Consider the following 112,376-nt stretch of genomic DNA (forward strand, 5'->3'; position numbering starts at 1 on the left):
GGATCTTCATGGCCTGAGGGAAAAATCCACCACCTGGGCGGACCAGGCCCCCTCTCGCTCTCGGCGACCAATGCCCACAAGCTCCTCCAGTACTCTGTTCGCTGCTGAGGCTCCAAACAGCGACCGCAGCCGGAACCTAGCCTGCGACTCCCGCGGCGCCGCGCTCCCAGGGCACACCGAGGCCGTGGGGTCTCCCCGCACTCCACGCAGGGGCGGCGGGGCGGGGCGCGATGACGTCAAGAGCAGTGACGCGCCGACGCAGCGCGACGCGGTGACGCACGCCCCTTTGTTGGCTCAGTAGCGGTAGCAGCGGCCGTGGAGGTGGCGCTGGGGACTGTTTTCTCTCGGAGGCCTGAGAGGAGCCGCGTCTGACTGAGGCGGGCGGCAAGCGGCCCCCTCGCTCCCTCCCTCCCTCCTCCGCGCCCTCCCCGCCGCCGCTAGCCGCCAACCGCCAACCGCCGCGCCCGGGGAGGAGCCGCGGCCCGCGGGGCCGGAGCCAGGCCTGCGTCCGGACATCAGCCGGAGCCGGAGCGAGAGCCGGGGCCTCGGCGTCCCCGCCCTCTCCCCGCCTTAGGGCCAGCGTCCGCCGGGCCTCTGCGCGTCGCGCCATGGACTCGGACGAGGGCTACAACTACGAGTTCGACGAGGACGAAGAGTGCAGCGAGGAGGACAGCGGCGCCGAGGAGGAGGAGGACGAGGACGACGATGAGCCGGACGATGATAACCTGGATCTGGGCGAGGTGGAGCTGGTGGAGCCGGGACTGGGCGTCGGCGGGGAGCGGGACGGACTGCTGTGCGGGGAGACGGGCGGCGGCGGCGGCAGCGCTCTGGGGCCCGGAGGTGGCGGCGGCGGCGGTGGCGGCGGCGGCGGGCCGGGGCATGAGCAGGAGGAGGATTACCGCTACGAGGTGCTCACGGCCGAGCAGATTCTGCAACACATGGTGGAATGTATCCGGGAGGTCAACGAGGTCATCCAGGTGAGTGTGGCCCCCGCGCCAGCTTGACCGAGCCGGGCCCGGGAGCGGATTCGGGCGGTCTGCGCGGCCCCGAGGGGCAGGCCAGGGCCTGGTGCGCAGCCTAGCCTGGTGCCTCCCGGCCCTGTCTTCTCTTCTGCCGGGGATAGAGCAGACATTCGCCGGGTGTGGGGAGGTGCGCTAGGGGCGGTGCTTTCCAGGTCCTGCTATGGCGGAGGCCTCCAGCCGCCTCAGACTTCTCTTGCGGGCAATTGCTGCGGGTCCCTGGGCACGGTGTCCTTCCTCTGGCCTCAGGAGAGCTTGTAGGGGCGGGGCGGGATGGGAGGTGAAAATCTGGGCTCCTAAGACGGCTTCCCCGGCTTTCAGTCTCACTTGAGCACTTTTGGAAGGGGTTAGAGTAGGCCTAAGGGCTTGCTTGGTGTACGGTTGCCCCAAGTGGGCACCGGTTAATAAAGAAATGGATCTGCTTGGCAGTCTTAAGTGCCTACTTAAAAGTGGGGGAAGGGAACTATTTCTTGGAAGAGGTGCTGATGGATCTTCTTTTCTAGTGGTGAGGCTTCTGCTTGTATCTTTCTAAATGTTTGCTGTTCGTTTGGGTTCTAACTGCTACTCTTCTCAGTTGTAGCATACTTGAAGCTGTTGGCATAGTTGCTGCAACTTGCATACCCAGCCTTTGCAGCTCAAACAACAGCAAAGCGCAGTGTTATTGTGTAATATTGAACAAGAGTCTTATTGTGAGTTAGCAAGTTAGAGACTTTCTGCTTCTGGACTCCTTTCTCTGATAATTTGTATTTCACTGTCGGTAAGTAGGACTCGGTTTAAATTGATAACCGCATCTCATCTAATCTTGTGGGTCATATTTTGCGTTTTGAACTTTAGAAAATGAAAAGTTTCAGTTTATTTAGAACAAATGAGGGGGTCAGGGGTACGACTGCAGAATAAAAATGGAGTCTTGATTCAGTATAACTCTTAGAAAACACTAGTTTCATGGAAGAAAACAGTATAGGTGAGCAGCAGGTTACTATTGCCTTCTTGTATGTGATTTTTTTTTTCCCTCTTAAAATTGGTTGACTAATGTTCACTGGTAAACAAGCAGTATGTCACTGCGTGCTTGTTGAACTTGCATGATTAATAGATTCTTTTTATTACATTTTTTTTTACAGTATTTAGTAAAAAAGACACTTTCTTTTGAAAATGAAGCCATCTATTTAGGCCTGTTTGAAGACAGTGTTTTAAATAATAGTAAAAAAAAGAAAAACTGTGACAGTGCTATTACTAAACAGTGGAAATCTCAAACTTTCGTATAGATAATGTAGTCTGAAGAGGAAATTGAAGGGTTGTAGAAGGAAGATAAGTTTTATAGCTCTTTCTGATCTACAGATACAACACTTAAGTTCTTAGGTCACTAAATGGAGAAATTTTTTTTTTTTGAGGAAAGTTGAAGTTACAGTGAAACCTTGAATTCCCTTTTCGTTTATTTACTACATAAAGTATATAGTAAATCTGTATTGAATCTGATGCTTTCAGACCTATCACCTGGCTTATTCGCATTTTTAGTTACCTTTTAAAATTCATGGATGTTTATTATTTAACTTCTTGTAGTATGTTTTCACGTAGTTAAATCTCATTCAGCCTTTTCAGCTCTTAGGTGTGTCCTCAATCACTGAGGCCAAACCCTACAAATTCTTTATGTCACTTCTGGAACAGAGATATAGCTAATGCATGTGACATCATTTTTTCTTTGTTAGTTTAGAGGAAGAGGAATAAACATGGATAACCTGAACTAAGAACTACAAAATACTAGAGAATTTTTTTTTAGGTGTCCTACTTTAACCATGTTTTCATGCTGAATTTTTGAAACAGCCCTTTTTTTCCTAGTTTACTACTTGTTAAGGGTGCTTTTAAGTAGGGCTGCTGAAATGAGTGTCTTTCCTTTGTAAAAAGTTCATATTTAGAAATATCAGTAGATCAAAGGATAGGATTTACCCCCAGATACTCTTTCTCGAAATGGTATACACTGGGCAAATGATGCAGTAAACTAGGGTTTGGTTATGTTATAGATTATTTATGTTAATAGATTTAAACTTAAGTTTTACAGGTAACACATTACATTGTAAGAAAAAAACTGATGAGGTGAGGAAAAAAAGAGATAAAATAATTATTTTGCTTGCTGCTGAGAGAATACATCAGAATCTGAACTGTAATAATTGTTCTAGATCTATATATCTGGAATGAGCTATACATGTTACACATGGATGAGCTATACATGTTAAAAAATAATAATTACGAAATAAAACTATGTTCTTTTTATGTTTTCATTAGAAAAAAGCAGGTTGCAAAAACAGAGGGAAGGTCGACAACTTTCTCCTATCAATAAGTAACTATTTTTCAAGTGCTTACACAATTACAGATCTAAACTAATTTAGTCAGTCTGTTATTATTGGTCTTCCCTTTTATTGTCTAGTTTTCATCTTTTATAAACCTCACTAGGGTATTCTTAGAGATAAATGTCTGGATGTTTTATTTTGATAGGATAAATTGCTGAGCCAAACAAACATTTGCTTATTTTCAACCATTTAATAAATATTAGCACATTGCTTTCAGCAAGGTTATACTAGTTTTCCCTCCATGATCCTTGATTGGTCATCATTTAAAAAAATTTTTTTTAAACTAATGAGGTTGAATTTTTAAAGTTTTTTGGGCATTGTATTTCTTTTGTAAATTGCCCTTTGCTTTCGCTCATTTTACCCCCTTTTGGAATGTTTATCTTTTTATTGATTAATGAGACCAATTTATATTCATAGAGCATTTAAACATCAGTCATACAGGTTTTTCAATTAAATCTAATGTTGGTTTAATATATAGTAAGTTCTAAGTAAGTTAAAAACTGTTGTTTTATTAACTTAGTTCACATTGGGGAGCTTGCTGTTAATTCTAAAAAATTTAAATCCCGTTCTTCCTGGTAACTGCTTTTCAATATGAATCACGTATGTTAGTGAATTTGAAAATAAATGTGCAGGAGAAAAAGCTTGAATGTAAAAAAGTTTGCCAAGTTAATTGATTCTTCCCTGGGGGAATTTGATTACTTTTTCTGGGCAACAACAGATGAATACTGTTATTTGTAGATATCTGCTGGTTAGTTCTAGTCTTCAATCAAGTTAACACTTTTTCTTTTAGAAAGCTCTTGGTTTTCTGGCTCTCTAACTTTTGTTTGTTTAATTTGATCTTCTTGTATTTAAACTCTGTGGCTACTTACCTTTTGAACTTTAAGATCAGGGGTTTTCTGCAACATATCTTAAGGGTAGAGAAGTGCTTAAAGTCCTTTATTTACCCAGCTATATTTAACTAGCATTGTTAATATTAAGATGGTTAATAATATTACAATGGTTATCTAATGTAGTTGTCTAAATATCTAAGTAATTTATTAAACTAACACTACGTAACTCTGGAATTCAAGAATGTTTAAATTTGCTATTTTTTGTTCCTACAGCATTCTTTGGCAAATGTTGATTGTGCCTTGTGTGTGTGCTGGTCACTGTAGAGGACATGGTTCTTGCCTAAGAAGCATATAGAGGTGGGGAACATAGAGATTCTTGGGCTCAATTCCCAGAGATTGTTATCCATTAGTCAAGTCTGAATTGGAGCCTAAGCATCTTGTATTTTTAGCCAGTCCAGTGATAGTTCTGAACGACTGGAATGTTCATAGTTCACCCAGTGTCATGATTTTGACTCACTCAGGGAGAATGAGTAAGAAGGGCAAGTAACCCTTAGGAATACCACATTTAAAGGATATGCTGAGGAAGAGGCACATGGAACTGTTGAATGTTGATCAGAGAGGAAGCAGAAGAGAAGTGGGTGGGCTTCTTGCTATTAGAAGAATTATTATTCTTAATAAACTTTAAAAGAGCAAATTTTCTGTTGGCTGTTGATATGAAATCTTTAATATTTTGCCCATTTTTTATTTAAAATATTTGAGGTACTTCTAAGCTGAAGTTTCATGCATAAATTAGAGGCAGTATAGTCCAGTGTATTATGTATTGGTTCAAGAATCAGTTCTACCAACTGCTTTTCCTAACTGGCAAGTTAATTTTCACATCATAGAACCTTCAGTTTTTGTCTGCTCCTCCCCCCCCCCCCTTTTTTTTATATCTGGAAAGTTAAACAGGAGTGTTGAACTGCTAGATTGGTCTTTTTTACATTAATGCTTAATTTTTCTAATATCCTTTTAAAAAAACCTCAGTGAATTGGAGGTCCTCCTTGTTTCAATGAAATTGAAGTCAAGTGGGCATATCAAGATAAATTTAGATTGGTTAACTGGGTTGGGGGGGGATTGTGTGTGTGTGTGTGTGTGTGTGTGTGTGTGTGTGTTGAAGCCATTGCAGTGTTTGGTGTAGTTTATTCCTCTTGAACTCCTCCCCCTCCCCAGCTGATCTTCTTTGAGTTACAAGCTTTATGTTCTTTTTGAATCACTTATGGCATTAGTCATGAATCAGGAACTGTGGGGGTGGGATGCAGCAGTCTGTTTTAACAAGCATTCCAAGTGATGCTGATGCAAGCTAAAGTTTGAGAGCTACTGGTCTAGTTGAAATTGAACAGCAGTGTTTCTCCATGTGTAGTGACTAGTGATGAATTACTATAGAGTGGGTTAATGATGGAAGGCAAATTGTTTAAGAAACTAATAAAAGGAAAATTTCAAGAGCCTGAACAAGTACTAGGAGAGAGAACTAGCTAGAGAGAGCCTACAAGTAACAATTACTAGGCTAATCATGGAAGGGATTTGTTATCATTACTGTTATTCTTCAGGTTAGAGTGGTCTGTACTCAGTTATTTCAAACATGCAAGTCAAACCAGTGACAATCTCATATTCTAGGTTGGAACATTTGGGTTTTCTTCCACCCTTTCTCACCCCCGAGGTTTTTTATTTTTATTTTTTAAAAATAAAAATAGTTGAGAGAGTTTATTTATTTGATACACTGGAAGGGATATAAGGAATTGAATACTGTAAATGCAGTTGCTCAGTACTGTACAAAATGTTGAAGAAAATGTGAGACTTACTCTTAAGCAGTTTATGGTCTCTGAATTTCGACTCTTAAAGTTGTTAGATCAGTGCTAAATGGATTGTAATATGTATTCATGGAAGAGATCTGTGAGTTTTATCTGGAAGATGTCTAGGATTTAGATGGATAGAAGAGACGGATAGGAAGCCATTCTAAGAAATTGAAATAAGAATGAGGAAGCTGTGTCCCAGTGATGGTGAGGTCACCTCAGGTAAAACAGTTTGTTAATTATAAGTGATAATGTTATAAAACCTGGGAACTCTGAACAAAGATAGGCAGAAGTCATCAGATCAGATTACTTTCTTGTGGGTTTGTCCTGTGGGACCAATATGTATTATTTTTAGCCCTGTATTTTCCTCAAAACTTAGTGGCTTAAAAACAGCAAACATTTATCTCACACTTTCTGTGGGTCACAATTCTGACTTCAGCTTAGTTGGTGCCTCTGTTTCAGGGTGTCTTATAAGGCTACAACTCAACATACTGGCTAGATCGCAGTTACCAAGGTTTGACTAGAGGAAGATCCCCTTGCGAGCTCACTCATGTGACTGTTGGCAAGCCTCAGGATTTTTCACTGGCTGTTTTTTGGCCAGTTCCCTGCCATGGGAGCTTCACTGAAAAGTGACTTACAACACAGTAGCTTCTTTCCTTTGGGGCAGGGGGTTTCTGATAGAGACCCCCCCACCCCCAGATGGAAGCCACACTCTTTTGTAACACCATCTCAGAAATGACATCCTATCACTTTGCCATACTCTACCTGTTATAAGTAAGGAACTAAAGAGGAAGGGATTACACAAAAGGAAGAGGAGGTGGTAGATCCTGGGGGCCATTTTAGAGGCTACTTACTATGATACATATAATCTGGCTCAGTTAAGAGGTGAATGAGAACTATAGTATAATGCTTATCTATCCAGTCAATTTTATACTAATGGGAGTGTATAGTAATTTGGATTTTTTATTTTAGAATAACCATAAATTATTTGTGTTTGGCTTTGCAAAGTATTATATCTTTAAATGATAAGTATTCCTAATTACCTTCAGTGACTGAGATTGAAAGAATAGTTTGCAGCTTCTTGGAATTATTAATAACTGGCAGGAATCTGAGATTGTTCAGTCTGTTGGTTTTTTTTTAAACTCTAGCTACATAGTGGAATCACCTGGGGATTTTTCATCACATTTTAAATTTTAAGATAATTGTAGAGTCAAATGCTGTTGCAAGAAATAATGCAGAGAGATCCCCTATACCCTTTACTGATTTTTCTATGATGATAACATCTTGCAGAACTAGTATATAGTATCATAATCAGTATATTGATACTGATGCAGTGTACTTATTCAGACTTCTTTACTTGAGGATTTAAAAAAAAATTTGGGACTGATAACCCAAGGCGGAGCAAATGAATTTCTAGGAGTTTGGACCAGGCATTATGATTAAACAGAAGTTTTCCCTGGTTTATTGTAATACACAGCCAGGGTTGAAAGCAAAGTGATTGTTCTTGTCCAGTGTCTTTAATAATCCTCTCTTTGTAACATTCCAGTCTGCTTAACTGAGTAAATGACAATAAACTAGTTTGTGATATAGCTCATTCTAACTCTTGATTTTTTGGGGAAAAAAATGGAATTAAACTGTTTTCACTTTAACTTTGGTCCTTTATTCCTAGGGTGGCCCTCTGATATTTTTAGTTATTTTCTTTTTAAAAAAAAAAATTATTTATTTATTTTTGGCTGCACTGGGTCATCATTGCTGCTCTCAGACTTTCTCTAGCTGCAATGCAGAAGCTTCTCATTGCAGTGGCATCTCTCGTTGCAGAGCTCAGGCTCTAGGGTACAAGTACTTAGTTGTTAGGTGGCATATGGAATCTGCCCTGCATTGGCAAGCAGATTCTTAAATCACTGGACCACCAGGGAAGTCCTGTTGTTGTTTTTTTTTTTGTTGTTTTTTTTTCTCTGTTGTTTTCTTAACAGTTATTGTTTGGAAGCATGAAGGAAAAACTTTTTCTTGAAGTTAATCCTCTTTTCTTTGTCTCTTCTATGACAGTGAACTTGTATCTTTGATTATGCATGTTGCCTACTTCTCTAGTTTTCAATTATACATTGCCTTTCTTAGGTATAATATCACAGGCCCATAACTTTGTTAAGATCTTGGCTATTTATACAGTTCATCTTTTAATATTGATGCTATATCAGTATCAGGTTGATAACTGATATCAGTAACCTTTGGTTACTATGTAACCTTACAAATAGATTAATTATTCCCTTTAACTGATGGGGTAAATAGAAGAATGAGTGGTTAGACTGACATTTGATGATCACTTACTAGGTGAGAGAATAATCTGTAATCCGATGGCTAATTCATGTCAATGTATGGCAAAAACCACTACAATATTGTAAAGTAATTAGCCTCCAACTAATAAAAATAAATGAAAACAAAAATCTGTAATCTGAAGCTGCTTCTAACCTGGGATCGCTGAATCCTTTGGAACCCATGAGATGGTAGTGGCAGTCCTTGCCTTATTTTATTTTCAGTGTTTAAAAAAGCCTTTTGTGTTTAGAACAAAGTAAATCAAAACTGCCTGAGCTAATTAAAATGTGGACCAGTGTTGGCTCTTCAGTTCCAAAAGAATGGGCATGTTTTATAGCATCAGTAGATTTCTACGAGCTTGTATTTTAAGTTTTTGAAATGGAGCCGGACCCTACTGGGTCCTTCCCCACCCACATTGTTTTGTCTGGAAAAACTTTAGCTAAACAATAGGTTTAATCAGATAAGTGAGAAGATACAAAAACAAAGGAAAACAGTCCAAGGAAACTGTTGTTCAATTGTTCAGATTCTTTGCAAGCCTATGGACTGCAGCATGGCAGGCTTCCCTGTCCTTCACCATCTCCTGGAGCTTGCTCAAACTCATGTCCATTGAATCAGAGATGCCACCCAACCATCGTGAATAGTATCTCATTTCTTAATCTTGCTGTGTGGTAGATGTCAGTTGGTGTTTGAATTAAATTAATGGGTAGTTTGGTATCTTAGAAGGCAGTTTTAAAGGGTCTTATTGAGCTAGCATCTGTAACTTTTCAGAGGCCCTACTTTTTATCATTTTTAAAAATGAGAATACTAGTATTAAGGTCAAATACTGTATTGGGAGCTTTTTCATGTAATTTTTTTTCCTTAATGTAAACTTGCTGGATAGCATTTTCCCCTTTTTCTTACGTTCCATTTAAAAGAAGTGTCACAACTGACTTAATACACTTAATACATTTTGACAAAAAGTACAGCAGATAATGAAGTATTAGGTTACATTTCCTTATTACTAAGACGTTTGTTTAGACAATGCTAAGAATAGCTATAATCCCAGACACTTCTCCCCAGACTTGCTTTGCTGTCTGCTTTGAAACTGTCATACTTCTAATCAAATATTAGCTGATTCCAATTACATATTATACCCTTTCTCAGTCACAACTGTACAGTTTTTTAGGGAGTAAGTATATGCTAGAGACTGAGAAGTATTTTCTGATTTTCTTAGCAAGTATTTACAAGTAAAAACCTCTTATGTGGACTCATTGAAATTTGTGACATTTTGGACAAGTCTCTGAAACCCATTTATTTATTTATTTATTTTTTCCTGAAATCCATTTAAAAACAAATTTATTGCCTTTTCTCCTTAAGGCTGTTCTTCCTTTGATTGATTTACTAATCAACCATTCTTGGAATTTGAAAGTCAGTGATTCTTTTTTGCCCCAACATTTCCAGTATCCAATTAACCCTGATCGAGTTACTCTGAAATTTTGTTATTCCTCTTCTTTTAACTAAATAGAGAATACACATTTTCTATTATATGTCTAGCCTAGATGCTTTAATATGGTGTTTGTGCCTTCCTCACCTTGATATCTGGTAACTTTTTCATTCTTATTTGCTATTGTTTCTAATTTTCCCACCATTCCCAACTGCACTACTTATAATTTCTTACTATATAAATGCACACTGATGTTTTCCTGTTTTTGTTCATGCTGATCCCTCTTTTTGTGGTTGCTCTTTCTCTTTTTTTTTTTTAATTATGTTTTGTTTTTGGTTGCGCTGGGTTTGGTTGCTCTGGGTCTTCGTTGCTTTCAGTAGTTTTGATGAGTAGGGGCTAGTCTTCGTTGCCATGCATGGGCTTCTCATTGCAGTGGCTTCTCTTGTTTCACAGGCTCTAGGTGCAGGGGTTTCAGTAGTTCCAACATGCAGGCCCAGTAGTTGCGACTTGAGGGCTGTAGAGCGTTGACTCAGTAGTTACGGCACAGGGGCTTAGTTGCTCCGAGGCATGAGAAATCTTCCTGTCCTGGGTATAGAACCCACGTCCCCTGCTTCGGCTGCTGTTGCTGTTCAGTCGCTCAGTCGTGTCCGGCTCTTTGTGACCCTGTGAACCCACCAGGCTCCTCTGTCCACGGGATTCTTCAGGCAAGAATACTGGGGTGGGTTGCCATGCCTTCCTTCAGGGGATTTTCCTGACCCAAGGATCGAAGCTGGGTCTGCTGTATTGCATTGGCAGGCACATTCTTAACCACTATACCACTAGGGAAGTCTTCTTTTTCTTTTTAACTGCCTGATATCCTTCTGCTCATACCCTGCTCAGATATTACATATCTCTTACCAGGTCCCTCTTCCCTATCATCACTGCTCTTTTACCTGTGTTTGCATAACCCTTTATATGGATAATACAGGAGGCTGTAATATGGCCATCCCAATACCTAAGTCACTAGCTTGCTATGAGGGTTTTGAAGGTAAGAGCAGAGTCTTCTTCCATAGTGTATGTCACACTAATAGTCTTTGATGTAGTAGAAACTCAGTGAATACATGTTCGTTGAAGTTTGTCCCTTGTTTCCTTGGTTTCCTTATCTGTAAACCAAAGAGAGCTGGACATGATTTTTTCTGGCACTAATTATTTTATGATTTCCAGATAATACCACAGTAGTAGTGTTAAGGTGACAAGAAAACAGTGTTTGAATTCCAAGAATGCAAGCTTTTTAAAGCCTCTGAATATACAGCAACTTTTTTAGATTTAACTTTCTTATCTGCATGTAGTTCTCTAGCACTTTATATGAACTGAGAATTACATTAAAAATAACTGAGTCACTCTAAGACAGTAGTTCTCAAAGTATGGTCCGTAAGAGGAAAACTTTTTAGGACATTATTTGTCTGTTAACATGCTGGGATTAGTACTGATAGTGCAGAAGTAGTAAAACCATGGGAACCTTAGCACAGATCAAGTCAGAGGCACTAATTATACTAGTACTAGTTATTTTTATTTTTCATTGCCACACAGTCATTAAAAAATGTTGATTTCACTTATTGTCCTGGGTGAAGCAGTAAAAATTATTAGTATTATTATATCTTATCCCTTAAGTACACAGTTTCTTAATGTCTTATGTGGCACTTCTGCACACTGAAGGACAGAGGTTGTCTTGAAGAAAAACAAAGGCTTCTGAGCTGAACAAGCTGCTTGATGGAACACCAGTTTTACTTGGAAAAAATGACAAACTGATTATTCAGACAAATGACAAATAAACATGTGATAACTATTTCTCCAAATACACCTGTTATTAAAAAAAAAAAACTGCTTATAGTATTTGTTGCCAGTGATAAATATTTAAAGTTTTTACGTGCAAATTAGAATTTTGGAAAACGTATCTGCCACTGTGAGACTGAAACTGACAATATCCTGGTGATGAGATCCTGTATAATATATCAACATTTGGAAGATCTGCTTTTAACATAATGAGCCAGTATTTTTCAAATAACTAATTTTTCAGTGACCATTTGTGATATTTCACAATCATATATTGGTAAGTGATCCATTCAAAGTACAAGATAGATCATTGGATTTTAATATGACGAGTAAGAAAAGTTCTTTGATATGATTTCAGATTCTATTTTACAGCTAGCCTTTAAGAAACTACCACCTTTTGAGTTTTGGTGTAGTATAAAAAAATATCCACAGTTATCTGAAAAGACTATAAAAGTTCTTCTGCTTTTTCCATCTCTACATATCTCTGTGAGACTATCTTTTCTTTTTTCTTTAAACCAAATAACATGTTTGAGGATTGAATGCAGAAGCAGATATGAGAATCCAACTGTTCTCTATTTACCCAGATATTAAAGAGACTTAAGCAGTGCACTTTTTCTCTCTGTTGTTTTAGAACATATAGTTTATTTTAATAAAAATAGGCTTTATGTTAACAAATGGGGTTTATTACTGTTATTTTTAATGAATTAATAAGTATTTTAACAATTCTGTTTTGGTATCTAACGTAAATACTGATAGTTATAATTCACATGAACAAAACTCTTTGGTGCCTTCAGTAATGTTAAAGTTTAAAAAGCGTTCTGAGGCCAAACAGATTGAGAGTTGCTGCTTTGATATTCTGAAATATTTCTGAATCACTAAGGAAACATAGTATTGGCTTGCAAACAGGAGATACGACTAACCAATATATGACTAACCACGCTGTGTGTTTACTTTAAATTAGTAATGGGTTATATATGACAGGTTAGGAATTATTGCTGATTAATCAGAAACATACATAAGCTATATTAGATTCTGTGCTCATATGTAACAGAAATATTAGAAATGTGAATCATAAAATATGACTAGTTCTGGAAAAATGTTTGGAAATGGAATGGGATGCTTAATTTTTTCAGGGAGTAGCTAGTAGAGATATCACCTGACATATTCCATTAATTTGTTTATATTCTGACTTCTTACATTGAAATGAAAGCTCTCTGAGAGCAGTGGCTTTGTTTTATTCGTTGCTGTAGTTCCAGTGCCCAGCAGTACCTGACACTCAGTCGTGTCCGACTCTATGCGACCCAATGGATTGTAGCTCGCCAGGCTCCTCTGTCCATGGGATTTTCCAGGCAAGAATACTGGAGTGGATTGCCATGTCTTTCTCCAGGGGATCCTCCCAACCCAGGGATCAAACCTGCTTTGCTTATGTCTCTTGCATTGGCAGTCGGGTTCTTTACCACTCTGCCACCTTGGAGGCCCACCTGATACATAGCAATCACTTAGTAAACATTTTTTGTGTAAATGTTTTTGTTTTACCCCCCTGTTCTTTAATATTTTGCTATGTATATAATTCTAGGTTGGTAGTTTTCTTTCAGCACTTTACAGATTCTGTTGTTTTCTGGCTTCTGTTGTTTGTGGTAGGAGGAAGCTAAGGAACCTTTTAACCTGGGTGTTTGTAATATTTTTGACCTTGTGTCTAGTTGTGGCTTTCTTTGTGTTTATTTTGCTTTGTGTTTTCAGATCCTTTTGAATCTTTGGGGGTGATGTCTTAAGGGTTTGGGAAATTCTCAGTTTTGCCTTTATCCCATTTCCTCCAGTTGCACATATATTGAGCTTTTTATTATGTTCAATATGTGTTCGACGCTCTTTTGTGTATCTTATATCCTTTTTTCTCTGTGCTTCAGTTTGATTGATTTCTATTGATCTGTTGTCTGAGTCTCTACATCTGTCTTCTCCTTTGTCTGGTTTGCTATTAAACACCCCTCAATTATTTCAGGTACTATATTCTGGAGTTTCCATTTAATTCTTTTTTTACTGATGCTGATTTTCTAGTGATATTTTTCTTTTTCATTTGTGTTACATCTTCTGCATTATTTTCTCCAGCATATTAAGAATTTATTACTAAAAGTTTTGTCAGTTAACTTCCAACATCTGAATTATCTAGTCTCTACGTACTATTTTGTTTTCAGTCACGTGTTCTTGTCATTTGACATATTTTGATTACACGCCAGTACCTCTATATACAGTATTTAGAGATTCTGAATGATGATGGATTCCTCCAGAGAGAATTTTTATTTTTCCTTCTGCTTGACAGTGAGAGTGGTGAGTCGTTGTCTTAATCCATCAAGGTTGAGTTCTAGCCCTGTTCAGTTCTAGTCTGTCTCTTAGCTGCCGTTGGCTTTTTTTCTTTCCTTCAACTAAGAACTGATGTTTTTTCAGCAGTGCCTCTCCTAAGGGCCCCCCAAACTTTATTTCCTTCCCAGACTGCTGGAAGCACCAATCTGTATTTCAGAGGCTCTAGATTTTTAGTCTTGGCCCTGTGTGACCCCAGGATTCAGTAAATATTCTGAGTGGAAGACCAGCTGTTCCTCTTCCCATTCAGATACCCCTTCAAGTCTCAGTATTAGTTTCCTTTTGTTGTTGTAATAAGTTAACACAAAGTTAGTGACTCTGAACAACAGAAATTCATTATTTTACAGTTGAGAAAGTCAGAAGTTCACAGTGAATCTCACTGGGCTAAAATCAAGGAGTTGGCAGGCTGCGTTCCTTCTGGAGGTCCTAGGGGAGAATCTATTCCCTTGACTTTTTTTTTCACTACTAGGGGCTGCCTACATTCCTTGACTATGGCTTCCTAACTCTCACCTCAAAGTCAGAAAAACATAGCATCTTCAGATCTTTTCTCCCCTTTTGCCTCCTCTTAAAAAGACCCTTTGATTACATTGGGTTGACCTGGAAAATCTCTAAGGCAGCTAATTAGCAGCTTTAGTTACATATGCAACAGTAATTCCTCTCTGCCATGTGTTATAAATTCACAGGTTCCAAATATTAGGATATGAACATCTCAGGGTGGGGTAACCACTTTTCTGCCTGTCAATAGCACCCCTCTGTGGTAGATTATCAGTCTGCTGCTTTGCTCCCAGAATTCTCAAGTGCCTCCAGGTAAAAATCACTAAAGTTGTAAAATTACCAACGCCTGTAGTTTTTGTTGCCTTCACGGTTCTCTGCTGTTTTCAGACATGATTTGGGGATATTATCCAGCTTTTCTGCTTCTGGATGGGGATGGTTGTTTATATCTTAACTATATTCTACCTGAAAATGGAATAATAAATATTTTTAAAAATCAGTCAGTATCCTTAGTCTATCAGATCTGTCTTGGAGATTTTTGAAGCATGCTTTCCATGGGTGCATACAGCCACACTGTGGGCTTTTGAACTTCAATTCCAGCTAGCAAGTATGACAGTTTAAAGACTGGAGTAAGGGAATGTCTGAGATTTGGAAAAATAACAGGATAGAGGGGAAAAAAAGGTCTAATTTACTCATTTTTATGTAAGGAAAGATTTATAAACATAGAAGTGGTAATAATCGCTGATATTTATGAACTATGCTAGGTGTTTTCATTCATGTTTGTTAGTTTATTACAAAGCCCTAAGAAAGTAGCACTACCTCCATTTATATAGATATAGAGTAAATTGAAGTTAGAGAAGCTGAGAAATGAGTTTCTCAGGGAATTTCAGAGTTTCTCTGTTAAGACTGGTGGAGGACATTGAAACTGTTTTTTGACTTAAAATAGAAATTCTTTCTGCTTTACCAAACTTTTTCAGATCTTAGTTGGACTTTATGACTGAGTCAAATCCTCATCCTTAAGTTTTCTTTGTATGCTGAAAACTTTATAGTACTAAAAGAATCTTTCATTTTGGCTAATTGACTAATTTTAAATGTCTCTTGTATTAGTTATCTGTTGTTGCATAACACATTACCTAGAATTAGGGGTTTAAAATAGCAAACATTTATTATAGTCTTAGGTTGTTTAGCTGGGTGATTCTGGGTCAGGGTCTCTGATTAGGTTGTAGTAGTCCTGCCAGCCTAGGACGCATTTATCTGAAAGCTTGGTTTGTGTTGAAGAACGGCTTTCAAGATGACTCCCTCTCGTAGTTGTTGGTAGGAGACTAGTTCTTCATCACATGGGCCTCTTCAGTGGCCTACTTTAGTGTCCTCACTACAAGTTAGCTTACTTCCAACTAGACCAGGTAGTGTAAGGAACCAAGACAGATACAGTAAATGTTTTCATGGTTTAGCCTTATTTTGTGATTTCTGCATAGTCCTATACAGGGCTTCCCGGGTGGCTCAGTAGTAAAGAATCTGCCTGCCAAGCAGGAGACCTGGGTTCAATCCCTGGGTCCAAAAGATCCCCCGGAGAAAAAAATGGCAGCTCACTCCAGTGTTTCTGCCTTGGAAATCCCATGGACATAGGAGCCTGGTGGGCTACAGTCCATGGGGTCACAGAAGTGTCACGACATGACTTAGTGACTAAACAACAGCAGTTGGTTACAGTCAGACCTATTCACTGTGGGAGGGAACTGCACATATCCCAGAGGGCAGAGATCACTGGGGGCCATCTTGAAGGCTGGCTACCACACATACTATGTGGAAAGGAGGGGAAAGATACAGGACTGTGGTCATGACACTTTATTAGTTCCAGGATCATGAGATTAAAATTTCTTTTTTTACATTATGCTTAATAAATAACAAAAAATGAACTTGAAAGCTCCCCAAACTGGGTGTATTTATAAAGCTCTTAAGTACATAATAATTAACTTTATCTAATTAACTCATATTTCTTATCTTATAAAACTTATACCTCATCTAAGACTAGAGTCTGACCTATCTGCATTGCTATGTGACCTAAGACTAACTTGGGTTATAGTCTGAACCTGCCCTTGCAGAAGGAAAGGTTTAGACATGATGATTTCTAAAGCTCCTTTCTAGGTATAAAATTCAGGTGGCAAAACATAATTAGTATGAATGCTTTCAAGATAGGAAGCTGAAAGACCAAAGCCTCCTTTCCATCTGATCTAATGGCCCTGTCTATCTTGAAATTGGTCCTCTTGGATTTTATAACACTATTCCTAAAAACATGATACATCTTCCTGTCACCATGTCTGCCAAATCTGTACTGAACTTTTATGTTCATGTGCTTCCCATTGGTGTGCTTTGGCAGTAGGTGTACAAAGATGATTGGAGAATACTTTCCTTTCCAGGGCTCCTAGTCTAGGAAGGGCAAACACATAAATAAATCCTTGACAGTAAAAGCAGTAACTAGGACCCATAATGCCTGCTTTTATCCACTTGTAGCTTAATCTCATTTATATCCTATTTCTTGATTTGCTCTGGCCTGGTTTCATAGTTGAGTATCTTGGTGTATTGCCATTACCCAGAAATCCCACACCTACCAATTTGTCTTCTGAGATGTTAGTTTTTCACCAGGTCAACCCTGAGGTGTTCTCACTTTTGCTGTAGTTAGACCATTCTTTGCTGCCTAGTTAAGGGAAGCCTTGCCTTCCGAAGACACTAGCTGGTTTTTAGGAAAGAAGGAAAGTAGTCCTTTGAATAAGTCTTGCTAGAAGATATTAGAAGTTATTAAAAGGTTCTCATTGGCAACATCAGAAAAATTAAAAGAATGAAAAGGGTGATATTGATGGAAATGGGGCCTTATGAGTGTAGTGTGATTACCACAGATTTTTTAGGAAAAGCTGAATGTCTCCTTTTTTCCCTGAGTGGTCATCCTGTTCAATTTTATGACAGTGTCAAAAGTGTTCATACTTGGTCTGTTTATGGCCTGAGTAAGTACCGTTCACGGTAAAAGTTCACGGTATTTTTACCAATCTTGATAAGCAGTAGAAATGGGACAGGAAATGGTGCTTATGAGGAACCTACTAAGCCTAGGGCTTCTTGAGCCTAGAGGGTTCCATTAACTAGGTTACCAGAGGATGCAGATTAGGATAAAAGATTCTTAGCCTGATAGATCAGACTTCTCATAATTTGACCTCTATCTATTGTACCCATCATTTCTTCACACTCATCTTGACACAACAAAATAATGATAGTCCCTGTGAAATTTTTCTTTCTGACTTTGTCTTTTTTCCTTTCAAATACTTTTTCTCTAGTAAACTCATTAATACTTCAAGACTCACCTTTAACATCATTTCATCTTTGAATCTTTCCCTTTGAGTGGGTCTCAGAATTTTGTATATATAATGCTATTATTTTAAAAATAATCTATTATTCTCTTGCTAATAGATTTTGAAAATCCTTGATCAGTGTGTTAACTTTGGTATTCTCATTGACTCACATTTCCTGGAACATGGTTAATAAACATGGATTTGAAGAGTCAAAATTAAATGTGAATGAGTTTTATTATTGACAAAAATAAGTCTTGGTACTACCCCTATGTTTTTCCTTTATGAATGGTTCACATTCCTCTTCTGTTGACTTCATCGAATTAAATCTTCTCTCATTCTCTAATATATTTTCCATTTTTTTGTTTTGAACCACTTGTTAAGGGAATATTAGTCATCACAACAGTTCTCTGAAGTAGATGGTGTTTTTATTATTTTATGGATAAGGAAACTGAGACTTAGAAGAATTAAGTAGCTTGCCCGGGCTTTCATGGTTGGGGTTGGAACTCAGTATTTTACATCATTAAATATAAATAAAACATATATGACTGCCCTTGTCTTATGTGCTGGGTGTTTTCTGTTTGTCTTTCCAGATCTGCTCTACCTTTCTTTCTCCAAGAAAGAAAGTCTCCTGTATGCCCCAGGAGACTAACTTGTTCAGTCAGTCAGTGGGCTGTTTTATGACTTTAATGCTGTTGCTTATGAATCCAAATAAATAGTAAACCAGTGTGGGGATAGAGGCAGAAGTCTACTATGTACCCCATTTAAACTTTGCATCCTATATATGTACCATCTTCAAAAAAATTTCAAGCCAAAATTGGTATTTATAATATTTACTACTTTCCATTCTGATTTAAGCATTAAAAACAAAGTTTTAACATTAATTTTATTGCTTCATGTATCTTATAGGATGCACACATGTATAATGTGTGCAAATTTATTCGTGATTTATATATGAATTACAAACTGAGACCAGTTGTCTGCAAAGTCTGCATTCTCCTGACAGAAACATTAAAGAGGTTCTAGGTGAATAGCGTTGTGAAATTATTATGGATGCACTAGATAACAAATGCTTCATATATTTAAAGGGATATTAGCTGATTTGACTTATTTTGTTCAATAATGAGAAAATGTTTCTTTTGTGAAGTTCTTAGAGGACCTTATTACTGATAACGCACCATTTAAATGGTGCATACTTAGAAATCTAAGTGTGTCTTTATCTTTCAACCTCTGTTCAGTTCTTATAAAACAAAAACTTAGAGTGAGCCTCATTGTTATTTAATATGAAAGTAATACTCCTTTGAAAAGAAAGTATGTATGTGTATGTATATCTAATTTTACTTACCAGTCTGACTTTTTAAATATAATCATTACATTTCATTGGCCCTAAACATTTTCTTTGTTTTGTATTAATATAATCATCTCAACTCATGTTGCATTAATATAGTTACACTGGATCCTTGGAATATATGAATATCTGTAGCTTGATTTATAATGTTGCATTCCACTCAACTATAAAGCTGAAAGGGTGAGGATAGGACTTTAAAATTTACAAAAGTCCTCTAGTCATCTTTAGGAACGAAAATGTAATATATAAACAGTAAACTTGTCAAATATTTGATATCAAAGTCAACACAATTTTTGACTCATGTAGAGTAAGATTAATAAGAATGAAAAAGATCTTAAAGGTTGTGCTGGACAGCAACTTACCAAGTGTACTGTCTTCCTGTTAAGTGATCCCTGAGCCTATTCTTAAATGTCTACCATGACTTAAACCCCCACAGCTGCTCTAGAAGTAAGTGCATTTCATATTTGAACAGCTCTGATTTTGAGTTTTTCCATATGTTAATATCTGTTTCTTTGTAGTTTTTTTCTTGAACCTACCTGATTCTAACCCTTCCTCATGATAGCCCTTCTGTAATTTTTTTTTCCTTCTGTAATTTTTAAAGAGTTATTTAGCATATTGGAGATTACCATTGCATTAAACTATATCTGGGCTAACTTTTTTGTATGTGCAGAATCTAGAATAAAGCTTCTGCTTTACTTTTTAAAAAAAAATTAGGTTTTAGTTGAAGTATAAATGCTTTACAGAATTGTGGTGTTTTCTGTCAAACCTCAACATGAATCTGCCATAGGCATACATATACCGCCTCCCTTTTGAGCCCCCTCCCATCTCCCTCCCCATCCCACCCCTCTAGGTTGATTTAGAGCCCCTGTTTGAGTTTCCTGAGCCATACTGCAAATTCCTGTTGGCTATCTATTTTACATGGTAATATGTTTCCATATTACTCTTTGCATGCATCTCTCCCTTTCCTCTCCTCTCCACATGTCTGTAAGTCTATGCTGTATGTCTGTTTTTCCTTTGCTGCCCTGTAAATAAATTCTTCAGTGCCATTTTTCTAAATTCCATATATATGCATTAGAATATGATTTTTATCTTTCTCTTGCTGACTTCACTCTGTATAATAGATTCTAGGCTCATCCATCTCAGAACTGATTCAGTTATTTTCCTTTTTATGACTAATATTCCATTACGTATATGTACCACAACTTCTTTATCCATTCATCTGTCAAGGGACATCTAGGTTGCTTCCATGTTCTAGCTATTGTTAAGAGTACTACAGTGAACAATGGGATGCATGGGTCTTTTTCAGTTTTGGTTTCCTCAGGGTATATGCCTAGGGGTGGGATTGCTGGGTCATATGGGGGTTTTATTCCTAGTTTTTTAAGGAAATCTCCATACCATCTTTCATAGTGGCTGTATCAATTTGTATCCCACCAACAGTGCAAGAAGAGCATTTCCTTTTCTCCACACCCTCTCCAGCATTTATTGTTTGTAGACTTTTTGGTGAGGCCTTTCTGACCGGTGTGAGGTGATAGCTCATTGTAGTTTTGATTTGCGTTTCTCTGATAATGAGCGATGTTGAGCATCTTTTCATGTGTTTGTTAGCCATCTGTATGTCTTCTTTGGAGAAATGTCTGTTTAGGTCTTTCTCCCACTTATTGATTGGGTTTGTTTTTCTGGTATTGAGTTGTATGAGCTGCTTATATATTTTGGAAATTAATCCTTTGTCAGTTGTTTCATTTGTTATTATTTTCTCCCATTCTGAGGGTTGTCTTTTCACCTTGCTTATAGTTTCCTTTGCTGTGCTTCACTTTTTATGGATTGTTGAAGATTATTGTGAACTGGTATTTTGGATTCAGACCTGTCTGTCTGCTCAGAGTTACAGAAGGTACGATACTGCTACAGTACTTACGCATCCTGTACTGTTAAATAAATGCCAGGCAAAGCAGAAGCAGATATTTCTTCATACCCTCATTGCAGACATTGGCAGGCTTTGCATAACAAGTGAATAGCTAACTCATCCTGATGTTACTCTTTTATTAATAGTCACTGTTGTTATATATTCTTGCCTTTAAGGGAAAAGTAGCTATAAGATTTGCTGACAGCCAAAGTCTCATTCAGAAAAATGAAGCAGCCATACTTAGGTTTAGAACAGAGACATCAGTTTGCATTTTGACCTGTTCAGTGACTGTCTTCCAGCAAAGAATAGACAATTCTTCAAAATTATACACAGTTTTGCTAATTAGAAATCTCTTGGAGAATCTCACTGCCATTCATTTTCAACTAGCATCAGGTATTTTGGGAAAGTGTGTCTGGATATTTCAACTCTTGTTTAAACAGAATGTGGCCTTCCCTGGTGGCTCAGTGGTAAAGAATCCTCCTGCCAATGCAGGAGACGTGGGTTCAATCCCTGAGTCAGGAAGATCTCCTGGAGAAGGAAATGGCACCCCACTTCAATATTCTTGCCTGGAAAATCCCACGGACAGAGGAGTCTGGTGGGCTGGAGTCCATGAGGTCGCATTAGAGTTAGACATGACTTAGCAACTAAACAACAACTATTGCAATATTTCCTCTGACTCTGCATTTATATAAATAAAAGCAGTTGCTGGACAATATTAACTGGCTGTCTGATTAAAATGTTTTCTGCTGCCTTTTTTTACACTTCTGAATCAGTTAAAGTGAAGACTATTATGAAATTGTGATGGAAATTTCTTACCTTTGTTAATCAGGGTTTTCTTCATTCTGTGTAACCAAAGCAAAATACAGAAATAAGTTGCATACTGCGGCCAATATGACTGAACTGTAGGCTCTGATTAAGAAAAAAAAAATTTTTTTTAAACACCCTTAGTATTCTAAGACTGTTGATATGTTTTTTAAGGATTAGACCGTTATTTTTTTGTTTGACCGTGCATATATTTTCTTGTCTCAAAATTCAAAAAGTTCAAAAGATAAAAAAGAAAATTTCCCACCTTAATATCTTAACTACCTGATTCCCTCCCTCAGAGCTAATCACTACTATTATTATCTTTATTCTTAGTACTTTTCTCTTAAAAGTAGAACCCCCACAGTTCTCCTAACCTGATTTTTATCCTCCTTTTAAGATCCTAAATATGATTATTTTATGAATTTCTGAGATTAATGGATTCCGAAAATAATGCCTCAGTTTAATTGAGAACAGTATATAAGTTGAGCACTTCATTGATTTTTACCTAATATTTTTTTAGCTACACTGTTTTGGGGAGCTATAGATGATGGACAGTTCTTTAAGGTGGCTTGTATAAATAAATTATAATACGGTGACATGTCCAGCAGTAGAATTAGAAGAATCAAAAAGGAATGTTTAGTGCTATTTTCTGGAAAGTAGTGACAAATCTTGGTGGAAGTGGGTCTGAAGCTGGGTTTTGAAAAATGAATAGTAACTTACTTAGGCAGATGGGATTGGAGATGGAATTCCAGACGGAGGAAGAGCAATAGAATGTACAAAAGGTAGAAGCTATTAATGGTCTAGATTGTTGAATGAACAATAAGGATTGGGAAGTAGTGTGGTGAGAGCTGGAACTAGACAGGTTATGCATTTTGTGAAAGGTTTTGGGATAGTGCTAAATGAGATGGGGCCAGTTGAAACAACTGTAAACTCTTAGCATAGGATTAGTGTTGAGAAGAACCACTTTGTTGGCAGTTTAGGGAGTAAATGAGAACAGGATGACATTAGGAAACAGGGAGAGTAGTGAGAAATGTATTATAATCTGGGCAAGAAATACATGATGAGGTTATCAAAGCAGGAATGGAGACGTAGAGATATTCAGGTAGCATCAGTGAGAATTGAATCATTTTATTAGGAGACAAAATAGTTTAGTGGTTAAGACGGACATTGTATAGAACTTAGTTCCAGCTATTTTTTTTTTTTTTTTTTACCTTTTATCAGCTTTCTGTCAATTATATATTTTTAATCAATTCCCTTTCTTCATCTATTATGGTGTAGTTGAAGCTTTAAGCAGCCTGCATTTAACTTCCTGAATTAATAGTTCCTTTCCATTCCCCCAGTAAAGCAGACTTATTTGATGTTCATGGCAAGCTCTCAGCTTTTTGATCTTCCTAGATAAGTAAAACTAAATGTTGAAATTAACCAGTTGCATAGGAGTCATCATACTATATGATGTGTCTAGAATAGGCAAGTCCTTGGAGACAAAAAACCAAGGCTGGATGGGGAAAGAGGAGAACAGGTAGTGACTGCTAGTGAGTATGAGGTTTGTTTTGGGGGTGATGAAATGTCCTAAAATTGATGGTTAACACACCTATGTGTCACAACTCTGAATGTAATCAAAACCACTGAATCAAGTACTTTGAATTTTATGGTGTATGGATTTGAGATAACAGGAAAACTCTACATTGCTTTTAAAAATACTGTTGATAGTTTTGTGTATAAGTGTTTTACTGTATCTTAGAAATTGACCTAAATGACACTAACACATTGTTTTAAGTCACCCAAGTAATCTAGATGTGGTGTGAGCAAACATTTTTACATAGTCACAAAAATACACAATAATAAAATGCTGGAATATGACTTTCATTCAATGATTCCCACTAATAAACTTGAATCACACAGGCCCTGGCACTATAGTAGAAGTTTTTGTGTGTAATACGTGCCATTTTAATATTTCATAGAAAGTCTTTGGATGTGATAGCTTCTTGTGTGTTAAAGAGCAACCTCTATTTGAAGAAATTGTGTGGCGTGGTTATAGAAGTACCTACTGTATCTGTAACTGCTGATGGTATTAAAAATACTGATTATTTTGCCTTTGGCAGTGGTACTATTTCTACTTGAAAGGGAATAATATGGAAGTCAAGAATAGTTTATTTGGTATGTGTATGGGAGAGTTGCAGATATGAAATTTAGGTATTTTACTATAGAATATAGGTATGTTTTCTGGTTCCTCCCTCTCCTGTATATACTTTGATTTTAATTTTTATCAAGTCTGTCTATCTGGCCTTTGCCGCTGTGGCCCATTGATCTGTCCATCTGTCTGTTACAGTGCATATTGGGTACTTCCAGACGTATGAATTCAGTGATGCAAAGGACAGGAGGGCTGCAGCAGCAAAGGTAGGACAGAATCATTCCAAAGACAAGTTATTAAAGGATCATTAACATTATGTATGTGTGAGCACGTATTGATAGCAGCACCTAGTTATTTAAGGGCATACTGTTTATCCTATAAATGGACACGGAAAGCCTGTTCTGACATGACAAATTTGACATATCTGTTTATAAAGGGCACAGTTTTACTGTTTTTTAAGCCAGAAGTTTACTTGGTATTCAGGCAACAAAGTAAATTGATATTTGCCACTATATTTTTAAAAAAATGACGAATAATAAAAATTATTAAATGGAAGATCTTTATGATGCTTGCTTGATTCATGGACCTGGTTGATTTTCAGAAGCTATGGCAACAGAAAATCCCATTTGTAAAACTGGGAGAAGCAGCAGGAAAGATAGATTGATCTGGCCATGCATATATATTTATCTATTAATGTTACATATCTGATCCTATTTTGATGAAAATAATTAAATCCTGGTGGTTCTTTTAACTTACGTAAGGAACCTTGAGGATTTTTACTTAAATAGTTGTACCATTTACAAATATTTGTATCCATTTACTTGCACATTTGTAATAGCTGTTCCTGGCTTTTTTGGGAAAATGTTGGATTAAAATGAGAGAGCAACAGCACTTTCACACTGAATCCTAAGAGCTAAATCACAGCCAAGTTACAAGCACTTAGGCAGTACAGTGCAAACATTTGAAGAAAAAGAAGTGAAAGGCTTATATATTGTATAATACGGTAAAGTGTTGGATTGCTTATTTACTACTCTAGTATTGGTTGTAAAGTGAGATTTTATAGGGATAACTGAATGATACAGATATTTGCATCATTTTCTTTGCTGTTGTGCTTCCAAAAGACAAGGATTGTTTTTCTAGCAGGTAATTATAGTGCTTCCCAAGGCTTCCTAAGTGAAAAGGCAGATAAAAGTTGGCATTTGGATTTCAGTGAAGAATATGAGATGTTCAAAATGACTCTAAAATGAAGATCTTAAATATCGGTAGCATAAATTCTGGCCCCAAAAGTTAATAGTTACTTTAATAAACTCTATATGCTATATTGAAGAGATCTAGTATACTGTCACTTGAATGTGAAAATGTATTTTGAAGTGATGTTTCATGGTATACTGTAGTAGAGATATCTTCAATCAGTAGCGTTGAGGTGTTTCGGTGTATTTTAAGATCTTCCCCACACACACTGGGATTTTTTGATCTTAGAAACCTTTTTGGTTAACTTTTTAAAACTTTCATACCTTTTTTCAAATGTTTTTTAGGTATTTCATGATGTAAAATAAATCACAAATTATTATTTATCTTTTTGTGTGGCATGAATATTAGTCATGAATTTATAGTTTCTTCAGAATTGTCAGATCTAGTAGTCCAACTCAGTATAAAGAAAAATAGTTCTGAATTTCAGAGACCTAAGTATGTTCTAATGCTGACTGCCACTATTGCCACTTCAAAAGTAACTTCTGCTTTTTGGTTTTCGCTTTTTAAAAATGCATGTTGGTAGTAGCTTTACAAAATCTAATCTCTGTCTTTATGAAAAGGAATTCTTATTAAGGGGTGAAGATGAAAGTGTTTAACTGTATCTAAATCATTGCTAAGATTTGATTTTTTAAAGTTGTGCTTGTTTATGCTTTTGTCAATAAACTTTAATCTACAACTGACACTATGAAGAATCCTAAAATTTCCATTAGTCTGATAAAGAAAATATTATTTGGGTGTTTTAATTTAACATTTTTTTGAATTTCCATTTCATATCCTTTGTGCCTTTTCCTATTGAGTTCTTAATATGATAGTTTTTGTAGTTCTTTTCTCCCATCTGTAATTTGTGGTTTAAAGTAATACTCAACATATGATAACAGATAAGAAAGTAAAGAGCTATTATGTCTTCAAATGATTACATTTATATACCTGTTTCTTTTCATCACCTTTTGACATTATCTCTTTCCTCTTTCTTTTCTCACCTTTGTGGATCATAATTTATGCATGCTATATTTTTATGTCATCAAAGTTCTTTTGTCTTGTGATCATAACCAAATCTTAGTTTGTGCATAGCTTGATTTTTAAAGTGACACCACTGAATTTTTGTTTTTATGGTTATATCACTGACAGTCCAAGTAGCCCAATTTATGACTGGGTCATATTTACACTTCTCCAGGAACTGTCCATTTTGCTCTTCCCAGGATGCCCTTCCCACTAGGCATCTTGTAATAGCCATCAACCATGAACTTTTACATTACTATTCTGTCCCTGTTTCTTGGATCTGTCTTTTTTCCTTAATACAATCTCACTTTACTGGGCTACATCCTTAATTTAACTCCCATATACCTTTTCTACACTGACTCTGATAATGTTTTCAGTTTGTCTTAATTTTTTTTCTTTTTCTTTTTTTTTTTTTTTCAGTTTGTCTTTAAACTTGGTTGCTAGATTGGCTAGTCAGGAAACTTCTAGATTGAGATGTTTACGAAAGATACTGCCTTCTACACTTATGGTTGCTAATCTAATACCAGTTTGCTTCCTATTTCTTGATGACTTTTTTAAAAAGTTTCAGCATTTTCTCTTTATCCTTTTGTTCTGAAGAGACATATAAATGTGAATCTTCTGATTGTGTTGGGCCCTAATTGGACTCTTTAAACTGAAATGCTTGTGTCCTTTTAAAACTTTAAGAAATTAAGTTTTAATATTGCTTTGGTAATTCTCTCCTCCTCTTGGAGTTCCAGTTAGTTGATTGTTAAAAGTAGTGAGTAGTGACTTTTCTTAAAAACTAAGGTAAAATTACATAAGATTGATTTCAGAGAGGGTGCCTGTAAGAGTGCTGAATCTTCAACTTTTACAAGAAATGTGGTAATATCTAAAATGGAAAGATAGTAACTATATGAGCATAAGCATATTATTTAGGATAAATTTAAAAACAAGGAGAAACAGCTAAAAGAATTTTAAATGGTTGCCTCAAAGGACTGGAAATCAGTAGCACCTGGGATATGGGCAAGATGGTTGTTAAACTTTGAGGTTACCATTAGCTTCTAAACTGTGTACATACTCTAAAACTTAAAAAAAAATTAAGTGATTCAGTGCAGTCCCATCATTAAAGGTCCACATTTAGTGATACCTTCATTCTTTAAATCCTTTCTGCAGATATATGTAAAAATATATCTGCAGATATATATATGAAGTCCAAGATATATATATGAAGTCCAAGCCTTCATAAGGAAAATTCCAGTTGTATGTATCACATGGTACTTTTAAAATTCTTAACCATTGAGCTGTGTATTTTGAGGATGATTAGCAAGAGAATGTACTGGAGATGTACATGACCTGTTACAGCTTACTTGTAAAACTTCCTTTAAATGATACAAGAGTATAATATATTTTTGTCTATTTCGGGATCATTTGCATTTATGATCTTTAAAGACATTTACAATCTCTTTATTTTCAAGTAAAGTTTTTCATAGAAAAGTTTGTAAGATGCTTTAAAATTTTACTTAAAACTTTCACGACTCAAAGTATAAGCCCTACGATTTTCAAATAATCTCATGTCTATATTCTGCAAAATTTTGTGTACCACATACACATGTGTAGGGTTTGAATAAGTAAGAAGTAATCAGTCAGTTGTTAATCAAAATCCTACCACTTATCAATAGCTGTTTTGAGTTGCTGTGTTGGGAACAGAAGGATATTAGTTAAAAGAAATCACTTAAAGCACTAGGTCAGGTACTGTTTTAAAAAAAACAAAACAGTAGTAGCCGGGTATGTACATGTGCGACTTTCTCTAAGTGCCTCCACGTGGAGAAATAACTCCATACAAGACTTCTTAATGAGAACCTACTGTGTAGCACAGAGAACTCTACCCATTGCTCTGTGGTGATCTAAATGAGAAGAAAATCCAAAAGAGAAGGGAAATGTGTATGTGTATGGCTGACTCACTTAGCTGTACAGCCAGCGGAGTAAAGCGACTGTACGGCAATTCGAAAAACCAAAAGACTTAATATCAGTTTGCATTTGCGTCATAGAACTGATTTTTGTATGCCATCTTTAGATAGTTTGAAGATGGCTGTTAGTGTGAGAAGGGACAGTACATTGAAGTCACTCAGATGTTCTGTTTCTGTGTTTGGTGGAACACTTTCAGTATGTGCCACATAGCTACGTGGAATGCTGATACTTTGGGCTTGACCATTGGAATCCAGAGGTGAGAATATGAGTAGATAACTCAGGGTTGCTAAATAATCTTAATTATTTCTCACAGTTTCAGAGTTATGAAAAAAATAGTAAAATAGGATAAGGTGGTTTATATATAATCTTCATTTGTGTTTTAGATTAGCTCCATTATGCCAAGATAGTTTGGAGTTGGAGTTACCTGGTTCTTGGCCTTGCCTTTTAGATCCCCCCCCCCCATTTTTAAAATTTTTTTTTTTATTAGTTGGAGGCTAATTACTAAACAACATTTCAGTGGATTTTGTCATACATTGATATGAATCAGCCATAGAGTTACATGTATTCCCCATCCCGATGCCCCCTCCCACCTCCCTCTCCACCCGATTCCTCTGGGTCCTCCCAGTGCACCAGGCCCGAGCACTTGTCTCATGCATCCCACCTGGGCTGGTGATCAGTTTCACCTTTGATAATATATATGCTGTTCTTTCAAAACATCCCACCCTCACCCTCTCCCACAGAGTTCAAAAGTCTGTTCTGTACTTCTGTGTCTCTTTTTCTGTTTTGCATATGGGGTTATCGTTACCATCTTTGTAAATTCCATTTATATGTGTTAGTATGCTGTAATGTTCTTTATCTTTCTGGCTTACTTCACTCTGTATAATGGGCTCCAGTCTCATCCATCTCATTAGAACTGATTCAAATGAATTCTTTTTAACGGCTGAGTAATATTCCATGGTGTATATGTACCACAGCTTCCTTATCCATTCATCTGCTGATGGGCATCTAGGTTGCTTCCATGTCCTGGCTATTATAAACAGTGCTGCGATGAACATTGGGGTGCACGTGTCTCTTTCAGATCTGGTTTCCTCGGTGTGTATGCCCAGAAGTGGTATTGCTGGGTCATATGGCAGTTCTATTTTAAGAAATCTCCACACTGTTTTCCATAGTGTTTTTTCCCCCTTGTAATGAGAATTTTTAAGATCTGTTCTCCTAGTAGCTTTCAGATATATAATATGAAATCAACTGCAGTCATCATTTTTTTTCTTTTTTTTTTTTTGCAGTCATCATGTTGTACATTATATCCCTGTGATTTATTTCGTTTTTTAAAAACTTTATTCTTTTATTTTTGGTGTCGATGGGTCTTTGAAACTGTGTGTAAGCTTCCTCTAGTTGGGGTGAGCGGGCTCAGAAGCTGTGGCTCCTGGGCTTAGGTGCTCTGCTGCATGTGGACTCTTCCTGGACCAGGGTTGGACTTCATGTCCCCCGCACTGCCAGATGGATTCTTATCCGCTGTACCACCAGGGAAGTCCTAATTTCTTCTCTGCTCCTACCGGCAGTTAGGAGACTGAGGTCCACCAAAATCTTGCCTGAATGGGGCCTCAGGCCTCAGTGGTGAAGATTTAAAAGAGTTAAAAGATTTAAAAAGTTTAAAAAGATTTAAAAGATTGTTGTGTGACTTGGCTGTTGATCAGCTAGATGTGAAAGTGAAAGTGAAGTTGTTCAGTCCTGTCTGACTCTTTGTGACCCCATGGACTGTAGCCTACCAGGCTTCTCCGTCCATGGGATTTTTCAGGCAGGAATACTGGAGTGGGTTGCCATTTCCTTATCCAGGAGATCCTCCCGTCCCAGGGATTGAACCCGGGTCTCCCGCATTGTAGGCAGACGCTCTTACCGTCTGAGGTCATGAATTTGTTTTCCTGTTGTAAAAAAGAAGTTTTACATATTGTTTCTACTGTTCATGTAAATAATATCCCTTCCATCGTCCAACCCGTTTGGTTTGCATTTGAATTTTTATGGAAGAATTTAAGTGATTATACACAGTTTATTATCCTTCCATTTATAGAAACATTTGTCTTATTCTGACTAAACTCTTAATGTTCTCTAGAGGTGAAATCTTTGACTCTTCAAATGTGAGATGACATAGAAGTAATTTCCATCATAAAATGCCTATACAAGGGCAAGTGAAGAAGAGCAAAGTCGAATTTGAAATGTTACTTACTGATGGGTGGTTGGCTGTGTGCATTCAATAACAACTTTTGGTACATCAAGATTAAGTTTATAGTTCAGATGCATACCTCAGAAAACTTTCAAGTGAAGTATCATGCATCTGCAGAATTACAAATAGTCAACTTGTCAGTGTTAAATTTTTAAAAAATAATATCAAAGGATAGTGAGTAGAGTATGAACTTCTTCTGAAATAATCTCCAGGAAGCACTTCAGTGGAAAAGTATCTCAAGAACATTACCCTCAACATTCCCTGCCCCCACGCCCTTTTTTTAACCTTCCTTCTGACGTAAATATTCAAAACTGGAAACTTTGAGGATTAGTGTTGTAATTTTTTTTTTCTATGTGTATAGCATTTAAGCCATCTGAGAATTCTGTGATGGTCTTCCTCATCCTCCTAATCCTCTCTGTAATTAGGAGGATGCATTAGAGAGCCAAAAACTTTATTTCTCAGACTGTTTTGGATTTAGGGTTTTTTAGATGTGAAATAGTTGCTGCCAATGATTTAATAGATACGTGTGTGAGAGGTTTGGAGGAAGTTCATCTTTCTTCCCTTTTCTGCCCCCCCATCCCTCCCTGCTGCTTTTTTCTGGGTTTGAAAATGTGAGATTTTTCTGCAGTAGCAGAAATGCAGCATTGCATTATCCATTCTTCACCTTTCTATATTATCAAGAGGCATTTGTAGCAAAGGCAGCAGGTAGGCTCTCGTGTACATCACCTTGTTTCATGGTTATCAGGAGGCAGTTGTTGGCAGTGTCAGTGGTGACTCTCTGATCCCTTGGATCACAGTTAGCTGCCCTTCTTGAATTTAGTGGCTCTGTTGGTAGCTCAGTCAATAAAGAATCTGCCTGCAATGCTGGAAACCCACCTTCAGTGCCTGGGTTAGGAAGACCCCCTGGAGAAGGGCATGGCTAGCCACTCCAGTATTCTTCCTTGGAGAATCTCGTGGACTGAGGAGCCTGGTGGGCTGTGGTCTGTAGGATCCCAAAGAGTCGGACAACTCTGAAGCCGCTGAGCGCGCTGGTGGCTTAAGGGGAGAGAGTCCCCTGTGCTTCAGTTGTCTGGTGTCCTGGTGTCCCAGTCCTTGCAGACAGCCATAGCCTTACAGCCCCGTTCTTCCAGTCCTTGCAGCTAGTAAGTACCCAGTTGCTCTTACTAACTCTCCCTTTCCTCAAAATACCTAGTGCTTTCTCTTCCTGGCACCTATCCTGATTGATCAAAGTCAAGAGTGTCTTTTGGTGACAGGATTCTACTCTTTAATTTTGTATATGGTACACTGTGAGCTTTTGATACCTAGAGAATTTATTGTATTTATTATAAGTCATTAACTGTCAATTGTTTTGCAGTCTTTAGTGACTCTTAGTATAAAGTTCTCAGCAGCCTTACATATTTTTATAGGGAAGACGTTTATACCTGAATTATACATGATAATTTTTTAGAAGGAAATCAGGTATTTAATTAAATTTGAGAGTTTGGAAATGAAACTTTTTACAGTTAGTGTGACCAGCTCAGAATGTTGCTTCCTTATATACTTTGTATCAGTGCTTCTCAAATTTTAATACAAATTAGTAGATGTGGATTGGGATTTAAGATTCTGCATTCCTAACTAACTCTTGGGTGATTATGATTTTGTGGGACGTATTTTTGAAGTATTGGGTTGGCCAAAAAATTTGGATTGGTTCGTAACCAGAACGAACTTTCTGGCCAGCCCAGTAGTAAGGCCTATACTACTGTAAATTAAGGAACATTTTACATTTCTATTCATATGATGATAAAGTAGAAACAAATCTTTTCACCCTACTCCCAAACCAGCCCCTGGGGATATAATTCTCAGGGACAGTTTTCTACACTTTTAAAATGGCACATTCAGTATGTCATGGAAATTTACTTAAAAAAAAGCAAACCCAAAAATGGAATATTGTGCATTGCTCAGGAACTTGCCTTTTTCAGTCAGTAGTATCTCAGTAATATCCTTCCATTTCAGTGTTCACAGGTCTATTTTGTTTTTTAAATTGCTGCATTATATTTTAAGTACGGATATAGCATAATTTATAGACAGTCTTTTGGGGGAATATCTTTGCTTTATTGCTGTTTCAAATAACGTGCATGTGTACTTTCTTATTCTTACCCTTTTACACTTGAAGATTTCTTTTGGGTAGGTTCCTAAAGGTGAAATTTCTAGGTGCATTTTAAGTTTTGATCAGTTCTGCTAAACTATTGTTACAAAGGTTTTAAGAGAGTTGTCATCTCACTAACATGTTGTGGGGCATTTTCCCACACCTTTGTTTCCAAATATTATAATTTTTTAGGATCTTGGCCATTGTGCTAGATTAAAAACAGTCTGTACCTATATTAAGGAGATCGAATGTTTCCTTTTCGGCCAGTTGTATTCTTCGAATTCATAAACTGCCCATTTTTGTTGGATTATTTGTCTTTTATGGACATACATGTTTATTTACCTTTTATTGTAGGTGTTGCAAATATTTCTCTACAGAAGTTTTTGTACTTTATGACTTTTGGGTTTCTAATACTGCTTTAAAAGGCACATTAATAGCCTGTAAAATTTAAATCGGCGGTAGCTATCTTAAGGAGATCTGACTCTTTGAGACCCCATGGACTGTAGCCTACCAGGCTCCTTCATCCATGGGATTTTTCAGTCAAGAGTACTAGAGTGGGTTGCCATTTCCATCTCCAGGGGATCTTCTGGACTCAGGGATCGAACCCAGGTCTCCTACATTGCGGGTAGACACTTCACCGTTTGAGCCATCTGGGAAGCCCTCTTAAGGAGGTCAGATTAAGCTGAATAGAAACATAGAAGCATAAACCCATTCTTGTGTAGGAAAATTGTCAAACTGAGTTTTGAAATGGAATCTACAACCTGTTGTATTTCAGATCAAATTTTGAGATAAAGCTAGCCTTTGTGGGGTCTTTTCTATGTATGATAATTGGTTTTTTTTTTTTTTTTTAATTTTTTTTGCTGTTTCATCTTAGACTACTGTTTCATATGATAAAACACATTCATCTAATATTTAGCTTTCCCCTAAAATAAGAATTTTCTATTGAGACTTTTCAAAAATAGTTGCTTCTCCATAGTACTAATCCTAGGAATGTCATTCAATAGCTTGGTTGATCTGCCAGGAGATTCTGTCATACCCTAGAGTGTGGGTATGTCTGCATACTGTATGCATGTACCTAGAACTGTGGTTCTCCACCTTGGCTGCATGTTGGAATGCCAGGAAGCTTTCAGTAAATGGTAATGCCAAGATTTTTCCCTTGTGCACCCAGTCCCCTCCTCCACCACTCCTCCCTTACTTTGTTTCTGATGTATTTAGCCTTGGATGTGGCTTGCACATCAGTTTTTTAAAGTGCTTCATATGATTCTAATGGGCTACCATAGTAAAGGACCATTTGATCAAAGGATAGAGGATGATAGTGCATAAAGTCAGCTGGGACAGTTGTCATATTGAGACCCACTTTTTAAAAATCCAGAAATGGAACTTTGGACATACTTTCAAAGCAAGCGCTACTGCTGTAACCCTAGAATGTAATTTTCTTCAAATTACTAAAACACTTAGCCACTGTGTTTATATGGGAGTTCTACACATACACTTTTTCAGAGCCCTCATAGTGGGAAACTGTTTAGGGCATTGGTTCCTAATTCTGGCTGCATATTACTATTGTCTGGGGGAACTGTAGGTTACAGCTGGATGAAAAGTACACGTATCCATGTCCCATTCCAGACAGTTGAAACCACATTGCTGGTGCTGAAGTCATGTATTGATACTTTCACATTTCCAGAGGAGATCCTAATATGTAGCCAGAATGGGAAAACCACTGTTTTAGAGCTTATAACTAGAGATCATGTGAAGTTTTAGATTGCCTTATTGTCCTAAAGGTTAAGTGTATTGCTGCAAGTATTAGTTTTCTAATTATGGTGATTTTGCTCATTAACTGATTTTGTTTGGCTGTTTGTATCTTTTTTTTTTAAGAAGCACCAGTAAGAACAGGATGAAGAGCTCTTTATGTTATCCAAGAGCTTGAATTGATTAAAATAATGGTTTTATGAATTTTGGCGGTGGTAGCCACCATACATAGGTGGGTTTCTTTGACCAGGCCCCAGCCTAAAGCAATTAAATCAGAATCTTTGAGGGTGGTGCTATAAGCATAAATTTTTATAAAGTTCTCCTAATATTCAGGTCCTATTAACTTACTTCATCTTGGGTCAGTTTTATCTTTCTCTGCCCTCATCTGTAAAATGTAAATAATGCTTGCTTTGCACAAAATATTAATGTTAGGATTAAGTGAAATAATTATTTAATGTATATAAGGTGCCTGGCACTAAGTAATTTCACATCTGTGTTCTTCTGTTTGAGATTGCCCTTTTGATGCTCACTGTACTTTTTTATAAAGCACCTTATCCTTTTGTTTTTGGCTCTGTGTACTGTAGCATGTGGGATCTTAGTTCCCCAGCCAGGAATTGAACACGTGCCCCCTGCAGTTGAAGTGAGGAATTTTAACAACTGGACCCTCAAAGAAGTCCCATTCATCGTAAATGCAATTTTTTAAAGTCCCACTTTTTAAAAATACGGTTATTTTGTAAAAATTTTTTGTAAAGGTTACACTCCATTTACTGTTACTACAAAATACTGGCCATAGTCCCTATGTTGTACAATACATCCTTGTAGCCTGTCTTAGACCCAATAGTTTGTACCTCCCACTGTCTCACCCCTATGTTGTCCCCCCACCCAGCCACTAGTTTGTTCTCTGTATCTGTGAGTCTGCTGCTTTTTTGTTAGGTTCACTCGTTTGTTGTATATTTTCACACAGTATTTGTCTTTGTCTTTGACTTACTTTTCTTAGGGGTAGTGACCTCCATTGAGTTAGACAAGGCTGTGGTTCATGTGCTTAGATTGGTTAGTTTTCTGTGATCGTGGTTTCAGTCTCTTTGCCCCCTGATGCCCTCTCTCAGCACCTCTAGTCTTACTGGGGTTTCTCTTACCTTAGATGTGGGGTATCTCTTCACGGCTACTCCAGCAAAGTGCAGCCACTACTCCTTACCTTGGACGAGGGGTATCTCCTCTCTGCCGCCGCTCTTGACATTGGACGTATAGGGCAACCCAAGATGGACGGGTCATGGTGGAGAGTTCTGACAAAATGTGGTCCACTGGAGAAGGAAATGGCAAACCACTTCAGTGTTCTTGCCTTGAGAACCCCATGAACCATATGAAAAGGCAAAAAGATAGGACACTGAAAGATGAACTCCCTAGGTCAGTAGGTGCCCAATATGGTACTGGAGATCAGTGGAGAAATAACTCCAGAAAAAATGAAGAGACGGAGCCAAAGCAAAAACAACCCCCAGTTGTGGGTGTGACTGGTGATAGAAGCAAGTCTGATGCTGTAAAGAGCAATATTGCATAGGAACGTGGAATGTTAGGTCCATGAATCAAGGCAAATTGGAAGTGGTCAAACAGGAGATGACAAGAGTGAATGTCGACATTCTAGGAATCACCGAACTAAAATGGACTGGAATGGGTGAATTTAACTTAGATGACCATTGTGTCTACTACTATGGGCAAGAATCCCTTAGAAGAAATGGAGTAGCCATCATGGTCAACAAGAGTCTGAAATGCAGTACTTGGATGCAATCTCAAGAATGACAGAATGATCTCTGCTTGTTTCCAAGGCAAACCATTCAGAATCATGGTAATCCAAGGCTATGCCCCAACCAGTAACACTGAAGAAGCTGAAGTTGATCGGTACTATGAAAACTTTGTAAGACCTTTTAGAACTAACACCCAAAGATGTCCTTTTCATTGTGGGGGCCTGGAATGCAAAAGTAGGAAGTCAAGAAACACCTGGAGTAACAGGCAGATTTGGCCTTGGATTACAGAATGAAGCAGGGCAAAGGTTAATAGAGTTTTGCCAAAATGCTATAGCATTTTGGTCATAGCAAATGCCCTCTTCCAGCAAATGCCCTCTTCCAGCAACATTGGAGAAGACACTATACATGGACATCATCAAGATGGTCAACACCGAAATCAGATTGATTATATCCTTTGCAGCCAAAGATGGAGAAGCTCTATACAAACAAAAACAAGACTGGGAGCTGACTGTGGCTCAGATCATGAACTCCTTATTGCCAAATTCAGACTTAAATTGAAGAAAGTGGGGAAAACCACTAGACCATTCAGGTATGACCTAAATCAAATCCCTTATGATTATACAGTGGAAGTGAGAAATAGATTTAAGGGACTAGATCTGACAGACAGAGTGCCTGATAAACTATGGACGGAGTTTCGTGACACTGTATAGGAGACAGGGATCCAGACCATCCCCAAGAAAAAGAAATGCAAAAGAGCAAAATGGTTGTCTGAGGAGGCCTTACAAATAGCTGTGAAAAGAAGAGAAGCGTAAAGGAAAGATATACCCATTTAAATGCAGAGTTCCAAAGAATAGCCAGGAGAGATAAGAAAGCCTTCCTCAGCGATCAGTGCAAAAAATAGAGGAAAATAATAGAATGGGAAAGACTTAAGATCTCTTCAAGAAAATTAGAGATACCAAGAGAACATTTCATGCAAAGATGGGCTCAATAAAGGACAGAAATGGTATGGACCTAACAGAAGCAGAAGATATTAAGAAGAGGTGGCAAGAATACACAGAAGAACTGTACAAAAAAGATCTTCATGACACAGATAATCATGATGGTGTGATCACTCACCTAGAGCCAGACATCCTGGAATGTGTAGTCAAGTGGACCTTAGGAAGCATCACTACAAACAAAGCTAGTAGAAGTGATGGAATTCCAGTTGCACTATTTCAAATCCTAAAAGATAATGCTGTGAAAGTGCTACACTCAATATGCCAGCAGATCTCGAAAACTCAGCAGTGGCCACAGGACTGCAAAAGGTCAGTTTTCATTCCAATACAAAGAAAGGCAATGCCCAAAAATGCTCAAACTATTGCACAATTGCATTCATCTCACACGGCTAGTAAAGTAATGCTGAAAATTCTCCAAGCCAGGCTTCAACAATATGTGAACTGTGGACTTCCAGATGTTCAAGCTGGTTTTAGAAAAGGCAGAGGAACCAGAGATCAAATTGGCAACATCTGCTGGATCATTGAAAAAGCAAGAGAATTCCAGAAAAACGTCTATTTCTGCTTTATTGACTATGCCAAAGCCTTTGACAGTGTGGATCACAATAAATTGTGGAAAATTCTGAAAGAGATGGGAATACCAGACACCTGACCTGCCTCTTGAGAAATCTATATGCCGGTCAGGAAGCAACAGTTAGAACTGGACATGGAACAATAGACTGGTTCCAAATAAGAAAGGAGTACATCAAGGCTGTATATTGTCACCGTGCTTGGTTAACTTATATGCAGAGTACATCATGAGAAGCACTGTGCTGGAGGAAGCACAAGCTGGAATCAAGATTTCCAGGAGAAACATCAATAACCTCAGATATGCAGATGACACCACCCTTATGGCAGAAAGTGAAGAAGAACTAAAGAGCCTCTTGATGAATGTGAGAGAGGAGAGTGAAAAAGTTGACTTAAAGCTTAACATTCAGAAAACTAAGATCATGCCATCTGGTCCCATCACTTCATGGCAAATAGATGGGGAAACAGTGGCTGACTTCATTTTTTTGGGCTCCAAAATCACCGCAGATGGTGTTGGCAGCCATGAAATTAAAAGATGCTTAATCCTTGGAAGGAAAGTTATGACCAACCCAGACAGCATATTAAAAAGCAGACACATTACTTTGCCAACAAAGGTTTGTCTCGTCAAGGCTGTGCGTTTTCCAGTAGTCATGTATGGATGTGAGAGTTGGACTGTAAAGAAAGCTGAGTGCTGAGGAATTGGTGCTTTTGAACTATGGTGTTGGAGAAGACTCTTGAGAGTCCCTTGGACTGCAAGGAGATCCTACCAGTTCACCCTAAAGGAGATCAGTCCTGAGTGTTCATTGGAAGGACTGATGCTGAAGTTGAAACTCCAATACTTTGGCCACCTGATGCAAAGAGCTGTCTCATTTGAAAAGACCTTGATGCTTCGAAAGATTGAAGGCAGGAGGAGAAGGGGATGACAGAGGATGAGATGGTTGGCTGTCATCACCTACTCAATGGGCATGACCTTGGGTAAACTCTGGGAGTTTGTGGTGGACAGAGAAGCCTGGCGTGCTGCAGTCCGTGGGGTCGCAAAGAGTTGGACACAACTCTCTGAGCGAGTGACCTGAACTGAGTGACCTCCAAGTCTCTCCATGTTGCTGCAAATGTCAAAAATTCATTCCTTTTGTGCCTGAGTAGTATTCCATTGCACATATATACACCACATCTTCATCCATTCTTCTGATGATGGATGTTTAGTTTGCTTCCATATCTTGCCAATTTCATGTACTGCTACTGTGAACATTGCAGTGCATGTATGTTTTTGAATTAGTGGGTATCCTTGACGTACTCCTTTCTCAGTTTGGAACCAGTGCGTTGTTCCATGACGGTTCTAACTGTTGCTTCTTGAGCTGCATACAGATTTCTCAGGAGGCAGGTAGCGTGGTCTGGTATTCCTATCTTTTGAAGAAATTTCCATAGTTTGTTGTGATCCACACAGTTAAAGGCTTTAGTGTAGTCACTTTTGGTATATAATTCCATGAGTTTTGACAAATGCCTAGAGAATATAAATTCCGTCTCAGCCAGCTTACAGAACAGTTCCATTATTGCCCTCTAAAGGGGTCCGTTTTTATACCCTGTTTGTCCAAATCCTACCACCCCCCAACCCCTGGCAACTAGAAGATTTGTATACCATCCCTGTATTTTGCCTTTTCTGCCTTGTCATAAAAACAGACTCTTGCAATAACGTGTAGCCATTTGAGTGTAGCATCTTTCATTTAGAATTTGCATTTGAGATTCATATGTACTGTTGTAACAATAGTTCTTTGTTGGTGAGTAGTTTCCAGTGAGTACATTCCATCCAGTGGATGTACCACCATTTGTTTATACAGTCCCTAGTTGCAAAATGTTTAGGTTTTCATACAGGTTTTTGGGTGAACATAACAACATGAGTTTTCGTTTTACTTGGGTAAATTCCTAGTAGTAAGATTTTGGGGTTAAATATGTTTAGCTTTATGAGAAACTTTGAAACTTTTTCTGGTTGGCTGTATTTTTGGCTGTGCTGGGTCTTAGTTGCAGCATGTAGGATTTTCTAGTTGCGGCATGTGAATGAACTCTTAGTTGTTGCATGTGGGATCTAGTTCCCTCATCAGGGATTGGACCTGGGTCCCCTGCATTAGGAGTGCAGAGTCTTAGCCCCTGGACCAGCAGAGAAGTCCCTTGTTTAGTCCTTGCTTGCATTCTCTTCGTGTTTAGTACAGCTTTTGGTTTATTTTCTCTTGTTTTTCTGTCTTCACTTTTACTGACTTTTTATTAATTCTTCTGCTTGTGTTAGGTGTAGTTTGTGCTTTAAAAAAAAATTTATCTTTCTTCATTTCTTATGTAAGCATTTAACACAGTGAATTTCTTCCTAAACAGCATTAGCTACATTTCACAAATTTTGATGTTTTGTATTTTCGTATTCCTCAGTTCAAGATGTTTTCTAATTTTCTTGAAGACTTCCTCGTTGACCCTTGGATTACTTAATAGAAGATGGTTTATTTTCTGAATCGTCTGTTCATTGGATTACTGAGAGAGGAGTTTTGAAATCTCTAAGTATAATTGTGGATTTTTCTGCTTTTCTTCAATTTCTGTCAGTTTTTGCTTCATTTATTATGGGACTTTATTGTTAGGTGCATGTTTTCTTGGTAACTTGACCTTTCCACTGAGATTTCTGTTTATCACTGGTAAATTTTCTTGTTTTGAAGTTTACTTTGAGAAAAAGAGCTGCTGCAACTTTTGCTTGATTTGTGTTTTGCATAATACATCTTTTAAAAAAAATTTTACTTTAGTCTCTGTATATCATTATATTGAAAAATGGGTTGTTATATAAACAATATATAGTTTTGCCTTAAAAAAAACTAAGCTCTGTCTCTTGTCTTTTATTTTCATTTAGCAGCACAAAGATTTCTTTTTTTAATTAAAGCATAATTGACATATGACATCAGTTTCAGGTATATAACATAATTTGGTATTTGTATAGTTACCTCTGTCTTTTAAATGTTTTTTTTTGTTTGCTTGTTTTTTTCCCCACTTTTAACATTTAATATAATTATTGATGTGGTTGAATTTTGCTGTTTTAATTGATTTTTGTCTTTGGTCCTCCTCTTCTGCTTTCTTTTGGATTGAAATTCTAAAAATATTTGACTTTATATATGTATTGGTGCTTTTATCTCTCTTTTTAAATGGTTGCACTAGGCCTTATATACAAATATTTCACTTCACAGTCTACTTAGAGTTAATATTTTTCCACTCCAAGTGAAACATAGAAACCTTTTAGCTATATAGATAACATTTATATCTGTCCCTTTGTACTGTAGTTGTCATATGTGTTACATTGGTATACATTTAACCTTTCCCCTCACCATAACCTGTTATAATTTTCGTTTTCAGCAGTTCTGTATATTTTCCGAAATACAAGAGGAGAAAAATAGACTATGATGTTTACTCATTTACTCTTCCTTCTTTCCTGAAATTCTAGGTTACCCTCTGCTGCCATTCCCTTCCTATTTGGAGAACTTCTTTAGCAGTTCCTTTAGAGCAGGTCTGTTGGCAATGAGTTCTCTAGGTTTTCTCCTGTCTGAGAATATCCTTTGCTTCAGTCCTGAACAATACTTTCATTGAATATAGAATTTTAGGCTGGTAGCTTTTGATATTATCCCACAGGGATAATATCCCAAGACTTCATACACAGCCACACACTCACTCACTCACTCACTCATTCATTCTTGTTATTGACATATCTTTGAGTTCACTGACCTCTCTGTCATCTCCTCTCTGCTCTTGAGCCCATCCAGTGGTCTTAGAGCTTTTTAGTCCTAAAATTTTCCATTTAGTCCTTCTACCTTTTTTTTTTTTTTAAATAATTTGAGCTTCTGTCCTGAGAATTTTTTTCATTCATTTTAAGGTTCACCCTTACCTAATGTTCATGTTTTTAACAGCTGTTTCAAAAGTCTTTGATAATTCTAATACCTGGGTCATCTTGGGGTCAGACTCAAGTAATTGTCTTCTCCCTTGATAGTTGATCAGATTTTTGTTATTGTTCTTAACTTTGTTTCTGGTAGTTCTGTGTTCTCTCCTGAGTGTGTAGTATGTTGTGTGAGATTCTGTGTCTTCTTAAAATCCTTTCAAAAATGGTAAGGATCTTTTATTTGTTTTAGTAAACAAGTCAACCCAGTTAGGTTCTACCTGGAGTTCTTTCTTACCTTATGTACAGGTTGATTCCATTATCTGTTCTGTTTTCTAAATCTTTGCTGTGTTCACTTTGCCCCTCCCATTTCCACTAGGTTGATCTAGGATTTGGGCAACTATTTATTCATAGTTCTGTTCTGGAAGCTTCTCCTGTTCTTCTTTGGCTGTTCCACACATGGATTGCTTGCATGTGAGCCCAGGACTTGGTTCATCATAGAATTAGGAATCTGCTTCTGCATCTCTCTCCTTACAGTGATTTCCTCTGTCTCCCAGGGGCCCTTTTCTTTATTCCTCTATCTGAATGTGTGGAGTTCTCTCAGTTTTAGTTTTCTGCCCGTCATGCCTTGAGGTGAAGTAGCAAGAGAAAGAAAGAAAATAATAGAATTCTCTCGCACTTTTCACAGCAGAGTTCTTCCTTGCTCCTCTGTTTAGAGCAGTGGGTTTTCCCTGGTAGTTTTCTGTGCTCTGCAGTATGTAGTTTCATGGCTGGGACTGGTCTCAGGCCAAGGCTGGGAGAAATAAATAAAGGAAGATGAAAAGTATTCTCTCTGACTTTCCCAGGGGCATTTGCCCTAGTCCCTGACCAAGAAGGTGCCCTTGTCTCAGTTTTTGCCGATCATGCCTATTACACAGTTATGCTTATTTGGCCCAGCCTTGTGTCCAAGCCAGGAAATAAAGGAGATAAAACAAACAGGATGGTCATTACCATCTGTTTGTTGTTCTTCCCTGTTCTCCCCAATCTCCCTGCTGTTATTTAATTGTTAGAGGACTCTTGTTAGTTGTATTTTGTGCAGTTTTTAGTTGTAATTGGTGGGAAGGAGATGCCAGGACCAAAAGTCAGATTGTTCCGTTTTTAAATAAAAATAAACATGATTAGTGTGTAACTTTTATTTGACTAAAAGTACCCACTTTTAAGTGTATAGTTTGAGTTTTGATAAAAATTTTCCCTCATATAACCAACCATCACATTTTTCAGTCCCTCAAATGCCCTTGTGCCTTTTAGCTTTCTGTCATCCCCTCCTCATCCTGCCTTGAATTACCCTGTTGTGGAGGATATAAAAGATATTTAAACCTATGTAAGTAAGATCTTTAATATTCCTTTGGGTTCTCCTACATGGAATAAATGAAGGAATATTAGATCCAGATTGTCCTGGGCTAGAATTTCCAACTATTGCACTTAATTAGAGGTATGATGTTGGGTAGTTTTTGTGTACTCCTGGAGCCTAGTCATAGTTCTCTCATACTTAAAATAGGAAGTAAGAATATTTACCTTGCAGAGTGCTTTGAGAGTTAAATGAGGTGTATAAAATACTTTGCTGTGCATGTGTGCTCAGCCTCTTAAGTCATGTCTGACTGATTTCGACCCTATGGATTGTAGCCTGCCAGGCTCTTCTGTCCATGGGATTTTCTAGGCAAGAATACTGGAATGGGTTACCATTTCCTCTCCAGGGGTTCTTCCCTACCCAGGGATTGAACCCACATCTCTTATGTCTCCTGCGTTGGCAGGCAGATTCTTTACCACTGGCACCAACTGGGAAGTTCTTAAACAGGGTCCGGAATACAGTAGATGTATAATAAACATTATTTTTCCATCACCTTTCCGTATATTCAGTGCACATAAATGACTTGATCCAGCTGCACTGAGATAGTGACGCAAATATATTTATCTAGTATTGTGAAATATTCTCTGCCCTTAAGTGTAGCTCACTGGCAGAATATAGCTGTTTTGGCATTATGATGTGGTTTAGCCAAATTTTCCAGTAGTATTCTTCTGCGAAAAATTTTCTGGCATGTACCTCCAATAAAGTATGTTTGTTATTTAAGTCTTTATTGAATTTATTACAGTATTGCTTCTGTTTTATGCTTTGATCTTTTGGCCAAGAGGCATGTGGAATCTTAGCTCCCTGACCAGGGATCGAACCTGCATCCACTGCATTGGAAAGTGAAGTCTTAACCACTGTACAGCCAGGGAATTCCCTGTATTTTGGTTTTTTGGCCCTGAGGCCTGTGGTATCTTCGCTCCCCAACCAGGAATTGAACTTGCGGCCCCAGCATTGGAAGGTGAAGTCTTAACCACTGGACTGCCAGGGAGGTCCTGTGTACATTACTAAACAAACACATTACACCTACACAGAAGTGTTTGAACAGCCAAAACCAGAAAGATTGTCATGTTTTCTTCATCCTGGGGGACCACTGGTCTAATGTTCTGAATCCCTTTGGCAACAAGCACATTTGGGGGTGGAACCTAGGAATTGGTTTTTTTAACAGAACATTCCGTAGTTATTTTTGAAGAATCAATAAAACAGGTTTGGAATCTCTGGAGGAGACCAGTTTTTGATGTGGGATCTCAAACACAGAAAAGGCACTTAGCAGCATTAGGTCAAAGAGGGCATTTCCCCACCTCTCCCATTTTTCTGTTTGCAAGTTGAGACTTAACAGTTCCTGAAAAATTTTCCCCAGTGGCAGAGAATGTATAGTGTGTTGGATGTCCCAGAGTTATAGTTGCAAAATCCCAATGACTACTACGAAATTTCCCCAATTGATGGGATTATTGCCCTTATTTTAAATATGACTGAATAACTATTTCAGTTATAGGCAAGTGAAACTTGCTCAGTCCTGTCCGATTCTTTGTGATGCCATGGACTATACAGTCATGGAATTCTCCAGGCCAGAATACTGGAGTGGGTAGCCGTTCCCTTCTCCAGGGGATCTTCCCAACCCAGGGATTGAACCCATGTCTCCCGCACTGCAGGTGGATTCTTTAAAGGCTGAGCCCCAAGGGAAGCCCACAGTCCTCCTTGTGAAAGAGCTGGATATGTGATACTGTCTGTATTCTATACAAATATTATAATTTAGGATGAGCTCGTAGGTTTCTTTTCACTTATTCTTATAGACTGACAGTGTTTTTCTCAAATGGTGTGTTGAAGGAAGATTATTAAGGAAGTCTGGGTCTAAGAAGTAAGGAAAAGCTAGATGGATTAGCAAAATGTGCCTGGAGCAGAGGGTTGGGACTTAGCACATCTGCATCTTTGGCTTTTTTGCCGAAGGGGAGTCGGACACAACCTAGCAGCAGTGTGGGTGTCTGGATTTTTGTGACAAATGGTATTACTGAGAATGATTGATAGGGATTTCTTTCATGGCATTTTTATACAGGATTGCTTTTAAACTAAATCAGTAGATGTGTGTTATTAATTCAGCCGTGTCTGACTCTTTGCAACCCCATGGACTGCAGCCCGCCATGCTTCTCTGTTCATGGAATTCTCCAGGCAAGAATACTGAAGTGGGTTGCCGTTCCCTTCTCCAGGGCGTCTTCCAGACCCAGGGGTCAAACCCAGGTCTCCTGCACTGCAGGCGGATACTCTGCTGTCTCAGCCACCAGGGAAGCCCAAACACTTACTGTGCCGGAACATTGCTGTCTTAACTCTGGTGAAATAAAAGTGGTTTATATGCAGAGACCATTTTTGAAATGTTACTTGATATAATAAAATCATGCATAAAGTACAGATAAGCAGACTCAGGTTTGAATTTCACTTCTGACATTGTAACTAGCTCTAGTGTCTTTGAATAAGTTGGATTTCCTTCATCTCCTAGGCCCCATCATCTTACTGAGATAAAACTGTTCACTAGTTTCATGGGAAACGGGAGGGTCTGTGACATCACTGGATGATGATGGGGCAATAAACTTTGGACTCTGGTTTCCTTTGAGGAATGAAATAGTAGTTACAGATGATACTCTATAGATTATTTCACAGTGCAGGTATTTTGTCTTTTTCATTAAGTATGGACCTTTTGAATTAAAAATGGTTTGGACTGATTAGAACATATTCAGTATATTAAATATTAGAAATTTTATTGATTTACAGTGTCTTGATGTGGCAGTCTGTTAAATCTAATTGCAAAAAAGTTCACTTTATTAGTGCTAGATTTAATACAGTAGTTTTTTCATTTAATTTCTTCTTGGCTTATTGTGAATTCTGCTTTAGAATCTCATAGAAACATGACATATTAGTGTGACAAACTATTTGTAAATAGTCTTGATCTTAAAATTTTGTATTTTCTTCGGGGATTAAAGAAATACCTTAGGAAAGGTAATTTGGGTGGGGTGTTATAGAAGAGTAAGTTCAACCTAAAAAAATTCACTAAATGTCAATAAGTGCTATTACCTTAAAATGACTTTTTTTCCCCCTTCTTTAGAATCCAGCAACTATCACAAGAATACTCCTTAGCCACTTCAATTGGGATAAAGAGAAGCTAATGGAAAGGTAAGGAACTATATTGTGAGCTTTATACTTAGAAGTAATTATGGAAAGCCTGTTACACGAGTTTATGAGACACAAATAAGGGACTGATTTATATCCTTAGTGAACAAACCCGTGTATGAGTAGTATTTGCTTTGATATATTCCCCATCTGTAAGTTTTGCAATAAACCTAGTGTTAAGGGAACTCAGGCTTGTTTCTTCTTTTACTTTGGAGGTGAGGTGTGGGGACTCTACTTCAATATCTTCTATAATACATCCTCTTGAGTGCTGAGAACTAAAAGGAGGTGTTTTTTCTTTGTTTTTTAAGGACTTGATATAGTCTTAAAACGCATGAATAAGATCTTCTTTTACTTAAAACTTGCTTGCCTGTAAACTTTTAAATCTACTGTAGGCATAATAATGACATTTCTTCAATAAATATAAAGAAGTTGCTCAGGGTATCCTTACCACTGAAACAGCTGTTTGGAGTGGTTCTCTGGTTTCAGTGCAGAACTAAATCCCATTGGGTATTTTCTCTCTGGAAATGTTTCTGGTACTAAAGGCAAGAAATTACTAGGACTGGAGAATGACTGTAATAGTGCTGCCTTTATCTTTTTCTCTTTCTTAGATTGGAAACTTGGAGCACTTGGTAATAGGATGAGAGCCGTTATTTATTCTATCAGTCTAAAATTAGCAGTTCTAATTTTAATTTTAAAATTACATACATTTTGTTACAACCTGAGAATCCAAGTATTATGAGAAATAAATGGAGAGTATTTCCCGTGTGACTTTAAAATAAAAAATTCTTTGCAAAACAGATGTTAATTAATACCAAGAATATTACGAAGTTTCTCACATCTTGCACTGCAATACAATTTAATAGTAACAACAATAATTGTTAATTATTGAGCCCTCTGTGCCAGGCATTATTTCATTTTATCTTAGTGATAGCTTTATGGAGCTACAGATTATTATCCCCACTTAATAGTTTAGACCCTAAGACTTAGAGCTTGATATATTTGTATGAGTTTTGTAACACGAGGAGTTATTACTTAAACTCAGATTTGTTGGACTCCAAAGCTTAAGTTCTTAGACACATACTGTAGAACTTTCCCAGGTGCTTGAAGAATAAAATGCTCTTTGACTAGTGTGGTGGTTTTTTCCCCCCCTATTTTTGCATGGATCTGACCTTCTTTTTTGAAAAAAATCAGCGGTACTTTTAATTTTGGTGAAGTTTGTTTTCAAACTTACTTTATGACACCTCTATTAGGAAAAAGGTAGCTTTCATTGTTTACATCTGATACTCCTCTGCTGAACTAGACTTATTTATAGTTTGTTTCTTATCAGTATATCTCTCTAAAGACATTCTCACATTTGCCCTACAGCATTGCTGAAATGACACTGTTGAAAGCATTCTTATAAATACTATACTTAAGTGTGATGAGTATGAATTGAAATAGGTAACTTCTGGAAACTTCTAGTATGTGTGAACATTTCAGTTTCGCCTTGTAATTCCAGTTTTTGTTTTGTGTATTCTGGAGATATATTATTGAGTGCTTGTAAATCTTTAGTGTTTTTAAATCAATATGCAATACCTTTTTGTCTCATATAATGTTCCACATTATATCCTGTTGTCTGATAGAAGCACTGCTATACTTTATTTTGTAATTACTAATAAGTTTAGATTTAGTTATTGATTTCCTTGATTTGTGCTTTATATTTACTATGTTTTCTGTTGAGTTATTTGGCTTGTTCAAGTTTCCTTTCCCTTTTCTCCCCCTAATAATTTCAGAGTTACATATTTTATTTCAGTTTTTTAAGTGATCACCCTTATAGTTTGTATATGCATATTTAACTATAAGTTTATAACAGTATACTATTTATATTCATGTCCTACACAAGAAAAAAACTGTAGCATAATTTTCTTCTCTGTCCTCCCCTTTTCCTCTCTCAGTTGGATAAGTTGATATATTTGAAGTTTTTATTTAATGTTAAGCATTTTTACTGTCAGTATATTTAACTTTTTTTGGCTAAAATTTTTTTTTTTGCATTCCACTGTTTTCTCCAGATTTACTTTTTTCCTCCCTCCAGAACAATACATTCTTTAGTGCTCTAAGAGAAATTCTTTTTTTTTTTTTTTTTTTAATTTTAATTGTAAGATAATTACTCTACAATATGGTGATGGCCTCTGCCATACATCAGCATGAATAGGATGTAGGCATACATGTGTCCCCTCCCTCAGGAGAAATTCTTAATAGTTTGAAATTGTGGAGTAAGTTTGGAAAATATAGCTAATTGTGTACTTTAAGTCTCATGTTTTTAGTTTGGGAAATTCTTAGCTATTATTTGTTTAATATTATCTTTTCTCCATTCTCTTGTTGCTTTCTAGAATTCCTATTGGTTATATGTTGAAACTTCTGGAACTCTTTTCCACCTTTTAAAAAAATGCTTCTTCTGTACTTGTGTCTCTACTTAGGTCTGTGAAAGTCCTTCAGGTTTACCTTTAATTCACTAACTTGCTTTTCCTACTGCATCAGCTGTTTAGCCATCTTGAGTTGTTTAACAGTATACAACTTATTCATTTTAATAACTTTATTCTTGTTTTGTGGGTGCTGTCTCTCTAGGCTGGTGTCAATAAATAAACTTAGAGTTTAAAATATGTATTGGTATTTTGTGTATCCTTCAGAGTATATTATTTTCAAATTGGTCACATTCTGGGCTATAATACATTCCAGGAAAAATTGATACGTTGGTTCTATTTTCACACTTGCAAAAAACTCAGAATCCAAAATTGAAATTATTAAAATAGTTAGAACTAAATAATGGGAGGACAGATGTGGAATGTGGCTGAAGAGGTACAGTGAAATTTATAGTCAGTATCTATAAGAAAAGATAAATAGGTAGAAAACAAACTGAACCTTTCAAACAGGAAGTTAGAAAAGTATATAAAATAAACTCAGAGAGTAGAATAATTATTTAAGATAAAAGCAGCATTAGTGAACTAGGAAACAGAAGTAAACTGATCTTTGAAATGGATAAAGGGAAATAATCAAGAGAATGAGAAAACAAGACCTAGGGAGAAAATATTTGCATACCTGTTACCTGAAATACATAAAGAATTCTTGGAACTCAGTAGTAGGCTAAAGACCCAATTTTAAAGTGGGCAAAAATCTTAATACTCACCTTATCAGAGAAGATATACAGATGTCAAGTAAGCATATGAAGAGATATTTAACATCACGTATCATCATTAGGGTACTGCTCATTAAAATGGGATTGTTGAAATTACCACTACACACCTTGATTAGAGTGGCCAAAATCCAGAAAACACCACCAAGTACTGATGAGGATGTGGAGCAGCAGGAATTTTCATTCATTGCTGTTGGGAATGCAAAAAGGTCCAGCTACTTTGCTTCCAATTTGGAAGTTTCTTGCCATATAATCCAGTCAACGCATCTTAGTAGTTACCCAAATGAGTTGAAAACTTGTGACCACCAAAACCTGCACATGGGTATTCATAGCATCTGTATTCATAATTGCTAAAACTTGGAAGCAACCAAGATGTTCTGCAGTCGGTGAATGAATGAATGAACTGTGGCACATCCAGACAATGGAATATGTCATTGCTAAAATGAAGAGAGCTGTCAAGCCATGAAAAGACATGAAGGAACCTTAAATGAGTATTGGTAAGTGGAAGAAACCAGTCTGAAAAAGTTGCATACTGTTTGATCCCAAGTGTATGACATTCTAGAAAAGGCAAAATTATGTGAATAATGAAAAGATCAGTGGTTGCCAGAGGTTAGAGGGATCCGAAAGAGTCTTTTGGGCAGTGAAAGTGTATGAAACTGTTAAGATATGTCGACTATACATTTACCTAATGCATTGAATGTACGACACCAGACCTCACACCTAATGTAAGCTGTGCGTGCCAGTGATGTGTCAGTGTAGGCTCATTGCATTAAACGTACCACTCTTATGTGAGATGCTGATGGAGGGGGAGGTTGTGTGTGTGTATAGTGGCAGGGGGTATATAGGAAACCTCTGTACTTTCAACTTTGAGCTTAAAATTGCTCTTTTTGGGGGGGGCGGATTGCTCTTTAAAAGGTAAAGTTTATTTTGAAAAAGAGGGAAATAAATCATTGGCAAATGTGATTGGGGTAAGAGGAAGAGGCACAAATAAATTTTAATTAATACTGTGTATACTACCATGGGGCTTCCCTGGTCTCAGTTGGTAAAGAATCTGCTGCAACATGGGAGACCCATGTTCCATCCCTGGGTCGGGAAGATCCCCTGGAGAAGGGAGTGGCAACCCACTCCAGTATTCTTACCTGGAGAATTCAATGGACTGAGGAGCCTGGTGCGTTACAGTCCATGTAGTCTCAAAGAGACACAACTGAGCAACTTACACACTTATATCACTTGTACCATTACATTTGAAAGCTCAGTAAAGAAATTACCCATCTCCCATCTCCCAAAGAAAAAATTAGGAAGACAACTGTAGGAAAATGTAAATACACTAGAAGATCCCTCTCCTTTCCCAAAAAGCACCAGATAATTTTATGTTCAAGTTCTATCTTAATAAACCTTTAAGGAGGTACTAGTTCCTATTGAAAATTATTTTAGAATGTAAAAAAAGATAAGGCATCATTATTTCATGTTAGCTGAATCAGAATAAATCTGGTTATGATATTTGACAAAGACAGCATAAGAAAACTACCTTTGTTTTGAACATAGCTTTTGATTTCATGAATAAAAAATAATTGAAATAATAATAGTCTAGTAGGATTTCTCCTAAGAATGCAAGAATAGGTCACCTTTAGGAAAAAATTGTCTGTAGCATTTACTACTTTTAACAGGTTGATGAAGAGAAGCCAAAAGGTTATATAAGTGCCAGCAATGTGTTAATAATATTGTGTATTTACCCCTGAGTCAGAAAAAAACAATTTTTTGGAAACTAAGAAGGTAATTTCTTAGATTAATAAAGGATATCGACTAATAACCTATAGCAAAACTATACTTAATTTTGAAATATTAGAAATGTGCCAGTTAAAATCAAACAAGGTTATTGGCAGTCACCATCATTTAAAAATATTGGGAGTTCTAATACATAAAATAATACATGGAAAATTAAATAAGTGACATGAAGATTGTTTGGGGGATGGGAGGATTATGATTTTTAAAAATTCTTTATGCTTTTTTGTATTCTGTGAATTTCCTTCAATAATTGCAGAAAAAGTTTATAGCAAAATAATTATTTAATTCAGAAAATAAACATTTATTTGTAATGAAACCACTTTTCTGTTTAAAAAAAAAGAAAGACTTCTCTGGCAGTCCAGTGGATGACTCTGCACTTCCAGCGCTAGAGGCGTGAATTTGATCCCTGATCAAGGAACTAAGATCACGTGTGCTGTGCAGCATGACCAAAAAAAAATAAAACATTAAAAATAATTCTTTTACTTAAAGAGAAATTCATATTAGAGAAATTCTGTGAAGACAATATAATCATTACCTAGGAGACTCAAGTCAATCAATTGGTAAACTATTAAAATACATAGAAACTACCTAAGAAATTTTGTAAATGCCAATGCCCGGACCCTTTTCCATTCTTACCTCTCCTCTCACCCCATTAATACACTTGAAGAATGGAAAGAAACACGGAATTATAAGGAGACTTCAGTGACACTGTGCGTCTCCCAGTTCTTAAGTATAAAAGTGAAAGTTACTTGTATGGTAATCTTATAATATTTAGGATCTCAGGAATCACAAGCAAAGATAGATAATATGGCCAGTAAATTTTGTTACATAGCATTAAAAAAAATCTTGTTTTCTAGTTGGCAACACAAAATGAATTCAAGTATTATTTCTATTCATTTTGACATACTTAAAGATGATTCTTACCTTAGTAAAAATTGTGAAGTTTTAAATTTCTTTCTCTTTCTTTTCCATATACTAAGCATATAAATATTTCTTGTGTTTATTAGTGAGCCATAGTCCCTGTCCTGGAGGAGGGAATTCATAGCCCAGCAACAGCAATAAAGGTATAAATAGATTCTTAACAGTAATTCTTCTTACTTGCCTCCTGGACTTCTAGTCCACAGCTTAAACAGATCTGCCCTGACCCTGAACATGAGTGATTTTTTTCTTTTGAAAAATAAATTTTGGTCAGGGTGGGGAGGGGCTGGTAGAAAAGGGACCATTTTAACTTTCTGGTCTCTCTTGTCTCTTGTAGCAGCTTTCCAGACTTTTGCCATTTTCTTTCTTATGTAGCCTTCTGCTTTTTAACTCTGCAGATTTCTTTCTTTTCTGTTTTACAAATTAAATAGAATTTTCTCTATTCACTCAGCTTCTTCCCATGATCCTCCAGGTGAACAAATCAGAGAATCAGAAGTGCAGCAATAACAAGTCTGTCTTTCTTTAAGGCCAGCCTTTCCATCTGGGCTTTGATTCTATCATAATTTTCGTGGGATGTTGCTTTCAGTATTTCACTTGTCATCTTGAACTGTCTCCTTTTCTGGTGTGTCAGTTAGGGTCTTTAGTTGTAAGCAAACTGAGAAGTTAAGTGGAAAAGACATTACATATTGAGAATCAGCCGTGAAGTCTGAGTTCAGGAAAATGCCAAACTATTTTAGTGGAAGAGCTGTTGCTGGTGCCTTTGGGCACAGGCATCACAGCTGGTAGCATCAAATATTGACTGTGTGACACCATGACTAGTAATTCTGCTATTGCAGTCTTTGAAAATTGAATATCTCCTTACCTCGAATAGAGTAAATTTCTCGTTGATCCTTCTTCAGTACTATGCTTGACAGAAAAACTGAGTCACCCTGCATCTCCTAGGCACTGCCTTCCCAGCAGGAGAGACTGAGAAAGCGAGTTCTCCTGCTTCCCTTTCTTTTTATTTAGTTGCCTTCTGTCTGCCTTTCTGAGTCTGCTCTTTATTTCTTATATTACACATCAGTAGTATACTGCCTTTCTGAGTCTGCTCTTTATTTCTTATATTACACATTAGTAGTATAAAACTTTTAAAGTGATCACCAACTTTTTGTGTTGCCTCAACTTTGGAAATGTTTCCTTTATCTGACCACAGGTCTTCTGTGGTGCCAGTGTAGGCTGTTAGCTGTGCAGTTCTAGGGAGTTCCTTTGTTTGTTTTTTGTACCCATATTTAACCGGAACACTTGTGTCCGACTCTTCACGACCCATGTACTACAGTCCACCAGGCTCCTCTGTCCATGGGATTTCCCAGGCAAGAATACTGGAGTGGTTTGTCATTTCCTACTTCAGGGGATCTTTCCAACCCATGGATCGAGCTAGAGTTCCTTGTGTAGAAAATACCTCACTAATCTTTCATTCCTAGCACTTAACACAATTCCTAACATATATAGTGTTCGGTAATTACTTTAAATTCCGCCCTTTCTAGCTTTTGTTTTTCTACAGTAGAACTTTTATTTAATGTATGATATGCATATAAATCATACTTCAGTTTGTCAGGAGTTTGAGACAAATCCACCTACCACCACCACCCTGTGCCAAATTAAGCTCCTTTACAGTTAGTAGCAAGTAAAAAGTTGGTTACTTCTTTTCTGCAGCTCAGATTTCTTTTTTTATAGGTATGTTTTGTTAAATTTTAAAACTCATTGTAGTCAGTAATATATAAGGTGAAAGTTAGTAAGTTAACTGGCCTGTCTGAAGTGAGGAGCAGCACAGGTGACTGATGACTACTTTTAATGGACAGGTGTGATCAAGAATCTTAAAAATGGCTATCAATCTTTTCCACCCTGTGTTGCAAATAGCTTTTCACTTTTCATTCTGAAGCATTAACACCCATTTAGTAATTAAGTATGGAGGTTAGCCCTTGTATGTTATTGTGATAGTATGTAGCTTGCCTTAACCACATTAATAATAGTATATAGTATATCGTTTCACAGTTAACTGCTAGAATGTGAAAGTAAAGTTGATTTGGCAGATGGCAGACTTTTGTGATAGCATCCATCACTGTTCTACAGTATAGCAGAGATTTTCCTCTTCAAACAACTCAGGTGTTAGTGGGAAGCAGTGTATAGAAAGCAACAAATGTATTATCTTATTATTGCTATTGTGGTTAAGAATTTATTGATGAGATAGTGTTTGATTGAACTTAGAAGGTCAGGGGAATGTGAGAACCAGGGTATTACAGGTTCAGAAAATAGTTTTGGTGTGGGAGGTGTTTAAGGAACATGTGTTGAATGATAATTAAGATTTACATGAAGAATAGAGAGGAAATGATTGGATGTGTTTAGTGGAAAGTACATTTTGGAAGACCTTGAATGCTTAGCAAGTAAATTTTGACTTTTCCACTGTTAAGTGGAAATCCCTTAAAATTTTTATGGAGAAATGTAATATAAGAACATTATTATAGGGAAAAAAACAGTATGAGCTGATTGAAGGCAGAAAGACCAATTGGAAGACTACTTCAATAATATAGATAAAAGAAAAATGTTGACTTGAGTTAGGTTGGTGACAGTTAATTGAAAGCAGAGTATTGATGGAGGAGATGTGAAGGAGTTTAACAGAAAATAAGGAAGACTGGAAAACTTCTGGGAATCATTCCATCCACTAAATACAATAACAAAGAACATCTGGTAATTAGTAAAATAAGAATTAGAGGGTTAAAACCCAAGAGAACATGGAAATCTAGACAAATGAGCCAAGTACCCCAGTCCGCTGTGCCCTAGAAGCATATGCTAATCCAGAAGAGGTAGCCAAGAGACTGAGCTGTGGTTTTTGTTGGCCTTTGGTTAGTGGGAAAAAAGCTGGAGTTCTCATCCCACCAAGAATGAGGATTAGGTAAACTAGCTCTCCTAAAGACTGAAGATAGTATTCAGGTCATCTGAGTGACCCAGAAAACATCAAGCCTTGAAGTTGAAATAAGATGGTTCCAGACTGTTAATGTACCCAGACTCCTGACAGAACCAAGTATAATTTTTTTCTAGGGAAAAGCATCAAGGCCTCAAACTACTTCCTCAAGTTATTTTTTTATAATTAAAGTATACTAATTTGACATTCCATATATTAGAATTAGTCACACTAAATTAGTAAACTAAAATAGGTATGCTTTCATTAGGGAATTAGAATATATGAGCTGTCATACAGATTTGGAAGAAAAAAAAGCTTATTAAACAAAATAAGCAAAATTAACTCAGTGAATTAGTTTAACAGCAGATTGGACACAGCTAAACAGGTTTAGTGTACTATTAGATTGGTGCAAAAGTGTAATTGAAGTTTTGGATCCTGAATTTTAAATCATTATAACTAGGCTCAAACACATGTTCGTATTTATTAAGCAAAATAGGAACTGTTACAATCAACATGTTTTTGCCAATGAGAAATAAGTTTGTTTATTCCTGTAGCATAAAACTCCATGTCTTAGGAGTTGACGAACTCTTGGAAAAGTGTTTTCTGCTTCCTGCTGGTTGTGGAAGTGTTTTCCCTGCAAAAACTTGTCGAGGTGCTTGAGGAAGTGGTAGTTGGTTGGTAAGAGGTCACGTAAATACGGCTGAGGCGAAACTGTAGTGCAGTTCATTCTGTTTCGAAGCCTTGGTTGTACAGCGTGTGGTCAGGCATTGCCATGGAGAAGAATTGGGCCCCTTCTGTTGACCAATGCTGGCTTCAGGAATTGCAGTTTTAGGTGCATCTCATTGATTTGCTGAGCATACATCTCAGATGTAATGGTTTCACCGGGATTCAGAAAGCTATAGTGGATCAGACTGGGAGCAGACCATTGAGCAGTGATCATGATCTTCTTTTGGTGCAAGTTTGGCTTTGGGAAGTGCTTTGCAGCTTCTTCACTGTTCAGCCACTGAGCTGGTTGTCACCTGTCGTCATATAAAATCCACTTTTCATTGCACTTCACAATCAGATCAAGAAATGGTTTGTTGTTGTGTAGAATAAGAGAAGGCACTGCAAAATGATGACTTACAGTCAGCTTATGAGGCACCCACTTACCATACTTTTTCACCTTTCCAGTTTGCTTCAAATGCCAAATGACTGTAGAATGATTGACAATGAGTTCTTTGGCAACTTATCCCGTAGTTTTAAGAGGATCAGCATCCATAATGGCTCTCTGGGTTGGTCATTGTCACCTTCCGATGGCCAGCCAATGCACTTCTTATCTTCAAGGCTTTCGTTTCCTTTGTATAACCTCTCGAACCAGCACAGCACTGTACATTCCTTAGCAGTTCCTGGGCCAGATGCGTTGTTGACATTGTAAGTTGTCTCCACTGCTTTATGACCAATTTTAAACTTGAATAAAATCACTCGAATTTTCTTTTTATGTCTAACATCATTTCTACAGTGTAAAATACTTATAAAATAAGCAGCAAGTTATAAGTCATTAGCAAAAAACATAAAGCAAGAACTGTGCGTTAAAATGATGTATAACATAACCACATTTATTTTAGAATGTATTTCAATATCAAATTGCAAATTTCAGCGGTGCAAAACTGCAATTACTTTTGCACCAACCTAATAGGAAATCAAAACACTATTCAGAATTATGCACACACACTGATTGATGGAAAATAAACAAGAGAAGAAACATAAAAGATTCAAGAAGAAGGTCTCCACTGAGTTTAGAAAAAGAGAAAATGGGGCAGAGGTGATATTTGAAGGTTTAATGACTAATTTTTCTAGATTGGTAAGAGAATTTAATTGTTCCCATGCATAATAGTATTCATTGGAAGGATTGATATTGAAGCTGAAACTCCAGTACTTTGGCCACCTGGTGCTAAGAGCTGTCTCATTTGAAAAGACCCTGATGCTGAGAAAGGTTCAAGGCTGGAGGAGAAGGGGACGACAGAGGATGAGATGGTTGGATGGCATCACTGACTCAGTGGACACGAGTTTGAGTAAACTCCGGGAGTTGGTGATGGACAGGGAGGCCTGGTGTGCTGCGATTCATGGGGTCGCAAAGAGTTGGACACAACTGATCGACTGAATTGAATTGACTGATGCATAGTAAAATGCTGTTTTATTGATTCTAAGATGTAGTTTTTCACACCTTGGGTATCTTTCTGAAATCTAAATGCATCTTTCAGTTGATGGCACCTTACAGTCCAACAATATTGATAATTTGACTTATGTGAAAAATTTCCCATTTCACTTTCTGGTAACATCATCAGTTTTGGTGCCAAAGCATTTTATGAAATATGGTAAAAAGAAATTACATTTTAAAACATCATAGTAAACGTGTAAACATAGACAATCATAAAAGCAGTAAGATACAAGAAAGATTACTTGCAAAAAGTGAAACTATGTGTGTGTATATATATAATGTATATAGAGGGAAAAATAGATAATTGAAAGTATATATTCTTCCAGAGGATAGCTGACTTCCCAAGTACTAAAAGTGGAAGTGATGGTAAGATGATCCCTCAGTAGATGAAAGAAAATAAGTGCTAATCTAGAATACTACCTAGAATACTGTAGTCATGGAAATGTATTCAGAAACAGTGCTATCTTTTAAAATTAATATTAAAGTGGCTTTATGTTGTACTTAGCGTTTGTATTTTTTTAAACCAGTATTTCACATTCTATCCATGTTTGTTAAAGTTTCAAATATTCATAAGTGCTATTTAAGCAACTATTTGAATGTTAAGGGAAAATAATTGTAGACTGCTGCCTAATTTGTGCTAAAACATGTATAAATACATGTTAAGTGCATGTATAAGAATAGTAATGAGCTAAGCATTCATCTTAAGTCTCAAGTTAATGAGCTATATATGTCAAATAGAAAAAGAAGAACAAAATAAATTCAGAGAGAGTATGTACAAGAAGAAATACCAGGGGAGACTTTAATGAAATGGAAAAGAAACATACTGTAAAAAGGATCAAGAAGACAAAAGATGAGATTAGTCAAGAAAAGAAAGCACAAATAAACTATCAGTAATGAAAGGAATATCCCTTTGAATCCTAAGATACTTTAAAAAAAAAAAAGATACTGTTAATAACTAGGCTGAAATTTTACATGAAATGGATAAATTCTTATGAATTTGCAATTTACAAAAATTTACATAAAGTTCAAGTGCAGATTGGATACACTGGAAACTTTGACCAACATTTAATGAGACAGAAATTCTAACCTTATAATACATAACTTTATATTCTTTTAGAGAACAGAAAAAGAGTTTGCTCCACCATCTTGAAGCTATCACAACCTTGATACTAAAGCACAAAGGAAAATTACATGTCAGTTTCTATCATATACATAGATGCCAAGGGAAACAAAAGCCCCAAATATTTGTGCATTGAATCCAGCCATACATAAAAAGAGTTAATAATCCAGCATGGCCAAGATTTATCCCAAAATGCTAGATTGGTTTAACTTGAAACAGTCAAATATGGTCACTTGAACAAATAAATCAGAATAATATTTCAGTAGATGCAGAGGAGTAGTTGCTAAAAATTAGCAATTCATGATTTTAAAAAGAAACACCATTAGCAAAGTAGGCACAAAAGGAAACTTTCTTAATCTAAAAATCTATAGAAGCATCTGTAGGAGATATAGTTCATGATGAAATGTTGAAAATATTTCCCTTTTATATATAGGAGTTCAAGACATGGGTGTCTGTTATCTTTGCTCATATTCAGCATTATACTGAAGGAGATCCTAGCCAGTAGTATACCAATAATAATAAAGTATAATGGTTGTAAGGCAGATACTAGACAGTTAATAATCACTGATGTGAATGGTGTATATTGTAAATCCAAAGCAATCTACAGATAAATTGTTAAATGACTTTAGAATTATAAAAATTTCTTTTTCAATTAGAAGCAATACAATTGCGTATCTTTGACCCAGTAATTCCACTTCCAGGTATATAGAGAAAAATAAGCATGTCTAAATTGAAAGTTATATGTAAGTGTGTTCATAGCATTGTTACCCATACCAGCCACAAGCTACAACAACTCAGGTGTCTATAGATAGGTAACTGTGGTATGTTTATATAATTCAGGAATGAAAAGCAAAGTAGCACAACAACTGACTACATAGATGAATCTTAAAAACATTATATTTGGTGAAGGGAAAACAAACTCAACAGAATACCTAGCCTCAGTATGGTTCTGTTTATATGAAATTCAAAAACAGGCAAAAACAAGTTACATTGTTTGAGGGTGGATATTTAGGTAGTAAAATGGGGTAGTGATTACCTCTGGCAGGGAGCCAGCTTGTTACTAAAAAAGAGGTGTTTGGAGGGTTTCTAAAGTACTAGCAATGTTCTAGCTCCTGACCTGTGTTGTATGATCCCCGCCCCCCACCCCGATTGCCTTATTCCCTGAATTCTTATCACATTTAACATGATAAGTGGCTTTTAAGAAAAACTCATAATGACAAAATTATTGACATGGCAAACAATGATGCCAGTCATTTGGCATTCAAGAAGATGTATTAGTCAGCTATATATATACTTCTATAACCAGACTTAGTTTTTAAGCTTTTATTTTTCCTGCCTTGAAATTTAATTCATATTACTTGATATATTTCTCATATTCAAGGAAAATGAAAAATTTAGATCTAAATATTCTGGAGAGTTGGCTGATTAAGTGCCAGTTTGCTCAACTATATTTCTGAAAACATACTGAATGACTTTCCTGGTGGTCCAGTGGCTAAGAATCCACACTTCAGTGTAGAGGGCATAGGTTTGATGCCTGGTTGGGGAACTCAGATCCCACACATTGCACACATACTGAATGAACAGAAAGAACTGTAGGGTGAGGGTATATAATCCCTACTGAAGACCCTCTCATGTTGCTCTTTTAACTTTTTTTGCTGCACTGCACAGCCTGCAGAATCCTAGTTTCCCAACCAGGGATCTAATGCTGTTCCAGCATTGAGAGCATGACGTCCTAACCCCTAGACCATCAGGGAATCCCCAGCCCTTCTAACAATCTTAATCTGGAAAAATCTAGGCCTTGTGAGAGATGGAGTGGGGATACTGAAATCATTATGCCCTTGCCCCACCAAAGAAAGTCCCAACTGAAGGAAAAGAGCAACACTGCCATTCTGTTCTTCTTTTCATCAGTATGATTTTCTCAAAAGGATAGTCAGATTTTGTAGGAAAGGAAGATAGTATTGTTCTACATCATCTTTGCAGTTGTGTGCTGGAGTCAGTGAAGCAGAGAGAATCGTGTGTGTTAACTCATTAAGCAAGGTACTTGAGCTAAATTGCCTTACATTGAATTAGTCTCTTTTTATCTTGGTCTGTTTTGACCAGCAAGGATGTATGTAAAAGCCAGCAAACTGAAGGAACTTTCAAATATGTAGTGACCCAGGTATACAAAGTCTGAGAAGTTAAAGAATCCAGTATATTCTTGAGCATAGTAGTCCTTATAAAACTGTCATAATTAGTAGGTTGAAAAAAAGCTTCTTTGTTCTTTTAAGATTAAAGTAAGCAATAGACTTTGAGATAAGGGATCAAAGATAAACTGCTGAAATAACAGAACAAGATGAAAAGGAAGCTGACAGAACTAAGAGGGTGGGGAAAGGGACAAGCAGTAATCTTGCAGAAGTTAACTCGTTATTGACCAGAGACATATTAATATGTCTTTTGTTACCTGAACATTACTGACAGGAGACCTTTCAAGTATTCACTTGCATAACAACTTGTGGGCCACAGGTGTTTCTGCAAAAATCCCCTGGTCAATAATGTATTGAAAGCATGTTGGCAGTAGCCAGAAATAGAGCAGGTACTATGGAAAATGGAGACATGTAAGAGAAGAAAAGGACAAAGAAGGAATTAGTAGATGGTAGGTAAGGAGGACAAATGAACAAAGATTGGGTGTTAATCCAGCAGGTCTTAATAGCTAAAAACTCTTGATATAATTACTACCTGAATTGGCATTTCGAAAGAGAAAGTTCAATGCTAAGATCAACCCTATAGAACTAAACTTGAAGAATGAAGAAACGTTGAATATATGTCAGTTGAAAATTAATTTGAATTATAAAATGAGAATTATTTTTACTGAAGACTTCAGTAACAACAGGTACCAGAAGAAATGGAGGTTGTCATGGGTAGGATTTTGGCTCAAATGAGCGTTTGAATACAATTAAACATTTTAGGAACTTCTCTGGTGGTCCCGTGGTTGAGAGCCCACCTTGTGGTGCAGGGAACATGGGTTTGCTCCCTGTCCCATGCCAGAGAGAACTAAGCCCTGGTGCTGCAAGTACTGACCTCTTGCACCGCAATGAAAGATCCTGCACCATACAGCAAAAGATCCATGTGCCAAAACTCAGGCCCGAGGCAGGCCAATAAACTTTAAAACCCAACATTTTAATTATGTCTAAGTAATTAGGGCTGTCAGGCTTAGGAAATAGAAAGCAGTTTTTACTATTCTTGAAAGAAAAGCTATATAATGTAAAAACAATGTAATTAGTGAAAAAATTATGTAAAATGGTAATCAACTGGGAAGAGTTCTGGGAAGTTCCAACCTAAACTATAGAGCATAGGGTATTATATAAGGACAATCAATGTATTATTTACAGTTGGCAAAATTGGTTTAAATACCCATTTTAAGGTATGTCTATAAAAATAAGTTAACTTCAGTGTCTTTCCAAATAACCATAGCAAAGTCTTTGGTGGACAGAGCATGTGATGAATAAAAATAAAAATTTTAAATGTTACATTTCTGTAAAATGGAACTTAATTAAATGAACAAAATTTCTTGGCTTGCCTGCTATGACCAGCAATGTGAGTTGATTTTTCAGTTCTCCATTCTGTTTACCTGGGCTGTATTTGAAAGTTATTTGCCTTCTAGAATGGACCAAAAACTATAAACTATAATATAATATAAATAAACTATAAATATAAACATAACAAACATAATTTAAGTATAAATATATAAATATAAACTATAATATATTGCTATCTTTAAGAAATAGTCTTAAAATAAAGAAATTCAGATTTATTATTAATTATCATTAAGAAGTTATTCTTTATTCTCTAAAAAGAAATTGAGCACTTATAGATACTAGGGCTACTACAGTAATAAAATAGTCCTCATGGGGTTTACATTCTAGTAGGGAAAACATAAAATAGTGATTACAGAAATGGCAATCCACTCCAGTATTCTTTTTTTTTTTTTTTTTTTTTTTACACTCTAGTATTCTTGCCTGGAGAATTCCATGGACAGAGGAGCCTGGTGAGCTATAGCTCACAGGGTCGCAAAGAGTTGGACACAACTGAGCTACTTTCACTTTATCTTTCGCAGGAAAAGCATAAATAGTGATTACAGGGTTAGTAATGTGATTTGTTACACAGGAGTACAAAATACTGTGAGGATGTAATACAGGGAGCCTTACCTAATTGGAAGAGGAGGAACTGTCAAAGGAGATTTAAGAAGATAAGGTTTAAATTGTTACCTTTAAGGTAGAAGGAAGTGTTTCAGTAGTTGAAACACCCTTCAGTAGTGACTAGCCATTTGGCTTAAAATTAAATGGAACCCCTGCTTTCTTCTTATTGCACAAAAATAATTTCCACGTAAATCAACAGTTTTAATGGAAACAGTTTAAAGGAAAGGCCTAAATCATGAGTGAATTTCTGTAGTCTTTGCATATAGAGATAATTTTTTTTAAGTTTATGAAACCCATAAATCACAACAGTGTTGCATGGTAAATTCGCCTACATAAAAATTAAAAGTGGCAGTTAAACACTGTTAAACAATATTCAAAGACAAGTTAGAAACTGGGAAGAAAGCAGTCTGTAAAACAAAGGATTACTCATTTACATGCTGAACTCATAAACTGAATAGCAATATCTTCACAGAAAAATATATTCAGCTTCACTGATAAAAAAGTACAAGTCTAGATATATTTCCCCCATCAGATGGAGCAGGATTTTAATCTAGGATTGTCTGTATGTGGAACATCTCTAAATATCTTTCAGTATAAGGTTAGTAAAGTGTATTATAGTATATACCTACAGAGAAATATTATGCAACAGTGAAAAATAATGTAGCCCCATGCTCATGGACAAAGGTGTTGTTACATATCGTTTAGTGAAGAAAGCAGGTGATAAGCCTGGGATGTGAGATTATATCAAATGTGCACATGTCTATTTGTGTTTGCATAGAATGCTGTCTAGGCTGTTCACCAAAGTATTAGTTGTTAATTTTCAAGTTTTGGATGACTGGAGTTTGTGTTTTCTTGTGACCACAAATTTTTTTTTTTAAATAAAAAACAAAAGGTTATTTGGTATACCTATTCACATTTAGTGTTTTCTTCATATGTTTCAACTTTTCAGATAAAACTTATATCTTACATGTTTTTCAAAGATAACTTTTGTAGAAAAGCATTTGATTTATCTGCTCTGTATATTTTGATTAGCTGCATCATCAGAGACAACTTCATATGCGTTCCACTTTTATATTAATAAGTTGACATTTTGATTGATAACACGACCATTTCATTGAAACATAATTGTAGTCAAAGCATTTATAAAAGAATATTTATTTGTCTTTAGAGAGTGATGGTGGTTCTTATGAGTGATGTTCTGGAGATGGAGTCAATGCTTTGACACAATGCCTGAACAAGATTTTCATGAAAACTATTGGGAAACTCTTTTGAGTATCTATTAATCAGATTCCATGTTAACATTTTTGCTGATTAAATTGAAAGTTTTTTCTTTAATCTGTTGCTTTTCTGTTTAGAATATTAAGATATTTCAGGAGACCAAAGACCATGTCTTAACTGTATTAATGGGAAACATTGTGCGAAGTATTTACCCCTATCTTCTGTCAAGAAGTTTACAGTTTAGTTGAAACTCTCTCGCCTAGTACTTGCAATACTATGCTTTTGATATCTTAGTGAACTACTTCTGTATATATACATACATACTTTATATGAAAAAATCAGTAGATTATTTGATATAAAAACTTTTAAAGATGTACTTTTTTGTTTCCTCCTTCTTCCCCTACCCTAATAAATTAAAAATTATTTTCAAAGAATATTTAGAAAGCAAGTCTTTTGTAGAAAGAGACACATGTAGTAGTTTCATTTTTAAATGATTTGTGGGATAAAGTATGCTTTGTGGGTAGTTTACTTGCTAGTATATTTAAACTGGTAGAACTAAAATTATTAATAAAGTTAATTCATTGGTATAAAATATAGCCTAGCCTATTATATTAAAACAACATTCTTCATAAGGTACCGTTAGAGATAATGCAACTTTTATTCTTAGATTTTAGTTATTGTGCTGTTAATATACTAATATCTTAACTTCTCAGGATAAAAACAAAGTAAAAAATGTTAAAATAGCAAAAATTCTATCTGCTTTCCTATACATACACTTCTGTTTGCTACAGTTTGTAGCCATACAGCACATTTTCTCTGAGCAAGAAAGAATATGGTCTTGGTTTAATTCACTTCCTTGCTTTTCCTTATAGAAAATCAGGTTTTTGAGAGCTCTAACAGTGTGCTGTTACAGGGCTCTCATCCTTTCTGTTTAAATAATGCAGGTACTTTGATGGAAACCTGGAGAAGCTCTTTGCTGAGTGTCATGTAATTAATCCAAGTAAAAAGTCTCGAACGCGCCAGATGAATACAAGGTCATCAGCACAGGATATGCCTTGTCAGATCTGCTACTTGAACTACCCTAACTCGGTGAGTATCTGACCAGCACTGCTGACTCTGCCTCAGAGCGTAAATTGACTTTTCATTATTTCAGCAAAGGCAGTTCTGGGAGTCTCGGATTGTAGCAGAGCAGTAACCTATCCATATATTAAAAGAAGAAAGAAGAGTGAGAGTTTGTCTCTCAGCCCCTCCCCATCCCCATTTGCTTTTTAAAGCTGCAACTTGTCCAAGTTGTCATTGCACACCTAAATCTTTTTGTTTTACCTCTATGGGAGAATTGTGTAATAGGTAGGCAGCAAATAGAATTATTTTTATCCAAATTAAAATAGACTTAAAACTAAGTTTTTAGAATATCCAACACACCTACAAAATGTCTTTAATGCTATTTCACTAGGGAGATTTCAGGACTCTTCTTAACAAAAGATTTTCACACATTCAAATCCATTCCAACAGTGATTCTTTAGTACATGTATCCTTCCTAAAACCTAGTGTATTTAGATGATTTACTTTGACTTATCTAGTGAAGAAATGTTATGCTTAAATAAACACAGTCTTCCTATGAAAGCACTTTATTAGTAACCATAGGAAAATTACATTTGTGGCCCAAAAAAATGTATTTAGTTACTCAGAATTCATCTCTTAAGATGTTTAAAATATCTAAGGCTAATTTAATTGTACAGCAGTTATAACCATCTTGTTCATATTCTCTACTGTAATAGTTCAGCAGCTTTTTCTAGTAATTAGTATATACCAGGTCTTTGTCTCCAGTATTATATATTGTAATGTATTGAAGGTTTTTTGTTATTAATCTTAGAATTTGACATGTGTACCTTTAAACATTCTCCTTTGAAGGAAGTTGATTTGTTCGCACGTAGAAATGCTTAGAAGAGTTTTAAAAGAAAGTTAATTATATGCTCTTAGAGAAGTGGAAAATCAGATTTAAAATAATACAGTAGGAGCATTTCTTTGGTGACCCAGTGCTTAATACTCCTCATTCCCAGTGCAGGGGGCACAGGTTTGATCCCTGGTCAGGGAACTAAGTTTCCATATGCCACATGGTATGGCCTAAAAAATAAATCAGTTGATTCAAATGTAAAATTTTCAGTCAAAAAAATTTAGTAGGTAAAATACTAAATTGAATTTCCAGATTTTCAAGTCATTCTTAATTTATTTTCAAATTTAAAAAAATTTTTTTGGCCTTGCCACACGGTGTGCAGGATCTTAGTTTCCTGACCGGGGATCAAATCCTTGTCCCCTACAGTGGAAACATGGAATTTTAAACTCTGGAGTGCCAGGGGAAGTACCCCATATTCTCAGTCACAGCTGTAACACTAGCTTTTTGGCTTTGGGCAATAAATGATTTAATATGGCTGAGTCTCAGTTTTTTTTTTTAACCTTTCAAATAAATTGAATAAGGTTGTTTCAGATTGCTTGTCAGCCTGAAACTATATTCATTCTCTACTTAAATCACAATCCTAACTTAAGTATTTAAAAAGAACAATCAGTACTGCTATTAAAAATACATTAGTTAAAAAAAAAATACATTAGTTTTGTATTTTGACCATTTTATTATGTTTCTTTAACAGATTCTCTTTACCAGTGGACATTTATATAGTGTATGTAGTTTATAAATGGTTCTATTAGGTAATACTAAGACTCAAAAAGTTTGTTCTGGATTATATAAGGTTTCCTTACTCCTTGGCATTTCCCTTCCCGCACTCTTACAGCCAGATCCTCTTTAGTGTAAACCTTAAATGTAAGTACTGAAGCTAGCTGCTCACAAATATCTGCTATAAATTTCTCAGTGCCCTTGGTATTGTCTGACAGTCTGAACAAGTTAGAATTGAAAATCAAGTAGATATTTGCAGTGTAGATTGTGCTATACTTATAACTGATAGTGGAGGAAACAGTCTTCATTTATTCAGCAGACTCGACACAGTGCTAGCTTAAGAGAAAGTAATTGAAAGGTGAGTTTGGAATTAGCAATAAGAAGTTGACTGATGATCCTGAAAAGTAATTTTATGTATTATGGTAAGATGGGAAACCAAACTACATGAGCTGTAGAGTCATTGACTTGAAGGTGGGAAAGGAAGTTGAGGCAATAAACATAAATTAGTCTTTCAAATTGTAAGTGACAGAACAAGAAAGTGCACAGCAGCATTGGTTGGAAGGTAAGTTAAAAGTATTATGGAAACTGTGCCAGGTGTTAGGAAAAAGTAATCTCGGTGAAACTGGGACTTCTTTTCTCACAGTTTTTGGGCTCATAAAGGATAATTTTAACCTTTGCAGTTTTTCTAGTGAATGTCACCTGAGAGTCTTTATTTAGGCTTTATTAATTGGATGAATGGTTTCTTTACTTACATTATATACCTAACTCCCATGTATCAATTTCCACTACTCTTCAAACACTGATAACTTGCCTTTTATTATTGTTTATCTTCAATATGTTTATCCTTGAAAGCAACTTTGCTTTATATAGTGCCACATGAAAACAGGTTTTTAAGTAAATGTTTCTGACAGCTTAGTTTATATAATTGATACTTTGGAGCTATTTTGGGTGGTCTCTTCTTTAAAAACAATTTCCTGAGATTTTGGAACACTCTTTTAAGTTCAGAGATTCCTTCTCTGTCCCCCTACCCCCTTGGGTTGTGTCCAGTTCAGGAATTTCTTAGCCTTGGCAACAGTTACTTTATATAATAATATTATTTTCAATCAAAGCATAAGATTTAGCTCTACTAGGAAATATAGCTTGAGCTATCATATCTTTTTTATGAAGTAAATCATTTTATACTTTCTAAGAATAAGGTATATTAAATAGATAAGAGCAAAATGAAAGATTGTGAGAGTTGCCACCCTCTTTTTGCTTTACCTTTGGACATGTATGTGTGATTTATTTTTCTAATTTATGTTGTTTAGTCTTGTTATCTGTTTAATTAAAATGTTATTGGAAAGGGGAAAAAAACCTTTGTTTTTGTCTTTTTATCTTATCTTAAAAGAGCCCTGGTGTAAAAGTCCCCACAAGTAGAGGTGTTACCTATAGAGATCACTGAGGAACCGTTGTGGCCTTTAGTCTGAAAGTCTTTGGAAAAAAGAGTCAAGCACATGAGGATGTGTGTGTGGTTTTAGGTTATGAATAAGACATTCTAGAATTACTGATACGACTTTATTATATTTGTTCTTTATAGAATGCGCCCTCATTATAACATCAAAAATTGAATACTCTCCTTTAGTAAACTGGCAATGGGTTAATGCTAGAACTCCTTCACTGTTGTGAGTAGTAATAAGAATAGATTCTTTTTATTTCTCAGATCTTTTGTTTTTGGATGAGAATATTGATTTCCCAAATATTTATCTTCACTTATTTTTGACTCGGGTAGAATCATTGTCACTCTGAATAGTAACATATTTTAACCTTGGTATTTTCCATGTTAATTGGTCTGTAAAACCAGTATCAGGACTCTGAACTATTTTCTTCCCCAGCTACTTTCCAAGTATATTATATATAGTTGGTATGCTATAATATTGTATCTTACTTGCATTTATATCTCAAAAGCAATATCAGGAATTTTGTAAGCATACCTCAAATAACAGCTAATTAGAAAATGTTATAGAATTTAAAATGCCGCTTTAATAAGAGCCACAAAATGAATAAAAGAGCTAAGAATAAACTTGGCAAGAAATATGAAAGACCTATACAAAAGAAAGGGGAGATAAATGAATGACAAGTATTTGGAAAGATAAAATATTAGTGAAATCAAGCAAAGAGTAGATTGATGAGGGTAGAGAGGAAGCTAGTCTTACCAAATTCAAGAATAGGCAGTGCAGTAAAGCAGAATAGAGTCGAGTATTGTTTAGTTGCTAAGTCATGTCTGACTCTGCCACCCCATGTACCTCTGTCCATGGGATTTCCCAGGCAAGAACTGGAGTGGGTTACCATGTCCGTCTCCAGGGAATCTTCCTGACCCAGGGATCAAACTTGGATCTCTTGATTTGGCAGGTGTATTCTTTATCAATGAGCCACCAGAGAAGCCAGAGTCAAGTATATTTGTGGAGAATTTAATATACAACAGAGATGGCATTTCCTTTAAGGAGGGTTATTTAATAAATGGTGTTGGAATAACTCGACAGCCATCTGGAAACTTAGATTTCTACCATACTCCTTATATCAAAATTAATTCAGGACTCTTCTGGTGGTCCAGTAGTTAAGTATCTGCCTGCCAGTTTAAGGGACACAGATTTGATCCCTGGTCTGGAAGATTCCACATGCCATGGGGCAACTAAGCCTATGAGCCGTAACTACTGGAGCTCTTGCACCCTAGAGCCTGTGCTCCACAATGAGAGAAGCCACCGCATTGAAAAGTTCATGTACTGCAACTAGAGAGTAGCCCTGGCTTGCTGCAACTAGAGATGCCTGTGCTCAGCGACAGAGACCCAGTGCAGCCCCCAGCCCCCCCAAAAAAGCACAATTTTTTTTTCCAGGTTTAAAAATTTATTTGCACATATTGAAACAAAATAATCTTTTAACTAGTTTTTCCTTTGTATGTCTTTTTTTTTTTATTTTTTTTTTTATTAAAGGATGATTGCTTTACAGAATTTTGTTGTTTTCTGTCAAACCTCAACATGAATCAGCCACAGATATACTTTGAATCTCCCTCCCATCTCCTGCCCCATCCCATCCCTCTAGATTGATACAGAGCCCCTGTTGGAGTTTCCTGAGCCACACAACAGATTCCTGTTAGCTGTCAATTTTATATATGGTAATGTAAGTTTCCATGTTACTCTTCCCATACATCTCTCCTTCTTCTCCCTTCTCCCCATGTCCATAAGTCTATCACAACTTTTTTTTAACTTAAGAAGAAACTAATTTAGAGGCCATGGATTCTAAAGCTGATACATTTTGCTATATATGAGCAAAGAGCTTCTGCACAGCAACAAAATGTATTGAAACTGGGAGAAAATATTTTCCACACTTAAAAACAGTCAATTTTCTAAATAAGTAAAAAAAAAATACGAAAGCAATAAAATATTTAGAAAAATTGTCCAGAGGAAAATTTGGCAAAATAGGTGAAGAAAATACACAGAAAAAGAAATACACAGCCTTAAATCTTGTTTCAAAGTTTTAAGCTTCACTCAAAAGAAGAAATTAAAATAAAAACTGTTGGTAGTTAGTTCATTTTCACCTTTACTGGCAAAGATCAAGGAGTTTAAGTGTTCTGGCATGGGTGTGAGAAGGCTTTCTTCAGTAGTGTAAATTGCAACAACCTCTTTGAACAAGCTCTTTGTAATAATCAAAATGTATACTGTTAGAATTTCACTTGTACAAATTTTTCCTGATATACATTCATTTGATCACAAAGATAATAATAATAAAACCAAGATACAGAAGAGAGTTTGTGGTACTTCTACCATATATTGGAAATAGTGATTACTTCTGGGTAGAGAAGTAGAGGACAAGGTAGAAACAGATGGAGATAAGGGAAACTTTTTTTTTTTAACATAAACTCATATTGTTAAATAATTGTCTTTAACTATAGCCTGCATCATATTAATTTAAAAAGAATTAGGTAGTAAATATAGTAAAATATTTTTAAAGTAAAATATGATAACCATATTTGTCTTTTGAAAATGTAGTCCTCTACACTCTTAATACTAATTAAAGTACCTGCTTTTAATATATCATTATAGAATATAATAAGGTTCATTTAACCTGCCATCAAATTGAAAGTATTTCAAATCATATAAGTAGTATAAGATTAGGCCAAAATGTTACTATTATTCTTATTATTCAAGTGTTACTACTATTCTGAAGAAGTATTTTGGTTTCCATAAGATTTTATTTTCTAGGTTAGGTATATTCCAGTGCAGCTCCATGAAGTGTGGTATCTGTGTGGCATTTTAGAAATAACACCTTTGGGAGCTCCCTGGTAGTCCAGTGGTTAAAACTCGGTGCTTTCATTGCCGTGGGCCTGGGTTCAATTCCTGGTCGGGGAACTAAGATCCTGAAAACCAAGCAAGCAGTATGGCCAAAAAATAATAATAAAGTAACAGCTTTATTGAGATGTGGTTCACATACCATACAACTTGCTTATTTAAAATGGTCTTAAGCATAGTCACAGAGTTGTGTAACCATCACCACAATTCATTTTCAAACATTTTAATAATCCTCCAAAGACCATTATCTTTTTATAGTCACTTCCTGTTCCCCTCAAGCTTGTTAGCCTTAGGCAACCACAAATCTACAAGTGAAATAAAAAATATGTGGTGTTTTGTGATTGGTTTATTTCACTTAGAATGTTTTCAAGGTTTGTCCACATTATAGAATGTGCTTTACTGCTTTTTATGGCTGAATAATTTTCTGTTATATGGATATTCCACATTTTGCTTATTTATCAGTTGATGGACATTGGAGTTGTTTCCAGTTTGGAGTTATTGTGGCTAATGCTGCTGTGAACATTTGTGTACAAGTTTTTATGTGGGTATATACCTAGCAGTGGAGTTGCTGAACCGTTTGGTAATAACTTTTAATTTTTTGAGAAACTGCCAGTGTTTTCCACTATTCCTGTACATTCCCACTAGCAGTGTTTGAGGGTTCTGATTTCTCCATATCCTTGTCAGCACTTTTATTGTGTCTTTTTGATTATAATTGTCCTAGTGGGTGTGAAGTGGTGTCTCATTGTGGCTTTGATTTACCTTTCCCTGATGATTAAGGATATTGAGCATCTTTTCATATGCTTATTGGTACAAACTTGTGTGCCTTTCCTAAAAATTATAAATATCTAATGTAGATTCATCTCTCATTGTTTTGTGTTTAATGAATTTGTGTGTATAGATTTTGCCACTTAGAAATTCGAGCCCATTTAGTCCTTTCAATTGGACATTTTAACCACTATGAGAAACATGATCTGATTGGTTCTTATTGAGTCACTGTAGTGATTCTTCTGATAATTTCTTTTGAAAGTCCATATATTATTTTTGTTGCAGTATTTCACTGGCCTTGAATGTGGACATAAGTTTTGTATGCAGTGCTGGAGTGAATATTTAACTACCAAAATAATGGAAGAAGGCATGGGACAGGTAAAGATGCCAATTTGTTCTTGAGTTTTTGTTGAATTTCTTTTAAGTGTTTAGACTGTTACACAAATATAAACAGGTAAAGCATTCTGGGTTGTGAATTACATGTGACTCTTTTTTCTAGGTTAAAACAACTAAAAGATAATTGAGATTTTTTTTTTTCTATTTACAATGTGATATTCCAGGTAAAAATCCAGTGCAGGTAATGTTTTCTCAGCAGGCATTAACATTTGTTTTTATCAGGGTAAACTTGTTGAGAATTTTTGTTATATCTCTTGCCTTTGCCAGTTAAGTTTAATCTTGAAAAACCAGTTGTTTGGGTTAGCAATTTTAGTTGCTTTATGGTGGCAAATACTCACATACAGGTTTCCTTTAAAAGAAAGGAAATGATTAAGGTCCTATAAATGTTCAGGTATCCTCAGAACCTAGCACAGTTCCTGGCAGTGGTAAGCATTCAGTAAATATTTGTTGAATGAAGACATAGTTTAAATTTCGATCTTTTCCAGACTATTTCGTGTCCTGCTCATGGTTGTGATATCTTAGTGGATGACAACACAGTTATGTAAGTACTTTTGATAGATTCTGCATGTTGGATATATATTAGTTGATTAAGCCAAATTAATTTTTGCTCAACACCACACCGGAGGTGAACATTTAAAGTCTGGAGAGACTTTCTAACCTACATTCCTTTGTAGTACACAAGCCTGTTTGTAGCCTGGTTAAATGCCCAGTCAGTGTTTTGTTAAGTTGGCAATGCGTGACAGCCAGATTTCAGCGAACCTTGCAGTTGGAGAATAGGTTATGTCATTGTGGCAGTTGATCTTCTGAGAAGCAGTGCCAGGACATAGTTCAAAGAGAAGGGGCTTTATTGCGGATTGCATCTATGTAGGATGAATAGGAATAGGAGGAGTAGACAGACATGATACAGTGCTGACACCTGTTGAGAAAGAAGGAAGAAGAATTCAGTAGGAAGAGACTAAGATGGTGTGCATCTGTGAGAGTCTCTGTCAGCCCTGTTGGGAACTCCAGTGCATAGATTTCCCACAGAGGAATACTTCGGTCAGCAGAAATGGCCAGGCCCTGGTACCAGTGTCACGCTCAGCCTCTCACTGGGAGCTAAGCAGGGGGGATGTGGCCTCATCTGGAACGCTGCTATGAATCTCAAAGGCACTGCAGCTGGAGGCTGTTGGCTAACTACTGGCCTTGTGAAAGGTTCCCTTTTGAAGGAGAGAGAGAAACTTGAAGAGGTATCATTAGCTCCTGTACATGGGATAAAATCCAGAGTTGCTTAATTCCTGAGTCAGTGCTGTTTTTATAACCTCAGGCAGCCTAATTGATTTTAGTCTAGGAAGATAAATAGATTGAGGGCCTGAATGATCCACACACAGATTTTATAATTAGTCCTGGATAATTGCCTGTATAGAAGGGTATGTCTGCATTTAAGTGCTGGGATTTGAGAGTAATAAGAGTAAAAGCAGTCATGGATTTTAGTGAGCAAATTCTTAACCTAATGAAGCCATAAATTGACTTAACCAGCACAGTTCATAAAGCCACTGATTCCACTTTGTTAATCCCAACCTACTTTGGTTTACTAAAATACATTTACTCTTGTCAGCCTGTCTTTCAGTAAATCTTATTTCCATTAACCATATATGGTCTTAAAGTACCACCATCTTTCCAGTTGTCTTTATCTTGTCCTCTCGTACTTTAATTCTTTGTATTCTTTCATCAATACAGGTCACTGTATCTTTTCATTCATTCCACAAACATTTACTCCGAGCCTGTTTTGTTAGCACATATACCTAGGAGAACAAATTAAGATACATTTCCTTTCCTCAAGAAGTTCCTAATAACAAATGCATAGTTTACAGTTGATGCATACATGTTTGCCAAATCGTTTCAGTTGTGTCCAACTTTTTACGACCCTATGGACTGTAACCCTCCAGACTCCTCTGTCCATGGGGTTTCCCAGGCTGGAATAGGTTGCCATCCCCTTCTCCAGGGGATCTTCCTGACCCAGGGATTGAACCCCTGTCTGTTGTGTCTCCTGCATTAGCAGGCAGGTTCTTTACCATCACTGATACCTGGGAATCCCATTTTATGTGTAAATGTATGTATAAAGTACAGTTACGTAGAAACACATTACCTAAAGAATTAGGGCATCTTAGGGAGAGATATCAAGGATTAAAAATTTTGTGTGGAGGGTAATAGTCTGTGAACTTCTCTTCGATGTATTCTGTCATGGCTAAAGCACAAAGTAACAGATTACTAGAGATGAGGATGAAAAGAGTTTGACAGTTTGAGTTTTGTCATATAAGGTTATTAGGACTGATGAGATTTGCATTTTAGAAATAACCTATGTAGGTAAAAGGAGGATAGTGTAGAGTAGGGAGGCATTTGGGCAGTGAGATGTGGTTAGAAGATTATTGTTTATAATGCCTGGTTAAATAAATAAATGTAAATCAACTTTAGATATTCTGACATTAAACATCTTTTTATGTTTATTTATTTGGCTGCATCTTAGTTATGGCACGTGGGATCTTGGTTGCAGTGATGCGGGATCTTTCTCTGTGGCCCTTGGACTCCATAGTTGTGTGTGGCATAGGCTTAGTTGATGCATGGCATGTGGGATCTTAGTTCCCTTACCAGGGATTGTCGAACTTGTGTCCCCGGTGTTGAAGGCTGATTCTTAACCACTGGACCACCAGGGAAGCCCCTTAATTATTTTTTCTTTTTTTAAAAAATAATTGACTGCGTCGGGTCTTAGTTGCAGCATGTGGAATCTAGTTCCCTAACCAGGGATCAAACCCATGTCGCCTGCATTGGAAACACGGAGTCTTAGTCACTGGACCATGGGGGAAGTCCCATTGTTTTTTAAATGATGTAAATTTCTCATAACATAATATTTACCTTTTTAACTAAAGTATGCAGTTCAGTGGCTTTTTGAATACTTAGGTGATGTTGTGTAACCATCACCACTATCTAATTCCAGAACATTTTCATCACCTCCAAAAGAAATCCCATATCCGCTAAATAGTTACTCTTGATTCCCTTCTCTCCCTAGACTCTGACAACCACTCACCTTTGCTGTCTGCATGGATTTGCTTACTCTGGACATTTCATTTAAATGGAGTCATATAGTATATGACCTTTTGTGAATGGCTTCCTTCACTTAACATAATGTTTTCAAAGTTCATTCATGTTGTAGCATGTATAAGGACATCATTCCTTTTTATGGCTAAATGATGTTCCATTATACGGATATTCCATATTTTAATTCTCCATCAGTTCTTTGACATTTGAGTTATTTTTATTTTTTGTAGAAATCTTTGTTACTATTTGAATATTTGTGTGCAAGGTTTTTATTGAACACCTGTTTTTAATTCTCTTGAATGTTTATACCTTGAAGTGGAATTAATTATTGAGTCATATGGTAATTTTGTGTTTGACTTTTTGAGGAACAGCCTTGTGCACTAATTACTTTCATCCCTCAGTTTCAACGTGTGCAAAATCTGGAGGTTTACTCATTTGAAAAGTACTTACTAAATACTTTCCACAGGCCAGGCAGTTTATTGGACATAAGAGATCCTTTCATGGAGCTTATTGTTTGGTTGAGAATAGGGAATTAGGGAGGCAGATATTAAAGAATGATTATATGATAGCTGTCTGATGAAAACTTTGACACATTCTGTAAAGAAATATATAATTTGCCATGAGAACTGAAGGGGAGTGGTCTACATCTAGACTGGTATGGTGAGTTGTCAGGAAGGTCCCCCTTGAGTGAGTAGCAGTACATCTTAGCTGAGTGAAATAATAATGATGGTGATGAATTCAGCTTCATCTAATATTTATTGAGTGCTTATTATTTGCCAGGCACTATGCTAGTCGCCCAGCTTGATTTCTGCTATCCATTTTACAGATTAGTAAACTGAAAACTGGGCTTCCCAGGTAGCTCAGTGGTAAAAAGTCTACCTGTCAAGCAGGAGATGTGGATTCGATCCCTGGGTTGGGAAGATCCTCTGGAGAAGGAAATGGCATCCCACTCCAGTATTCTTGCCTGGAAAATCCCATGGTCGGAGGAGCCTGGCAGGCTACAGTCCTGAAATGGGTTGCCATGCCCTCCTCCATGGGATCTTCCCAACCCAGGGAGCGAAGCGAGGTCTCCCGCATTGCAGGCCGTTTCTTCACTGTCTGAGCCGCCAGGGAGGCCCTGAGGAAGAAAGAGCACAGACGTGAGAGGGGCACACGGAGAAGGGCACAGGACAGGCGGGGGGCTTTTGGAAGGGGGGTGGGATGAGACTCAAGATGGGATTGGACTTCATGTTTTTCTGATACTGCTCTTAATAGCTTCTTTGGTGGTTACTCTCTCTGCTTTCATACCGTTTTCCTGTAATACCCACAGGAGTGTTTAACTAGTGAAAATTAAGTTTCAAGGTTCTTCACTTTCATGAGTTCCTGTGAGTTCAAGACATTCTTGTGAGTTACAGTATTCTAGGTGAATAAGGAAAGCCAGGTTGCAATTAGTAAGCATTTCTAATAAATTACCAAAAGATTTCAGAAGAAGGAGGCTATCAGAATTATATGTGCAAAACCTATATCCGTTTCTGAACATTCCTATCAAGATCCTTTTATTTCACACACTTGATTTTAGGGGAGGAGATCTTAGGAAAGGTGGCTGAGAATTGCTGCCTTAAGGCAGGATATGAGAGTCAGAAGACTGAAAGGGGCCTAAATTTGGCAATACTTGGTAAGTCATTAGACTACAACACAAATACCAGTTGGGTAAAAATAGAATATTTAGAGTATAAGAACCAGGGGGGGAACATCTACCAAAATAAAACTATAGAAACTTTGGAATTATTGTTTTGGTTCCTATAATTATATATGTTGACAGTTTATATATATTTTAGTGCTTTCAATTTAAGGCAGTTTTCATACCAGAGCATTGAGATTTCATTTTATGAATATGGAAAATACCCTTAGCTGAAAACCTCCTAATAAACTTTTTATTCTCACTTTCAGGCGCCTGATCACAGATTCAAAAGTTAAATTAAAGTATCAGCATTTAATAACAAATAGCTTTGTAGAGGTAAGTGATTTCTCATAAGTTTTCATTCTTTAAATAAAAGAAATTGTTTATTAATAGAAATAATCAGTTTAACTTACGTAAGAAATACCTTTATGATAACTTCAGTTATTGTCTTTTTATGAAGCATACCAAAATACCTTTATTCTCAAAAGAGTGTGACAAATCAATAAATAGATGTCTTTTCATAGATCTTAAGCTTTGATAAAATTATTTTTATAGTCTTTATCCTTAGCAGAGAACCGTAGCTGATTCTTAGTGATGTCGTGTTTAATCATGTTTGATACATTAGCCCTGCTGTATCTATGCTTGTTTTACCTTCCTTCCATTACCAGTAAACTTTGTTAAAAAATAATTGTGTAGTGTTTTTTGTTTGTTGTTTCAAATATGGCTTAACAGAAAAGAAGTTGTCAAACCACGGCCTGCCTGCTTTTTTGTAAATAAAGGTTTATTTGAACACGCCTGTGTATTCTGTGACTGCTTTTGTGCTGCAGTGGCAGAGTTGAGTAGTTGCTAAAGAATGGCCTATGGAGCCAAATATATCTACTGTCTGACTCCATGTGGAAGAAGTTTGCCAGCCCCTGTGTAAGAGCTTGAGTGTAACTTGGTATTTCACTTCTAGAAAGTAATTTTAATTTTTATTAGCAGTTAAACTGAAGGTCTTCTAGAAATAGCATTTTTTAAGAACAATACCTTTTTTGAAATGGTCAATAAACTTGAATTCTGATGGAGTGTTCCTTGAGCAATGTTTTGTCCCATAATAAAAATGTATCAAAAGTTACATTTCTTTTGAAGAACTAAAATGCAACCATTGCTGTGGTTTAGGAACTGGTTTTTGTTCTTTTTTTTAAATTTTTTTTTTTGGTTTTTGTTCTTAAAAGAACTTTTTATGGTCAAAGAGAGAAGTTCCATGTGTATTCTTTAGCTTGTTTCATATAGCATATGAGCTCCTTCCCTGAGTAGAAGCATTATCTTATTTTTTTGCATCTTTTAAAATTGCCCTGAAATAGAACCATACACAAATGATATTTGTTAATGATCACATAATGGTGATCATTTATTTTAAAGTTTCTCAGTGGGATTTTGAAGACAGAACAAGAGATAGTTTATAATTCCAAGTATGCAAGTGATTTATAATCTTAGAAAGACAGTACATCCAAAAGCATTGCTGTAAAAGACTATTGGTGTCAAGGTTTTATATGCTTGTGACACCATCCGCTCTTTATGATAGTGAGGAAGTAGTATACATAATTGCATGGTGTACTGGGAAATCTTGCATCATGATTTAATTTGCTATCATTTTTTAATTTTCTAACTTGTATTTCAGTGCAATCGACTGTTAAAGTGGTGTCCTGCCCCAGACTGCCACCATGTTGTTAAAGTTCAGTATCCTGATGCTAAACCTGTTCGCTGCAAATGTGGGCGCCAATTTTGGTAAGCACGTGATTTCCTAAATTGGAGTAGTATACATAGCTTTTCTATTTATTTTTGGTAGTGAAATAGAAAAATTTCTTTACCTCAGGTAGGTGGGTGATAACTGATTTTAAATAGAATATATTTCTTTTAAATAAAACTTAGCTTAAAAAGTCTCATATCTTAAGATAATTTTTCCTCTTTCTATATTGCTGTACGTTTTGGATTTATTTTCTTATGGGAAAAAAAGTGCAGCTGTAATCACTTTTTCTTGTATCCTCCATTGGCACATTATGTAGGAGCAAACTTAAAGATCTGGGACAAGAACTTAGCTCTCATTTCTGATTAACTGCTTATTTTGTCACATTGTTTTTTGTTCCCTTATGGCTCATGATTAGTTTTCAGGTTATCTCTTAGGAAGTACAGAGTTAGGTGTTTTTAATTTCCTTTGTTCTTATGAGTTTAATCTTGGTCCTAAAAAATATAGCTAAATTTGGAAAGATAAAACTTGGTTGATTAGATGTTGATTAAATCTTTTAGTTGTTGATTAGGTCTTTTTAAGCTATGAGTTTTTCTCTGGGGCTTCTGGCCACAGCTTTCTTGGTAACCTGGATTCTTGGAGTAGCATAGCCTTTGAATTTTAGGTTCAACTTAGCAGGGAATTTCCATTAGTACACATTAGAAACCATTCCTTTATGGATCTTTTAGGAATGAAAAGCTGTTCAAACCAAAGGATTCTATAGCTAGCAAATACACGTTTTATTGGTTTTCCATATCATTCTCTTTTTGTTGTTTTGTTTCTGTTTTGGTCATGGGTATGCATTTTGTGGGATCTTAGTTCCCTGACCAGGGTTTGAACCCAGGCCCTTGGCAGTGAGAGGATGGAGTCCTAACCACTGGCCCTCTAGGGAATTTGCTCTGTATCATTCTTTTTTTTCTCCAAACAGCAATAGAATTAGTCTTAGCATCATTAATACTAAATATTTCCCAAAAGAATAGGTAAACTCATAGAGATTGAGTTTGTGTAAAATACATGCTATTTTGGTAAAGGTTATACATTATCATTTCAGAATTTACTTTGTAGACAGAGTGTGGAGTCTAATTTCCTTCCCTACTTTTAAATATATTTTGTGTATGAAGTATTTCAAATACAGATTTAGTATAGAGAATAACAGCAATACTTAAATACTTATAAAGTTACAGCCCTCCTTAATCAAAATCAGTTTGTTTTTTGTCAAGAAATAAAACAAGTAAGATACATTTGAAGCTTCTTGATGTTCCCTTCTCTATTCCATTCCCCGTCTTCTTTTCCAGAAGTAACCATTATCCTGGCTTCATTTAAACTGAGAGCACTTTATTCTTCTAATTTGCAAAGGATTTTTGGTATTCCCAAAGTACTTGATTAGCTAATTGATCAGCCATTCCACAGTTATTTTTTTCGCAAGCATTTGTTTTCATTCTTAGTAATGTTAGTTGCTCAGTCGTGTCTGATACTTTGCGACCCCGTGCACTTTAGCCTGCTTCGCTCCTCTGTCCATGGAATTTTAAGGCAAGGATACTGGAGTGGGTTGCCATTTCCTTCTCCAGGGGATCTTGCTGATCCAGGGATAGAACCAGGGTTTCCAGTGTTGCAGGCAGACTCTTTACCATCTGAGCCACAAGGGCAGTGTTTATTCTTAACTTGTACTTTTTAAACAAATATATATACCATGCTCCTAGAAAGCAGAAAGGAATTAGCAGTTAACATAGTCTTGGAGAATATATAGTCATCATCTCTTGTCTTGTACCTTGTTTGGCGCACTATACTAGGCTGAGGTTCATTGTTTGGATCTTGCAAAAAATATGTGACCTGTTTCCCACATACTGCTTACTGTGCATTAGTACTAAAGTATGAAATTACCATACAAAGTCAGACTAGCTCTTCATCTGGAATGTTAAAATATTTAATATATGCCTGTGAAGCCTTGGTTGAAATTTAAGTTCAGATTATTGAACATGATTTCATTTTAGTTCAGTTAGTGGTTGCAGCAAGGAATTACACATATTAAAAACTATCAGAAAAATACAGCTCTAACTAAACTGATTGTATTGTCTTAACAGTTTGGTCTGGAGAAGGGCATGGCAACCCACTCCAGTGTTCTAGCCTGGAGAACCCGCATGGACAGAAGAGCCTGGCGGGCTCTAGTCCATGGGCTTGCAGAGAGTCGGACACGACTGAGAGGCTCAGCACATAGCACACAGCAGTTGGGTAGCTAGTCAGTCATTTATCCTGTAATCGTCATGATAAACCGTCTTCATCCTTCATTTCACACACAGACGCTCGGTATGTGCTGGCCCTAGTACTAAGTGCTAAATAAATTACTACGGAGTAAAATAGACATGGGTCCTGTCCTTGTATTTGCCAGTCCCTGGAAACTGGTGAAAGTACGGAGGTACTGTAAAGCATGAGGTTGTTTGTTTGTTTACTCACAGTAGGTAGGACTTAATTCTTTAACTCTTGTGTCACTTAACAGCTTTAACTGTGGAGAAAATTGGCATGACCCTGTTAAATGTAAGGTGAGTGTGCCTGGCATTTTCATTTTTAAATAAGGTAGTAGAGTACTTCTAAGACTTGATAACTTTAAGTCACAGCCCACATTTGTTATTTATTCATTGGTAGTTGGAACATGGTATTTTGTCCTTTTTATTTCATGTGATCTTTGCAAATATTCAGGGAACATTCCTTAGGAATAAAGTCTTCTCCTAATTATCAGGATAATGAGGGTTAAGGCACCTCCCTTGGAATGCTTTATAATTAGCTAAGGGGAATGGCACACCTTGCATCTGGGCTTCTTGTTGAGCTCTAGGTTCCCCACTTAGTTGCAGCCAGAGAAAGTCCTCCTTTGGTTGATTTATACATTTTTTTAAATGTACCTGGACTATAAATGAGAATCACAGGATTTCTTGGAAAGGCAGTAAATCCAGTGATAATCCTGTCTTTCGACTTTTATGTTTAAGCTTGACTATATGTTGATGTCATTTGCTATCCTTAAGTCTTCTGTTGTGCTGTAACAGTTCTTGTTTTCAAACAGTGGTTGAAGAAGTGGATTAAAAAGTGTGATGATGACAGTGAAACCTCTAATTGGATTGCAGCCAACACAAAGGTTGGTATCTTCCTTCAGTAAACCCTTGGTTTTGAAACTGATCAGAATAGGTGTATCAACTTCAAAAGCAGTAAGTTTACCTACTAAAGGACCTTGTTTTCCTTTTTAGTTGATTAGAATGATTTTTGTTTTTGTTTTTTGTTTTCAGAATGATTGCCTATTATTGATTATCCTTAGTTTTACTGTTTGAGTTTGTTTTATTGAATACTCTACTGTAGTATGCGTAATACTCTGCTTTAGTTTTCTTCCATCAGAAAAGTAGTGGTTGCTTAATCAGTTTTCTACCCTGGGGTTTGATAATACCTTTTCATGTAAATTCTTGGCTGCCTTCTAGTATACCAGTGTAGAATTTATTGTATCTAGGCTTTTTTTTTTTTTTTAAACTAGGCTATATTTCTGCCTCTTAAAATCTCCAGGGTTTAACTTTTAAGGAGTTATTCTTTAGGGGGCAGTATTGAGTCAGAGTGAATGAGTAACTTTATTATGTAACTGAGCTGGGCTTAACAAATTTAACGTTTTTAACATGTTAAACTTCCAAAATATGATTTACTAAAAGACTTGATTCCTGAAAAATGGAAGCTTAAGAATAACATGAGTAATCTTGGTTTTGGGGGGTTTATTTTTTGAATTCATTGGTCGTGATACTAGTTTCAAAGTTCAGTATCTTTATGACATAAACCATGTCTTAAATCCTAGAGGAATGTCTTACAAATGCAAATAAACTTGAACACCCTTCTTTTCTGTCCCTAAGTGGTAAGCATTTGAATCCAAACTGTGTACCAGCCAATTTTTTGTAGGAAATTGTATAAACATCCAATCTTATCTCCTATCTGAATAGGAAGAGTGGTGAATAATAGTGTTATTCATGGGCTGTTTATTTTTATTGTTGCCTTTCACATATGATGATGATGCTTTAAAAAATATTGAGTTGTTTGACCAGAGTTAGTTATAACTTTGCAATCTTCCATCACTCAGTCATGGGATAATGATAAGAATAAGGAGTGCTTAAGTGATGGCCAGGACATGATTCTGTATCACTGATACCCTGCTCTACCCCGAAAGATTAAAACACGTGTACATTTCTGCCTCCCAGAAAGCATTGGCAATAAGACAGTCCTGTTGCATAAAACAAATACCCACATCTTTGGGGAATGTAGTTTTGAAATTAGCATTTCTGTGTCTCTGAAACCAGCATGATAAACATACCTTATGGCACTTAAGAAAACCTTACTATAATGTCAGAAAATGGTTGTTTTTTAATTTTTTAAAAAATTTCCTGTTACTCAGGCATTCTTCTTCAAAAATGGAAGATTTCTCCACCAGAAATGTTCATTAAAGTCCTAGATCCTTAAATATGCTTTCAGATTAGTATTTAGAATAGAGCAGTTGTATTTTCCCTAAGTAGTTTGATTATAAACTACACTCTTCTGCATCTGGAAAAATCCCTACATACTCTAAATCCCCAAGATATTTAAAATTGAGAGTATAGGTTTGAATATGCTTGACTTTGTTTAGAGGGTAGATTATTAAGTAAGAATGGCAATTTGTAATAATAGATTTATCTAGTTGGAGGTTTTGAGATAAAACTGAGGGTTTTTCTGAAATGGAGACATGCAGAAGCTTATTTTGTTACCAGATTTGCAGGTTGTTATATTAAGAAATCCATACTGTTTAGTTAATTATAGCCAAGATATGCAGAATGAAACATTTTAGGCCTGAAATTTGCTTCTTAGGGAAGATGGTAGTATTTTTTATGTGAGTGACTTCAAAAATCTCATAGTATTGACCTCTTTTGAATTACTATAGTTTATGGACAGTAAAGTCTGTTCACTTTAGCTGAATTATACAAATATTATGTTGGGTGATACTTTCCTTCCTTATGGGCGTAATAGACATCAATACAAAAACATACAGCAAAAATCCAAGCTTTACATCTTATTCATAGTTTTATTAAAAATAATGAGTAAGTTTTGTTCTCTAAATTTTTCAAGAGGAAAAAAATTAGATGTGCCCACAGGGTAATGACTTTGGCTCATTAGCAACCAAGAAAATGATACAGACTTGGGCAGGGGGATGTAATCTCTGCAGCACGGTTATAAAGGAACCACAATGAAAAGATGTTAACAAGGGTATTTGGTAGAAGAAAGTTGGGAAATTCAGTAGCCACAAAAAGAATTATCAGTCTTGCTTGCCTGACTCTTAAGGCCAAATTGCTTGGGTTTGAATCCTAACTCTACCGTTTCCTACTTGTATAACCTTGGATTAGTTTCTTTAAACTTTTCTCTTAGTTTATTCATCTGATGAATGGAAATGGGAGTAAGACCACTATAAGGATTATGAGTTAATGCGTGTAGAACAGTGTATGGGATACAGGAAGTATTCAATAATTATTTCCAGATGGCACTAGAACAATATGTTTACAGGAACAAAATGTTTAGCCTCTCATAAAACTATTATTACTATGTGTATGGTTAAAAGTACTTAAAATGTTTTTGTCCCCCAACCCCACTAAAACAAATCCTTAAATTGTCATGCATCTTAAAAAACCCGTAATAATAACTCATTTTCAATAGTACTTAAGTGTTTGACACTGTTCTAAGTGCTTTACATGTATCAATCACAATAAATCACAGTATTAATTTAAAAATAAACCAAATCTAGAACTGGCTTCTCCTCAGTGTAGCATTGACACCAACTTTATAGTTTCTCTTCATAGGAATGTCCCAAATGCCATGTCACAATTGAGAAGGATGGCGGTTGTAATCACATGGTCTGTCGTAACCAGAACTGTAAAGCAGAGTTTTGCTGGGTGTGTCTTGGCCCTTGGGAACCACATGGATCTGCCTGGTAGGTTGGGGAAATGAAGGGAAGAACATGTTCACATAACTGTGTGATGTATCTGCTCATATTATGAATAAGGTTTCTGCCTCATGAAAATCACCCTCTAACTTGGGACTAGATAAATGAATACAGGGTGTGATCAGTGTTAGAAGTGTATGCAAGATATCCAAAGAGAGAGTTTAATTAGGTTTATTTCACAGAGCAGGTAATAGCTGAGTTGACTTTAAGGAAGACTAAGAGCTCCATTTGTTCAAAAAGTGGCAGGAAAAGCATTCAGGTCAAAAGGAGCAGCATGAGCAAAGGTAGAAGAATGTGATAGTACATGACTTACTCAGAAAAGAGTTGTGTTGTCTAATATGTCGCTCTAGACAATAATTAAAAACTAAGAGACTTGGCAGAACACAATCCACAGTTGTGTTTTAGTTATCCTGCATGCCATTAGACAAAAAAATTGGTCCCAAACTTTAAGAACTGGAAAATTACCCAATGAAATCTAGAGTTTTAGTATTCATTGAAACATAAGAACAGGCCTGCATTTCTTTTAGACAAAAATCACCTGGAATTGGTTGGTTGCTTTTTAGATGGAGCCTTTACTGCAGTTTAATGTTTTCCCTAAAACCAAAGCTTATTGGCATTTTCATGTCTTATGATGGCACATTTGGTAGTGATACATACCTTTGTTCCCTGCATGTTTCTTATCATGCATGTGGGGGAAATGCAAGTTAGATTGAAGATGTCTTGTTGCATTTTTCCCAAAACAAGAAAAATGAGAGCTAGCGCATCTCCTGGTAAATGTGAAAGTATTTCTGGGAGTTATAATGTGCAAATTGCCCTTTTCACTAGTTTATGTTATTTGCATTTGTCGCCTGTTGGTGTTTGAGTTTGTGGCCCCTCATAAATTGTGGGGAATAGGAAAAGAGAAAGTAGACTGGGACCTGAAGTAGTTTGGACAATTACCAGAAGTATTTTAACTAATAGTAACAACATTAGATCTGTAGTTTAGATGAGAGTGCTCTGTATTAGGGGCTTTCCATACCTTATCTGGACATTGTGACTGCTTTGTAGAGAGTTGGGGGGAGGATTGCAGGCTCAAGACAAGATGAGGAGAGTCTGAACTTAAGACAATGGCAAGTCTTCCCTTTTAGTTACTTTGGAGTGGTCATTCATTTCATTAATTAGAGGAATAGTAAGAGGGATTGTCTGAAATTGATTCTAAACTAGGTAAAAACTAATTGGTTAGGTGAAAAAAAGAAAGTGATTTTACTACTGTCAGAGCCAAGGAAAGATATTTGGAGTTTAGGAATGCAAGCTGAAGGATTAGCATGTTCCCGGAAACTAAATGAGTGTATATAAACAAGTTTAGTGAAGAGGAGAGGGGATGGGGAGAAGTATTAAAGAGACTTTTGTGTGTATATAAGGAAATCTCTGACCACAACTCAAATTGTAAGTGAACTGGGTTGAAAAATGAAAGGGGTACAAAACAAATGGCGACTGCAGAAGCATGAAGAGTGGCCCGGACCGGGGGTGTCAGAAATGCTGCCTGCGTCTTGCCTTTTCCCTTGGCTAACATTGCGAATGAATCCTTTCTGTGCTTTCTTGTTTAAATCGGAAAATATCTCAGAATCTTCAAAGTAACATTCCAAATAGCACTATCAGTCATCTCAGTTGGAAATATAGATGAGCCCTCCTTGCTTTCTTGACCTTAAAATTCTTAATGTTGGCAGAGTAAAGCCCAGAGTGAGTTGAGGCTTGAAAATATCTAACAAATATCAAAAGGAAAGTTTTTGAGGATATATCAGTTAGGAAGAAAATGTGTTAATTGTTGACCAGTAGATAGAGAGGAGAGGCATCTTCAGACTTATTTGTGAGTAGAATAATTATTGGTTAGAGAGGATTATTAATCAAGGTGGGGGACAATTAATGTCTCTTGACTCAGGTGAATTGTGGTCTGGGTTACTTTAAAAACTTCGAGATGCAATCAGTGAGGTAATAGATTTGTGTCTTCCTAGTGGAATGCTTTAAGGTTTACTGAAAGGCTTTGTCCACATCTTTTTTATTCACGTAAACTATATACTGCTTTTCTGTTCAGTTGTATTGCTGATTTTCTTGAATTAATATAAAAATTTTATATACATTTTGGGGTTATATCAAAAGAGGAATATTGAATATATAAACCATTTTAATATTAAAGGATTTGACAAGCTGGAGTAATAAATTCAGTTTAACAAAATTTATATTAAATCAAAATTCTTCTAAAAAGGTCATCGTTAAAAAGATTCTGAAGATATGAATCCACTAGTTAAGAGCATGGGTCTCAATTGGCAGAAGGGCATCAGATTAATTTCCACCTCTGAAACTCTTCTTTTGTGATCTTAAATATGTTGCTTATCTTCTCAAAATTGGATTCTTCATCTGCTCAGTGAGGATAATGATACATATTTCATAAGGTAATTGAGGGGATTAAATGTGATAGTACAGTTAAAGTCTTTAGTAAATGGATAGAATATAGTATATGTCAGTTGTACTCATAATGTAGGCTCCCATAAAATAAAACGGGTAATCAGAAGAAGGAGAAGTGCCCGTCGTACACATCTCCATTCTGAGCTGACTTCTCTGGGCAGATTTCCCCTTGCTCCTCATTTTGTATATTGAGTTTTCGGGGAGTCTCATAAACTCTTAGGAGCATATAAAGCACATAGCACAGCACTTGTTACACAACAGTCTGCCAACAGTTGGTTCTCTTTGGTGCATACAGGTGAGGGTAACAAGGTGAGTAATCCTGGAGAGACTGAAAATATTTGGCTAAATAACAGACAGTGTAGGAGATGAGATGGTCTCTTAAAAGTGAATTAGAAGTTCAAGCTACGGTTGGTAAATGGAAGAATAACAATGTTTTCCAGTGATTATCAGTAAACTTATTGGAGTGGACTACCTCAGGGGGTGGGAAACTGCTTATTACTAATAGAGAAGAGACACACTCTTTTGGAAAGGATTCAAACACCTAGGGGTTTTTTTTTTCCCCCACCTCATTTTATCTTTGTAAAGGAGAATATTGGCTCTATATAATCGCTAAATCCAGGGTAAAATTGTGTGATTTGTTCCCTTTTCATTGATTTATGGCTTTTTGGAATCCTCTTTACTTTCTTCAGGTACAACTGTAACCGCTATAATGAGGATGATGCAAAAGCAGCAAGAGACGCACAGGAGGTAAGTACATTTATTTTCAGGTAACGGTTGAACAGGAATGTGCATTATATGATGATTAGGGAATAATTTAGCAGAAGAGTTCAATTCTGAAAGATTTCTTAAAGGGTACTCCAATAAATACTGTATATCTGTGTACATGTAGAAAGGGAATCGTATGCAAAATACATATTAGGAGTATTCCTATTTATAGATGTGTTTGCATTAAAAAAAAAAAATCTAGTCATATAGCATACTCCAGGTGTCAGTAGTCTTCAGTAGTAAGATTTTCCCTTCCCAGCAAAGAGTTTAAAGAACAGTATTTGTTAAATGGCACTGCTGCTATTTATGTGCAGCCTCAGTTCTTTTTAATTAATTAATTAATGACTTCATTGTTCATCAAGAAGTTCTAATGATTTTAGGTAACTTGGAATGAACTGTCTGAGGAGGTAGGGATTTCCCTATTACTGAATAAAGGAAATAACTCACTTTTATAGAAGAGGGGATTCAAACCCTTGGTGTGGATTAGATTCAGTAACACTTTGAATTCCTTTCAGCCTGGTAATTCTGCCTTAATAGTAGCATTCTAGAATTTAGTCATACCTTACATTCATACATTCTGTATTGAAATTCCCCATTTCTCCTCCCAGAATCTTTTAAAATGACTTGTCTTGCCAAGATGCAAGCCAGAACACGACCTGTTTGTTGTTATTTCACTTTTCAAAGGCTCCTTTAAAATTTCTTTAAATTACTGTAAATATAAAAGAATATATTTACAGAACCTAGGCTATCATATTACAGATGTTTACAGTACTTGTGATCCTTTTAAAGGGGGAAAAAAACCACAGATAACAATGTTGGTTTACATTATATTCATTATAATATTACTATATTAACTGTGTTTAAAGTAAAACCAGCTGGACTATTTTAAGCAGCTATACAACCAAATGAAGAAACCCACAACCAGTGAAACTCAAGTAAAAACTAATTAGATAAGTTATTTGTTGAAATTAAATTACTGTTGATAGCTAAGACCCAGAATTTTTTTATTTAGTGCTACTATACTACTATAAGTACCACATGCTAATTTGTTCTCCCATCAGTTTTCTGTATATCAACCATTGCATTTTCACCCCTACAGTGCATCAAAATTTGATTTGATTTGGTCAGAATTTATTATTAATGTATTTCCTGTCACTTATTCTCAACTCGGGTGCAGTTAAAGTAATACGGCTTAATACCAATTTTAGCCATTTTACATATGTAAGACCTAAAAGCATTGATGCTGATAAGTTTATTCAGGTAGTCCAGAGTGTGTTTTCTTCGGGTTATTATCAGATTTTTAATATTTAAAAATTTCCGTGGTCTCTTGAGATCATTTGGCACCCCTACTCCAGTTCCCTCTAGTACCCTTAGGCTATAATTTGAGAAACATTGTCCCATGTAACCTTTGTATAAAGAACTCTACCATGAGAATGATGCCTTTCCCACCCTCCGTTTTGAATTGATTCCTCTCTCCCATTTTTATTCAGCCCAGTTTGTCATTATGTTTCAGGTTTGTTTGTTTTTAAATCTTAGCTTTTTCCCCCCTTCTGGCTTTCTACTTTTGTCCTAAAGTTTTCTTCTAATTTTGATAATATTTTTTTCAATCCATAAAGAAATGCTGTTTTTCTCTTATGTATAGCATTATGTTTTTTCTAATTACCAGGGTGGGCTTTTAGTTTTTGTGTGCTAAGTTGCTTCAGTCGTGTCCAACTCTTTGCCCAATCCATGGACTGTAGCCTGCCAGGCTCCTCTGTTCATGGAGTTCTCCAAACAAGAATACTGGAGTGGGTTGCCAATTCCTTCTCCATGGGATCTTCCCGACCCATAGATCGAACTTGGGTCTCTTACGTCTCCTGTATTGACAGGCAGGTTCTTTAGTACTAGCTTGATCTAGCCAGAATTTGCTGACAATGGAAAGTATATGGGTTATCGTTGACCTGGTAAGTGTTTGGGTGCTGGTAGAATTCCTTTCTGAGATCTGCAGTGAGGGTGGATTATTGGACATAGCTTCTCAGCCCTTTCAATGTGTAGATTGTAGACGTTAGATTGCATTATTTTTCTAGGTCATGTATATATTGGCCTAAACTAGGATCTTGTGACCCTGCGAGTGCAAGTGCGCAGGGAAGGGGGTTTATATGAGTTGACTGTACTTGTTTATTTAGTAGGAGCCATACCTCCCAGAATGGAGCACACACCTAGCTTATTCCTTTCTCACTTCCTCTACTTCCATACTCTGGCCTAGTGTTTTCTGGCAGTTGTAGTTCTTTTTTTTTTAAACAGTGGTTCATAGCAGCTTTATTTGTTATAGTCCCAAACTGGAAACACCTAAAATTCTGCTTAATTGGTGACTGATTAAACAAACCATGGTAATCCATACTGTGAAATATTATTCAGTGATAACAATAAATGAGCTGTTGTTCCACATAGCGATTTAGATGTCACGGGCACCATGCTGAGTGAAAAAGCCAGTGTCAGCAGATAGCATATTCTACAATCCCTGTCACATGATTCTCTTTATGTTACATTGCTGCTCAGTTCTGCCCGATTCCTTGTGACCCCAGGACTGCATCCGCAGGGCTTCCCTGCCCTTCTCTGCTCCATTCCCTGTGTTTGGTCAGACGCATGTCTGCTGAGTTGGTGGTACCATGCAGCCATCTCACCCTCTTTTGCCTGCTTCTCAGCAGTTGTAGTTAGTTTGTTTGTTTTCCATTTTTAGGCAGTTGTAGTTCTTAAAAAAGTGCTAGAAGGTTGGCACACAGAACAGAAAGAACATAGGTGGTACTTTTTTCTTTTCTTTTTTCTTTTCTGTGACCACACTGTGTGGCTTGTGGCATGTTAGTTTTCCAACTGGGGATTGAACCTGGGTCCCTGGCTGTCAGAGCACAGTCCTAACCACTGGATTGCCAGGGAATTCCCTAAATTTTCTTATCTACTAACCCGGAGTCAGTATACTTCTGTGAGTGGTCAGGTAGTAAATATTTTCAGCTTAGCAGGCTATACAGTCTGTTAGAGTTGCTCAGTTCCGTCCTTCTCCTGTAATGCTTGCTGACTCAGCCATAGACTTAAGGGAGTGGACATGACAGTGTTTCAAGTTAACTTTGAAAACAAAAATAGGCAGCAGCTGGATTGCCTACCCGTTTTCTAAGCAATCAGGTTATTGTTTTGTGTGTTTTTCCAAAGCACTTTCGGGACATTGCATTTCTCAATCCAGATTCTGGCATTTGATTTAAAAATGGGTATTATTTGCAGTGGTAGTATGGGTGTTGTTTTTTTTTCCATATTGAATTTTTAAATTATTTTAATGATGCAAGCTGTTTGAGAATTCTTAGTCATATTAAGACCTATAACATACATTTTAATGCATGATTTAGGTTTTCCATTTCATCTTGGGTATTTGACAGGCTTGAAAATATTAGTGCTTTGTATGGAGGTAAAATGCCAAGTAGATTATTCTTTACATACTCTATTTTTAGAAATAATTGGCATAATTTTGTTATATATAATCATATCTAATAGCAATACTATTATTTTTGTCTAATAATGAATAGATGTAATTGTCATAGTATTTTTAGATATGATTGGCATAATTTTCCACTGTGTAAGCATTGATTTAATACCTACCTGTCTGCTAAAATAATATGACTTGTGTAGGTTTTTTTAGGTGTTTCCATGTTGTAAGATACTGGATCATGTGGTTGGCTAGTTGTGTGGTTCAGAGTTAGTGTTTCTGAGCAAGAGACCAAGTATAGGGCCTTGTAGTATCTGTACTGTTTGTAGGCCTTAGGCATGAGGAAAGGAAGAGGAGATGATGGTTAAAGAAAAGAAACACATGTGTGTGGTAAGAACCCTTCTATAGTAGTTACATTGAACAATCATTTTTTAGATATTAAGTACTAGAGTTATAACAAGATTGCTTTTTTTAAATCTTGTTGTGTCTAGTGCTTAATATGAAGAAAATGATATTTTTGGCTGCTTGTGGAATCTTGCTCAAACTCACGACCATCGAGTTGGTGATGCCATCCAACCATTTCATCCTCTGTCGTCCCCTTCTCCTCCTGCCTTCAATCTTTCCCAGCATCAGGGTCTTTTCCAGTGAGTCACTTCTTCGCATCAGGTGGCCAAAGTATTGGAGTTTCAGTGAAGCCTGGCATGCTGTAGTCCATGGGGTCGGAAAGAGTCGTACACGACTGAGCGACTGAACTAAACTGTGGAATCTTAGTTCCCTGACCAGGGATCAAACCCATTCTCCCCTGCAGTGGGAGCTCAAAGTCTTAACCACTGGACCACTGGACAATCCCAAGATTACTTTTTTAAAAGTGTATCTCCTTAACATTTACAGTATAATGAGAGACCCATGTGAATTATTTTTGCAGTATGATAAACAATATAAAACAAATTTAGACCTGATATCATATTTTTAAATACTTCATCATATTTTTTAATACTTCATGTACTTTAAAAGACTTTTCATAAAACTGTAGTAGTGTTTATGTTTGTATATTTATTGTTATTTTATAATTATGCTATATATTTATTATATATTTTTGAAGCAGTATTTTGTTAATATGTGTTCCAGTGTTCCAGTGTCCCCATTTTATCTCATAAACTTTTTTATAATTGGTTCAAATGAGGATTCATATAGGTCCACAAGTTGGATGTGATGTCATAATCTGTAGGTCCTTTCATGTTTTGGGGCTTTTTTTTCTTCCTTCTTCTTTATTTGCCATTTATTTGTTGAGGAAACTTAAGTCATTTTTGTGCTGTAGCATTTTTATATTCTGGATTTCCCAGGTGTAACTCCCTGGTTTTATTTAATAGGTTCTTCTGTCCCTAAACTTGCTGAAACTGGTGGTTAATTCTAGGTACTTGAATTCAGACGATTTGGTGAGGGATGTGGAAAGAACACAGAACACTTAACTGGTGTTAAATGTACTGTGTAGTTTCTGTTGCATTGTATTGGGTGTTATATGATATCTGGTTGCCTCTCTTTTTTTTACTTTAAAATATTGATGTACCTTATTGCACACTGCAGAACAGAGCTATCCAGTAGAATATTCATAATGATGGAAATGTTCTTAATACCACTGTCTGATTTGGTAGACATGGACTGCAGCAGTAAGAAACTGAATTTTTAATTTTAATAGCCATATGTGACTGCTGGCTGCTATATTGGAAAGTACAGCTATAGGACTTTCAAAAAATATTAAGTAACAGAGGTAGCAATAGATGTCTCTTTGTTCTTGATTTTAGCCTAAATTCCTATTCCGTTTCATCAGTAAATATGATATCAGGTTTTGTGTGCCTATAATAAATTTGTTATAACTATGTGACCTTAATTTTCTTAATGGGACAGAGATCTAGGGCAGCCCTGCAGAGGTACCTGTTCTACTGTAATCGCTATATGAACCACATGCAGAGTCTCCGCTTTGAGCACAAACTATATGCTCAGGTGAAGCAGAAAATGGAAGAGATGCAGCAGCACAACATGTCCTGGATTGAGGTGCAGTTCCTGAAGAAGGCAGTCGATGTCCTCTGCCAGTGTCGTGCCACACTCATGTACACTTATGTCTTCGCTTTCTACCTCAAAAAGAATAACCAGTCCATTATCTTTGAGGTAGGAATGGTTACTGAGTGGGTAAAAAAAACCACCTGTGTGTCATAGGACTACTTATCTTTTATAGATAAGAGTTTTAAAGATTACTTATTGCCCCCGAATGTGGATCAAAAGTTTAGTGTTTATTAGGAAGGTACAAAAAATTCAGATATCTTGCTGTAAACTACATTCAAATTGGTGTGGTTTAGCCAGCTAGTGATTAAGTGTGCAGGCTCTGGAATTAGTCCTGAATTTGAATCTTGATTTCATCACTTTTTAGCTCTGTTGACTTGAAGCAAATTATTTAACCTCTTCTATATCTCTGTTTTAGAATGGGGATTATACTTTTCTAGAAATGTTAAGATGTTTAAGTGAGACAATCCATGTATAATGCTTATGTAACACCAGGCACATTGTAAGTTCTTTCAAAAGTCTATTCAGGTAAAACGAATAACACAGTATTAGAAGTAAATATGGTGCTTGTCTTGTGGAAAAGTAGTGACTAAAAGGGGCTTTCAGCAGTAAAGTTTTTTCAAGTAGAGATGCTCATTTAAAATTTATGCATGCAGTATTGATGTGGATAGATGGCTAGACAGTAACAATGACTAGCAGATGGGAATTTAGATGGGTAAATGAACTAGCTATACTAGTAACAGATAACAAAATTTAAATCTTCCATACAGTGTTTTCTGATAAGATTAGGTATCTAGCTAGATAGAAATAATAATGCGTTTCTGTTTGTTCCTTAGGCTTTAGCATAATAGTTTTCAGAGCTAGAAGATTTCCAAGAACGTTTTCTTAAAGTTCTTTCAAATTGTACTTGCTATTCTTCCAGAGGTAATGGATAAATCTTTGGTTCTTTTTATAGTTAAAAAGCTCTTCTGAGAGAAAAAAAGAGAAAACAAATTGTTAGAGGTGGAAGTAATGAAGGACTTCAGAGGTGCAGTTGACCACCTGTGAAAACTGGTGTTGAGTACAGTCTTATCAAGGAAGCAGCCAAGATGGCTTATCTCTTAGCTTTCTTTTGAAGGCAGAATTTACTGTATGTTCTTCTTCCTCTTGCAGAATAACCAAGCAGATCTAGAGAATGCCACAGAGGTGCTCTCGGGTTACCTCGAACGAGATATTTCCCAAGACTCTCTGCAGGATATAAAGCAGAAAGTACAAGATAAGTACAGGTAAGTTTATTTTTAGTTGTTGAGCAGAGATGTCTGCCACTGGTGGTCTGGTATGCCGTAGTGGTGAAGTTAGATGATGGTGAGACTTGGGTTTAGCATATTCAGTGGCTGACCTGCTGCCATGTTTCTCACAGATTGCTTCTGTCCTTTGGGCATAGGGAGGAAATCTGCCATTTGTCCCACTGGCTGATCCTGCTTCTTCCATGTGGCTTTATCTGTGTAGTTATTGCCCTGACAGGAAGAAGGAGCCCAAAAAGGGCAAGTGACTATTACGATGAGGGGTGAGAATAAGATGTTGGCCCTGGCCTAGGGATCCTGTGGATCGTGGCTCTTGGCAAGTGAGCTACCCAGACTTTTTAAATATTTTTTTCTAAGATTGGATTTTCCAAGGAGAGATTTACTTTGTCCTAGGGATAGATGATACTTTAAGAGATGTCACCTCTTAAGCAAAAGATGCAAAATGTTTGCTTTCTCACATAGAGCTCTTTCTCCAAAAGTTATTTTCTGGCAAACGTTGTTTTCTCTTTAATAGTAGTAGAAACCTCTGGGAGTTTGCAAGACTTGAAAATTTAGTCCTGAGTAATATTTTCACTTCCCTTAGCCAATTATAGCAACTGCTAGTACTTTTAAGATTTTACAGTTGTGAATAAATACCCCCTGAAATTACTTCTTCCTAAAACTGTTTACTTACCTGTAGAATGATAAGTTTGAATCAGATAATTTCTAAGCCCTTTTTATTGCTCTGGAATTAATTTCCCCAAACTAGAAACTCCGAAAAATACCTTTTGAAAATTAGAAATTGTCATGTCTTTACATCTAGACCTAAAAATATGCCTTTTAAAAACAGGTGCTTTGTTCTATGTCTGGATAAACTATAGGGAGCCCTACAAAACAAGTAAATGCCTCTTGTAAAAAAAAATTATTGGAGGCTGACAACAGGTGTTCTTTTTTTTTTTTCTCTTTGATTACAGATACTGTGAGAGTCGACGAAGGGTTTTGTTACAGCATGTGCATGAAGGCTATGAAAAAGATCTGTGGGAGTACATTGAGGACTGAGAATGGCCCTGCATAAAATGAACTCTGAAAACTTTACCATCTAGAGTGCTCATGCAATTAAAGCAAACAAAACAAACACAAACAAGGAGGCACTAAGCCTGTTCTGACACTGCTGGTCTGTAGAACCAGAATTCTGTTTTGTTAACGGAAAGTTTAAGTAAATTATATTGTAATAAAAAAAAAAGGTAGATAAACCATTGTACAACAGTATTCTAGGCCGCCAACAAAAGTGTGACAGACACACTAAAAGCCCTCCAACTTTAACTTGTAACGTAGCTTCATTTTCAAAGCTGACTCCTTTTTTTCATTTTCTTTTTCCTGAGTGTAGTACAGTTAAAATTTAAAACAGCTCCTTGACACTGCTTTTCATGTCCAAACCAGCCATTTTGTTGTACTTTGGTAAAGGACCTCTGCCTTTTCTCCCCTACACATACAGATACACCCACACACACAGACTGTCTCTCTCTCATACCCCAAGGTCATGAGTGAATAATGATTAGTTCCTTGTAAAGAAAATTCTTGGGGCGGGGAAGAGGGTAGGCAGAAAGAGGAATTAAACAAAAAAACAAAAAAAACTTTGTATATGACTTTTAAAACAAGAGGACAACACAGTATTTTTCAAAATTGTATATAGTGCATATGCATGGACAAAGCAAGCGTGGCACGTGTTTGCATAATGTTTAATTACAAAAAATATTTATTCTTTAAAAATCTTCAAGATTATGTCTATTTGCTGTGCATTTTCTTTCAGTTTGCTTTACCTTTCCAGGGTTGAGGGTTGGGATAAAAGGTGTGTTGGTTTAGCACCTCTGGAAGACCTGACTCGAGTTCTTTGATTTCCCTTTCCTGAAATTACTTTGCCCTCTCTGGTTTTGATGTATTTGTTGCTGGCCCTGGGTCTCATGCCCGGAATTGCCAGCCCCTGGTCGAGCACAGAGGGGTCAAGCTCTGACTAAATGCCGTGGCCTGGTAAGGGCTGCAGCAGGGAGCTTTGTTGCCTCCACTGAAGAGTGACCCAGTCTCCAACCTCATCCCTCTCCTCAGCCTCGTACATCTACGGAAGCCTTTGTGTGCCTGTGTCAGACACACAGCTGAAGGCTTCCTAGGCTTCCTGTCACATCCAGAGGAAACATTTCAAAAATTTATCCCTTTAATTGCTGCTTTGAGCCTTTTAAGATTTTTAGTTATGGCTCTTCTCTCACCCCTTCTTTATGTTAGGGTGTCAAATAGGACATTTTTGCTTTAAATATAAATATAAATAAATAGCCATTCACTTAGATTCAGATTGTGAATTAAAAATGACAGATACTGAAATTGCTTGTGTGTGTTGCTGTGGGTTCAGTTTGAAGGCAAACATCCTAGAACTTGATATTCCCATCTAGTGCATTTAAATAGAAATCACTGTTTGCTTCTTTTCTATTTGTCAACAGATAGGAGAATTAATAAGGCGTTTTAGCTGTGATGTCCATTTTTATGAAATTTCTACTAAGAGCTATGTTAAAAGTAAAGGATGGTGGTGGTTTTATTAACTATGTATCTGTTTAGGCCATTCTGGCTGTGGTATTTTTCATCCCTAAATCTGTCAGTTTTATACAGGAGTACAGAGTGAACTAGGCAACTAGATGAGGTCTTAATACTAAATACCACTTCTGGGTGAAGGACCTCTTTGTCTTCCTCTAAATGTCTTGCGCCTAGGGAGTGTTTACCTTTTGTGAGGCAGCTTTGTCTGCTCTTGCACCATACATCTTACTACTCCATTGGGAAGTAGGTTCACTTTCCTCTGGCCTTTTGCCTAAGTTAGGCTTTGCTAAATCAACCCTACTTTTCCTTTTAGAAAAGGTTGTTACATGAGATGTCCTTGCAACTGTTCTTTTCCCATCAGAAATCAGTGAATGTTTGCTGAGTATATTATGCTGCTTCCTTAAACCACTTGTCGCTCTAGGATCAACTTTACCTATACCTTTTATCCTCCCCTCCCTTGCCACCTCAGGTGCAAATCTGAACTCAGTGTCTGCTTCTTCCTTTTTCTCTTTCTCCTTCCCTTTCCCTGTCAACCATTTGATTTTATTTTAAATGACTGCATCAATCTTAAAAGTCATTTATCAAAACTAAGGATTTTTTTTTTTTTTAAGAAAGCTTGAATAAGTTCCTTTCCCTGGTAACTTTGAAAAGCAGCCAGAGTTGCTATCTAGATATATGTGGTCCCCTTAAAATGTTTTGTGTATATGTGGTGTTTTAAGAAATATCTTACATGGTTAACTACAGTATCTAGATTTGAGTGTCATAAATCCTTTTTACATGCTCCCCTTACAAGAGGTATCCAGAAACAGTGTGTGCACTTCATAATAACAGCCCCCACCCATGGAAGAACAGTGCTTTTTAGAGCTGTTTTCTAGTTGCAGTGTTGGCATATTTACCTGAGGGTATTGCAGTTGTGGGTGCATTCCCTAATATGTATGGATCAAGATGAATTGGCCTTTTCCAGTTCAAGCTTTTAACAACTATCTCCATATCTGACAGAACTCCCATCAGTTAATCACTTTCATTGTCAATAACTTCAGTGATCTCAGCTGGGATAGGTCTTAAGCCATATGATATGACGGCTTCCCTGTTTCACCTCCCTAAGTCTTTCTGTCACAGGGCTCTGTTCATGGTCAGCACCAGGGTCTCCCTTGTCTTCTTGAGGTCTTCTGAAAACTGCATGCATCATTTGAACAATTCATTGAGCAGTAGATGGACTTAAATAATTTACAATAAAATTGTTGATCCAAAGCGCAGGACTACGAACCACAGTGGTAAAATTGAGTGGCATATATCATCAGACTCTAAATTCTGTGTAATCCACTGCAACCCAGATTGTATGTGTTTTATGTGTGTTTAAATAAATACATTAAATACACATGTGTATACATACACACAAATATAGCAGATCCAAGACTGACTGACTGGATTTGAAATGGTTGAATCTGCAGTGTAAAATGCGGATCAGCCATGATTAGGAACTGAAATTTAGCATAAGAGAGAAAAGGACTTGATGTACAAAAATCCCGGTATAGAGCACTTGGGGGATGGGGGGGGTGGGTGGGTTGGTGAGACAATCAGATCGGTAAATTGATTAAATGCTCCTAACCCTGTAATTTTGTGCATAGAGCACGCTGTGCTGTGGAAATAACTGTTCTTAGATTTTCATTGTAACTGGACTGTTCAGGTTGCCCAGAGGGAAAGAACATTCCTAATTCTAATAAAATAAACTTTTATTTTGTTATTTCATTAGTTACTTATGTTTATTTTTATATTAAGAAAAAGACATTGGTGGCCTAAGAGTCACCTATATTATGTGCCTTATTCACTGTTCCTACTTAACATAAAATGTCAAGATTTGGTTTAGTTTCTTTGCAGGGAACTGTGAATGAGACTCTCCCCAACAATAAACTTGGTTAATGAAGCCTTCAGAGCATTTTCTGGAAGCTTTTCAAGTTCTGTGTCTTGAACATTGAACTTAGATTGCTATTCATTTTATAACAGTGATGCTAGATGCTCAGTAGATCTTTGTCAGTTTATAGAGATAAAATATTTAAAAGTCATTCTCAGACTTGAAACTCCTTCACATTACTTCCACTTGGTTCACTTTTAGAAGCTGATATCTCCTGCCAGAATGAGGGGGAGAGTTGTCTTAAAGAAGGTCCCAAAGTTGAGATCTTTGTCATTAATTTTCAAGGCCAGATTTTAGGACAGTTTAATTTGGTCTTCTTTGGATTTACAATTACCAGAGTTCATTTATCACTCATATCTTCAGAACACTTTAACTTGTATCATTGTCTAAAAGAAAGGTAATATTACTCAACAAGATTAAGCAACTTGTCCAAGATTTCACAATTTCTCCTATCTTAAACTTAAGCTTTATTCTTTCTGAGCAGCATCATGCTACCTCTTTGTATCATATTTTGTTAATCTGGTTTCAGAATGACGTAGCATTTGATCCGGAGAGGTGGTTCTTATCTAATCTGTAGTGTACTTTTGAACCTATCAAAGACTGTATAAATACCTGTTATTGTTCCTGTTAGAGGAAGGCTATATGCTACATCTGATCTTTAATTTGCTCTTGCAGGATTTGCAACTAATGCGGCTCTCTGTTTTGCCTCATCATAAAAATCAGCCATGGATAGAAGAATAACCCTTCCCATCTTGGTGACTGGGACTGGCATCATGAGAAGACTATTACACATGGTAGTTGAGAGTAGAGAGTTCAGCATCATTTGATTTGATAAACAGTAGCCAAGTAATTTGCAGTTGTAGGTCTAATTATTTGTTAAATGAATTTCCAGAGTGAAAATTTTTGCATTGTCCATTGGAACTTGTAGGAGAATTTGTTTTATAACTGAAAATGCACAGGAAAGCGTATTTCCATCTGTTTCTCAGCATTTCTCCTGTAGAACCTGTGAAACTTTTCAGAAAATAAATAGTAAGAATTAGGGGGAGACCTTGGCTCATTTAGAAACAGGAAAAAGTGTGAACCCCTCATATTTTTTCAGGGTTCTTTGGGGATAAAGTTGATGTGTTTCTGGTTCACTTTAAGGAATTTGTTTCCACTTAATTACCCAAGATGAAATAGCTAACTCGGAAATGTTCAACCAGAAATAATCAAATAATGCCTACTGCGGGAGCAGAGACCAGTAGCTTTTACAGTAGTGAAAATAATGAGATTCTTTTGAAAAACAATTTTTAGACTATGATTAAACTATATATAATGTTTGTTTAGGGCCATTTTCAGAGTGGAAGCCAATTAGAATATAAATTAGTCACGTATTGATAACATAGCAGCTCTAACAATGCCAAAAGCACAACTTTATTACCACAGTAATCCATGGGTCTCAAGTGATAACAATACAAGAGTCAAACTCAGATGTCTACAAGAACCAGGTAAATATTTTAATAGTCTGCCCTGGGCTAAGAGGGCTCTGAGAGGAACCTCTCAGTTTTGAAATGTTGGTTATTAAAATATTCTTAAATACGGGTCAGAGAAGAGCTGCACATGGGCCTATCATTTTCCAACTTGCGTTGCAACTAGAAGTCATTGTTCACTTTACACATTGAAATCACAGATAACTTCAAAAGGACAAGCCAAAAAAAAAAAAACTATGCTTGACTTCCACACCATAGAAGTTATGATTTAATTGCTCTGGGTTGTGTCCTGAGCAGTATTAATTTTTAAAGCCACACCCAACCCTGATGCTTGTGCAGTGCCGTCTAAGACCCATAGGCAAGGCTGAGTCCATTGATGTAGACACTTAACATAGTCGCCAAGACGAGTATAGCTGAGCACTGTATAGTCAGATGGGACAATAGGGCCTGTGGCAAATTCACAGGCTCAGGAAAGGGCCATGCTGTATGCTCTAGCTGAGTGGGTTTTGTGGAATGCTGCCTCCTAAGTGTCCAGTGTGAAGTGCCCAATTTGTTATTTTTTTTGTTACTGGTGTTTTGATAAGTGGTACACCTTGGAGAAGGTAAATTCACAAAACCAAAAACACTGTAGAACTGACAACCTGAATAGAATATTCACATCAACTGGCAATACGTTTTCTTAGTAAGAGAAAGAACCCTGTCTGGAAGTAGAGTGAGCAAAGGATGTTGGTTAAGCTATGCATTTCAAGTCAATGCACAATTTCATTGAAATCAGTTAAATTCAGAGCACTTGAAAGTCACAAGCTTCTTCTTGGTCATTCCTTTTTCATTCTTTGGATCAACTTGTATGTTTTAAGACAGTGTATTTTCTCTTATTTTTATTCCGAGTGTGGTTGGTGCAGTAGAAAGAATATCTGTATTTCTCAGCCACAGTTTTCCCTTTGTAAGATGGGGATACTGGTGACTCAGACAGTAAAGAATCTGCCTGTAAGGTAGGAGACCTGAGTTTGATCCCTGGGTTGGGAAGATCTCCTGAAGAAGGTAATGTCAACCCACTCTACTATTTTTACCTGGAGAATTCCATGGACAGAGGCGCCTGGCAGGCTACAGTCCATGGGGTTGCAGAGTCAGACATGAGCAGCTAACACTTTTGCTTTCAATAGGAACTATAATTTGAGTGCTTCTTGCCAGATGCCTTACTTAAATTATTTGTATCTTCTGGGCAGCCCTAAAACAAAGTAGGGATTGCTGTCCTATTTTATGAGAAGAAAGGTGTCAAGATTAGTAATTCAAACTTTAACAGCATTTATGGTGGTGTCATACTTGTCTGATTCCATGTGTTCATTCTCTCATAATATATATATATTTTTTCCTCATAATATTTTTTTATAGGAATGTTGTGAGGATCAAAGAAAATCAGCAGAAAAACAAAGCCTGTTACAATTAATGAGCATACTAGTACTAATTTAGGGAAAAAATAAGGATGCAAAGTTGTCTCATAGACTCCCAGAGCAGGATGAGATTGGATCCAGGAACTAGAAAGCCATTTTGGACTCCTAAAACTGGCATTGTCTGTATAATATACATCATTCTAAAGGCTTCTGCTTTTCCTCTCCACTACCACCATAGCTCTAGGTGTTACATGTTAACTGTCCCAGACACGTATAGAAAACCCAACAGACCCTTGGGACATTATGATTGGTACAAGTGTGACTGGGGGGCTTACCCCTGTGGATGAAGAAGCAGATCTTAGAGATAATGTTTTGCTGGCTGTACATCACAAGTGTCCTCAACAACACCAAAATGCCCTGAAAGTTTTCTTTTTAAATAAATGTAAAGAGTTTGTATATGATAGATACTCATGTCTAACTTATTTCGTGTTTACTAAATGCTTCATGTCCGTGTTTTTGAAACTCAAAACCATATGAGATAGTTACCATCTCCATTTTATAAGTAAGACGATAGAAGCTCAAAGAAGGTGGGTTCTCTCTCTCAGACCATCTGTTTGTAAGTGGCCGAATGAAGATTGAAACCTAAGGTCCTTCAGTCAGCACCTGCAGTGTTGAGAGCTGTTTTACCACGGTGAAACAAAGCAGTCTGTCTGAAGCACTTTATCCTGATTCCACGTAGAGATTCCATGGGTTGCTCAAAGTCACCTAGCCAGTTAATGGCAGGTCTGCAGGCACATTTTGACTACTAAATTCATTTCATCACTCTATCTGCTTCCCAAACAACTTTGCCAAAAGTAATTGCTAAACTTAAACAGACTAGTTAAGGGACTTCAACCTCAGATTACTCAATGACCAATTCTTTTTGACTTTCCAAAACATGTCTTTTTGCTGTTAACCTCAGATACTCTTAAGAAGGACCCAAAGTATGCCTTTTTCTCTCATTTCAGAGCCACCCTGACATTTTAATGAGAGTTTAAAAGCAAGCCTCTTATTTCCCAACCCTCTCCAGAAAGCACATCTCTTACCTATTTTGAGCTGATGATCTGGCTTCTTATGCACAAAGTAACATTTCCTGATTTGATGTCTTATTTAGCACCAGTATATCCCTCCTCAGGATTCCAACTATGTAAAAGTTTGGTGTTTACTTTTCAAGCTGCCTGCTTTTGGCAATGGAATATTCAAGTTTCTTTCAGAGTGGGAATTTGGAAGGTGATTATAGAGAATTCTCTATGGTAGATAGTTAATTGTCTGGAAAGCTGTCTAGGCTGAAAACTTGCTTCTATAGATTTTAGATTTTTTTCTGATGGTTAAAATTGGTTTCTGTATGCTTAACACCAAAGCAGTGCCCGAGAAACTTACTTCAGTGCATGTCCAATGGCAGTTTCTTAGAATTGTTAATCAGGATCTGATTCTCTGGAATCAGTTGGCCAAATGGGGTTCCTAAGGAATGAGGAAGAAAATACAGAGTCTCAAGTTTTCTGAGGGACCCTATCCAAAAACATCACTACTTGCTGAATTTCCCAACTTCCTCTTGTAGGGAGACTTCTATGTGTACTCCCACCTATGTAGGTCACATCCTTTTCTCAGGGAGTGCCACATAAAATGATTACCAGAATTTAGGAACACCTCTTGTGGATCTACTTGGCAGTAAACATTCTAACAGAATGCTTTAAAATTGTAAGTTCTTGCACCTGCTCTCGAGTCATTTATAATCTAACCAACTGGTCTTCCTGATATGAACAGAGTTGTTTGCTTGTTAATAAATTCCTACCGTATGATCCTGACTTGTGGTTCGTTTCTCCATAACTAGGGCAAATACTAAAGTGTTTTCTAACAAAGGAGGAAGCATCATCTGCATGTCCACCTGCTTTGAATAGGAAATAAATTTGTATCCCCAAATCATGTGATTGATTTAGAGTATTGTAAAGGTCATGACAGCAAATATCAGAGAGTGGGTTTAATGAAGAGTAATAGTGTTCTACATGCCTCTGAATGACTTTTATTCCATTGTTTTAACTACCTTGCAATAAGGTAAGTTATGTGTCACAGCACCTATTCATGTTAAAATCACATTACTACACATCAGTGCCTTAAAATAGTCAAATGGTTGTTCACTAAGCAATGGCAATAAATTGTTGGTTCCACAAAAATGCTACTTCTTAGGTGCACTAAATTGTGTGCCCTTTATGATAAATGCTATAATCAAGGGCCGAGCCCAAAGATTGCACTGAGGAGAAAAATCAGATAGGTCAGTAAAGGGTTGGGAACAGATGCTCTTGGAGTAGGTATCCGCAACCCATCTTTAGTTTAAGTTGATCTGTAGAAATAAATTTATTATAAAATGTGCACTGTTAAGTGTTCACATTAATGTTTCAAGAGTTGTATACATCTGCAAGATAACCCTCCTCAAAGAAGATACAGAACGTTACCATTAACCCAGAAAGTTCTCTTGTGCATCTTTAAAATTATCCCTGCTCCACTCTACTCCAGTGATCATTTGCTGATTTTCTAACTATAGATTTATTTTGCCACTTTTGGACTTTATGTAAGTGAATCATATACTCTTGCATCTGGCTTTTTTCACTTACAATGCTTTAAAGACTTCTCCATATTGTTATGTATTGTTAAGTTATTCTTTATTGCTGGGTAGAATTTCATTCTAAAATGTACTACAGTTTGTTTATCCATTCTGCTTTTAGGCTGTTTCATTTGGGGCAATTATGAATAAGGCTGCTATGTATATTCTTAAGTTATATTTTTTTGTTTTGTGGATACATTTTTATTTCGCTTGGATAAATACCTAACCATAGAAAATTGCTGAGTCATATGACAAGTTGTTAAGAAGCTGCCTTCCTGTTTTCCAAAGTGGTTTATCATTTTGGGCTCTCATTCGTGATGTATGAGTTCCAGTTGCTTCACATGTTTGTCAGCATTTACTGTTGTCTATGTTTTTTATATTAATTATCTTGGTGTGAAAGAACTCTGATTTTAATTTACATTGCATTTCCCTGATAATTAGTGACATTGAGCACTTTTCTTATGCTTAATTTACATTTGTATATCTTTCATTCTTTTATGAAATACCTTTCATGTGTTTCCCATTTTAAAATTGAATTGTCTTTTTATCGTGGTTATTCTGTGAAATCTGGATACACGTTCTTTGATGGGTATATGTGCTGTGATTTTTTTCTTTTTTGTAGATTATGGTTTGTTCACTTTCTTACTGGCATCTTTTGATGAGCAGAAGTTTTTATTTTCATAAAAGTCTACCTTATCAAGTTTTTCTTTTGTGATTTTATGACCCTCAAGCTCACAGAGAATGTATTTTCTTCTAGAAGTTTTATGGTTTGGGTTACGTCTACCTATAAACCATCTCACTGGTTTCAGGTTTTACATTTACCTTATGGAGTTTTACATTTAGGTAAATGTAAAACTCAAATTAATTATTAATTTCAAATTAAATACTTGTACAGAACATGTTTATTTCAACATAGATATCCAGTTGTTCCAGCAACATTTTTTAAGATTTTCCTTCACCCATTAGATTGACTTAGCATCTTGTTTGAAAGTCAGTTTACTATATGTGTGTGTGTTATTTCTAGACTCTCTGTTCTGTTCCCCACAGGATATTTATTCTTCACAATACTTCATTAATACTGCTTTTCATATTTTCCAGCAAGCTTAATGTTCCATCTGGTGGTGGTGGTATTCTGTCACTAAATCATGTCTGACTCTCTGCCACCCCATGGACTCCAGTGTGCCGGGTTTCTCTGTCCTTCACTATCTCCTTGAGTTTGCTCAAACTCATGTCCACTGAGTCGGTATAAATTCCCTTTAATCTGAAAAACTTTGTTTTAGCATTTGTTCCATTGCAGCTTTTCTAGAGATGAATTCTCTTGACTTTTATCTGTCAGAGATTATATTTTACATTTATTTTTGAAAGTTATTTTAGTTGAATACAGAATTCTCTGTTGACGTTTTATTTCTATTTTCAGTTCTTTAAATTTGTCCTCAGTTCTCATTTGTTTCTGGTGAGAAGTTGTCCATCATTTTTATGTGTTTGCCTGTCTATACTGTGTTTTTTTCCCTTTGATGGTTTTATCTACTCTTTATCTTTGGTTTTCAGCAGGTTGGTTATCTGTCTAGGTATGTTTTCCTTTGTATGGGGTTTACTGAACCTGTTGAATCGGTATTGATGTCTTCCATTAATAATGGGTATTTCTTGTGACTATTAGCTCTTCAGTTATTTCTTTTGTTCCATAGTCCCTCACTTATCCTCTCCTTCTGGGACTCCAATTACATGTGTAGTAGGTTATTTGATTTTATCCTGCAGAACTCAGGTGGTTTCCCCTCATTCTTTTCCCTTTTTGTTTTTCACTGTCATCAGGTTCCCTGATGCTTTTCTGTTAAACCCATCTGATTAAATCTTTATTTCTGATACAGTACTTTTTACTTTTAGCATTTCATTATATTTGTATAGTTACCATGTTTCTGCTTTTTAATTTTTCATGTGTATTATCCACATTTTCCACTAGACTTTTTAAAGCATTTTCATCAGTTATTTCAACAATCCTATCTATGGATTCTGACATGTTGGCCTCTGCTAGATTTTTTTTAGCATTTTTTTAAAGATCCCAACTGATAATTCAACATCTGGGTCATTTCTCATTCTGCTGCTCTTGAACCTTTCTCTGTTACCATGGATCTTAACTTTCTTGCCTTTGCACATGTCTTAATGTTTGACTGTATGCAGGGCATTTTGTATATGAAACAGGAGAGACTGAAGTAAGTATTACTTACCTTCAAAGTGGGGCATGCCCATTTTTCTTTCAGCCACTTGAGTAGTGACTCAGTCAATCTGATGTTTATTTGAACTAGATCTGGGCTCTTTTGCAGCTTTCGCTTGATTCAGCTCACCATCAGCTTCAAATATTTTGAACGCAGAATCAGAACTTTCCCTTCAGTAGGGCCTACTGAAAATAGGTTTTGGGCATGGGCAAGATCCCAGAGATCTGACTTTGCTTCATAGCTAAGGTGTCAGCTTTTGGAAAAGTGAGTGTTCTTTCCTTTCTAGAGGGAATTGTAGATAAACCAGCCTAGTTAACTTGGTCAGTGGGATAAGTGGCTGGGAAGGTATTTCTCTCAATTCTTTTTGTTTGTTTTCCTTTTAGTTGATTATTTTCAGCTGCACTGGGTCTTCATTGCTGTATGCAGGCTTTTCTCTAGTTTAGGTAGGCAGGAGCTACTCTCCAGTTGTGTACAGGCTTCTCACTGGGGTTGCTTCTTTTGTTGCAGAGCACGGACTCTTAACTGTGTGGGGTCAGTAGTTTCTGCACACGGGGTTAGTTGCCCCATGGCATTTGGAATCTTCTGGAACCAGAGGTCAAACCTGTGTCCCCTGCATTGGTAGGCAGATTCTTAACCACAGGACCACCAGCGAAGTCCTCTCTCAATTTTACTGTGTGCCCCACCCTTCGTCCTTTCCAGAGGAGTGCCTGCAATGCCTGGGGGTTGGGGGTCTCAGCTCTCCTGCCTCCTGTCTCCCTCTTAGCCTTCAAGAGTATCTCTGGTGGATTTCTTAGCGTTCCTGTGTTGCCCCCTCATTTTATGAGCATCTTGCACTTGGGACAGGCTCCACTTACCCCAAGGAAAAGAGAGATCTCTCTCAACTCTTCTCCTATACACACCCTGTCCCACTTCTGGTCTTCTACCTCCCTGTACTGTTTTTTTTTAAGATCCAAGAGGTAAGATTGGTAGGTGGGTGCAGCTCTCTTTGTGAATTTGAGTCCTCTAGATTCTGTTGTCATTGCCAGCCTCAACGGGACTGTTACATTTTTTGTTAAGTTCAACAGCCTTCTCTTTATTCCCCTTTGGTGGATTTATCTTCCTAGCATAGGAATATAAGCAGCCATGTATCTCCTCTCTCCAATGAAGGACTTAGCGCTTTCTGGAGGTTGGTTAACTTAAATTTCTTTATGTCCTCAGCTCTCTGATGAATTAAAAATATATTTGATTTTCAAGCTAATCTAGCCTTTGTTTGCTCAGATGAGAGAGAGATGACTCTTGTGGTTTTCTGCATCCAAATGAGTGAAATCCAGGAATGGGAGCTTTAAAAAATGGTTTCATCTACATATTTTTAAAATAGCTTTTAAAATTAAAACTACATGGATAATAAAAAGCTAAATTTTACAGAATGGTGAACAATGAAAAGGGAATTACCTTCCCATTATAGTCCTATCTACACCCTCTGCAGAGACAAACATCATTACCAGTTTCGTGTGATAATTTCTCAAAATTATATTTTCAAAAAGTATGCATATCCCTCCCCTTTTTTATTTTTATTTTATTTTTTTAAATTTTTTTATTTTTCAGTGGGTTTTGTCATACATTGATATGAATCAGCCATAGAGTTACACGTATTCCCCATCCCGGTCCCCCATCCCACCTCCCTCTCCACCTGATTCCTCTCGGTCTTCCCAGCCCACCAGGCCCGAGCACTTGACTCATGCATCCCACCTGGGATGGTGGTCTGTTTCACCACAGATAATATACATGCTGTTCTTTCGAAACATCTCACCCTCACCTTCTCCCACAGAGTTCAAAAGTCTGTTCTGTACTTCTGCGTCTCTTCTGCCCTGCATATAGGGCCATCGTTACCATCTTTCTAAATTCCGTATATATGTGTTAGTATACTGTAATGGTCTTTATCTTTCTGGCTTACTTCACTCTGTATAATGGGCTCCAGTTTCATCCATCTCATTAGAACTGATTCAAATGAATTCTTTTTAACGGCTGAGTAATATTCCATGGTGTATATGTACCACAGCTTCCTTATCCATTCATCTGCTGATGATATCCCTCCCCTTTTTAAATTTTGGCTGCACCACATGGCATGTGGAATCTCACTTTCCTGACTAGGGATAGAACCTGTACCCCCTGCAGGGGCTGCTCAGAGTCTTAAACCACTGAAGTTCCCCCTGGCCCCCCCGCTTTTTAAACACAAAGAGAACCACACTATCTTCTACATTTTGCTTTTTTTTTTTTTCCATTTAACTATTTCACCATCTTAAAGTTCTTTACAAGCTGCATAGTATGCCTTTGTTTGTTTGTTTGCTGCCACTCTGTACTGCATGCCAGATCCCCAACCAGAGAGAGAGCAAACCTGTACCTCCTGTGCTGGAAGTGCAGAGTCCTAACCACTGGACTACCAGGAATGGGCATGTTTAAAATGCTTCAAGAAGCTCCTGGAGCTTCAGATTATTTCAAGGTGTTTCCTGTGCTGGCTGGGCTCTCGGAAGTTAGTGGTATGGGTTTGGGGAAGACTGAATATCGCAAAAGAGGTTTGAGGTGCTGGAGAGTTGCCTGGCAGGTAGTGTCAGGACAAAGTTGGTTGTAGACCCAACCAGAGTGAGAATGACATATTGAAGTATTTAAAATGTAGAAACTCAACTACAATTCTTTTATACGTATTTTGGGAATGTTAAAAAGTTACCGATGCCTGATTCTTCTCTTGCCTCATCAACTCTATCATGGGAAAAAGAAGATAAATTCCATTTTGTTTGGAATGCCTTACCCATCTATATGGCTTGAATGATCCTGGTAAACAAGATTACATCCAAGGAGGTTTTCTAAGGGAAATGAAGACTTAGGTATTACATAAGAAGCATTATCTATGTGATTCTGGGATCTTCCCTGGAAAATATTACATGTTTATTACATGTTTTGAAATTTTTCTAATTATCTATCTAGCACATTAGATTTAGTTATTGACATTTGAGAAACCAACATTCTTTCTCATGAGAAAGGCCTTTGCACAGAAAGTGCTCGCTCTTCTCATCTCTGGGGTCAAAGGAGAGATTTTTAAACATGTGCTAATGACTTCTCCTTACTTAATAACAAAGACACACAAAAAAGTTACTTACTTCTCACAGGGCCCCTTTCAGGGAGATTTTATATATTGGGAAGTATGCTTATGGGTTTTCCACCAACATCATCTTCCCTGAGGCTCCCCATGTCAGTAACTGACTGTGCTGTGCACTCCATTGCTTTGAAAGTTAGAAATGCTGTCATCTTTCTGAGACATCTCTATCCCTTTCCCTGATTCCCCCATATCCAATTCTACACCATAGGAAATTCGTTTTACCTCGTAAAATTCTTCAGAATACATTTACCTTTTCTCCATTTCTTTCTCCCATCACTCCAGTCTAGGTGAACTGTTTTATTCTTTTGCAGATTCTTTTAGTCACCTCTAGATTATCAATTCTTGTTTTCCTCTCAATTCATTCTCCACTCATTAACTAATATAAATTCATTAAACGTTAATTCTGACTATATCACTCATTGCTCAAAACTCTCTAGTGCCTTCCCAATGCCCTTAGAATGAAATCCCTCACATGACCTCTGTGGATCTGCACCACTAGTCTCTCCTGTTGTTTTTCAGTTGCTGAGTAGGTCACGACTAAGTCGTGTCCAGCTCTTTGTGACCCCATGGACTGCAGCATGGCAGATTCCTCTGTCCTCCACTATTTCCCAGAGTCTGCTTAAATTCATGTCCATTAAGTTGGTGATGCTATCTAACCATCTCATCCTCTGCTGACCCCTTCTTCTTTTGCCTTCAATCTTTCTCAGCATCAGGGTCTTTTCCAATGACTTGGCTCTTTGTATCAGGTGGCCAAAGTATATTGTCACCCTGCTTGTTTAACTTATATGCATAATCTCAGTTCAGTTCAGTGCAGATATATACATAATACATCAGGTGAAATGCCAGGCTGGATGAATCACAAGCTGGGATCATGGTTGCTGGGAGAACTATCAACAACCTCAGATATGTAGATGATACCACTCTAATGGCAGAAAGTGAAGAGGATCTTAAAAGCCTCTTGATGTGGGTGAAGGAGGAGAGTGAAAAAGCTGGCTTGAAATCAACATTCAGAAAACTAAGATCATGGCATCCAGTCCCATTTCTTCATGGCAAATAGAAGGGGAAAAAGAGGAAGCAGTGACAGATTTTTTCTTGGGCTCCAAAATCACTGCGGAGGTGACCTCAGCCATGAAATTAGGTCTTTCCTACCTCTCCACCAATTGGAACCAACTCCTCCCCCTTCCTCTTTCCATCAGTGCTGATCTTCCTGTGCTACGAACTGGCCAAGCTTCTTCCATCCTCAGGGCCTTTGCACAAGCTTTTCCTTTGCCTTAGAATTCTTCCCCGGCCTACCCACTTCCTCATTCCTCTTCCCCAAGTTAATGCCTTATCCTTTAGGTTTCATTTTAAACATATCTTACCCAGGGAAACTTCCCTGTCTAAACAAGTCTACAGTGGATCTCCCTGTTATTTGCTTTCACTGTTTCTCCTCAGCATTTACCCCAATTCTAATTATACAGTTACAATGCTGTTTTATTTATTTTTTTAAATTATTATTATTTTTTTATCTTTTGGCTGCGCTGCACTGCTATACTACACATAGGATCTCAATTCCTCAACCAGGCATTGAACCTGTGTCCCCTTCATTGACAGCGCAGTCTTAACTACTGGACCACGATGGAAGTCCCTTATGTTGTTCCTTTAATTTTCTCTATTATTGGAATATCCATTTCATATAAAATTTAAATTGTAACAGGGTATAAAGTCTCTTCCCTTCCCTGTCTCTCTGCTACCAATTTCTCCTTAGTTTTAGCATTTTGAATATCCTTTCAGAGATATTTTGAGTATATAAGCAATGATGTACATAATATTCCTCTTTATTTTTGCCTTCTCTTCTATTAACACAGATCTTATGTACATTTTTCCACACTTTGTTTTTATCTGTTACTAATATATTGTGGCAATCTTTTATATCACTATGTAAATAGTTTATTTTTCATGTACCATATGGTATGGGCACATCATAATTTCTTTAACCTCAATTTTTAGGCATTTGTTTTGTTTTCATGCTTTGGTTATCAAACTGCTGCATTGAATAACTTTGTATTTAAGGCCATTTCCCACATTTATACCTATAGTATATATTCCTAGAATTAAAATAAAGAAATTAAAGGTTATGTGCATTTTAAATTTGGGAAGTAATTCCCAAACTGCTGTCAATGGAGGCTGTAACAATTCACATTCTCTCTAGCCGCAGAGGAAGAATGCATGTTTACTCATAACTCACTGAAAATTTTGTTCTCTGCCAATGTAAGAGGTAGAAAATATCTCTTGGAACCTTTAATTTGCATGTTTTCTCTTCCTCGAAAAGTTATATTTTCATATGTTTAAGACGCATTTGTATTTCTTCTTTAGTGAACTGTTTCTTCATAAACTTTGCTTATGTTATTATTTAATGTGTGACTTCCTCACTACACTCTAAGGCAGGGGTCCCCAACCTCTGGGATCTAATGTCTGATAATCTACGGTACAGCTGATGTAATAATTGAAATGAAGTACACAATAAATGTAATGCTCTTGAATCATCCCCAAACCATCCCCCCTACACTGGTTGTGTGGGAAAAACTGTCTTCCATGAAACAGATCCCTGGTGCCAAAAAGGTTGGAGAATAGTGCTCTAAGGTCAGAGATCCCCTGTATTTTGCTCATCGCATAGCTCTTCGTACAGGAATGAATGAAGCTCGAAGAAATGACTGGCTCATGTTAAGCAGTAGTTAAATTTAGAACTCATGTTTGACTCCACAGCCCACGTATTTTCACAATCACTCCGTGGAAAGACGAAGCATTTAATTCACCACACCAGGGGCTAGAAAGGTAAAACGGCCCAAGTGTGCTGGGAAGCCAGGACTGTGGCAGAATGGTGAACAAATGCTACCTACAGTAGCAGCCAATTTTCAGATCTGTTTTACCATCAAGCAGGACTGCACACCTATTGTCGGATCTTTATTTACTCTGAGGCCAGATTTCTGGCTTTCTT

The 112,376-nt window shown here is 36.8% G+C and overlaps 1 protein-coding gene across 3 annotated transcripts; it reads left to right on the top strand.

Annotated features, from left to right (window-relative positions):
* The first annotated feature begins 313 nt into the window (after window positions 1–313).
* ARIH1 (ariadne RBR E3 ubiquitin protein ligase 1) lies at window positions 314–98,390 on the top strand. Of its 3 annotated transcripts, XM_065941573.1 has the most exons (16): window positions 314–977; window positions 20,878–20,974; window positions 24,120–24,187; window positions 45,873–45,940; window positions 64,402–64,546; window positions 71,498–71,590; window positions 72,094–72,149; window positions 76,610–76,676; window positions 78,001–78,107; window positions 80,600–80,642; window positions 81,158–81,229; window positions 83,946–84,076; window positions 87,220–87,277; window positions 92,652–92,912; window positions 93,957–94,069; window positions 95,041–98,390. In XM_065941573.1, the coding sequence occupies exons 1-16, from the start codon at window positions 609–611 to the stop codon at window positions 95,123–95,125; spliced, it is 1,833 nt and encodes a 610-aa protein (XP_065797645.1). In that variant the 5' UTR covers window positions 314–608; the 3' UTR covers window positions 95,126–98,390. The 3 variants fall into 3 exon arrangements, with proteins under 3 accessions (XP_065797645.1, XP_065797646.1, XP_065797647.1); XM_065941575.1 differs by lacking the exon at window positions 20,878–20,974 and having other exon boundaries at window positions 804–977; XM_065941574.1 differs by lacking the exons at window positions 20,878–20,974; window positions 24,120–24,187 and having other exon boundaries at window positions 319–977.
* The last annotated feature ends 13,986 nt before the right edge of the window (window positions 98,391–112,376 follow it).

The sequence above is a fragment of the Muntiacus reevesi genome, chromosome 7, assembly GCF_963930625.1.
Source record: "Muntiacus reevesi chromosome 7, mMunRee1.1, whole genome shotgun sequence".
In the NCBI taxonomy this organism is placed as follows: Eukaryota; Metazoa; Chordata; class Mammalia; order Artiodactyla; family Cervidae; genus Muntiacus; species Muntiacus reevesi.

Bases quoted from the DNA above. Each gene is read 5' to 3' on its own strand.
- ARIH1 (XM_065941573.1), top strand. From the start codon at position 609: ATGGACTCGGACGAGGGCTACAACTACGAGTTCGACGAGGACGAAGAG. The intron at 24,188-45,872 runs GTAGGACAGAAT...CCCCTTCTTTAG, and splicing joins GGAGGGCTGCAGCAGCAAAG to AATCCAGCAACTATCACAAG. The intron at 84,077-87,219 runs GTAGGTTGGGGA...TACTTTCTTCAG, and splicing joins GAACCACATGGATCTGCCTG to GTACAACTGTAACCGCTATA.